This window comes from Bos mutus, chromosome 5 (genome assembly GCF_027580195.1).
Source record: "Bos mutus isolate GX-2022 chromosome 5, NWIPB_WYAK_1.1, whole genome shotgun sequence".
Lineage (NCBI taxonomy): Eukaryota > Metazoa > Chordata > Mammalia > Artiodactyla > Bovidae > Bos > Bos mutus.
In genome coordinates, this window is record NC_091621.1 from 14579839 (window position 1) to 14716432 (window position 136594).

The 136594-nt window shown below is 41.4% G+C and overlaps 5 protein-coding genes, 1 non-coding gene and 1 pseudogene across 6 annotated transcripts; 6 read left to right on the forward strand and 1 right to left on the reverse strand.

The window, feature by feature from the left end:
• The first annotated feature begins 30741 nt into the window (after positions 1 to 30741).
• LOC102284866 (olfactory receptor 2AP1) lies at positions 30742 to 31686 on the forward strand. Its single transcript, XM_005910105.2, has one exon. It carries the CDS (start codon positions 30742 to 30744, stop codon positions 31684 to 31686), a length of 945 nt encoding a protein of 314 aa, XP_005910167.2.
• A 10816-nt stretch (positions 31687 to 42502) lies between these two features.
• LOC102284298 (olfactory receptor 6C4) lies at positions 42503 to 43432 on the forward strand. The gene has a single exon (XM_005910103.2). It carries the CDS (start codon positions 42503 to 42505, stop codon positions 43430 to 43432), a length of 930 nt encoding a protein of 309 aa, XP_005910165.2.
• An 8587-nt stretch (positions 43433 to 52019) lies between these two features.
• Positions 52020 to 54858, forward strand: LOC102285140 (olfactory receptor 2AP1-like; annotated as a pseudogene).
• Positions 54859 to 62840: 7982 nt separating this feature from the next.
• Positions 62841 to 63776, forward strand: LOC102285410 (olfactory receptor 6C4). Its single transcript, XM_005910106.2, has one exon. It carries the CDS (start codon positions 62841 to 62843, stop codon positions 63774 to 63776), a length of 936 nt encoding a protein of 311 aa, XP_005910168.2.
• Positions 63777 to 77269: 13493 nt separating this feature from the next.
• OR10P1 (olfactory receptor family 10 subfamily P member 1) lies at positions 77270 to 78208 on the forward strand. The gene has a single exon (XM_005910104.2). The coding sequence runs from the start codon at positions 77270 to 77272 to the stop codon at positions 78206 to 78208; it is 939 nt and encodes a 312-aa protein (XP_005910166.1).
• A 25107-nt stretch (positions 78209 to 103315) lies between these two features.
• LOC102283908 (olfactory receptor 10P22) lies at positions 103316 to 104335 on the reverse strand. Its single transcript, XM_070369957.1, has one exon. It carries the CDS (start codon positions 104333 to 104335, stop codon positions 103316 to 103318), a length of 1020 nt encoding a protein of 339 aa, XP_070226058.1.
• A 29528-nt stretch (positions 104336 to 133863) lies between these two features.
• On the forward strand, positions 133864 to 133935 carry TRNAC-GCA (transfer RNA cysteine (anticodon GCA)). The gene has a single exon. It is a non-coding gene; the product is annotated as a tRNA-Cys (tRNA).
• Positions 133936 to 136594: the final 2659 nt, after the last annotated feature.

The following is a 136594-nucleotide window of genomic DNA, read 5'->3' on the forward strand; positions in this document are numbered from 1 at the left end:
AGGCTCTTGCATGCTTATATCTGGGATATTTTTATGCTGTAGTATAGTATATGTGTATATGCTTCCATATATGTCTTCAGACAACTAAAATGGCTGAGAAGAAAGATACCACAGTTCACTGAGCTCACCTACAGTCCATATTTGTGTCTCATTAAAATGAATCAGGACTCCCTAAAAATTTGGCCAACTAGGGCTGAATGGAGGAGGTAAAAAGTGAACATGTAACATCTTATTATTCCAGAAGAAAAGGAAATCCTTAGATAATAAATGGGAGCTTGTCTCAGACCTACAGAAGTCAGCTTAAAGATGTCTGAGAAAATGGGAGACCTTTTGAGGATCAGGATTATTAAATACAACAATGAATTATAACCCACTGAAAACTTGGAATGCATGAATCTGTACAAATAAACAATCAATGGATCAAGTAAAAGTCAATGAAAAGGAAAAGCTCTTGCTTATAGTAGAATGCCAAGGACAAGCTGGTAGATGAGAAAGAGGGCTGGCATTGGAAACAGTCTTTTGCAATCACTAAAGACAAAAGCATCATGATAAACAAAGTTAGTGAAGGTGTTGGAATTCCAGTTGAGTTATTTCAATCCTGAAAGATGATGCTGTGAAAGTGCTGCACTCAATATGCCAGCAAATTTGGAAAACTCAGCAGTGGCCACAGGACTGGAAAAGGTCAGTTTTCATTCCAATCCCAAAGAAAGGCAATGCCAAAGAATGCTCAAACTATCACACAATTGCTCTCATCTCACACGCTAGTAGGAGAAGGCAATGGCACCCCACTCCAGTACTCTTGCCTGGAAAATCCCATGGACGGAGGAGCCTGTAAGGCTGCAGTCCATGGGGTCACTGAGCGTTGAACATGACACTTTCACTTTTCACTTTCATGCATTGAAAGAAATAATCCAGTGTTCTTGCCTGGAAAACGGGAGCCTGGTGGGCTCCGTTTATGGAGTCCAGACTTCAGCAATTAGTAGTAGTAGTAGCACACGCTAATAAAGTAATGCTCAAAACTCTCCAAATGTTCAATATGTGAACTGGTTTCAAGCTGGTTTTAGAAAAGGCAGAGGAACCAGAGATCAAATTGCCAACATTCACTGGATCATCAAAAAAGCAAGAGAGTTCCAGAAAAAACATCTATTTCTGCTTTATTGACTATGCCAGGGCCTTTGACTGTGTGGAACACAATAACCTGTGGAAAATTCTGAAAGAGATGGGAATACCAGACCACCTGACCTGCCTCTTGAGAAACCTGTATGCAGGTCAGGAAGCAACAGTTAGAACTGGACATGGAGCAACAGACTGGTTCCAAATAGGAAAAGGAATACATCAAGGGTGGATATTGTCACCCTGCTTATTTGACTTATATGCAGAGTACATCATGAGAAACGCTGGACTGGAAGAAACACAAGCTGGAATCAAGATTGCTGGGAGAAATATCAATAACCTCAGATATACAGATGACACCACCTTTATGGCAGAAAGTTAAGAGGAACTAAGAAGCCTCTTAATGAAAGTGAAAGAGAAGAGTGAAAAAGTTGGCTTAAAGCTCAACATTCAGAAAACTAAGTTCATGGCATCCAGTCCCATCACTTCATGGCAGATAGATGGGGAAACAGTGGAAACAGTGTCAGACTTTAATTTTGGGGGCTCCAAAATCACTGCAGATGGTGATGGCAGCCATGAAATTAAAAGACACTTACTCCTTGGAAGGAAATTCTGACCAATCTAGATAGCATATTAAAAAGCAGAGATATTACTTTGCCAACAAGGGTCTGTCTAGTCAAGGCTATGGTTTTTCCAGTAGTCATGTATGGATGTGAGAGTTGGACTGTGAAGAAGGCTGAGCGCCAAAGAATTGATGCTTTTAAACTGTGGTGTTGGAGAAGACTCTTGCGAGTCCCTTGGACTCCAAGGAGATCCAACCAGTCCATCCTAAAAGGGACCAGTCCTGGGTGTTCATTGGAAGGACTGATGCTGAAGCTGAAACTCCAATACTTTGGCCACCTCATGCGAAGAGTTGATTCATTGGAAAAGACCCCTGATGCTGGGAGGGATTGGGGGCAGGAGAAGAAGGGGATGACAGAGGATGAGATGGCTGGATGGCATCACCGACTCGATGGACATGAGTCTGAGTGAACTCCGGGAGTTGGTGATGGACAGGGAGGCCTGGCGTGCTTTGATTCATGGGCTCTCAAAGAGTCGGACATGACTGAGCTACTGAACTGAACTGAACTGAAAGATGAAAACAGGCAAACAAAAAACACCAAGAATGCAAAATCAAGGGATGTTTTTTGTTGAGAAGCAGAATACTTTCATGGTCTAAGGTATATTCTCAGAGACATTTATTAGCCAAGGAAACTGGAATGATTATATACTGGATAAATGGAATAATGATCAGACCTAGTGATCAGACTTGTCTCTGTGAGAATAATATAATATCATCTGTTTCATACTCTTGTCGAGGATAAATAACCTGAACTTAACTATGATGGACCATCAGAGAAAATCAAACTGAGGAAATTCTATTGGAAAAAGATGATGAAGAGAGACTGAATTCTGCAAAAATGCCTATCTTAAAAAAAAAAATACACATATGATGTTCCAAATAAAAGAGAATAAAGAATCATGACAAATAAATGCAATATTTTATCCAATTTGGATACTTGGCAAAAGGAAGGGGAAAATTACATTACTGTGTCAGTGACAAATGGAAATGTGGATAATGAATTAGATAAAATTATTTTATTAGTGTTAAATTTACTGAAAAATACTGTGGTTTTCCAAGTAAATATCTCAATTCTTTGGACATACACAATGAATTGCTAAGGATCAGTTTAGTTCAGTCACTCAGTTGTGTCTGACTCTTTGTGACCCCATGGACTGTAGCACACCAGGCATCCCTCTCCATCACCAACTCCTGGAGCATGCTGAAATGCATGTCCATCCAGTTGGTGATGCCATCCAACCATCTCATCCTCTGTCATCCCCTTCTCCTCCTGCCTTCAATCTTTCCCAGCATCAAGGTCTTTCCCAATGAGTCAGTTCTTTGCATCAGGTGGTCAAAGTATTGGAGCTTCAGCTTCAATATCAGTCCTTCCAATGAATATTCAGGAATGATTTCTTTTAGGATGGACTGGTTTGATCTCCTTGCTGTCCAAGGGACTCTCAAGAGTCTTCTCCAACACCACAGTTCAAAAGCATCAATTCTTCAGCCCTCAGCTTTCTTTATGTTCAACTCTCACATCCACAAATGAATATTGTGTCTAGGGATACAGCAGAAAAATTCATCAGAAGGACTGATGCTGAAGCTGAAGCTCCAATCTTTGGCCAGCTGATGTAAAGAGTTGACTCATGAGAAAAGACCCTGATGCTGGGAAAGATTGAAGGCAGGAGGAGAACGGGACAACAGAGGATGAGATGGTTGGATGGCATCACGAACTCAATGGACATGAGTTTGAGCAAGCCTCAGGAGATGGTGAAGGACAGGGAAACCTGCTGTGCTGCAGTCCATGGGGTCACAAAGAGTCAGACACAACTGAGCTACTGAACAACAGCAACAAAGTACACTTAACATGAGATTTGCTCTCTTACATTTTTAAATGTACCATGTCTCTAAGTGTCTCAGATGGTAAAGCATCCATCTGCAATGCAGGAGATCTGGGTTTGATCCTTGGGTAGGGAAGATCCCCAGAGAAGGGAATGGCAACCCACTCCAGTATTCTTGCCATGGAAAATCCCATGGACAGAGGAGCCTGCCAAGCCACAGCCCATGGGGTTGCAAAGAATCAGATACAACTATTCAATGAACACTTTCACTTTCACTTTCTTGCTCATTATAGGCAGTATATTGCACACAGATCTCTAGATTATATTCTTTTTGCATAACTGAAACCATACCCATCAAATAGTGACTCTCCATTTCACTAGTCTTTCTTCATCAGTCTTGCCTCCACCATACTGTCCCATCAAATAGACTTTTATCAAAGGAATCAGTCACAAGGCTGGATACTACAAAACTGTTAGAGGGAAGCATAGGCAGAACTCTCTGTGACATAAACTGCACAAGACCTTTTTTGATCCATCTTCTAGAGTAATGAAAATAAAAACAAAATTGAACAGATAGGACCTAATTAAACTTAAATTTTTTTTGCACAGCAAAAGAATCCATAAACTAGATGAAAATACAATCTCAGAATGGGAGAAAATATTTGAAAATGAAGCAACTGGCAAGAGATTAATCTCCAAAATATGTAACCAGTTCATCGGAGGTCAATATCCAAAAATATTACCCAATCAAAAAATGAGAAGAAGCCCTAAATAAGATATTAGTCCCTGTACCTGGGACTCTGCCAAGTTAATGATGCATAAGTGAAAATTACCCATATTTTCAAGCTAATGAAAGTTCATCACTCTAGAAATAATCTCAGAAATTAGTGGTTTTCTTAATGAAATATCAAAGACAAATTTTGAAACTAGTACATATTTTTTTCCTTTTCTACAGTAAAACATACAGAGTAAAATGTTTTATATAAATAAAACATAAATATCTTCTCCATCAGTTACGAATGGAAAGTTACTCAACTAATAAAATACTCAGTTCTTACCTTTCACATTCTTCATTGTTTTGTCTGGAAGCTGGACATCTGATGACAGAAGTGAATCTCCATTTGAAAAAATACATTCCAGTAGGAGAAGGCAATGGCACCCCACTCCAGTACTCTTGCCTGGAGAATCCCATGGATGGAGGAGCCTGGTGGGCTGCAGTCCATGGGGTCGCGAAGAGTCAGACACAACTGAGCGACTTCACTTTCACTTTTAACTTTCATGCACTGGAGAAGGAAATGGCAACCCACTCCAGTGTTCTTGCCTGGAGAATCCCAGGGATGGTGGAGCCTGGTGGGCTGCCGTCTATGGGGTCTCACAGAGTCGGACACAACTGAAGCGACTTAGCAGCAGCAGCAGGAGCATCTAAATGCATTACTAACCCCTTGCTGTTAGAAACACATACACACTCATTGCTAGTATATATTGGCTTCTAAAATACAACATAGACTATCTTATTTTTAAATTAAGAAACATTTCTCTGCACACTGAGGAACTGAAAGATAAAAAATTCAAAACAAAGAGAAATTGAGATGCTTTCAAGCACACAGATTTTTACATTAAAGACCTCCTTTATAACCTCCATCTGCAACAGATTCCCAGGGGGAAAAAAGGGGTGGAGTGAAGGTCCTTGAAAGACCTGATTCAAAAGTCTCTAATCTATCTAATATAATTCATTTTGTCAAAAGAATCTCAATCCAGCACCAATGGGATTAATGTCCTTTGAGAGAATAAGATGCAATAATAACAAATTCGATCCAAGCATAGAAACTAAGATACTATTTATAAATCAGAATCTATTCTTTATTATTGGTTAACAGTAATGATAAACATATTTCTTCCCATTTAGTTAAAAAGAGATGTAAACTACAATTTTATACTTCACTATGATATTTGCTGTAGGTTCTGATTTAAAGAAATCAAGAAAGTGCATATCTGCTCTTGGTTTGCTTAGATATTTTAAAAATTGTTGAACAGACACAGAATTTTACCACATGTCTTTTCTACATCTATGAATATCATCATTTCATTTTAGGTTTTGATTATTCAAATATTAAACCAAACTTGCATCTCTGGGATGAATTCATCTTGCTTGAACTACACTATACTTTTAGTGTATTACTGGCTCCATTTATTAATACTTCTTTCAGGATTTCTGCAAGTATGTTTAAGAGAGAGAGATCACTATCATTTTCTATTCTGGACAGCCCTTATCAGGTTTAGCTATTGACCTAATGCTACAATGACTTGAGGATACATCTCCTCTTCTCTGGAAAGGTTGTAAGTTATCAGTTTCCTTAATGATTGTTATAACTTGCTATTTCAACCAACCGCCTGGGATGTTTTATGAAATTTCTTGACCATATTCATCCCTTTATAGATTATGACAATTTTTCTATTTTGAGATCAGTGCTAAGACTGAGGTAAGCACTCTTAGGTAGCCCCTAAAATACCTCCCCATCATCTCTAATTCCTGTTACTCAAGCAATACCCTTTCATTAAGTGTGAGTTAAACACAGTGACTTACAACAAAACAGAAAATATCACTTCTGACATTAGGTTATAAAAAGTATGTGGCTTTCTTCTCATTTCATTTTCTGTCAAAGCCCCCACTTTGGGTGATAACAGCTTCCATGCTGTGAGTATCCTGTAGAGAGGTCCACATGGCACGGGACTGATATCTCTGGCCAACAGCAAGTGAAGACTTTGTTGTTGTCATTGTTGCTGTTGTTGCTGTTCAGTCCCTAAGTCATGTCTGACTCTTTGCAACCCCATGAACTGCAGCACATCAGGATCCCCTGTCCTTCACTGTCTCCCAGAGTTTACTCAGACTCCTGTCCATTGAGTCAGTGATGCCACCCAACTGTCTCATCTTCTGTCACCCCCTTCTCCTTTTGCCCTCAATCTTCCCAGCATTGAGGTCTTTTCCAATGAAGACTTGTGGGCTGCCAACAGTTATATGGGGCTTTCCTGGTGGCTCAGTGGTAAAGAACCTGCCTGCAATAAAGGCGATGCAAGAGATGCAGGTTCAATCTCTGGGTCAGGAAGATCCCCTGGAGGAGGAAATAGCAACTTACCCCAGTATTCTTGCAAGGAAAATCCCATGGACAGAAGAGCCTGGCAGGCTACAGTCCATAGGGTCCCAAAGAGGCAGACATAACTGGCCGTGACCACACACACGTGCGCGTGCGCACGCACACACACACACATGCACAATAGCCATATAAGTACAGTTGGAAGCAGATCCTTTCACAATCAACCCTCGAGCTGAGACAGTCCTGGATAATACTTTGATTGCATCCCTAGAAGAGCCGTGTGAGTCCCCGGCCCCAGTTAAGCTCTGCCTAGACTCCTGACATAACAGAAACTGTGAGGTATCTGTTGTTTTAAACTGCTATGTTTGGCGTAATTTGTTACACATTACAGATAACTAATTCAAAGAATTTATCCACTCTCTAAGTATGCAAACATATTGAGATGAAGTTTTCCATGATATCCTCTTGTTATATTCTAAGAATTCCATCTATGTTAATATCCACATTTTTCATAGTAGTTTTCTGTTGTGAAAGAAATGGATTTAATCTCCAAAAATGAACAGATTTCAGAACCTGGACTGATAGAACTGAGAATGAATCTTGACAATGTTGAATTTGGAGAGAAGTGCACATTTTAAGGCTGCATAAGGATAACTTTTTTGATATCGAAGAGGAATTCAGGATCTAATATTTTGACTTTGACACCTGGACATGTTAAGATATTGCTGGCATGACTCTCTGAATGTGTAAAATAATGAACTTAGATTTTAAAGGTAGAGATGCTGAAATTGCCATGTCAGAATAAGGAATAAAGATTCAAGGAAACCAAAAGATGGGATGCAGAAATAAAAGAATTTATTATCCAAAACTAGGGAAGGCATCAACTGACTATTTCCCAAAAGGATCCTACATTCTTTAGAGCACTAAATCATGCATTGATGAGAGGAGAATTGGCATCATGGAAATACTCAATGTTGGCTGTCCATGAGAGTCCTCTACTCTCATGAAGGAGTAGTAGAGGCCATTTTAGAACTCTAAATTTAAAATTAGTTGACAATAGAGACAATAGGATTCCAATACAACAGACACCAGATGGTGGAACTTCAGTGTCACAGACATAAGGTTACATAATTATTGTGACTGGAAACAAGACCGGAAGAGAAAGTAATGCTCAAAAGAGTACCTGATCTGCCGGATATATGGTAATGGTTAATGGACTATACTGGTCCTAAAAATAGGATAGACAGGAAGCCACCAAGGATATTGATTGATTATAACCAAAACTTACCAAGAGTGTGTGAACTAAAGACTGATATCAGCTGCCAGTCTCGTTAGAATTAACTGTACAGTCTTTCAGGTGGTTTTCTTGTTCACCACTGCTTTTGCCAGCTTACTAATCAGTTTAGTAATTACTTTCATACTTCATGTTCTGCACTGCTTTATGACAACTACATAACTGGATTGGGGAAGCCTGTGGACATGCATTTGTACATGTGACCCACTATCATTGTCCTATTTTTGCTAATTCTGTATTGGAATATTCCTTACAGTCAGGAGAAATATCCCATGTACTTAAAATTTGTAGTCCCACAATACATTTAGCAGTATTGTAACCAAGCAAGACCCTATGGGGCCTTTCTGGGACACATCACACACACACACACACACACACACACACACACACACCCTCCATGTCCTCTGCTTGCCTCTTCTTTGTAGAAAAACTTTAGCCTCCTCGGCCTTCCCCAAGTTCCAAGAGCAAATTTAACTAGAGAAGAGAGAAAATGCATAAACAAAGGAAAACAGTCAAGCAAGGCAAAATAATAGTTCAGCCATTTAAAAAGTCAAGGACTTTTAGTTCCTCCTCAAGGACTATAGATAACATTTTAAACAATATCCTTGAGCTGTTTTCCAGATACTGACACTCCCACCCAGTGGAAGAAGTTAACTGTGTACTACACTGGTAACAACAGTGACATATAAAGCAAAGTATCTTCTTAGATTAGAGCACAGGGCCCAGCAATTGGCTACCAGGGAAAGCAGAGTCAGCAATATTCTCACCAGAGAAATCAGAACTGAAACCCCTTTGGCCCCACCTCTACCCCTCACTCCCCTGACATCCATCAGCCCATTGAGCAGAATGGAGCTTGTACATCTCTCTCTATTCAACAAAAACTGTTTTCCTTAGGTTTTTTATTTTTTCAAGTGTAGTTGATTTAAAATGTTGTTTCAGGAGTATAGCAAAGTTATTTGTATATATACGCATGCATGCACACTAAACTGCTTCACTCATGTCTGACCCTGTGTGTCCCTATGGACTGTAGCCCACTAGGCCTCTCTCCCCATTGATTCTCCAGGCAAGAATACTGTTGTGGGTTGCCATGCCCTCCTCCAGGGGATCTTCAAGACCCAGGGATCAAACCTGCATCTCCTGCAGCTCCTGAACTGTAGGTGGATTCCTTACCAATGAGCCACTGGGGAAGACCAATGGAATGTTACTCAGCCACAAAAAAAGAATGAAATACTGCCATTTATAGCAACATGGATGGACCTAGAGATTATCATACTAAGTGAAGTAAGCCAGACCGAGAAAGACAAATTTCATGTGATATCACTCCTATATGAAATCTAAAAAAATAAATAAATAAATAAAAATAAAGCCATACAATTGACCCTATATGCAAAACAGAAACAGAAGGTCCTTAGCTCTTCCTGAATCTTTGGCTCCATATTCTCTCACTGTCTCTTCAGTGCACAAAGGCCTCCCCTGGAAGTCCTAAAGAGAGCTCTAAAGAATCCTCCACTCCCCATTTTCCTGCCTGTTTTTTTGTTTGCTCTCCTGCCACACAACTCTCAGCCTGCTGCCATCTGGCAGCCCACACTGGGTCCCTGCTGGCCTCAGATTCCCACCAGCCCTCACCTGGTGAAGTTCCCTCACCTTCAGATCCTCCGTGCTTTCCTTACTTTCCCTCATCTGGCTGCCCCTCATCAACTGCCTTCCCCTCACCCTGCTCCCCGCCTTATGTATTGGTTTCCCTTCCTCGGCTGCCTCATCTGACTTTCCTTCATCTTCAGTCTTTCCCTGCTTTCAGCTCTCCTTCATTTTCATTGTAGAGTTTTTCCTTGTGGAGATTTTGCTCCTCCTCCTGTCCTGCAGGGATTCGCCTGCTCTAGCCTTGCGGGTAGGGGAAACACATTCACCCACCTCTCCCAGGACCACAGGAGCTATAGAGGCCAAGACCAAACCACAGAGCAGGTGTGGGTGGATGAACGTCCTGGACTTCTCCATGGAAAAGTGCTCTGAAATGTTGTGACATTGTCATGATTTCTACTCTGTTTGTTGCGATTAGTGTAGCTTTCAATAGGTGAGCTCTTCACTGTATCATCTGCTGAAGGAAATGTGTTTCTCTGAGCTACCACCACATACTGTAATTAATACTGCTTTGGTGTTGCATAAAAGTGGAGTCCATCTGCAAATAGTGAGAGTTTTACTTCTTTTCCAATTTGGATTCCTTTTATTTCTTTTTCTGCTCTGATTGCTGTGGCCAAAACTTCCAAAACTATGTTGAATAGTAATGTGGGTGGACCCTTGTCTTGTTCCTGACTTTAGAGGAAACTTTCAATTTTTCACCATTGAGGATAATGTTTGCTGTGGGTTTGTCATATATAGCTTTTATTATGTTGAGGTATGTTCCTTCTATTCCTGCTTTCTGGAGAGTTTTTATCATAAATGGGTGTTGAATTTTGTCAAAGGCTTTCTCTGCATCTATTGAGATAATCATATGGTTTTTGTTTTCAATTTGTTAATGTGTATTACATTGATTGATTTGCGGATATTGAAGAATCCTTGCATCCCTGGGATAAAGCCCACTTGGTCATGGTGTATGATCTTTTTACTGTGTTGTTGGATTCTGATTGCTAGAATTTTGTTTAGGATTTTTGCATCTATGTTCATCAGTGATATTGGCCTGTAGTTTTCATTTTTTGTGGCATCTTTGTCAGGTTTTGGTATTAGGGTGATGGTGGCCTCATAGAATGAGTTTGGAAGTTTACCTTCCTCTGCAATTTTCTGGAAGAGTTTGAGCAGGATAGGTGTTAGCTCTTCTCTAAATTTTTGGTAGAATTCAGCTGCAAACGTCTGGACCTGGCTTTTGTTTGCTGGAAGACTTTTGAAACAGTTTCAATTTCCACTTGTGATGGGTCTGTTATAGGTTTAGATTTCTTCCTAGTTTTGGAAAGTTGTACTTTTCCAATCCATTTCTTCCACGTTGTCCATTTTATTGGCATATAATTATTGATAATAGTCTCTTATGATCCTTTGTATTTCAATGTTGTTGTTATATCTCTCCAAATTTCTAATTTTATTGATTTGATTTTCTCCTTTGTTTCTTGATGAGTCTGGCTAATGGTTTATCAATTTTATTTATCCTCTCAAAGAACCAGCTTTTTGGCTTTGTTGATTTTTTGCTATGGTCTCTTTTGTTTCTTTTGCATTTATTTCTGCTCTAATTTTTAAGATTTCTTTCCTTCTACTAACCCTGGGGTTCTAATTTTTTCTTCCTTTTCTAGTTGCTTAGGTGTAGAGTTAGGTTATTTATTTGACTTTTTTTTCTTGTTTCTTGAGGTGTGCCTGTATTGCTATGAACTTTCCCCTTAGGACTGCTTTTACTGTGTCCCACAGGTTTTGGGAGGGAGGAGGGAGGAGGGTTCAGGATGGGGAACACATGTATAATTTTTTTTAAATTAAAATTGCTTCATTTGCTATGGACACCTTATCTTTGACAAAGGAGGCAAGAATATACAATGGATTAAAGACAATCTCTTTAACAAGTGGTGCTGGGAAAACTGGTCAACCACTTGTAAAAGAATGAAACTAGAACACTTTCTAACACCATACACAAAAATAAACTCAAAATGGATTAAAGATCTAAACATAAGACCAGAAACTATAAAACTCCTAGAGGAGAACATAGGCAAAACTCTCTCTGACATACATCACAGCAGGATCCTCTATGACCCACCTCCCAGAATATTGGAAATAAAAGCAAAAATAAACAAATGGGATCCAATTAAACTTAAAAGCTTCTGTACATCAAAGGAAACTATTAGCAAGGTGAAAAGACAGCCTTCAGAATGGGAGAAAATAATAGCAAATGAAGCAACTGACAAACAACTAATCTCAAAAATATACCCAACTCCTACAGCTCAACTCTAGAAAAATAAATGACCCAATCAAAAAATGGGCCAAAGATCTAAATAGACGTTTCTCCAAAGAAGACATACAGATGGCTAACAAACACATGAAAAGATGCTCAACATCACTCATTATCAGAGAAATGCAAATCAAAACCACTATGAGATACCATTTCACACCAGTCAGAATGGCTCAGATTCAAAAGTCTACAAATAATAAATGCTGGAGAGGGTGTGGAGAAAAGGGAACCCTCTTACACTGTTGGTGGGAATGCAAACTAGTACAGCCACTATGGAGAACAGTGTGGAGATTCCTTTAAAAACTGGAAATAGAACTGCCTTATGATCCAGCAATCCCACTGCTGGGCATACACACTGAGGAAACCAGAAGGGAAAGAGACACGTGTACCCCAATGTTCATCGCAGCACTGTTTATAATAGCCAGGACATGGAAACAACCTAGATGTCCATCATCAGATGAATGGATAAGAAAGCTGTGGTACATATACACAATGGAGTATTACTCAGCCATTAAAAAGAATACATTTGAATCAGTTCTAATGAGGTGGATGAAACTGGAGCCTATTATACAGAGTGAAGTAAGCCAGAAGGACAAACACCAATACAGTATACTAACGCATATATATGGAATTTAGAAAGATGGTAATGATAACCCTGTATACGAGACAGCAAAGAGACACTGATGTATAGAACAGGCTTATGGACTCTGTGGGAGAGGAGAGGGTGGGAAGATTTGGGAGAATGGCATTGAAACATGTGAAATGTCATGTATGAAACGAGATGCCAGTCCAGGTTCAATGCGATGCTGGATGCTTGGGGCTGGTGCACTGGGACGACCCAGAGGGATGGTATGGGGAGGGAGGAGGGAGGAGGGTTCAGGATGGGGAACACATGTATAATTTTTTAATTAAAATTGAATTAAAAAAAAAAAAGAAGAAAAAAAAGAATATGAAAAGGACTATATCTTCACATACGCGTACAGCTGAATCACTTTGCTGTATGCCAGAAATTAACACGACATTGTAAACCAACTATATTTTAATAAAATAAAATTTAAAAAAAATAAAAATAAAATAAAAATAAAAAATAAAAGTGGAGTCCATCCATTGATCTGTCACTCATAAAACTTGTTAATTCCATGAGCCTCATTTTCTTTACACTTTAAATGGGATTTTAAAATTATCACATACAATGTAATTTTAAGGATTCATAATAATATACAAGATGGCAAACTCCTAATGGTCTGACTGAAACAAATAGCTTCAAAACCACTTTAGAATCTCACCATAATAGATATTCCCTATGGGCTCCAATCATTTTAACATGTTCTTTGAAAATGAAATATATTTTCAATGGGACTGGGTTCATTTTTCTCTCCAATATTTATATATCTAAATTTTGGTGTTTTTCAAGATTAAATATATGTTCTAAAAGGAGCAAGGTCGAAAGTATACAGCTTAAAGAATTTGCATGGGATTCAGGCTCCTCAGAGTCCAATAGGTTTCCTGAGCCCTGGAAACCACCAAAATTCTAATTTTTGGTGGTCCTTTCTCTGCACTCTCTAAATTCTAATTTTTGCACTCTCTAAATTCTAATTTTTGGTGGTTCTTTCTCTGCACTTTCTAAATTCTGATTCTTTCTCTGCACTCATTTCAGTCATCAATTGAAGTGAAGTGAAGTTGTTTAGTCGGGTCCAACTCTTTGCAACTGCATAGACTGTAGCCCACCAGGCTCCTCCATCCATGGAATTTTCTAGGCAAGAGTACTGGAGTGGGTTGCCATTTTCTTCTCCAGGGGTTCTTCCCAACCCAGGGATCAAACCCCGGTCTCCCACATTGCGGGCAGACGCTTTACCGTCTGAGCCACCAGGGAATCCCAACTCATCAATTGCTGTGCAACAAATCAGCCCATATCTTAGTATCTTAGAACATCAGATTGTTACTATTTCTGGCTCTAGAGGTTGACTAGGGTCAAGTAGGTGGTTCTGTTACCAAAACAAGACTGGGACCCCTGGCCTGTCACACAGCAAAGTCAGTTTACTGACACAAGCTTGTGGTGAAGGAGACTACAGTGTTAGTGCAAGGCCAAGCAACAAAAACAGGCAGCTCATGCTCTGAAGACTTGAACTCCTGGATGACAACAGTTCAGTTCAGTCACTCAATCGTGGCCGAATCTTTGTAACCCCATGAATTGCAGCACACCAGGCCTCCCTGTCCATCACCAACTCCCGCAGTTCACCCAAACCCATGTCCATCGAGTTGCTGATGCCATCCAGCCATCTCATCCTCTGTCGTCCCCTTCTCCTCCTGCCCCCAATCCCTCCCAGCATCAGGGGTCTTTTCCAGTGAGTCAACTCTTCACATGAGGTAGCCAAAGTATTGGAGTTTCAGCTTTAGCCTCAGTCCTTCCAATGAACACCCAGGACTGATCTCCTTCAGAATGAACTGGATGGATTTCCTTGCAGTTCAAGGGACTCTCAAGAGTCTTCTTCAATACCACAGGTCAAAAGATTCAATTCTTCAGTGCTCAGCTTTCATCACAGTCCAACTCTCGCATCCATGACAACTGGAAAAACCATAGCCTTGACTAGACGGACCTTAGTAGGCAAAGTAATGTCTCTGCTTTTGAAATGTTATCTAGGTTGGTCAGAACTTTCCTTCCAAGGAGTAAGTGTCTTTTATTTCATGGCTGTAATCACCATTTGAACTGGTTTTGGAGCACAAGAAAATGAAGTCTGACAGTTTCCACTGTTTCCTCGTCTATTTCCCATGAAGTGATGGGACCAGATGCCATGATCTTCGTTTTCTGAAAGTTGAGCTCTAAGCCAACTTTTTCACTCTCCTCTTTCACTTTCATCAAGAGGCTTTTTTGTTGCTCTTCACTTTCTGCCATAAGGTGGCGTCATCTGCATATCTGAGGTTATTGACATTTCTCTCAGCAATCTTGATTCCAGTTGTGCTTCTTCCAGCCCAGCATTTCTCATGATATACTCTGCATATAAGTTAAATAAGCAGGGTGACAATATACAGCCTTGACGTACTCCTTTTCCTATTTGGAACTAGTCTGTTGTCCCATGTCCAGTTCTAACTGTTGCTTCCTAACCTGAATACAAATTTCTCAAGAGGCAGTTCAGGGGGTCTGGTATTCCAGAAGAATTCTTGAAGAATTTTGGTATTCTTGAAGAATTTTCCACAGTTTATTGTGATCCACACAGTCAAAGGCTTTGGCATAGTCAATAAAGCAGAAATATATATTTTTCTGGAACTCTCTTGCTTTTTCCATGATCCAGAGGATGTAGGCAAATTGATCTCTGGTTCCTCTGCCTTTTCTCAAACCAGCTTGAACATCAGGAATTTCACGGTTCACATATTGCTGAAGCCTGGCTTGGAGAATTTTGAGCATTACTTTACTAGTGTGTGAGATGAGTGCAATTGTGCGGTAGTTTGAGCATTCTTTGGCATTTCCTTTCTTTGGGATTGGAATGAAAACTGACCTTTTCCAGTCCTGTGGTTACTGCTGAGTTTTCCAAATTTGCTGGCATATTGATTGCAGCACTTTTATACCATCATCTTCCAGGATTTGAAATAGCTCAACTGGAATTCCATCACCTCCACTAGCTTTGTTCGTAGTGATGCTTTCTAAGGCCCACTTGACTTCACATTCCAGGATGTCTGGCTCTAGGTCAGTGACGACACCATCATGATTATCTTGGTCGTGAAGATCTTTTTTGTACAGTCTTCTGTGTATTCTTGCCACCTCTTCTTACTATCTTCTGCTTCTGTTAGGTCCATATCATTTCTGTCCTTTATCGAGCCCATCTTTGCATGAAATATTCCCTTGGTATCTCTAATTTTCTTGAAGAGATCTCTAGTCTTTCCCATTCTGTTGTTTTCCTCTATTTCTTTGCATTGATCGCTGAGGAAGGCTTTCTTATCTCTCCTTTCTATTCTTTGGAGCTACGCATTCAGATGCATATATCTTTCCTTTTCTCCTTTGCTTTTCACTTCTCTTCTTTTCACAGCTATTTGTAAGGCCTCCCCAGACAGCCATTTTGTTTTTTTGCATTTCTTTTCCATGGGGATGGTCTTGATCCCTGTCTCCTATACAATGTCACGAACCTCTGTCCATAGTTCATCAGGCACTCTGTCTATCAGATCTAGGCCCTTAAATCTATTTCTCACTTCCACTGTATAATCATAAGGAATTTGATTTAGGTCATAGCTGAATGGTCTAGTGGTTTTCCCTACTTACTTCAATTTAAGTCTAAATTTGGCAATAAGGAGTTCATGATCTGAGCCACAGTCAGCTCCTGGTCTTGTTTTTGCTGACTGTATAGAGCTTCTCCATCTTTGGCTGCAAAGAATATAATCAATCTGATTTCGGTATTGACCACCTGGTGATGGCCATATGTAGAGTCTTCTCCTATGTTGTTTGAAGAGGGTGTTTGCTGTGACCAGTGTGTTCTCTTGGCAAAACTCTATTAGCCTTTGTCCTGCCTCATTCCATATTCCAAAGCCAAATTTGCCTGTTACCCCAGGTGTTTCTTGACTTCCTACTTTTGCATTCCAGTCCCCTATAATGAAAAGGACATCTTTGGGGGGTGTTAGTTCTAAACGGTCTTGTAGGTCTTCATAGAACCATTCAACTTCAGCTTCTTCAGCCTTACTGGTTGGGGCATAGACTTGGATTACTGTGATATTGAATGGTTTGCCTTGGAAACAAATAGAGATCATTCTGGTTTTTTTTTTTTTTTAGATTGCATCCAAGTACTGCATTTCGGACTCTTTTGTTGACCATGATGGCTACTCCATTTCTTCTGAGTAGTAGTAGATATAATGGTCATGTGAGTTAAATTCACCCATTTCTTCTGAGTAGTAGTAGATATAATGGTCATGTGAGTTAAATTCACCCATTCCAGTCCATTTTAGTTTGCTGATTCCTAGAATGTCGACGTTCACTCTTGCCATCTCCTGTTTGACCACTTCCAATTTGCCTTGATTCATGGACCTGACATTCCAGGTTCCTATGCAATATTGGTCTTTACAGCATCAGACATTGCTTCTATCACCAGTCACATCCACAACTGGGTATTGTTTTTGCTTTGGCTCCATCCCTTCATTCTTTCTAGAGTTATTTCTCCACTGATCTCCGTAGCAACCTGGGCACCTACTGACCTGGGGAGTTCCTCTTTCAGTATCCTATCATTTTGCTTTTTCATACTGTTCGTGGGGTTCTCAAGGCAAGAATGACTTCAGTGAAAGACTCTTAAAGGCCACATAGGGGTGAGGGCTGAAGTTCATGGACTTTCTTCTGACTATTTTTGGTGAGGTAACATGCTAATGTTTCAGAATCTTGATCCTCAAACTCCTAGTTCCAGCCAGTCTGGGGTCCGCACACTTGTGCTCAGCAGGTAGACATGATCTCCCCTGAGATGGATGAGGGGAGGGGCTTAGTTGATGCAGAAAAACTCAAAGATGTATGTCACATTGTCATGTATATCACCGGAAGAGGAACCAAGAAGGTTTTGTTGCTGCTGTTTTTCAGTCGCTCAGTCATGTCCAACACTTTGCAACCCCATTAACTGTAGCACACCAGGCTTTCCTGTCCTTCATCTCTCCTGGAGTTTGCTCAAACTCATGTTCATTGAGTTAGTGATGCCATCCAACCATCTCATCCTCTGTTGTCCCCTTCTCCTCCTGCCTTCAATCTTTCCCAGCATCAGGGTCTTTTCAAATGAGTCAGCTCTTCACATCAGGTGGCCAAAGTATTGGAGTTTCAACTTCAGCAACAGTCCTTTCAATGAATATTCAGGGTTGACTTCCTTTAGGAATGACTAGTTTGGTCTCCCTGCAGTCCAAGGGACTCTCAAGAGACTTATTCAGCACCACAGTTCAAAAGCATCGATTCTTCTGTGCTCGGCTTTCTTTTTTTTCTTTTTCTTTTTCTTTTTAATTAAAAAGAATAAAATATGTGTTCCCCATCCTGAACACTCCTCCTTCCTCCCTCCCCATACCATCCCTCTGGGTCGTCCCAGTGCACCAGCCCCAAGCATCCAGTATCATGCATCGAACCTGGACTGGTGACTCATTTCATATATGATATTATACATATTTCAATGCCATTCTCCCAAATCATCCCACCCTCTCCCTCTCCCACAGAGTCCAAAAGACTGTGCTCAGCTTTCTTCTGGGTCCAACTCTCACATCCATACATGACTACTGGAAAAACCTTAACTTTGACTAGACAGACCTTTGTCAGCAAAGTGATGTCTCTGCTTTTTAATACACTGTTTAAGTTTGTCATAATTCCGAGGAGCAAGTGTCTTTAAATTTCATGTCTGTAGTCACTGTCTACAGTGACTTTAGATCCCAAGAAAATTAAGTCTGTCATCATTTCAACTTTTTCCCCATCTATTTGCCATAAAGTGATGGGACCAGATACCATGATATTAGTTTTTTGAATATTGAGTTTTAAGCCAGCTTTTTCACTCTGTTCTTTCACCTTCATCAAGAGGCTCTTTGCTTTCTGCCATTAGGGTGATGTCATCTGCATAACTGAGGTTATTGATATTTCTCCCAGCAATCTTGATTCCTGCTTGTGTTTCATCCAGCCCAGCATTTTGCATGATGTACTCTGCATATAAGTTAAATAAGCAAGGTAACAATATACAGCCTTGACATACTTCTTTTTCAATTTTGGACCAGTCTGCTGTTCCAATCCAAATCTAACTATTGCTTCTTGACCCGCATATAGATTTCTCAGGAGGCAGATAAGGCAGCCTATTATTCTCATCTCTCGAAGAACTTTCCACAGTTTGTTGTGATCCACACAAAGGCTTTAACATAGTCAGTAAAGCTGTAGATGTTTTTTCTGGAATTCTATTGCTTTTTCTATGATCCAACGCATGTTGGCAATTTGATCTCTGGTTCCACCTTGAACATTTGGAAATTCTCAGTTCACGTACTGTTGAACCTTGCTAGGAGAATTTAGAGCATTATTTTGCTAGCGTGTCAGATGAGTACATTGAGCAGTAGTTTGAGCATTCTTTGGCATTGCCTTTCTTTGGGATTGGAATGAAAACTGACCTTTTCCAGTTCTGTGGCCACTGCTGAGTCTTCCAATTTTGCTAACATGTTGAGTGCAGTACTTTCACAGAATCATCTTTTAGGATTTGAAATAGCTCAACTGGAATTCTATCACCTCCACTAGCTTTGTTCGTGGTGATGCTTCCTAAGGCCCACTTGACTTTGCACTCCAAGATGTCTGGCTTTAGGTGAGTGATCACACCATCGTGGTTATCTGGGTCATGAAGATCTTTTTTGTATTAAGATCTTCTATGTATTCTTGCCTCCTCTTCTTAACATCTTTTGCTTCTTTTAGATCCATACCATTTCTGTCCTTTACTATGTCCATCTTTGCATGAAATGTTCCCTTGGTATCTCTAATTTTTTTGAAGAGATCTCTAATCTTTCCCATTCTATTGTTTTCCTCTATTTCTTTGCATTGATCACTGAGGAAGGCTTTCTTAACTCGCCTAACTATTCTTTGGAACTCTGCATTCAAATGGATATCTTTCCTTTTCTCCTTTGCCTTTCACTTCTCTTCTTTTCTCAGCTATTTGTAAGACCTCCTCAGACAACCATTTTGCCTCTTTGCATTTCTTTTTCTTGGAGATGGTTTTGATCACAGCCTCCTATACAAAGCTATGAACCTCCATCCATAGTTCTTCAGGCACTCTGTCTATCAGATCGAATCTCTTGAATCTATTTGTCACTTCCTCTCTATAATCATAAGGGATTCGATTTAGGTCATACCTGAATGGTCTAGTGGTTTTCCCTACTTTCTTCAATTTAACTCTGAATTTTGCAATAAGGAGTTCATGATCTGAGAAACTGTCAGCTCCCAGTCTTGTGTTTGCTGACTGTATAGAACTTCTTCATCTTCAGCTGCAAAGAATATAATCAACCTGATTTCAGTATTTACCATCTGGTGATATCCGTGTGTATAGCCATCTCTTGTGTTGTTGAACAAGGCTGTTTGCTATGACCAGTGTGTTTTCTTGGCAAAACTCTGTTAGCCTTTGTCCTGTTTCATTTTGTACTCTAAAGCCAAACTTGCCTGTTACTCCAGGTTTCTCTTGGCTTCCTACTTTTGCATTCCAGTCCCCTATGATGAAAAGGACGTCTTATTTTAGTGTTAGTTCTAGAACGTCTTGTAACTGTTTTCAATTCACTTTTTTTCAAGTCTATTCTTTAGTTGGGATTACTCCTATTGGATTGGGATTTGGCCACTTTTGAGCTATACTTTGATGCATCACGCTGCTGCTGCTTCTGCTGCTGCTAAGTCGCTTCAGTCGTGTCCGACTCTATGCAACCCCAGAGACCGCAGCCCACCAGGCTCCCCCACCCCTGGGATTCTCCAGGCAAGAACACTGGAGTGGGTTGCCATTTCCTTCTCCAAAGCATGAAAGTGGAGAGTGAAAGTGAAGTCACTCAGTCGTATCCGACTCTTAGCGACCCCACGGACTACAGCCTACCAGGCTCCTCCATCCATGGGATTTTCCAGGCAAGAGTACTGGAGTGAGTTGCCATTGCTTTCTCCTTGATGCGTCATGGACCACAACTTTGAGCACAGGAATTTTAGAATTTAACTTTTCCATACAGGTGTTTTGGAATAAGGAGAATTTATTGATGCATCATGCTGCTGCTACTGCAGCTAAGACGCTTCAGTCGTGTCCGACTCTGTGCAACCCCACAGACGGCAGCCCACCAGGTTCCCCTGTCCCTAGGATTCTCCAGGCAAGAACACTGGAGTGGGTTGCAATTTCCTTCTCCAATGCATGGAAGTGAAAAGTGAAAGTGAGGTCGCTCAGTCGTGTCCGACTCTTAGTGACCCCATGGACTGCAGCCTTCCAGGCTCCTCCATCCATGGGATTTTTCAGGCAAGAGTACTGGAGTGGGGTGCCATTGCCTTCTCCGATTGATGCATCATAGATTCTCCTTATTCCAAAACACCTGTCCTGAAAGGTTAAATTCTAAAATTCCTGTGCTTAAAGTTGTGGTCCATGATAAAATGCAAATACATAAGGGATGGTGATTATGCCATAGGTGCATAATCTCTCCACATCCCTCCTCCAGTGAATTAAGCATTTACTCTTTAGAGACCAAGTTAGATTTCTACCAGAAAATTGTCATTCATTTCTCCTGACTTCCTCTATTCTTCCCTTATTTTCCATTTCTGTTCTCAGGAGAGAAGTCTTTAATATATGATTATTTTAATATAATTGGAAAAACATGGGGTAAAAGTTTAAATAACTGAAGGATATGAAGACACACTTTGTTATCCTCCATTCATGACAACAGAATGTGATACATGTTTTAGTAATGCCCAGGGTATAAGTGTCTGGACCTTGGAACAGCTTGTCTGGCATCAAGTCATAGCTCTCTCATCTACTAGCTGAGTGACCTTGGGCAAGTCATTTAATTTCTCTGTACTCTCTGTTTCCTAATGTGTAAAATAACACCTCCCTGGTGGTCCAGTGGTTAAGAATCTTCCTGGCAAAGCAGGGGACAGGGTTCCATCCATGGTCTGGGAAGATCCACTTGCTACCAGGCAACTAAGCTCCTGCAGCACAATTACGGACCCCATGAGCTCTAGAGCCTCTGCTCTACAATAAAAGTAGCCAACACAACTAGAAGCCCACACACCACAACTAAGGGTAGCCCTCACTGCAACTACAGAAAGGTCGAATGCAGCAACGAAGACAGTGCAACAAAAATTAATTAACTAAACTAACTTCTAAAGTAGAGTCAACAGAAATTACTACATCATAGGGATACTGTAAGGCTGCTTTTAGTTGCTAAGTCGTGTCCAACTCCTGCGATCCCATGGGCAGTCTCCTCTGTCCGTGGGATTTCCCAGGCAAGAATACTGGAGTGGATTGCCATTTTCTTCTCCAGGTAATGTTCCCAACCCAGGAATCAAACTCAAATCTCCTCTATGGCAGGCAGATTCTTTACCAACTGAGCTACGAGGGAATCCCTACTGTAAGGTTAAATGAGATAAACTATGCAACATGTTTACAATAGCACTTAGCACATAATTGGGCTTCCCTGGTGGTTCAGAGGGTAAAGAATTTGTCTGCAATATGGACAATCCTAGTTCAATGCCTGGGTTCGGAGAATCCCTAGAGAAGGAAGTGGAAGCCTACTCCAGTATCCTCACCTGGGTAAACCCAAAAACAGAGGAGCCTGGCAAGCTACAGTCCACGGGGTCACAAAGAGTCAGACATGACTGACTGACTATTAATTTAACTTTTTTCACATAATTAATATTATACATATATTTGTGTAATTAATAGTTTGCTATAATTAATATTATAATTTTATAATATTATTATTATATTATAATTGTAATTTTCATATAATTAATGTTATACATATATTTGACATTTTTTTATTTCTGAATCTCTCTCATCTTAAGAAGGCACATTGCTCTATAAGAAGCATCTCTCGCTCTCTCACACACACACACCCTCTCTGCATCATCAGTTTCACCCATTTTTCTAGATTTATTTCATGAGCATAAAAACATTTCCTGTATTCTCGTATATTTTAAAAAAGAGTAAATGTATTATTAAGGAGTGCCACTTCCATCAGTATACTCTTTATATAGTTTTGACTTTAAGAAACATGTAATTCTACATATTTAAAAATAAAATATCATATCTGCCAAGCAGATAATTTACCCTCTTTTTATTAATATCATTTCTATTTTTACTCAGCTTTTCTTTCAACGTAATATTAAGACCAATGCCCAAATATTACATGGCCACTCAGGGTCTGGGAAATAGCCATACTAAATAGTTGTTCTTGAAATAACCTAATTAGTTATATTGGTCTATTCAGCTATTCATCTTCATTTAATGTTCCAGGCCTCCACTACCCAATAGAGTAGCCACCAGCCATGTATGGCCATTGACCACTTGAGATGTGGTTAGTCCAGACTGAGTTGTGCCATAGCTGTAAAATGCACATCAGATTTCAAGACTTAGAAAACAAATAGGTAAAATATACTCCTTCTATTTTATACTGAATGCATGTTTAAATGTTAATATTTTTGATATATTGAGTTAAATAAAATACATTATAAAAATTAAGCTCACCTGTCTGTTTTTATATTCTTAATGGTACAACCAGAAATTTTTAAATTACAAATGTGGCTCACATAAATTTTTGTTGCACTGTACTGTTTTAGGTTTTCAATTTTTCACATTGGGGAATTGTAAAAAAAAAGAACTACTCATGAGACAAATTAATTTGTTTTGTAAATATCTTTCACTCTCTTTTCAATAAAACCCTCAACTATGTTTGAAGCGTATGCTCCCTGAGTCTGAGAAAATGAAGCTCTTTTTAGTCTTTGTGAAGTGAATAGTATCAACTCTCACCAAATACATATTTGCTGGCATGCATTGCCAGGTATCATAACAGGAAAAAAGAACATTAACCTGGATTTATGAAGCAAATAGTGAAGATAGGTGATACAGGCACTGGAAGAGGGAAGATATTTTTTTAATGGAATGTTTAACAGTGGCAATTGAGATAAATGATTTAAACATATAGATAGACACATTTGAACATATAGATAAATGGGAGACAGACAAAGAGAGAGAAGGAGAGGTAGAGAGAGAGAAATCAGGAAGTTTTCCCCATGTGTCAATCAAATCATTGTACATGGGATTGCACCAACTCAATGAAGCATAAATGAATCCTGCCCACATTTTCAATTGGGAAAAGTTCATGAATTCTATAGATAATCCCAGAAATAACTAGTTCTCTTAATAAAGTATCAGAAACAAATACTGAAACTAGTAATTACTTTTTTTTTTTTACTATATAAATAATCACAAGCATCTTCTCTATAAATTACCCATGGAAACATGCCTGGCTTGAAAACATCCCAGTACTTAACTTTGATATTCTTCATTATTTCACCAGAAAGCTATGCCACAAATGATATTTGTGAACTTCATGGTTTAACAAAAACATACAGTAGGGTCATCTAAATGCATTCCTAGTCCCTTACCCCCAGAACCTATACTCACTGTATATACACATCTTTCTAAAGTTATAAAGAAATACCATCCTATTTTAAAACTTGGATATATTTCTGTGCATTGTAGGTAGCTGAAAGGATGCTAAAGTTCAAAGACCAAGGAGGAGTTAAGAAGCCTCTCTTGCTCTGCAAAAATGGGCACTCTGATTGTCACTGGACAAACAGGTTACTCTTTTATTTCCTTCATCAGCAACAGGAGTGCATAAAACAACTAAATAAAAAAGTCCTTAGAGGCCCTGACTCAATGCACTAGTGAATTCACTCGAGTGAATTTAAAATATAACTTACTCTGCCAAAAAAAAATCCCAAGCTAAGCACCAATGAGGATAATTTCTGTAGAGAGAAAAGCATAATATAATAGTAACAAACTCAGTTCAAGAATAAAAATAAGAATTCCATGGAGAAAAGACAGTCTCTTCAATAAATGGTGCTGGGGAAACCGGACAGGTACATGTAGAAGAATGATATTGAAACACTCCCTAATACCATGCACAAAAGTAAATTCAAAATGGATTAAAGACCTAAATGTAAGACCTGATACTGGCAGGCAGATTCTTTTACCACCAGGGAAGCCCTTGATACCAATAGATTGTCATAAGTAACATACGTGTATTGTAATACCCAAAGTAACCACTGAGAAAATTATACAAAATGATATGATCAAAAATCTTGAATTAGTCAAAATGGAATCTTAAAATGTGTTCAAACAATCTACATAAGTGCAGAAAAAGACAAACAAGAAGCAAAGGAAATAAACAGAAACAAATAAAAGACAGGTAAATCTGAATACATAATTATCTTAAATATAAATGGTTTAAATACATCAGTTGAAAGGAAGAAATTGGCAGAGTGGATTTATTCCTAAAAATTACCCAAACACATAATGTTATTAGAAACTCAACAATATGCATAGATTGAAAGTAAATGATAAAGAAAAATATATCATGAAAAAATCAAGAAAAAACTGGCATGGCTATATTAATATTAAGTAAAGTAGAAGCAAATAAAATTGCAAATGGGAAGTAAAGGGAAATTACATAATGATAAAAGCATCAATCCACCAATCCACCTCACTTTATTTATTATTGCATTTATCATCATCTCACTTACTTTATGGGCATCCTGGTGGCTCAGATGGTAAAGACTCTGCCTGCAATGCAGAAGACCTGGGTTCAATCCCTGGGTTCGGAAGATCCACTGGAGAAGGGAAAGGCTACCCACTCCAGTGTTCTGGCCTGGGGAATTCCATAGACAGAGGAACCTGGTGGGCTACAGTCCATGGGATTGCAAAGAGTTGGACATGACTGAGTGACTTTCACTTTCACTTATTTTATATTTACCTGTGGATTCATTTATTGTCCCTATGCTACATCTAGGCAAGGACTTCAGTGGCTTTGTTGATAGCTGTATGTTGTCGTTGTTGTTTAGTAGCTAAATCATGTCTGACTCTTTGTGATCCCAAGGATTATAGCCTACTAGGCTCCTCTGTCCATGGAATTTCCCAGGCAAGAATACTGGAGTGGGTTGTGATTTCCTTCTCCATGATAGCTGTACATCCAGTGCCTAAAATGTTAGTTGCACATGGTATTGAAGCTGCAGCTCCAATACTTTTTCCACCTGATGCAAAGAACTGACTCATTGGAAAAGACCCTGATGCTGGGAAAGACTGAAGGCAGGAGGAGAAGGGGACGACAGAGGATGAAATGGTTGGATGGCATCATCGACTTGATGGACATGAGTTTGAGCAAGCTCAGGGAGTTGGTGATGAACAGGGAAGCCTGGCATGGTTCAGTCCATGGGATCACAAAAAGTCAGACACAACTGAGCAACTGAACTAAGTTGTACTGACAACTGAGTACTGACATGGTAAGTACTCAATAAATATTTGTTGAATTAATAAAAGGGTTAGCTTATTATCTATTGAGATCTGTTCTTTAAGATACAAGGCACTAATCTCTTTAAGTTCAAGTGCTTTAAATGCTTAGTTACACTATGAACTAAAATATTCCAACATCAAGTTAGAAATGACCAAATGTTTTGATTCTTCTTACAGCTTCTCATGCAAACAGAAACTTCTGACATTTGGGAGAATGGCATTGAAACATGTATAATATCATATAAGAAACGAACTGCCAGTCCAGGTTTGATGCAGGATACAGGATGTTTGGGGCGGGTGCACTGGGATGACCCAGAGGGATGGTATAGGGAGTGGGGTGGGAAGGGAGTTCAGGATTGGGAACACATGTACACCCGTGGCAGATTCATGTTGATGTATGGCAAAACCAATACAATATTGTAAAGTAATTAGCCTCTAATTAAAATAAATAAATTTTAAAAAATAAATAAATAAAATGCTTCCTGAAAAAAAGAGTTACCATTTCCAAAATAACTGTCTTCCATCAGTAACATTTACCTCAATCACTTCTTTATCACACAATCTATCACACTTCTTTCTTAAACTTAAGAAAGAAGTGTAGCCTTTCCAAATAATTCATTATCGAATAATTTCCTCCATGGATCACTTCCCAAGTAGATTTCCACCTCTTGCTCTCCTGTCTTACTTTATGCTGATTGTTGTTCTCAAATCCCAAGCCTGCACAATCTGCAGCCTAGACTGACACATCGATGAGCTAGAACCTGTCCCTCAGCTTAACTTCCACTCCCTCTGCTTTCTGGCTAAGAATGAATATCTAGGGAAGAGATTCCTTTCTTATTTTTTTTAACTTTTTATTTTGTATTGGAGTATAGCCAGTTAACAATGTGGCAACAGTTTCAGGTGAACAGCAGAAGGGACTCAGCCATACATGTACATGTATCCATTCTCCCCTAAACTCCCCTAGGAAAGAGATTCCCTCTGATCTAAGAGTATTTGAAATCTGTCAGGTCCAATGAGTTTCCAGTGATAACTTTGGATTTCTTCTCTTTAAACACATTTGAAAGAAGCAACTGAACTGTTGCCAAATAGAGTTATATAGTAATTCCCTCATCAGAGAAAAGAAAATGGGAAATATTCATGAGACATGTGTGCGTGTGTTTTGTCACTCCGACTCTTTGCGACCCCATGGACTGTGAGCCACCAGGCTCCTCTGTCCACGGGATTCTCTAGGCAAGACTACTGGAGTGGGTTGCCATTTCCTTCTCCAGGGAATCTTCTCCACCCAGGGATTGAACCAAGGTCTCTTGCATTGCAGGCGGATGCTTTACCATCTGAGCTACTAGGGAAGGCCATATGTGAGACATACTATGTAATATGGTTGGATAGCATCACAGACTCAATGGACATGAGTTTGAGCAGACTCTGGGAGATACTGAAGGATGAGGAAACCTGGCATGCTGCAGTCCATGGGGTTGCAAAGAGTCAGACACAACTTAGGGACTGAACAAATACTATGTAACAGACACTTAACAATGATCATCCTATTTAATGGGCTTTATGATCCCCATTTTATAGTAGAGGAAAGTGAGAATCAGAGAATGAAGTTTCTTATGTTGATTATTAATAATCAAGATCGAGTTGATTATTGTGTTAGAGTTGGTGAGACCACATTCCTTCCCTTGGCCCCACAGTTTTGTGAGAATTATACACAACCCAATACGAGCAGCCATGTGTAAGACATATGTGTAATGGGTAACTTGTCCTTAATTCTAGCATTTTGTTCCCAAGGCTAGCTTTGTTTTTTCTGGTGTTTGTTCACTTCAGTTCAGTTCAGTCACTCAGTCGTGTCCGACTCTTTGCGACCCCATGAATCGCAGCACACCAGGCCTCCCTGTTTGTATACTGATATTAATAGGTGATTCATCTGATGAATTAACTGCTATGAAGGTGTCTTTGGGTGGCAAAGGTTTAGCCCTTCCAGGTAATATAAACATATTTTCCCAAGTTCCTCTCCTTAAACTGGACATTTGCAAGTGTGTTCTCAGAAGCAACCCACAGGTCAATGTGGGCTCTGCTTTCCCTCAGTCTGAGCACTCCATTTTTATCTGTTTTACATTTGGCTTATGCATACACTTCAAAAAATGAAAATTACTGCTTATTGTCTTTATCCAGTAGTGTCTATAACTAGGCTAATTACAACCAGGCTGATGGTGCTTAGAAAGTGTGAGTTTTCAGGACATTCATGACCTGAAACTTGTTCCAACTAGGCTGTTTGTCCATGGCCAAGTCCAGCTATGCCCACCACTAGGAAAGTCAAATGCCATGACTCCATAGCCTCCCTCTTCCCTCTTCTCTGATGCTCTTATGCTATGGAACCCCCATACCCACCTCACCTCCAAGCTAGTCTCTCTGGACCCTCATCCAACAGCCATATGTTTAAAATTTGTTCCCAGAGTTGTCGACAGAGGACAGTCTTTAGCCTGCTCCAACAAGAATCCCCAGGGCAACTTATGCCTCTTCACTCAATTGATTCCCCAGTGCCTGCTCTCCATAGAACAAATATAACCTGTGTCACTTTGGGTTAAGTATAACCTGGATTGGGAGGTGGAGTTTATATTCTGTCTTCTGAGATCATCAACCTCATTTTTCCTAGGACAGAAAAACCCAGGACTACTCTGCTCCTCAAAGTCCTTCTTTTAACCTGCTATATCCACTTCACTTTTAAGAGGACATCCAAAAAATCTGACTCAGCTCCAATCTGAATTAGTGGGAAAACAGAAATGGGCAAGTCCCCGTTAACCTGATAAGGGACAGGAAAAGACTATTTCTTACTAAGAAAATAATGATAAGTTTTTATTATTCCTGTGAAATGCAGGATAGGACTTGGTGGCTGATAATGTAGAAAATGCAATACATTTTATATCATTTTGTAATGGCACAGCCTTACAATTTTCATGCACCTCTAAGAATATCTAGGACTAAAATCCCACTATAAGCCATTTGGATAGCCAAGTGAGGAAGAATATTCTTTGTTCACCACTACATTGACTTCACGTCTCTGTGATTGGGAAGCCTGAAAGTGATTGACTATTCAACCTTTCCCTAAGATTTCAGGTTGGTAACCTAGGGGGCAGGGGCATCCAGAGCATTGTGTAACTTTACTTGATCTCTGATGCCTACTGTGAACTGCAACCCACTAGTGGTTTATGGAATCAATTTCATGGGTTGCAATCAGTATTTGAAAAAAATTAATAGAATAAAATAAAATTAAGAATACCTGGTTGTATCACATGCAGTAAGGAAGGAGTGTTCTATAAAACTTTTATTTATGTTAGACATAGATGTGCTTACCAGAAAATTACTAAAATGTTGAATACTCAAAAAATGCTTGAAAATGGCTGCCGTATAAAACAACATATAGGAAAAAAATTGTAAATCAATAAGGACATTCTCAAATAATGTGATTCTTTAATAACAGGAGAGATTTGAAATGCTTTTGAAGTGCTTAAACATGAAATCTCCTAGAAAACCTTGGATCACAGTTTTTATATACTTTCCCCATAAAATGTCCATACTCACAAATCAAAAATGCTTTATACATGATTTAGTGGATTCATAGACATGGCAAATTCAATCTAGAATTGTTTAGAAATCCTACTTAAAATATTTTTAAGCTCCTAAATTTTCCTTAGAAAATAATAAAATCTCCTTGTCCTTATGGGGAAGCAAAACTCTAGATCTAAATATTCTCAATGTGCTTATGTAAGTAAATGCAAATTTTTATTCTAATCTAACACTGATTTAATGGACATGAGTTTGGGTAAACTCCGGGAGTTGGTGATGGACAGGGAAGCCTGGCATGCTGAGGTTCATGGGGTCGCAAAGAGTAGGACACGACTGAGCGACTGAACTGGACTGGACTGAATATTTACTAAATCCGAGACAGGCATATCGGAGAAGGCTATGGCAACCCACTCCAGCACTCTTGCCTGGAAAATCCCATGGACGGAGGAGCCTGATAGGCTGCAGTCCATGGGGTCACTGAGGGTCGGACGCGACTAAGTGACTTCACTTTCACTTTTCACTTTCATGCACTGGAGAAGTAAATGGCAACCCACTCCAGTGTTCTTGCCTGGAGAATCCCAGGGACGGGGGAGCCTGGTGGGCTCCCGTCTCTGGGGTCGCACAGAGTCAGACACAACTGAAGCAACTTAGCAGCAGCAGCAGCAGACAAGTATATGGAATGGTTCAGAGAACAGAATGACATAATCCTAATATAGAGAACTTTGAATTCTAGTGGACAGGCAAGGAGAGAAGCATGGAAGGTCCACTGGAAAGAAGTGAGGAGCTGGTACTTTTTGACACCAAGGGAATCCAAGGGAGTTGAACAAGAAGGAAAATGAGAGACTGCTATAGTCACATGAAAAATAAAAGCAAAAATGGCAGGGGAGAGTAAGAAAAACAGCTAGTCTGAGAAAAGTTAGACAAACACATAGAGCAATAAATGGAATCAGTAGAAAGAAAGAAAAGAGAATATAGAAGAAAGAAAATTACAAACTATTCTAGAAGGAGGCAGCTGCTGGAAGCATTCCTTTAATAACTCATCCCAAAAGCTATTTAAACATCATCTATGAGGCATGTATTTATTTCATATTGGCACTGGGGAGAGTACCATGTGGGAAAATAATGACAACTTTTCTATGCAGGGCAAAAGAGATTGGCAAGGACCCAACACCATTCAGTTGGGCCACTGGGCTGGGTCATATTATCAGAGGAAAAGTTCATCTCCTTTTGTTTTTTTCAGATTCCATCTGTCCATTTCAGAGCTCCTCTTCCTTTATCAACTTTCATCACTATCACTATTCTACCTTGAGATAAACTTTTTCAGCAATGAAAAATAAAACCGTGTTGACTGAGTTCATCCTGCTAGGTCTAACAGATGTCCCTGAACTCCAGGTGATGGTTTTCATCTTTCTGTTCCTCACCTATTTACTCAGCATCATTGGAAATCTGACAATCCTCATCCTCACCTTGCTGGACTCTCATCTTCAGACCTCCATGTATTTCTTTCTCCGAAACTTCTCCTTCTTAGAAATTTCCTTCACAAGCATCTTCATTCCCAGGGTCCTGATCAGCATCACAATAGGGAACAAGAGCATCAGCTTTGCTGGCTGCTTTGCTGAGTGTTTCTTTGCTATATTCCTGGGGGCCACAGAGTTTTACCTTCTGGCTGCCATGTCCTATGACCGCTATGTGGCTGTATGCAAACCCTTGCATTACACAACCACCATGAGCAGCAAAGTCTGCACCCAACTTGTTCTCTGCTCTTGGCTGGCTGGGCTAATGGTTATTATACCACCAATCACTCTGATGAGTCAGCAGGACTTCTGTGAATCCAATCGGCTGAATCATTATTTCTGTGACTATGAGCCCCTTCGGGAGCTCTCCTGTTCAGACACAAACCTCATACAGAAGGTGGCCTTTCTTGTGGCGTCGGTGACCCTGGTGGTCACGCTGGTGCTAGTCATTCTCTCCTACACGTACATTATCAGGACTATTCTGAAACTCCCCTCTGCCCATCAAAGGACAAATGCCTTTTCCACCTGTTCTTCCCACTTGGTTGTCATTTCTCTCTCTTATGGAAGCTGCTTCTTCATTTATGTTAAGCCCACAGCAAAAGAAGTGGACACGTTCAACAAGGGAGTAGCTCTGCTCAGTACCTCAGCTGCACCTTTGCTGAACCCCTTCATTTACACCCTAAGGAATCAACAGGTAAAACAAGCCTTCAAGGATACAGTCCAGAAGCTCGTGAATCTTAAAGAATTTAATAATTAAAGCCTTAATGGATGAGTCCTTACTATGTACCAAACTCTCTGCCAATTACTAGGCTTCCAATATACAGTTAAACTTCAGGCCAGTGAGAAAGACTGGAAAATAAATAAATTATAACCTGTAAGTGTTCATATAAAGAAACGATTAGGCTTTATCAATGAAAAAGCAGTTCCACCTGAATTAGTGAGTCAATAAATGTTTTCAGAGGGAGTGCCATTTTGAACTCAGTCTTAACAAGTAGGAATAGGTCAAGCAAGTAAAAATAAGAGGAAGAAACTTGAGTAGAAAGAATATTGCTGGTAGGAATACCAAATTTAAGTCCTACAAGATTGAGTAAACATTGTCATTCATTTCAGTGAAATAAAAAGGAGAAGGAGAGAGTTGAGGAAATAATATATTTTAGTTTTGAATTAAGTTAAATCCCATTTTAAATAAATTAAGTGCTCATAATGTCAAGTCATTTGGATTTGGGACAAGATTTTCGCTCAGATGGTAAAGTATTCACTGCAATGTGGGAGACAGGAGTTCAGGAAGACCTTCCCTGGGTCAGGAAGATCCCCCCTGGGTCAGGAAGATCCCCTGGAGAAGGGAAGAGCTACCCACTCCAGTATTCTTGCCTGAAGAATTCCATGAACAGAGGAACCTGGCAGGTTATAGTCCATGGGATCACAAAGAGTTGTACATGACTAAGAGACTAACACTTTTACTTCTATTTTTTATGGGTTTAGCAATCCATAGCTATTGAAATAGAAATTGATGTGAAAATTGAGGGTGTCATGAATAAAAGAGGGTGAGCAGAAGAGGCAGAGAAGGTGCTAAGAAGTCAATAGAGGAGTTCCCTGGTGGTCCAGTGGTTAAGAATCCACCTGCCAATGCAGGGGACAAAGTTTCAACCCCTGGGCCAGGAATATCCCACATGCCGCTGAGCAACTAAACCCATCTACAGCAACTACTGAGCCCACTTGCCTAGAGCCAGTGCTCTGCAACAGAAGAAGCCACCACAATGAAGAGTAGCCCTGCTTTCAGCAACTAGAAAAAGCCTGAGCAGCAACAAGGACCCAGCACAGCCAAAAATAAAATTTTTAAATAAAAAAAAGAAGTCAATATATCTGTGGAATTCATGGGAAGAGAATGTTTCAAGAAAAATAGATAGTTGGCAATGTGAAATGCTGCAGAAACCAATTAATATGAAGAAAGACATTATGACAATTAGGGTGTTCTTATTGATCATAACCATCTTCAAAAACGCAGAATTTGAGGATGGGACAGGAAGAAGTCTGACTGTTGTGGGATACTGGTGGGTAAAAGCTAAAAATTTAGGAATTGTAAAATGGAATGTCAAGAGTGGAGAAATGAAAATAAAAACAACCTCCAAGTTGTGTTCCCTATCATTTCTCACTACTAGTATCTATGCTTTCACAGTACACAGTATATCACAGTATATATCATAAAAATGGTTATATGAAACTATGTTCTCTTCTTGTCTGTAAGATTGCAAATTCAAAGCTAATATCTTTGATCACAGTTCCATCTACAATATCGACCAGTGATAGGTGTTCAGCAATTCATTGTTGACTGGATAAATGAATAATGGATGAGTACATGGGTGGCTGGGTGAACAAATGAATGAGGGATCCCAGAACTGAATCTTTTTAAGTGAAGAACCTCCAACCTTTGAGAGTTTACGTACTGAGAGCAATGAATTAGCAAGGCATGCCTCATATGGATGACTTAGATCTGCCTAGAAATTCCTCTCTATTTTACAAATGAGGGAATGGAAGAGAAAAGAGGTGAAATAAGTTGTGCGGGGTCACACAGCTGAGTGCCTGCATTAGAATTAAATACTAAATATGTCTGATGCCAGAGTACACTTGCTGAACTTCTGAGTAGTACAACCTTCCACCCACTCCAACTAAAGTCCATCTTCTAAGTGTTTCTAAGTATTTTAAGTAGCCTTGAATTTCGACTTTCTCCAAGCTTTCATTATAAGCCTTTAGGAGGTGAATCTCTTTAGGAAGTTGAAAGCTTGCAAAAGCCTATATTATCCCACCTATGGCTCCTGACCTCTCTAAAGAAGCTTCTCCTTTCCACATCCATATCTCTTCTGAACAACATGAATCTTCTATTATCCTCTTTAAGAGGGATCAGCTTTTCATCCAGAGTGCAATTCAATTCAGTTCAAGATGCTGAAAAACTTCAGAGCTGATGTTTGAAAGACAGAACTGTGGTGCTTGAAAGCAGCTTTTCATGGAAATAAGGTGTATTTGAACATGTGACAATTGATATATACAAAATAGAGTTTTTGCTGTCTTTTGTGCCTTTCATGATGGTAGCAGGAGTGAACTTTCAAAAAGATACCAAATACTGATATCTGTAAGAACAGCTATCTCAGGAATTCCATGATGGTCCAGAGGTTAGGGCTTGACAATCTCACTGCCATAGCCCAGGGTTCAATCCTTGTTTGGGGAATGAAGATTGTGCAAGCCACATGGCATAGCTGAAAAAAAAAAAAAAAAAAAAGCACATATATCTGCTTTTAGAGAACTTCTTTAGAATTCCATTCCAATCTGCTATACCCCAATACAAAATAAAAAAAAATAAAGTTTGGGAAAAGAAAGAATTCAATTCCATTATTTAAAATGGGTTTTCTATCAACCAGCCCCAGCCCCAGTAACTAAACTAGCTTTTCTACAACTATCTTAAGACAACTTGTCAGCTACTTTAATTGACAAAAGTTATTTTCAAATCTCATTCTAAAAGAATATTCAAAAGAATATTCTAAATGTATGTTTCAAAGTATGCTGTACTAGGACGACCCAGAGGGAGGGTATGGGAAGGGAGGAGGGAGGAGGGTTCAGGATGGGGAACACAGGTATACCTGTGGCAGATTCATTTCGATATTTGGCAAAAACTAATATAATATTGTAAAGTTTAAAAATAAAATAAAATTTTAAAAAAATTGGGGGTTTTCTGCTTGTAATTTTTTCTATACTAGACCATTTAATGACTAAATTTGACCCCCTTGATAGAAAACAGATCAGTGGATTCTTAAGAATTGGGGAAGAGTTTGTTGCACAGGGTTTGGGGGTGGAGCAATCGAAGAACTGTTCTACACTTTGACTATGATGATGACTGCATTTGCCAAGTTTTGGAGTTTTACTGAATGTAAATTCTACTTTAAATAAACATGACTTTTTTTCCTTCTTTTTTAAAATTAATTTATTTATTTTAATTGGAGGCTAATTACTTTACACACTGTGAATTATGCATGAGCCTTTCCTCACCAAGACTGATCTGACCACTGTCTGTGCTGCATCTAATCTCCTGTGGCATGGCACCATATGCCATCAACCACTCACTAGTCAGATAATTGTACAGGATCTATTCTGTTACAGTGGGGAGCAGCAGTTGTCTTCACTAGAATAAAATTTCATTCAGGATATGAATTTCTTTTCCCAGTTCAGCATTTTCATCCATCCAAATTATGTGTTTTATTTACCATAATGTTATCCCATGATGTCTCTTATAAACATAGAGAAGGGATTGATATATACACACTACTCTATATAAAATAGATAAGTAATAAGGACCTACTATATAGCACAGGGAATTCTATTCAATACTCTGCAATGGCCTATATGGGAAAAGGATCAAAAAAAGAGTCAATATATGTGTAACTGATTCACTTTGCTGTACACCTGAAACTAACACAACATTGTATAAATTAACTGTATGCCAATAAAAATTTTTAAAATTAAAAAAATTTAAGAAGAAATATTTATTTATTTATATGTATTACCTTCTAGCTTGATCACCCATAATTTATCAACATAGTCTCTGTACCTAACTCCAAATTTCAAAAAGGAGAATGTAATTAGCTCATGTCTATACCTAGGTCATTCTCCTCTGGCCAAGTTCTCTCAAAAGGAGGTGTGGACTGGGAGAAAAATAAAGTCTATCATAACTATCATAAAATTATCTCTTTGTCTAGTCTGTGACATCACAGATTATCCACAAATAAATGTCCTTTCCCTTGAAGTTCTAGGCTAGATTGCGTTAATCCCTTCTGCAAATCTTAACGTTAAGGTTCTGCTACTCCACCTCTCTTGCCTTTTCCTTATATACCTACTGTTATGGTTATTGCCCTCTGATATTCTCTGAGGCCTATGTTTGTCTTTCCTAAAGAGCTCTACTTGCTGTTATGCTGTATCTCATTAGCATACTCAGAAATACATATATGCCACACTCACCCATTCCATCTCTCCATCAAAAGCCAAACTGGGAACAGGGGGAGAAGTTGCTCCCACAAGTAGCTAAGGTAACTTTCATCTGTCAAGGAGCAACCCCAGTGAGAAACATTCCTCACACTGAGCACAAGTGGAAAATTAATATTATATAGCAGATTTTGGCCAAAGCAAATTATTGATCTTATTCCTTTGACCAATCCAATCTGAAAATCCTTTTATAAAGGAAATTTGAATTTTAAGCCCTTAGGGAGCCACATGACAATTATCATATCTGTGTAAAGGTTTAAAAATTGAGAGCATCAGTAAATACGTGGAGGAGGGGTTTTCAAGCCCTATAGAAGAAAGAGAAGAAGGACACAGGGCCTCCAGTCTTCCTTCTGAGAATAGTTTTCAGGACATAGAAGACTGAAGGGAAGGGAAAGAAACTAATGGGGAAAACGCTAAACCCTCCACAGGATTCATGTTACTTGACAAAGGTAAGATCACCACAGCAACAGAAGGCAGATGCTCTGATACCGTTTTGCTCCTCAGGAGATATATGACATGGTGTTATGAACATTAAGCAAGTTATTAAGGTATATTGTCTAGCATTATGCATAATGTAATGAAGATATGTTTAGAATTATGCCCAGCATGTGGTAAATGGCTCAAAAAACATGTTCCTCGGTCTCTTTGGGCTTCTTCCCCAATCCCTTATTAAAAGTTCAGTTCCAGAGTTCTCAAAAAACAGGGTTCATTAGCATGCTCTGAATGTGGGCCTCCTGGGATCTTTTCTTTCCTCAACTGATTGTTCTGAGGCCTCCCCTGAATAGAACATTTAAAATATGCTTCTATCTAGTATAAAGTCAGAGACAGCACCTATTCAGGCTCAGAAGGGTCAGAACAGAGGAAATCAGAATTTGAAGGGAGGGTGCTTTCTACTATCACTACGATAAATGTGTTTAACTTAAATAAATCACATCTCAAAGGATTACTTGCCAGCCAGGGTGCATTTTAAACTAATGTGGAAATAAAAAGTAGTGAATGACAGCTAAACTGATATATAGAAAAGAAATAGCATTTTTCCTATGAAATTTCCATAGGTGTGTGAATTTTTGTGAATAATTAGGTGAATAAGCAGTTGTGGGAAGTGAAACAAGTTCAGTTTTATTCTACCTTTCCTCTACATCTGACTTCTAAATTGTGATTCATCGCATGGACATGTATGGGTAAAATCCTACAGGACCACCCTGAAAGTCAAGTGTAAGTATATCCTCAGCTTATACTTATATCTGTGTTCCTTGTTTGTGACTATAGAGCATGAAATCATATTACTGTGATTTTTTTTTCATTAAAAAGCAACTTATGCTTGCTTTGTTGCATTCATATAATGTAGATAAGTATAAAATAAAAAGACACAGCTCCCCTTATGTCCCCACTTCTTCATCTAACTCCATAAAAATAATACTGATAGCAATTTTTCCAGATCTGTATGACCATGCACATAAAAATATAATTTTAGAGCAGAAGATATATATTTTTTAGACCAAATGGAATAATATAATACACAATTATTCAACAGCTTCCTTTATTCATATAGCAATATACCAGATGTGTCCTTCCAAGTGAGTTCACATAAATCTTTGCCATTTATTTTCTTTATTTAATGCATTTTATAGTTTGGAGGCACCAAAATTACTTAGTCACTTTCCTATTGATGGAAATTTTCACTGTTTCCAAGTTTTTATGTTTACAGACAAGGTTGTAATGAATAGCTTTGTAAAACTATGGAAGCAGAATTATTATAGAATTTGTGTGGAATATGAATATAAAGGTTTGAATGATAACACACAGTTTGTTCACCAAAGACCAAAAATTAATGACCAGGAAGTTCAAGAGCCTGAACGTTCAGGCACTGGATGATGTGGCCATGTTCCATACATCCTTGTGATTAGGATATTCTTAGGGACAATGGCAGAGATGGCTCCCTGGTGATCCCGAGGCCAGGGATATAGGGAGGTGGGCTTAGGATTTCTTTGTTTCAGGGACCTTAAAAGATCAGAACAGGAAGATGCCTAAAGGATTCTAGAAATTTGAGGCTTCTTTCTTAGGACAAATGCTGAGCTTTTGTAAAAGTATATTATGACCAAATAATCTGGTAGTCCCTTTCCTGGTTCTGTGTTAAAGCTATACCCGTATTCCAAATGAAGTGACTCAGCCCGTCTAGGAGGCTTAGAGGGCGTAGGATGGAAGAGTCTGAGTGCAAAGGAACACCACTCCCTTAGTGTCAGTGGTCAGAGGAGCCTGGTGAATTACAGTACATGCAGTCACAGGAGTCAGACATGACTTAGTGACTAAACCACCACCACCAAGTGTTGATGGTAAGAATTTAATTAGTTCCTGAAAGCCCCTCCTGAAGTTATTTGGTGTCTGAGATTTGCCTTTCCGTCGCTGACAACTCAATATTATGAAAACTAAGCAAGAGAGAGAGTCCAAATGAACTATATATACATTTGTTGTTGTCACTAAGTCAGGTCTGACTCTGTGACCCCATGGACTGTAGCCCCCAGGCTTCTCTGTCCATGGTATCTCCCAGACAAGAATACTGGAGTGGGTTGCCATTTTCTACTCCAGGGGATCTTCCCAACCCAGGGATTGAAACAGAGTGCCTCTGTGTCTCCTGCATTGGCAGGTGGATTCTTTACCACTATGTCACCTGGGAAGTCCTTATATACATTTTAAAATTATTATATTCCCCTCACCCACAATAACAAATAAGAGAAATATAGATTTTTATTATTTGGTGGTAGAAAAGCACCAAGTGTGGACAAGGAAAATTTCAAAATACAACCTTGCTGATAAAGGCTGGGCTCTCAGCTCTTAGAGCAAAGTCCAGATAACACACATGACTCCTTGACTTGCATCAGTGAAAGAGAGACAGGAAACAGTAAAGTCCATTTATAGGCTCAAGAGACTTTACCTTAGACTGACTCTTAAATGCTCCTATTTGTTGTTAGATTTTAAAAAGCTAAGAAAAATTTACAGTTTATATAGCAAATTGCCAAAGGTAAAAGGCTAAATGAAGAGCAAAATAAGGAATAGAGAGAAAAAGCACTTTTTTTTCATTTATTTAACAATTATGTATTTATTATGCTGTGTGCTTTAGCCAGTGTTACTGGGGGGTAAAAGAATACCAAAAAAGAAGAAGAATATTATTTATGAAAGAGCCTACTTTAATACCAACACTACAATCATTCAATAAGTGTTGGTTCTCCTGTTCTTCCTCTGCTCTTAAGGAACTTACAATCTGTTTTTGGAAAGGTGACATATACCCATAAAACAGAGAATGGATAATGCCCAAATAGAATGCATCATTTATGTTAATTCTTAGAATAAGACAGCTCTCTGTATTTATCCTGTGCCACAGACATTCAGATACTCATTTTGATATAAAATTTCCACATAGAATGTGGTCCCCATGGAAAGCAGTATGGCTATTTCTAACAAAACTAAAAATAGAATTATAATATTATCCAGCAAAATATCTTCTGCATATATATCCAAAAGAAATGAAAGTAGAATCTTGAAGATATATTTGGACACCCATGATTATAGCAGCTTTATTCATAATAATCAAGAAATGGAAGCAACCCATCAGCAGATGAATGGATAGATAAAATGTGACATATACATACAATGGAATATTATTCAATCTTTAAAAGGAAGGAAATCCTGTCACATGGATTATTAACCTTGAGGACATTACACTAAGTGAAATAAACCAGTCACAAAAATACATACATACATACACAGTGTATGATTCCACTTACATGAGATGTCTAAAGTAGTCAAAATCATAAAAATAGAAAGTAAAATGGTGGCTGCCAGGAGCAGCAGTTGAGCAGGAGTAGGGAGAGTTGTTCAACAGGCATAGCATTTCAGCTTTACAAGATGAAAATGTTCTGGAGATCTGTTGCACAACAATGTGGATATGCTTAACATCGAACTCCACACTTTGGCTGATTCGTGTTGATGTTTGGCAGAAAGCAACAAAATTCTGTAAAGCAATTATCCTTCAATTAAAAAATAAATATATTTTTAAAAAATAAAAAAATGGTTAAGATGGTAAATTTTATCTTGTGTTTTTGACCACAATTTTTTTTTAATTCCATAAAACATCTCACAAATGCTAATTACACTTTGCACAGATTATCTTACTCAGATAACGTGCTTAGCAACTGGACTTAACTCACTGATTTTCCTACCCATTTGCACAGGAGATCTGCTGGAAGTGAATAAAGAGGCCAGCTCTCACAGAGGCCTATAACTTCTGTAGCCTTATGGCTACAGAAACACAGAGAAACTGTTTGCTTGAGCCATATATTGCCAGGGTCAATGCAAGGACTAATTTTCCTTTTGAATGTGAGTGGCTAAGTAATCAGAAAATTAAACTTAGGTCAGTGGTCTATCCTGGGGAAAGAAGTGGCAGCCCACTCCAGTATCCTTGCCTGGGAAATCCCGTGGACAGAGGCGCCTGGCAGGCTACAGTTCATGGGGTTGCAAAGAGTCGGACACGACTTAGCTACTAAACAACAGTGGTCTATAAACACAGTTTTCTCAACTGACTTCTAACAGAAAACATGAAGTTATAAAACTGCCACTTTGTATAAAATAATATTTTTAAGATAGGAATTAATGTATTCTATTCAGTCATTAACCATTTTCTATATTTTTAATTTATTTTTGTTTTTGGCTGCTTTGGGTCTTCATTGCTATGCATGGGCTTTCTCTAGTTTCAGCAAGCAGAGGCTACTCTAGTTGCAGTGCACAGGCTTCTCATTGTAATGACTTCTCTTGTTGCAGAGCATAGGCTCTAGGGCACACAAGCTCAGTGGTTGCGGCCTACAGGCCTAGTCGCCCTACGGCATGTGGAATCCTCCTGGATCAGGGATCAAACCTGTGTCCCTCACACTGGTAGTTGGATGCTTAACCCCTGGACCACCAGAGAAGTCCCAACCATTATCTATTTCATGTGTACATTACATCTCTCCAAACACTGAATGTAAGTTCCTTAAGAGCAGAGGAAAGGCAAGAGAACCAACACTATTTCTAAAGTAAATATCTTAAAACACCAAACAAAAAAAATCTATCAAAGAGCTTGGAAATTTAAAGAAGTTTTAATCACAAGATAGAAATATGCTGATATAATTTTAACATATTAAGTTTAGTTAGAGGGGAGAATATCTAAAAGAAATATGTTAAAGCTAATGATATGGAGATGAAAATGAAATAAGAATTCAGGCCTACAAATATCCACTTGAGGGGTAACATGAGACAGGTGTAAGACAGTACCATTTCACTCATGTGGAAACTAAAGCAGGCTAACCACCTGTATGTGTGTTTGGGAGAAAGAAGTCCAAAGTAAGAGAGACATCATTAGTGTCTGAAGAAAGGAGGAAAAATTAGGGAGAAACCACTAGTTAAAGGCAGAAATTTAAAAAAATAAAAATACTAGAAGAAAAAAATCAAATTTCTCAATAAGGTTCACAATTTTTTGTTTCAGTTATATTTTTCTAGCCAGAGTAAAATTACATGCTTATTAATAAACATGGATATGGAAGAAAATGACAGCAGGTATCTGATTGGAGAGATACCATCTGCTTCTCTGCTAAAGCCACCTAAGACAGGATAACTAGGACCTGAGGGAAAGCTGACACCAGCAGCAAAGATTGTGAGACTGGTGACATTAGTTACAATGGTCCACAAATCTAAAACATCAAAGAAAAGTTGGGGCATCTTTCGTTATCATAGTTATAATGGCATTGCTGATTCTATTCTAAAGACTCCTCAACTATAGCTAACAAGTTAGCATTTTTTCTCTCACTGAGACCAAGAGCATTATGGAAGTGAAATTTCACTGCCAAATTAGCAGAAATGAAGAAAGATCAAAAGTAAAGTTAACATTGAAAATGAAAATAAAATAGGACATATAGAAAATGATAACTTAGGCATTGGTTTAGAAGGTAAACTAGGGAAGTACATGAAAAGTTGAAAAGGACCATGGAGAAAACCCTCATACATGGAAATTTAAGAAAATAATCCTTGGGACTTCCCTGGCAGTCCAGTGGTTAAGACTCTGCACTTCTACTGCAGGGGGCAAGGGTTCCATCCTTCATTAGGGAACTACAATTAATTAATTAATAAGTTAATAAATTAGTTAAAATTAAAAGCTTATCCCCAGCTTTCATTCAAGAAACCATGAATGAAATGAAAGGCAACCAACCAGAATGGTAGATAATATTTGGAAACCATGCACCTGATAAAGGCTTAATAAATCATAAGGAACTCACACAACTCAACAGCAAAGTAAAACAAAACAAAACAAAAACCAATAAATTGATTTTTTAAAAACAGGAATTCTTGTGAAGAGTCAACTTCTGTCCAATAGAAAAATTCATTTAAGTCAAAATGACAGAAAAAAAAGGCATTTGAACCAATTCAACAAGAAACGCTTAGGCTCTCCCAAAGGTTTCTGAGCTCCTCTTCCATTCTCATCACTGATTTCTTTCCTTTGTAGGCAGCAAAGGGTAACAATGAAAAACCAAACCTATATAACAGAATTCATTCTGCTGGGACTAACAGACATCCCAGAGCTTCAGTCTGTAATCTTCATACTTCTCTTCCTCACCTACGTATTCAGCATTATTGGAAACCTGACGATCATCACCCTCACACTACTGGACTCCCACCTCCACACGCCCATGTATTTCTTCCTCTGGAACTTCTCCTTCTTAGAAATTTCCTTTACAACCACATTTACTCCTAGGCTACTGTTCAGCATATCAACTGGAAACAAGAGCATCAGCTTTGCTGGCTGCTTCACTCAGTACTTCTTTGCCATATTCCTGGGGGCCACAGAGTTTTACCTTCTGGCTGCCATGTCCTATGACCGCTATGTGGCCATATGCAAACCCCTACATTACATGACCATCATGAACAGCAGAGTCTGCATCCAGCTGATCCTCTGGTCCTGGCTAGGTGGATTTCTCGTCATTTTATCCCCAATCATCCTGACCAGTCAACTGGACTTCTGTGCCTCCAACATGCTGAATCATTATTATTGTGACTATGGACCCCTCATAGAAATATCTTGCTCAAACACAAGACTCCTGGAGCTGGTTGACTTCATCTTAGCAGTTGTGACGTTGGTGCTCACCCTGATGCTGGTGATTCTCTCCTACACAAACATCATCCAGACTGTTCTGAAGATCCCCTCTGTTCAGCAAAGGAAGAAAGCCTTTTCCACATGCTCATCCCACATGATTGTCATCTCCCTCTCTTATGGTAGTTGCATCTTCATGTACATAAAACCCTCAGCAAAAGAAGGGGTTGCCTTCAATAAGGGAGTCGCTGTGCTCAATACCTCAATCGCCCCTTTATTGAACCCATTCATTTATACTCTGAGGAATGAACAAGTAAAACAAGCCTTCAAAAATGTGGCCAGAAAGATTGTGAGTCTTTAGTGAATGTAAAGACCTCAAACTTAAAACAGAATCTGAATAATATTTATGAAGTTCTTCTCAAGGATAACTTCTTCAACCCTCTTCTTATTAAAGCAGTATCTCAGGGGACTTCCCTGGTGGCCCATCGGCTAAGACTCCACACTCCCAAAGCAGGGGGCTTGGGTTCAATTTCTGGTCAGGGAACTACTTCTCACATGCCACAACTGAGACTTGAACTAGAACTAGACTCTGAGGTTTCTGATTCTGTATTAACAACATACCACAATCACATCATGCAGGGGTACCCATCTGAACTGCCACATCTCAATAAAATATTTTAGTTGTTGTTCAGTCACTAAGTCATGTCCAACTCCTTGTGACCCCATGGACTGCAGCATGCCAGGCTCCTCTGTCCTCCACCATCTCCCGGAGTTTGCTCAAATTCAGGTCCACTGATTCAGTGATGCTATCTAAACAATCTCATCCTCATCCTCATCCACTGCCTTCTCCTTTTGTCTTTCAATCAGGGTCTTTTCCAATGAGTCGGCTCTTCCCATCAGGTGGCCAAAGTATTGGAGCTTCAGCTTCAGCATCAGTTCTTCCAATAAATATTTGGGTTGATTTCCTTTAAGATTGACTGGTTTGACCTGCTTGCAGTTCAAGAGATTCTCGAGAGCCTTCTCCAGCACCACAGTTTGAAAGCATCAATTCTTCAGCACTCAGGCTTCTTTATGGTCCAACTCACACATTCTTACAAGACTACTGGAAAAACCATAGCTTTGAGTACATGGACTTTGGCAACAAAGTAATGTCTCTGCTTTTTAATACACTGTCTAGGTTGGTCATGGCTTTCCTTTCAAGGAGCAAGTGTCTTTTAATTTCATGGCTGCCATTACCATCCTCAGTGATTTTGGAGCCCAAGTTTGAAGCTATCACTATTTCCACTTTTTCCCCATCTATTTTCCATGAAGTGATGGGGCCAGGTGCCATGATCTTAGTTTCTTGAATGTTGAATTTGAAGCCAGCTTTTTCACTCTCCTCTTTCCACATTCATCAAGAAGCTCTTTAGTTCCTCTTCACTTTCTGCCATTAGAGTGGTATCATCTGCATATCCAAAGTTGTTGATATTTCTCCCAGCAATCTTGATTCCAGTTTATGATTTACCAGCCTGGCATTTCACATGATTTCTTGTGGCTCAGCTGATAAAGAATCTGCCTGCAATGCAGGAGACCTGGGTTTGATCCCTGGGTTGAGAAGATCCCTTGGAGAAGGGAAAGGCTACCCACTCTGGTATTTGGCCTGGAGAATTCCATGGACTGTATAATCCATGGGGTCACAAAGAGTTGGACATGACTGAGCAACTTTCACTTTCACTCTGCATATAAGTTAAACAAAGTGAAGAGTCATGTCCAACTCTTTGGGACCCCATGGACTGCATCCTGCCAGGCTCCTCTGTCCATGGAATTCTCCAGGCAAGAATACTGGAGTGGATAGCTCTTCCCTTCTCCAGGGAATCTTACCAACCCAGGGATCAAATCCAGGTCTCCCACATTACAGGCAGATTCTTTACCATCTGAGCCACCAGGGAAGCACAAGTTAAATAAGCACGGTGATACTATACAGTCTTGACATACTTACACATTTCACAATTTTGAGCCAGTCAGTTTTTCCGTGTCCAGCTCTAACTGTTGCTTCTTGACCTGCATACAGGTTTCTTAAGAGACAGATAAGGTGGTCTGGTACTCCCATCTCTTTAAGAATTCTCCACCATTTGTTGTGATCCACACAGTCAAAGGCTTTAGCATAGTAAATGAGGCAGAGGTAGATATTTTTCTAGAATTCCCTTGCTTTCTCTATGATCCATCAGATGTTGGCAATTTGATCTCTGGTTCCTCTGCCTTTTCTAAATCCAGTTTGTACATTTGAAGCTTCTCAGTTCACATACTTCTGAAGCCTAGCTTGAAGAATTGTGAGCATTGCCTTGCTAGCATGTGAAATGAGCATAAATGTGCAGTAGTTTGAACATTCTTTGGCATTGTCCTTCTTTGTGATTAAAATGACAACTCACCTTTTCCAGTCCTGTGGCCACTGCTGAGTTTTCTAAATTTGCTGACATATTGAACTGCCACATCTGAATAAAATATTTTAGTATTATAGTAGGATTTAAAGCCAATTTAAAAATTCCATGGTGCTCCAATGTTTAAGAACCACCATCGCCTGCCAATGCAGGGAACATTGGGTTTAACCCTGGTCCAGGAAGATCCCACATACCTCAGGGCAACTAAGCACATGAGCCACAGTTACTGAGCCCACACTCTAGAGCGAGCATATTACATGCACATTACAACTAAAGAGTAGCCCCCACCTACCACAACTAGAGGAAAACTACCACAGACCAAAGACCCAGCACAGCCAAATACAAATAAATAACACATTTTAAAATGATTTAAAAACTGATGAACTAACTCAATGTATATAGATCTCATGAATGGACCAGACAAGTCTGTAAGAATGACAAAGTTGTCTTCAGTTCCTTCCAACATACTCATCAGTTCAGTTCAGTTCAGTCGCTCAGTCGTGTCTGACTCTTTGCAACCCCATGAACTGCAGCACGCCAGGCTTCCCTGTCCATCACCAACTCCCGGAGTCTACCCAAACTCACGTCCATTGAGTTGGTGATGCCATCCAACCATCTCATCCTCTGTTGTCCCCTTCTCCTCCTGCCCTCAATCTTTCCCAGCATCAGGGTCTTTTCAAATGTGTCAGCCCTTCACATCAGGTGGCTAAAGTATTGGAGTTTCAGCTTCAACATCAGTACTACTAATGAACACTCAGGACTGATTTCCTTTAGGATGGACTGGCTGGATCTCCTTGCAGTCCAAGGGACTTTGAAGAGTCTTCTCCAACACCACAGTTAAAAAGCATCAATTCTTTGGCACTTAGCTTTCTTTTTTTTTATTTAATTAATTTATTTATTTTACTTTACAATATTGTATTGGTTTTGCCATACATTGACTTGAATCCGTCATGCTCTCACATCCATACATGACCACCAGAAAAACCATAGCCTTGACTAGACAGACCTTTGTTGGCAAAGTAATGTCTCTGCTTTTGAATATGCTATCTAGGTTGGTCATAACTTTCCTTCCAAGGAGTAAGTGTCTTTTAATTTCATGGCTGCAATCACCATCTGCAGTGATTTTGGAGCCCAGAAAAATAAAGTCAGCCACTGTTTCCACTGTTTCTCCATCTATTTGCCATGAAGTGATGGGACCGGATGCCATGATCTTAGTTGTCTGAATTTTGAGCTTTAAGCCAACTTTTTCACTCTCCTCTTTCACTTTCATCAAGAGGCTCTTTAGTTCTTCTTCACTTTCTGCCATAAGGGTGGTGTCATCCGCATATCTGAGGTTATTGATATTTCTCCCGGCAATCCATTCCAGCTTGTGCTTCTTCCAGCCCAGCATTTCTCATGATATACTCTCAGTTCAGTTCAGTCGTGTCCAACACTTTGCAACCCCATGAATCGCAGCACACCAGGCCTCCCTGTCCATCACCAACTCCCGGAGTTCACTCAGACTCACGTCCCTTGAGTCAGTGATGCCATCCAGCCATCTCATTCTCTATCATCCCCTTCTCTTCCTGCCCCCAATCCCTCCCAGCATCAGAATCTTTTCCAATGAGTCATCTCTTCGCATGAGGTGGCCAAAGTATTGGAGTTTCAGCTTTAGCATCATTCCTTCCAAAGAAATCCCAGGGCTGATCTCCTTCAGAATGGACTGGTTGGATCTCCTTGCAGTCCAAGGGACTCTCAAGAGTCTTCTCCAACACCACAGTTCAAAGGCATCAATTCTTCGGTGCTCAAATTTCTTCACATTCCAACTCTCACATCCATACATGACCACTGCAAAAACCATAGCCTTGACTAGATGGACCTTTGTTGGCAAAGTAATGTCTCTGCTTTTGAATATTTTATCTAGGTTGGTCATAACTTTCCTTCCAAGGAGTAAGCGTCTTTTAATTTCATGGCTGCAGTCACCATCTGCAGTGATTTTGGAGCCCCAAAAAAATAAAGTCTGACACTGTTTCCACGGTTTCCCCATCTATTTCCCATGAAGTGATGGGACCAGATGCCTAGCAGGGTGACAGTATACAGCCATGACATACTCCTTTTCCTATTTGAAACGAGTCTGTTGTTCCATGTCCAGTTCTAACTGTTGCTTCCTGATCTGCATACAGGTTTCTCAAGAGGCAGGTCAGGTGGTCTGGCATTCCCATCTTTCACAATTTTCCACAGTTTATTGTGATCCACACAGTCAAAGGCCCTGACATAGTCAATAAAGCAGAAATAGATGTTTTTCTGGAACTCCCTTGCTTTTTCGATGATACAGAAAATGTTCGCAATTTGATCTCTGGTTCCTCTGTCTTTTCTAAAACGAGCTTGAACATCTGGAAGTTCACAGTTCACGTACTGCTGAAGCCTGGCTTGGAGAATTTTGAACATTACTTTACTAGCGTGTGAGATGAGTGCAATTGTGTGGTAGTTTGAGCATTCTTTGGCATTGCCTTTCTTTGGGATTGGAATGAAAACTGACCTTTTCCAGTCCTGTGGCCACTGCTGAGTTTTCCAAATGTGCTGGCATATTGAGTGCAGCACTTTTATACCATCATCTTCCAGGATTTGAAATAGCTCAACTGGAATTCCATCACCTCCACTAGCTTTGTTCATAGTGATGCTTAGGCCCAGCTGACTTCACATTCCAGGATGTCTTGCTCTAGGTCAGTGATCATACCAAGGTGATTATCTTGGTCATGAAGATCTTTTTTGTACACTTCTTCTGTCTATTCCTGACACCTCTTCTTAATATCTTCTGCTTCTGTTAGGCCTCTACCATTTCTGTCCTTTATTGAGCCCATCTCTGCATGAAATGTTCCCTTGGTATCTCTTAATTTTCTTGAAGAGATCTCTAGTCTTTCTCATTCTATTGTTTTCCTCTATTTCTTTGTATTGATGGCTGAGTAAGGCTTTCTTATCTCTCCTTGCTATTCTTTGGAACTCTGCAACATATTCATCAGTTCTCAAAAATATTTATCAACACTTGTTACCAACTACTGATACATTGTTAACAAAAATGACAGCTTTAGGTAAACGTCCCTTTCTCTGGGGAATTTTCACAAATTGTCCTGCTTACAACTGTGGCCAAAACAACCACACCCAAAGCTCATTAGTAGGTTCTGAGCACAGATTCCCCTGAGCACCATTTGTTGTTTCCCATAATTGATCCTCTGGGTCCACAATAATAGAGTCTATAAAGCAAATGTCCCATTTTGATTGAGTCGGACCCATTCAGAAGCCTCCTGCATGACCCAAAACTTCAGAACCTTAGGTTCCAGGGGGAAACCATGTGCCATGGCACAAGGGGAAGCTTCCAGCCCCATCACAGACTCTCTCTGACCCTTCTGATACATGGTTTGGATGTTGACTAATCAACAGAAATTTGTCCTTGGATAGCTATGTTTCAGAATTGTTACAGCTGAAAGGGCAGATATGTTGGAGAAGGCCAGGTAGAAATGGAGATGAGTCAAGAAAATTAATTTTTATGAAAACTTAGTCCTGTGATTATTTCTACAGTGTTGCCTCCACATTTTGCTGCAAGGCTGAACTCTTCATGAAACATAGGACATTCAGGTCCGTTCACTTCCTGCTTTCTTTTTGAAGGATCATCACCTGAGGTGCTTGTGTTGTCCCTGGACTAGCGAGTTCCTGAGGCCACTTCCCAGATAACAAGTCATTGATTGTACTGAAAAAGAGGGAGTTGCAGGTCGCAGCTTCCTTTGCCAGGCCCCAGAAATGACCCAAGACCAGGGCTTCTGAATCACTGGGCAAATTCTCTACTGCCCTTGGGAATTCCTTTGGGCTCATTCTGAGAAAATAACAGACTCAGAAATCTTTCTTAATGAGGCTAAAGGATAGTTTTTTGTGTGTGTATGTGTGTGTGTGTGTGTTAGTTGCTCAGTCATGTCCAATTCTTTGCGACCCCATGGACTGTATGTAGTCCACCAGGCTCGTCTGTCCAAGGAATTCTCCAGGTACGAATACTGGAGAAGTTAGCCATTGCCTTCTCCAGGGGATCTTCCCAACCCAGAGATAGAACGCAGGTCTCCTGTATTACAGGTGGATTTTTTACTGTCTGAGCCACCAGGGAAGCCAAAAGTATGTTTATCCTCCCCCAAAGAAAATAGACCTATTTGCAAACACAGACTGCCTGGCGGGGAGTGGAAGCAAAGAAATGGGGGGAATAGATAGGCAGCAGTTCTCTTTGGCAATAGCTCTCCAAACTTTTTAAATCATACATCAAGTCTGTAAATATTTTGAAATGAAGTTGAGGATATAGTTCCAATATATGTGTGTATTAATTTATTTTAAAACTATTTATATGTACTTCTGTATAAGCATATAGATTATGCTTTATAGCAATTAAAAAACCAAATGTTTTTAAAGAGCTAAAAATAAATAAAATACTTCATCAACTTCAAAACACACATTTTAACATCTCTGAAACTGAGAAACGTCTTACGATCAATAGTAATTTAGCATAGTGTCATAGTCTAGTCGGTGGCATCTTTTCTTCCTTAAAGGCACATAAAACAATGCTGTATGGAACATTTGATTGTATCTTAGATTTCACGAAATAAGGTATAACTAGAAGACTGACATATCTCCATCACATACCCCAGTAAATCCTATGGCTCACCCCCTGATGTGAATGTTCCCCACATTTAGAGACCAGTGACAGAGATCATGGACTTCCTGAGTCATTGATCTCAAACTAAAAGGGATGAGAGAAAATAATTCACAGAACTTCATAGATTTCTTCAGGGGAAAATCTCTTTTCTACACAACAAAATAACAAACCTGAGAGCATCATAGATCTGATCCTGGTGAGGCAACATTCAAGTGGCTTCCACATTGTTTTCAGATTCTCCTCATGGCCCTAGGCGAATAGTTAATTTCTGTGCAATTTACCTTCTTTATCAAAAAATGGGTGCAACAAACCTCATAGTATTTTATTTCTTGTCAGTCCCATCCCAGCAATCTATAGATATACCTATCATATGTCAAACACCAGAGATCAGTGTGAGAAAGGGGTCTGAGCACCTGAATAGACATTTTTCCAAAGAATATATACAAATGACCAACAAGTACATGAAAAGATGCCAACAGCACTAAACCTTAAGGAAATGTTAATTAAAACTTCAATGAGAGATCATCTTATATTTTTCAGAATGTCCATTATCAAAAAGACAAGAGGGAACAAGTGTTGGCAAGGATGTGGAGAAAAGAGAGCCCTGGTACATTGTTAGTGGCGATATAAGTGGTACAGCCACTATGAAAAACAGTATAGAGATTCCTCAATAAATTAAAAATAGAGCTAGCATATGAGCCAGCAATCCCATTTAAGGGCATATAGCCAAAGGAAACAAAATCACTACCTCTAAGAGATACCTGCACTCTCATGTTCATAGCAGGATTATTAACAATAGCCAAGGCACCTAAGCGTCCATCAACAGATGAGCGGATAAAGAAAATGTGGTCCATATATACTTTATTTTATGCATATTAAATTTTCAGAAAAGAAGGATATTCTGCCATTTGCAGTAACATAGATTAATTTGGAGGATATTATGCTAAGTGAAATAAGCCAGACAAAGACAAATACTATATGGAATACTTATACAAATACTTCTGAGGAACCTAAATAAAAAGTCCAACTCACCGAAACAGATTGCTGATTGCTGGTGGAAGGTAGAAGAGTTAGGAATAAGTTAAGAGATTTAATTGTAAGATGAATATGGTCTGAGTATTTAATGTATAACATGGTGACTATAGTTGATAATACTGTAGTATATAATCAAAATTTTAAAAGAATAGAACTTACACGTCCTCACAAAGGGGAAAAAAGTGTTAATATGTGAAATAGAGGGTGTGCTAATAAATTGGATAGGGGGAATCCTTTCACAAAACATACATGTATCAAATCATCACCTTGGACACTTTAGAGTGAAACTGAAAATTGTTCAGTCATGTCTGACTATTTGCAACCCTATGGACTATACAGTCCATGGAATTCTACAGGCAAAATACTGGAGTGGGTATCCATTCCCTTCTCCAGGGATCTTGCCAACCCAGGGATCAAACCCAGGTCTCCCATATTACAGGCAGATTCTTTACTGGCTGAGCCACAAGGGACGCCCAAGAATACTGGAGTGGGTAGCCTATCCCTTCTCCAGGGGATCGTCCCAACCCAGGAATAGAATCAGGGTCTCTTGTGTTGCAGGCAGATTCTTTACCAACTGAGCTATCAGGCAATCTGTCTAAATACCTTACAATTTTGTTTGTCAATTGTACCTCAATAAACCTGGGTGAGAGAAGAAAGTGGTCTGATGAAAAACAAAGAAGACATTCCCCATCTTTAATGTCCAGATGCAATGTCAAGCAATTTTTAATAAAGACTGAATATAAATGAAAATGGCCTCATATTACAAAACTGCATGCTACATAGGTGAGGAAGTAGGAGGTTTTTTTGGCCAATACAGACCTGAGACGATGCATATCTATACTGAGTAAAGAGGGAAGGTAAGTGATGAGATACACAGATGAACAAAAAGGTCCCTGAGCTCAGGTGTTTGTGGTCTTGCAAGGAAGACAGGCTCTATCCTTTAAAACAGACCCTATGGAAATATACCAGGCAAGTGCTCAGTCACTAAGTCATGTTCAACTCTTTGCAACCCCATGGACTTCAGCCTGCCAGGCTCCCCTGTCCATGGGATTTTCCAGGCAAGAATACTGGAATGGGTTGCCATTTCCTCCTCCAGGGGATCTTTCTGACCCAGGGATCAAACCCACATCTCCTGTGTTTCCTGCAGTGGCTGGAGGATTCTTCACCACATGCCATCTGGTAAGCACCATACCAGGCAAAGACCATAAATTATGGGAAACGGGAGGAAGCAGTGAATTCAGCCTAGGGCTTACAGGGAAGGCTTCAAATAAGAGGTCTTAAGGGGACTTCCCCAGTGGTCCAGTGGTTAGAACTCTGAGGTTCCACGGTGGTGGACATGAGTTCCATCCTTGATCCAGGAACTAGAATCCCACATACACATTCAGCACAGTGTGGACAAAAATAAATAAAACTTGTTTAAAAAAATAAATCTTAAGCTAGATTTAAAGGATGAATAGGTGTGTGCAATTCTAAAGAGGCCTGGGAGAACAGCAAAGAATTCTTGTTTTGCTTATTTGCTTATCTATTTAATATATAAATATAATAATAATTGCTTTTTGAATATTCACCATGTGGCAATCACTGTTAAAATCTTTACAAGCATTATGTCATATCATCATCACAAATATCCTGTTACTATTCCTACTTTACAAAGAATACTTAATGAGTTTCTTGCATGGACATGCTATGATTAACTATTTCACCAAATTTAGCCTCTGTTCACTGATGCCAAATGGAAATATGGAGACAGAGTTTTGGATGAAGTAGAAAAAGAGTAGCTTTTATTGCTTTGCCAGTAGGCTAGTGCCCTCAAGACTGTGTGACTCACCCTGGAGAAGGTAGTGAGGAGTAGGGTGTGATCAGCTCATGGACAGTTCTGGGATTGGCCAGCATCAAGCTGCAGTTCTACATATCATCAACCTTCTAATTTCAACCAGTCTAGGGTCTATGCTTGTCAGCAGTTTTCACCTGGATGGAGTCTGCTTTCTGTAAAAATAACAGGAAAGTGTGTCAGGCCTTTATCTATACCTTTCAAGGAACTGTGAGTTTGGAAACTCAGCTATGTGGCAGAATTATTGTCTAAATTGTTACCAGTTCCCCAGACTAATAGCTACTCTTTGTTTCTACATCTTCACATTTCCCAATCATTAACTCTTGAGTCAGCATTTTACTTCAGAAGACAAGGACACAGAGGCTTGTACACAGTTTCACTATTATATCATCTTCATTAAATTGAGGACTGTGTTTCCCAGAATGCCCTCACCTGTATGGTCCCCCTACCTATAGAGTCAGCCAGAAGAAGAACTAGCAAGAGGTGTGAAAATAGCAAGTGATGCAGCATCACTCTGCAAGTTGTTTTGTAGCCAGATGAGGTGATGGACAGAGGAAGCTGTGGTCAGTGGGATTAAACCCATTTTAGTTCTTCTGTTCTTAGCAGAGGATTCTGTATAGACTTTCTCAGATGAAATAAAAGGAAGAAATGAAAGAAAAGAGGGAGGGAAGATGGGAGTGAGAGAGGACAATCACTGACATCCAATAATTCTTTCAGGATTCTAAAGAAGGTGACATTTTTGGCTAGGGAAGGGCCTCTAGAAGCTTCTACTCTACTTCCCTCAATCCATTGGGAGGCCTATCTGATGCTTCTATCTGCCCAAGATTGCTAATGTCTGATGTCTCTATCGGCCCTGGATTGCTAATGTCTGATGTCTCTATCTGCCCGGGCTTGCATGTTTCTGGCAAGGACATGAAATCTACAATGGCCAATCAGACCTTGGTGACTGAGTTCTTCCTCCAAGGCCTGCAGACACCAAAGGCTTCAGGTGGCAGTTTTCCTGCTCCTGCTGCTTGCCTACCTCATGACCGTGTCTGGAAACCTGGCCATCATCAGCCTGACCTTGCTGGACACCCGCCTGCAGACCCCTATGTATTTCTTCCTCCGGAATCTGTCCTGCTTGGAAATTTGGTTCCAGACTGTCGTCGTGCCCAAGATGCTGCTCAACATTGCCACGGGAACTAAGACCATTAGCTTTGCTGGCTGAATCGCCCAGGACTTTTTCCACATCTTCCTGGGGGCCACGGAGTTCCTCCTCACAGCCATGGCCTATGACCGGTACATCGCCATCTGCCGGCCGCTCTGCTACCCCGTCCTCATGAGCAGCAGAGTCTACACGCGGCTCATCCTCACCTGCTGGTTGGCTGGATTCTCCCTCATCATCATTCCTCTCGTCTTCACCAGTCAGCTTCCATTCTGTGATACCCACATCAACCACTTCTTCTGTGACTATACACTTCTAATGGAGGTGGTCTGCAGTGGGCCAAAGGTGCTGCAGATGGTGGATTTTACCCCGGCCTTGGTGGCACTGCTTAGCACACTGGTGCTGATCTCCATGTCCTATGTCCAGATTATCCGGACAATTATCCGGATCCCCTCTGTCCAGGAGAGGAAAAAGGCTTTCTCCACCTGTTCCTCCCACATCATTGTGGTCACCATGTGCTACTGTAAAGCCTTCTCCAGGCAAAGGGGTTGATCTCAACAAAGGAGTGTCTCTAATCAATACAGTTATTGCCCCTCTTCAGAACCCCTTCATCTATACTCTCAGGAACCAGCAAGTGAAGCAAGTGGTAAAAGACTTGGTCAGAAAAATGACTGGGCTCCAAAATAAGTAGCAACCCTACAAGGCACCTTCCAGGGTGTGTAAGGAGTCGAGGCTCACTCACTCCCATTGCTTCTTCCTCCACAACCACTCTCAGATTCACTCTATCTCTGTATTTCAACACATAGTTCATGTGTCAAAGATGACCAGCTGTCAAGACTGCAAGTGAGTAGTATATACTCTTTGCTTCTCTGTAGCCACCTACATTGGTTGTGCCCTCCCACACTGACATTGGGTTTGGCCATGTGGCTTGCTTCATACAAGTGACACTTTATGTTTGCACTGTTAGTTGCTCAGTCATGTCCAACTCTGCGAGCCCATGGATTGTAGCCCACCAGAGTGTCCGTGGAATTCTGCAGGCAACAAACTGGGGTGGGTAAGCCATTCCCCTCTCCAGGGGATCTTCCTGACCCAGAGATTGAACCCAGGTCTCCCTCAGTGCAGGCAGATTCTTTACCATCTGAGCCACCAGGAAACTTTCAGAAACAAGAAGTCCTTAAAACCTACCACTATATGAACAAGCCTGAACTAACCTAGGCAAAATTTGCCCCAATCACCCTTGCAGATAAACTCACACACACAGACACACACATACACACATGCTCCCTGCCACCATGAAACAGAGCTGCCCAGCTGACAGTGGTCAAAGACACATGAATGAGCCCATCAAAGGCCAATAGAGAACCATCCAGATGAGCCCAGCCCAAATGGCCAACCCACAGAATGATGAATAAAATAAATGTGGCTGCTTTCAGCCACTAAGTATTAAAGTGCTTTATTAGTCAACAAAAATTCATCAAGAAAAAGTAAGCATATATGGTAAACACACGCAGTGTCCTGGTTCAGGATCTACCATTAAGAAGTGAGGGACAGAGAGTCATTACCCATATGAACTGTAGTTGGGATGATCAGGTCAGGAAGGAGGACCTGGTTCTCTTCTCACCTATGGTCACAGACCATAGTTACCGAGAAATAGATTGTCTACAGGATGCATATTGAGACAGAGTTATTTATTTTTCTTCTGGGGCCTTCAGTGTCCTCATCACAGGTAATCTGTCCCCTGAAATAAGACTCAGACAGGGAGGTTGGTAGATTTTGAAGGTCTTATCCCATGGAGCCTAACTTGAGTACATTCTCTGTGTAAAATGAGGTTTTTTAATTTCCCAGAAAGCTCAGGACATTTCTCAACTCCCCCATACTCTCAACTCCCCCATACTCTCAACTCCCCCATACTCTCATCAAGGGCACTTCTGAGACATTGTTTTCCAGGGACTTTCTCACTCAAAATAAAGTTCTCTGATGAAGGTGATGGCCTACGGGAGAGAGACCCAGAGCTTCCCCATCTGGGTATGTATTTCTCCGAAGCTGCAGGCAATGGTCAGGCAAAAGGAGGGTGTGCTGATTTGCCCACTTCCCAGGCTGAATCCATTTTTTTTATATTTTTGACTACACTGGGTCTCTGTCACTGCCCACTGAATTGCTCTGGTTGGGGTGCACGCAGTGGCCTCTCTTGTTGCAGAGCACGAGCTCTAGGGTGTGCAGGTTTCAATAGTTGCAGCTTGTGGGCTCTGGGTGTGTGGGCTCAGTAGTTATGGTGCACGGGTTTAGTTGCCTGGATTCTTACTGTACCAGGGATTGAAGCCCTGTCCCCTGCATTGGCAGGTGGATTCTCCACCACTGGACCACCAGGGAAATCTCTGACTCAGTCTTAATTCCATTCGCCAAGCCCAATAAAGACAGACAACTAATGAGCCAGGTCCAAAGCAAACAAATGCAGTATGCTCCCACCTTGGCAGCTGCACCTTAAAGGCTAACACGCTGCATTGATACCTCTAAATCCATTTCACCTGCACTCCCAAGTTTTACAAAGTGAAGGTTATTCCAGTGTGAGACCCCCACCAGGTCTGTGGAATGATGGGGAGAGGGGCTGAGGACTCAGGACACATTTTATAACATGTTCATGTAGAAGAAACCAGATGTTCAAGGCACAGAATCAATATTCTAGAGATAATCTGGTTAAATGGCTCTTTCCAGAGGGATTTTCTACCAAATGTTACACACCACACAAGTTACAAAACCTGAAAGGATTTCAATTCTCAAACAATGGAAGCTCCGTCACGGGAATAATTTAGGCAAATAACTCCCTCTAGCGGGGTTTTGTGTGGTTTTGTTTTGTCTCATTTTGTTTTGTTTTGTTTTGTTTTAGAAAATGTTGAACACTGAAGGGAAGCACCCAGGGAACTCTGCTTAGAAACAATCCTCAGGAGAAGTCGTAAGGACTCTCTATAAAAATTAAAAGATCAGTATAAAATCCTTTTTAAAAAAAGTGACGATTGACCATACATCTACTCTTGTCTCAAAACTCAAAAGGGAAAAATAATAACTTGAAGTTTTCTTTTCCTCTCTTCCTAATAACAGGTACCAAGGCTGTCTCTGAAGGTGAGCGTGGAGCTCAGAGCTGCTCTAACTTTTCATTCACTTTCAGTGTAGGAGAGATCATCTTTGTTTTCATCCTGGACAACACACCTCATTCTAGGCATGGGGGAGCAGAGGAAGGGAGAGAGAAAAGGATAAATAAAAGATAGGCAAGGAGGGGAACTTCCCTGGTAGTTCAGTGGCTAAGACTCCGCACTCCCAATTCAGGGAGCACTCCTAATGCAAGAGGCCTGGGTTTGATCCCTGGGCATGTTGATCCCACATGCCACCCAGTGGAGCCAAAATAAATAAAGAAATAAATATTGTTTTTAAGGAGTAGGAGGGAAATGGGAAAGAATGAGAGGGAGTAGGAATAATAGGAGGGAAGCGGGAGACAGAGAAATTCTAATCTTGAAACTCCTGTTTACAAATACATTTCAAGGTAGTCAAAGCATGAGTTCTCCAAAATTATTTCCCCTTGGAAATTTCCTTCTAAGTGTAATTTTTTTATAACTTTTTGTCAGCACTAAGTAGCATGTGGGATCTTAGTTCCTTGACCAGGGATTGAACACACACCTCCCGCAATGGAAGCTCAGAGTCCTAACCATTGGACTGCCAGGAAAGTGCCTAAGTGTAAATTTTTTCAGCGCTTCATTTGAGGCATAAAATACATTTGTAAAGATGCAAAAAAATGTTTTTGAAACTTTTATTTAAAAGGTGAATATCTCGACGTGATCTGGCCAAACAGATTGGATGCTTGGAACAAGTCCACTGAGCACAGATATCTATAGATTTTAGTGTTTCTAAAACCCTCCATGGTTTTCTGCTTGTACCCTGTTGAAATGGCCTTGGTTTGATTAAAATGATATCAAAATCTTCAAATTGTAGGACATAAATAATCAGCTATGGGAATTCACTATTATCTTCTATATTTTGTCTGTTTATAAAAATAAATATTTTCAATATATAAACATGAAATGGGTTGTATTTATGAAGCTAATGTGTTGGGGCTCAAGTGTGAAGTTTATGTCCCAGTATTTTAAAATTTTGTATTTAGACAGAAATCTCCTGGTAGAATAATTTATGAAAACCTATCCTTTGACTACCTTAAAATCTACTTGGAAACATCAGTTTCAAGATTACTGAATTTCTCTCTTCCTTTCTCTTTGGTTCAATTCAGTCATTCAGTCATGTTCAACTCTTCGTGACCTGTGGCCTGCAGCATGCCCAGCTTCCCTGTCCTTCACCAACTCCCAGAGCTTGCTCAAATTCACATCCATTGAGTCAGTGATGCCATCCAATCATCTCATCCTCTGTGGTCCTCTTCTCCTCCTGCCTTCAATCTTTCCCAGCATCAGGGTCTTTTCCAATAAGTCAGTTCTTCGCATCAGGTGGCCAAAGTATTGGAGCTTCAGCTTCAGCATTAGTCCTTCCAATGAATATTCAGGACTGATTTCCTTTAGGATTGACTGCTTTGATCTCCTTGAAGTCCAAGGGACTCTCAAGAGTCTTCTCCAACACCACAGTTCAAAAGCATCAATTCTTTGGCACTTCAGCCCTTTCTCTTTCCTCCTCCTTTTCTCATCCTTCTCCTTCCCTCCCCCTCCCCCCACTCTCTTTCTCCCTCCCTCTCTCACTGTGGCTCTATCCCACCTTTTCTCACTATGGTCCAGCATCTTTGATTCTTTATCCACTGTGACATAGCCCTTTATGCCTGCCCCATAAAATCTAAATCTTCTTCCAACCTGACTGCATACAGTTAGCAAACTCAAATATGGTATAAGCACCCAGGAAAGAGATTCTAATTATGACAGCTTGGCCCTTCTGCTATCAAGTTCCAATCATCAGTGGTCAAGGAGTTACCCATTCTAGGATAAACCCAAGAAAGATTCTCTTAGGGGAATGTGGGCTTGGAAGAAATGATCCCACATATTGAATACAAAATAATCTCACTGTGTCAGCTTCTGACTGACCATATTTATCTTTTCTTTCACATGTTTACACCATCTTGGCTTCTTGCTTATCTTCTCGTCCTTTGCTTCTTTGAAAAATCCATTTCCGGTACCTCTCCTGCCTTGGTTTACACACCTTTGTCCTTCTGCCATTTCCATTAGCTTGTTTTGTCTTTCCTACTGGGGGTCTATGGGTTGGAAGACTCTTGGTCAGCTACATATTATCAGTCTCAAATCCGTATTTACAGCTTTCATCTTTTAAGTCACTCTGCCTACAGCTAAAGAGTAAGCACTCATTCACCACAGAGAACAAAAGACAAACTTCATGATCTCATAGATTTACCTTAGACCAACCCTGAAAATAGAAACCATTCTTCTCACCAAACTCAAGAGGAAACTCCAGTACCATTTGATCTCTTGACCAGAGTCAAGTGTAACGACACCATGGACCTCTCTTTCAACGATTCTGTGATCCTTGAAGATCAGTCTGCTATTGACTTTTCCATGTAAATGATCTATGGACTCCAAGTATATGAATAGAAGCCACCTAGGCTTCTGAGATGCAGAATCGAAAAGAAAATGGGTGAGAGAGACTTCCCTCATGGTCCAATGGTTGAGACTTTGCCTTCCAACATAGGGGATGTAGATTTCATCCCTAGTGGAGAACTACGATCCTACATGCCTCATGGCCAAAAAGCCGAAACATAAGACAGAAGCAATACTGTATCAAGTTCAATAAAGACTTTTTAAACTGTCCACATAAAAAAAAAGTTTGAAGAAAGAAAATGGGGAAGGAATATCAGGGAAGGTAATTCAAGTCCATGGAGGAGAAGATAGAAGCATATATAACATCCTGCCTTTCATCAGAAAGCAGGAATCAGGGAACAGTGGCCCAACACAGGAAAGAAAGAATTTGCTCTGAAATAAATGCTAAACTCCCCACCCCCATGGTGAAACAGTGATGCCGCTGACAGTAGGAAGCCAACCGCTTCTGCATTCCTCATGCTCCTGAAGAGGCACATGGCATGCTGTAGAATTAGGCAAACCAGCCCTCAGACGCCAATAATTCAGAGTTCCTATTATGCGATGTTGGGAAAACTACACAACTTCTATGTTCTTCATTCCCTCATCTGCAAAATGGGTAAAATAATAACAGTAATAAGAATGATAACTTGTCTTCCATTTACTGTATTCCAAGCACTCTTCTAAGCACTCCACATCTATCAACACATTTAGTGCTTATGACAGAATTTGTTCCAATTACTATTCTTATCCCCATTTAACAGATGAAGCAACTGAGGCACAGAGAGGCTAGAGAACCTTCTGAAGGTCACACACCTACTAAATAGGTGGGCCAAGAGCCTAAAAATAACAAATGCCTCAAATGTAGTGAGCATAAAGTGATAAAGAATGGAAATTAATAAAACTCTGCCCAGCTCAGGTAAAATGCTTGATAAACTAATGTTGCATTTTTATTATTATGATCTCCATTATTGCTTCAGTTCCCACAAGACTTTTATCCTGTAACTGATGCCCATGTAACAGCCTCCTCATGGGTCTCTTTGGAGCATCTTTCTAGTTACCTGTCAAAAGTTAATTCCCAACATTATTTATTAAGGCTAATTAAAGTTTTCTTGACCTGGGCCCCCAGGGAAAAATTTATTCCCCAATGTCTCTGCTGAGTAAACTCAATAAAATATGTATCATTCAAACTGATAAAAAATTGTAAAGAAGTCCAGATCAAATGGAGGGGAAAAAAGAGACTGTGAGAAGTAAAATGTTCCTCTATTCTTCAAATAGTTTAAATAAGGTAGCAACTTCAGAAATTGTAGAACCAATCCTAAATGGGATCAACTTATAGAAAAGGCAGGAACAAGTGATTGATTAAAGGCAAAGGGAGCTAGAAACTATTTCTTTTCAAACTCCTGCCCAAGAAACCTGTATGCTTTGTGAGCAATCAGGGCATGGAGTAGTATTAGAAAAGTGGAATATGTGTTACATTTTATCTTACTTTCTTATCCACATCTGACTTCTCAATTTTGACTCTTCCTAACAGCATCCAGAGGTAAAATTCCTCAACATCTTTTCTGAGTGTCAAAAAGTGAGTATGTCCTCAGTTCATCAATATTATCATTTTATGGTGACAGATTATGAAATCCAACTGAATGTAATTTCTACTACTGTTTTTTACTGTTAAAAATCTCATTCAGGTTCATATTTTTATTTTTAGATTATGAATATGGGGATAAAGGAAAAGAGGAAGACTTTCATTTTGTGATCAGTGGCACTCCAAAAATAACTATCACTGACCATTTAAAATTCTTCCAGACATTTGGAAATATATGTATAAATTCCCAGTTTCTTACACAGGTAAAAATCACAATCTATACTTGTGATTGTGTTTACTTCCCTAGCAATATATTGTAAACTACGAAAGTCAGTACAAATAATTTTCCCATTTTATTCCAAATACAAAAGGTCACAATTTATGTATTAATTCACCTATTGAATAAGTGGAATTTTTATCTTTTACAATTTTTCTACATTACAATAATGAAATGAACTTCTCCAAACAATTATATACTCAGACTTGTGATTATATTTCTGTGAAATACAAATGTAAATTTCTCAATTATAATGTAGAAAAATTCTCCAAAGAGCAAAAAGTGAACAGAAGCCTGAGCCTCCCATTCAGAGGGTGACACTGCCTTGACATTAGAGTCCAGTGATCACAGTGGGCCAAGGGCAACAGGGACTTCCATTATGAACTTGCTATAGATAAGCACCCTTGAAGACCCTTAGTTCCTGTGATACTGGAAGATCAGAACAAAGATAAATGCCTAAAGTGATTCTTGACCCTAGCAGGTATTTTTCTGGGAGGAATCCATATCAGTCTGTAAGGGATCAGGCTGACTCTTTCATACTTTTCTTTAGCAGTAACATCTATGTCCTGAAAACTAAAAGAATGTAAGAAAGGCTCCTGGCCCAGTAAACATTACTCCCTGAATATTTAAACAGTATTTAAAGAATATTTAAAGAAAGCTTTCCTAGAACTATTGGCTAACTGTAATCTCTTCTATCAGTTAAAACCAGGAGAAAAAGTCTCATACAAAAAAGGATTCAATATTTCAGAGCTTTCTCCAAACCTGCCACCAGGCACAAAAGCCAGAATATAAAAATAGCTGTTCACTCCTGCAAAGCAAATGGATATGGAGGTGTCCGATATATTGAAGAAGACAGCAATGAAGCAAATGATCAAAACATTAACACTAAAGAAAGATGAAACATTCCTACAAGATCTTAGAGAAGGGTTTCATAGATAGGGGAAAAAGCAAAGAGTGGATAAACGGGTAAATTTTTATATGCAGAAGATGCATTATGGAGTGCCAGATGACTATTTCATTGCCTCAATAAAAAGGCTTCAAAAAGAAAGCTGCCTACATGGGAACCTGGGTAAACATATTTTGTGAAGGGCCAGTTGAGACCAACAGACATTTTGTTAACTTAGAGGAATTTTCCATGAATAAATTTCAAGGGGAACCCACATTCTCCCCTCAATATTCCTGAGCTTTGCTGCCCTTTTCATACCTCATTTCTCTTCTCAGTTTCACAGGCAGAATCATTAGCAATGAAAAACCGAACTTTGACAGAATTCATTCTGCTGGGACTAACAGACATCCCAGAGCTTCAAAGTATCATCTTCATACTTCTCCTCCTTACCTACATAATCAGTATCTTAGGAAACCTGACAATCATCACCCTCACACTACTGGACTCCCACCTCCACACGCCCATGTATTTCTTCCTCTGGAACTTCTCCTTCTTAGAAATTTTCTTTATATCCACTTTCACTCCTAGGCTACTATTCAGTATCTCAACTGGGAACAAGAGCATCAGCTTTGCTGGTTGCCTCACTCAGTATTTCTTTGTGATATTCTTTGGAGCCACAGAGTTTTACCTTCTGGCTGCCATGTCCTATGACCGCTATGTGGCCATATGCAAACCCCTACATTACACGACCATCATGAACAGCAGAGTCTGCATCCAGCTAGTCCTCTGCTCTTGGCTGGCTGGATTTCTCATCATCCTATCCCCAATCATCATGACCAGTCAACTGGACTTCTGTGCCTCCAATGCCCTGAATCATTATTTTTGTGACTATGGACCCCTCATAGAAATATCTTGCTCAGACACAAGACTCCTGGAGCTGGTTGACTTCATCTCAGCAGTTGTGACGTTGGTGCTCACTCTGATGCTGGTGATTCTCTCCTACACAAACATCATCCAGACCATTCTAAGGATCCCTTCTGCTCAGAAAAGGAAGAAAGCCTTTTCCACATGCTCATCCCACATGATTGTCATCACCCTCTCTTATGGCAGCTGCATCTTCATGTACATAAAACCTTCAGCAAAAGATGGAGTTGCCTTCAATAAGGGAGTCGCCATACTCAATACATTAATTGCCCCTTTATTGAACCCATTCATTTACACTCTAAGGAATAAACAAGTAAAAGAAGCCTTCAGTAATGTGGTCAGAAAAATAGCACATCTTTATTCATTTTAGTGGCCTCAAAATCAAGGGAAATTTTGAATGATTCATAAAGTTATGCCAACTGATAATTTGACCTTATGATAACTCCTTTTGTTAAAACTGTTTCTCAGATAAACTGACTGAAAACACATATCAAAATTTAGTTCTACATCTGTCAGCAAGAGAAAGGTATTCAAAGAAGGCCAGTTCAGATAATTTATTTCCTATAGATATCTTTTAATAAAGAAGGAAAATAATATCTTAAGAGTACATATAAAACAGAAGTGTCTGATTAAAAATTGCTTTACTTGTCACAAATCTAGTGATCAGGTGAATGACTATATCTACCTTACATGAAGGGCTCTTAGTCTTATCAATCACTATCAAAAAGTTATAAATATATTGTGTCAGAAATTCCTAGATACTTCCCAGAAGAGATTATTCATGATGCCACACACATACAAAAAATCTATTTCATAAAACATTCTCAGGTTTTAAGCAATTTTCTTCTCCCTCAAACAATTCCAAAAAAAGCCTGCCTCTTTCTGGCATCTCCTACAGCAAGTGATTCCTACTGTAAAGTATTGTATGGAATCTCACATCTGTTCATAAGGACATTTCTGATCACTGAGATCAGAATGAAAACCATTACCAAGGAATCATTTGGACTCCATTTAAAGGTAAATTTTGGTGAAGAGATATCTTAGGTTATGTTGGCAATGACCTGAATCTGTTGTAGCTGGAGTCTGGCAAACTCCACCTGACTTTTTTTCTTCTTCTTCTTTTCTCTTTTTTTATTTTACTTTTTAACTTTACAATATTGTATTGGTTTTGCCATATATCAACATGAATCCACCTGACTTTTACAGGATACATTTCTAGATGAACCTGAGGAGGTAGGGCATGTTACAGATGCTTCTTAGGGAGGCCTTGGGATGCTAAAGTCTATTAACTCTCTACAACTTCCTGCATTTGGAGTCCTTTGGCTGCCTCTCTGACCTTGCCAATTATGTGGTCATTGCTTCTAATAGTTAACTGTCCTCTACCTCTTCAAGCCCCATCATTCCCATGAATATTAACAAGCCTAGCTCCATGAAGATCTGTCTCACCATCATCCCTGGTAAAGGAGAGCTGTCAGTGAACTTTTTAGTGATGCTGTTGGTCCTCTCAGCAGTACATTTCCCATGACCTTGTGAATGATATGTGCTGTGGGCCTTCCAATGGAACAAACCAACTAATAGGCCTTAAGTTCATATGTCCTGTATCTTTTCCATTATTCCCACCTCCCTTGGGCTTTTTACTCCTTCCTTCACCATCTTCCAGACAACTCAGATATTTCCACATCACTGAGTGTTGGACATCACTTTTTCAGGCACTGAGAGCTATCCCAGTGTTGAAGTGGGGTCTCTGGGAGGATGTTAAATCCTACATCCTGAAAATGTGTTCCCAAGTCAATAAATTCTTGCTCAGTCAAGACAGTCTTACATTCTGGGACCCTGATCAAATCCTAGTCCCAGGAACACTTCTCTGACTTCTGCCAGTACAAGCAAGCCAATTCTTTTCATTCCTTAGTGTATAGGTTCTTTCCTCTTTTACCAAGTCCAGCATTTCCTCAGCTGGATTATTCAGGGTTTAATCCTAGTTATCAGTCTGACATCTAGGAGAGGAGTCAGGGATGGCTCTTAAGGGGAACATCTGATGTCTTGTAAATAGGAGGCCTCCTAAACATCTTCCAGCTAGCCCTTGGTAGGGAATAGTGGCCACCTTTGCAAATCCAAAGTGCTCATAGCAAGCTGAAAAGTTAAAATCCTTAGAAGCATCTATCCAGTTATGCCTTTTCCACATTTTCAGTATCTGTGTTTCCTCCATCAGGGTCCTGAGCTTCATAAAGGACCTGCCAGAACTAAGCATTCAAATGTCTCTGAAACTCTCTGCTGCTAACAAGTAGATCAACAAGCCACTCAACTATGTCTGTTCTCTCACTACAGGAGATAAAGCCTCTAACTAACCAACACATAGGTGAGCCCTCTAGCTGTCACACTTTGCATTAACTGCTCGTTAATAGCCCTTAGTTCTTATTACCCTCTTCAGAGCATCAATACAACTTAGCAACAGTCAACTCTACTGTCTTTGTAGGCATTTTTTTCCACTGTATTTTTCTAATGCCTGCAACATCACATCTGCCACTGTCTTACCCTCCACCAGGAGATTTTTCCAGATTAACACCAGTGCAAATTTAACAATGAGCCACCACACTATATGCAAGGTAATAGCAGCCCACAACTGAAAGATTTTGAAAACTGTGGTGTACTGAAATTATTGATAACACCAATTAAAACTAAATTCGAGCAATTTCTAACTCAGTAGATCTGATCTATCAATTATTAGCCTTACACACCAAAATAATGCCCATTTATGTGTACAAATACTGTTTACCTCAACTTCTACTATTTGTCTGTACTTAATAATAAACATGCATTCAGAAATTACAAAACACACAAAAAAGCAAGAAAAAACAACCCATTAATGACAACATAAAACTTTGAGCCAGACCTAGAAGTGACACACATCTTGGAATTATCATACACAGACTAACAATAACATAATTATCATAAAATAATTATGATGCCAATGTTAAAATATCTAATACTTTTAACAAACATGCAGGACCAGACAGAAAGTTTTTTGAGAGTATAATAGAATGTTAGAACTAGAAAAGACAATAACAGAAATAAAGAATTTCTGTAATGAGCTCATTAGCTAGTGAACAGAATTTAGGAAAAATCAGTAAAACTGAAGAATGGTCAACAGGAATTATTCAAATTGAGTGCAAAGAGGAAACTGTGTGAGAAAAAAAAGCAGATTATTTTAAAGCTATGAGACAATATCAAACATTCAAAAATATATGCAATAGGAGTCCAGAATAACAGAACAGAATGAGGGAAATAAATATTTGAGGTCATGTGCTCCGTCACTCAGGCACGTCTGACTCTTTGAGATCCCTGTGGACTGTAGCCCACCAGGCTCCTCTGTCCATGGGATTTTTCAGGCATGAATACTGAAATGAAGTGAAGTGAAAGTTGCTCAGTCGTATCCAACTCTTTGCAACTCCATGGACTATGCAATCTGTGGAATTCTCCAGGCCAGAATACCAGAGTGGGTAGCCGTTCCCTTCTCCAGGGGATCTTCCCAACCCAGGAATGGAACCCAGATATCCCACATTGCCAGCAGATTCTTTACCAGCTGAGCCATCAGGGAATACTGAAGTGAGTTGCCATTTCCTCCTCCAAGTGATCTTCCTCACCCAGGGATCAAACCCAAGTCTCCTGTGTCTCCTGCATTGGCAGACAGATTCTTTACCACTGAACCACCTGGGAATAATGTCAGATAACCTTCCAGTTGTAAAGAAACAAACAACAAACCCAAGAAAACTGGAGAACTCACAGCAAAATGTCAGGATACGTCAATCAGTTTCTCTCTCTCTCCCTCTCCCCGTCCCCCTCCCTCTCCTTCTCTCTCTCTCTCTCTCTCTCTCTCTCTCTCTCTCACACACACACACACACACACACTTAGATACATCAAAGTCAAACTGCTAAAACAAAAATGAGAATATGTGAAAACTACTAAAAGATGAGAATCTGAGACTTTTCAAATGAAATTATGCCAGACAGAAGACAGTGGGATGCTGGCTTTAAAATACAGGGATGAGAAACTATTAACTCACAACTATATGCCTAGTGAAAATATCTTTCTAAAATTAAGACCAAAATGTGAGAGTGCTTAGCTAAGATGGTACAGTAGGAAGACTGTGAGCTCACCTTCTCTCATGGACACACCAAAATTGCAACTATTTACAGTGTAATTATTAATGAAAAAGACCAGAATCTAGTAGAAAATATCTTCTGCAAGTAAAGATATAAGGGTTGTGGGGAATAGAGATTCTGCTCTTAAAGGGCACACACAAAATTTCACATGCTCAGGCAATCAAAGAAGAATCAGTGATTTGAAAGGAGCTTGGGTTAGATTCACCTACTCACCTTGGAAATTATCCAAGAGAGTCAGGAGGCAGCTGGAGCTCACCTTAGGGATAGAGACACTGTAAGCAGCCATATTTGGGAGCCTATTCTATGACATGAATACTGATGCTGCCCAGCACCATTTGGCAATCCTCCCTCTAGCTTATCAGCACCAGGGCCTTGCCCAATCAGCAGCAGGAAGGCTGTATAAGATCCCCTGAAGCCACAACTGCCCTGGGACATGGCCCTGTACTTGAGAGAATCCAGGACCTGGCACCACACACCAGCATGCAGGCACTCCCATTAGAACCCCCAAGGCCTGCAGCCAGAGACTGCAGTGTCCAACTAGTAAAAAGGCAATATCCCTTGGACCACCTGTTCCCTGGCCCAACCCACCAGCCAGCTAGCTCTAGCCCCACAACCAACCTCACCCACCCATGGTCAGGCACCAGCTCCAAGACCCAAAGTCCCAACCCCATTGTCCAGCAGACTGATACATCAACTCCAGGACCACCCAGACCCAGCTCCACCTACCAGTGAGACAACACCAGCCTAAGACCCCCTAGGCCCTTGCTGTACCTACCCATCAGGGGATAGACACCAGCTCTAGGACCAGCACAAGCCTGCAACCTGCTGTGGCAGGACACAGTCCACCCACCAGCAGGCTGGTGCCTGTCCCCAGACACCTTGGGCCCTGGCCCCAACCACCAACATGACAAGAGCAACTCTGAGACACCTTGGACCCTCAGCCAGAAGCCCCAGTACCCAATCACACCCACCAGTGGAGTCAACACAAGCTTTGGCACATCCCAGGCCCCACAGCCAACTTTTTCAGGAAAGAGACCAGCCTATCAGTGGGCAAACACCAGCTCTAGGACCCCCAGGGCCCTATAGTCAGAGATTCCAGGACCCAGATCCACCCATAAGTGAGGTGCACTACTGCTCTGACACTAGCCTCAAGTGACATGATAGATTATATGATGTAATAGATATATATGGAATATTTCATCCAAAAGCAGCAGAATACACACTTTTTTTCAAATGCACGTGAAACAGTCTTCAGGATAGATCACATGCTGGGCCAAAAAACAAGTGAGGGCAATAGACCAGGAATTAATTGCTATTGAAAAGATAGATTGTTATTCACAGTCCCCAAGATGGTGGAGCATGCCAGACCATGCAGAGCCACATGAAGTAGTACTAGGGTCAATCAACAGGCAGAGGGAACTAGGGGATAACGTGAGCAGAAGCCTTTATTGTGCTTTTCATGGGAAGGAATGGGTAAGGCCATGTAGGCAGAATAGGCAACGTAGACAAGTTTAGTATTAGCTAGTTTTAATAATTTCTATTGGCTCTGAGTTTAGGGGCTGTCTCTAGTTGTCTGGTACCAAGCCAGATATCAGAGCTCAATAATGCTGATGGCTGTGGGTATGGACTCTAGATTGCTTGGTTTGCATATGAAAGGTATGCTTCCAAGTAAGTAATTTCTTATCCTTAGGAATTAACTGACCCTGAGAGGAGTGGTCTACCCACATGTCAAAACATCAGAATAAAAAGACATGCTGGGAATTCCCTGGTGATCTAATGATTAGGACTCATCACTTTCACTGCTGGAGTGCCCAGGTTCAATCCCTGATGGGGGAACTAAGATTCTTCAAGCAACATAGCTTGGCAAAAAAAAAAAAAAGAATAAAAAGACATGCATAAACACAGGGACTAAATTATTAGGGTCCTATAAATCAAGTGAAGGAGTCTATAGTTTATCTAAAATGAGAAGCTATTGACCTATTAGAAGATTTAAAGAAAGAAAATGATACCATCTGACTTATACTTGGAGAAAATCACATTGGCTGGGTGGAGACAAGAGATGGAACAAGAATGACTCTGGTGAGGGAGAGGGACAATCAGCTAGACTGCAAATTTAGCAGCAAAGATGGTAAGAGGTGGTTGCTTGGGATTAAATTTTGGAGGCAGGATTAACAGGCTTTGCTGAGAATTTGAATATGCAGTGTTATAAAATAAATGTATTAAAATAGACAGTCAGATTTTTTATGTGGGCAACTGAGTGGTAACAGGTCCCTTACTATTGACAGGGAAGCTTGGAAGAGGAACAAGAGTTCTGCTTGGGACATGGTAAGTTTGAGATGCCGAAAAGACATTTAAGGAGAGATATTCACCTATATTGGAGAAGGCAATGGCACCCCACTCCAGTACTCTTGCCTGGAAAATCCCATGGATGGAGGAGCCTGGTAGGCTGCAGACCATGGGGTCATGAAGAGTCGGACACGACTGAGCGACTTCACTTTCACTTTTCCCTTTCGTGCATTGGAGAAGGAAATGGCAACCCACTCCAGTGTTCTTGCCTGGAGAATCCCAGGGACGGGGGAGCCTGGTGGGCTGCAGTCTATGGGGTCGCACAGAGTTGGACACGACTGAAGCGACTTAGCAGCAGCAGCAGCATTCACCTATATATATAATAGAAGCCATGGTCAAAGGTTTAAGTGTAGAAATCACAGAATTTAAAAAGGAAAGTTTTAAGAAGGAAAGGGGGGAAGAAGGCAATGGCACCCCACTCCAGTACTGTTGCCCGGAAAATCCCATGGATGGAGGAGCCTGGTAGGCTGCAGTCCATGGGGTTGCTAAGAGTCAGATATGACTGAGCAACTTCATTTTCACTTTCCACTTTCATGCATTGGAGAAGGAAATGGCAACCCACTCCAGTGTTCATGCCTGGAGAATCCCATGGACAGAGAAGCCTGGTAGGCTGCAGTCCATGGGGTCGCACAGAGTCGGACACGACTGAAGCGACTTAGCTGCAGCAGCAGCAGCAAGAAGGAAACTAGGTCAAGTATGTCAAATATTGCTGAGAGACTCAATAAGATAAAGACTGAAAATTATCCATTGGATTTGGTAACATGAGGGTTGTTGGTGATCTCAATAAGAAAGGATCAGTGGAGTAACAGAGACAATTGGAGAGAATGGTAGATAAAAAGAGGAGACAAAAGGGGGGGGGGGGGGGTTCCAGTGATTTAAGACTCCATGCTGCCAATGCAGGGAGCCCTGGGTCGATCCCCAGTCAAGGAACTAGATACCACATGCCTCAACTAAGAGTTCCCCAGCCACAACTAAAAACTCTTCATGCCACAACTAAGACCTTGGGCAGCCAAATAAATAAATAAAATTTCTTTTAAAGTGAAGACAAGCATCAACTAGAGGGCATCAAGAGTTGAGGGAAAGGCCCAAGCTATTCCAGGTAACACCTATGTTCTATTCCCAAATTTCACCAATTTTCCCAGACATGTTAAACATTCATAAAGCTTAATTCTTTGGGTAAAAACCCCACTAAGAACATCTGCAGTAACATGAGGGGCCGCCTGAACATTGATGCAAACCCTGACTCTTTGCCATGAACTGATGGGTAATGGGTTCACTGGAACACTTTCCATCTAAAAAGAAAACCAGGCATGAAAATCAATCTGATTCAACCATATTTCACTGTTATTAACTTCTAGAGTTTTCCAGAAGGATCTACATTTAACAGGAGCCAAGATTTCACACAGAGGAATGAATTGCCCATCATGAGATTCTAGACATGATGGAGGGAGACCCTCAAGTCTCATGTCATTTGCGACCAAGAAAATCCTACAATGTGTGAGGAAACAAAGTTAGCCAGGAGAGGAACAAGGTATGAGGAAAATGAGGACATAGCTTGGCCCAAAAAAAAAAAAAAAGAGACTAAGGAGAGGAAAAAGGATGCAGCAATCATTGGAGACTTAGAATCACCAGCCCATGATACTATATCGGTTCAGAGTTACTCAAGGAGCCCCCAAGAGTCAGGGCCTCCCAGATCCCCAGGGGTAGAGGTACAGCATCAGCAGTAGAATAACTGTGGAGCCACAGAGGTCAAGTCTCACAGAGGAGAAAGAGAACAACAGAACCCAAGCCTGTGCCCATCAGCCCCACTCTAGCCTGGTGGCCATTTCCACCTCTCCCAGTAAGTGGCCCACAGAGTGCTGGGCAGCCTTGGACCTTTCCCTAATAAGATTAGACCCTGCCCAGGGACAGAAAAGGAGGAACAGGGGATAGATCAGGACTTGCTCAGGGCCTTACGAGCTGTCTCTCTGGGCTGGAAGCCAATACCTATACCTGGTCAGGGAGAAAAGAGGCCAGGGGAGGTTTCCCAGCTCTCTACTACTCATTTGCAAAAATATGTTTTAGAGGTCACCAGCCTGGCCAGACTGAGAGAAGGGATGAGAAGGAAACAGGAAACCCTGGACAATTTCTATCAGATAAAGCTGCAAATAATACAGCAGGCAAGTGTATATATTCAGAATATGCAAACCTTTGAGCGTGTACTGTGAGTAGTTGTGCTATGGGATGGGTCATACCATGTGATAATTGTGCAATCCTGTGATACGCATGCTTGTAGTGTGCCTAATAGGATGGGTTGTGTGTGGTTAAGTGGTGGGGTTGAGGCAGTGGCTAGTGAGTGCAGGTCAGTGCATTCATAGCCTCCGCACTATCTGTGGTCAGTGTCTGATGAGAACTTAGGACATTCTTCTCAAGTTCTTATTGATGGTCCTCATCTCATAGCCCACAGATGGACCTGGATGCATCCTCCTTTGTCCTCCATATGCTCCCCAGAAGAAACAACCTGCACACACAAATGCACAAACACTACCCCATGCAGAGTTCCCATTAATACTTCAGGGAAAAAGAAAAAACTTGAAAGAAAAAGAAAAACTGTTTGACTATGCTTCCCAAGATTTCCCTGCCAATAAAGACTTCCCTCAGGACTTCTCTGGTGGTCCAGTGACTAAGACTTTGTGCTCCCAATGCAGGGCACCCAGGTTCTATCCCTGGTCAGGGAACTAGATCCCGCATACTGCAACTAAGACCCAGCGCAGCCAAATAAAAATAAATATTAAAAAAAAAAAATAAGACTGCTTTCCTCCCCTATTTTCCCCATTTCCCAAATCCCCCAGTAGAATTCAGAAGCCCAGCCTCCAAGATGACAAATCTACCCCTCAGAACTGCTGCCTATTCCAGTGTACCCTTCAAAAGCCTCACTTCCTGTATTCAGGACTCTCTGAGGTGACCAGCAGTGCAGCCAGCCAGCCACATATTCATCGCTCATCATCTGGCCATCTAGCCAGTTATTCACACTTACCTGTTGATCCAGTTCAGTTAGTTCAGTTCAGTTCAGTCGCTCAGTCATGTCTGACTCTTTGCGACCCCATGAATTGCAGCACGCCAGGCCTCCCTGTCCATCACCAACTCCCGGAATTCACTCAAACTCATGCACATCGTGTCAGTGATGCCATCCAGCCATCTCATCTTCTGTCATCCCCTTTTCCTCCTGCCCCCAATCCCTCCCAGCATCAGGGTCTTTTCCTATGAGTCAACTCTTCGCATGAGGTGGCCAGAGTATTGGAGTTTCAGCTTTAGCATCAGTCCTTCCAATGAACACCCAGGACTGATCTCCTTTAGGATGGACTGGTTGGATCTCCTTGCAGTCCAAGGGACTCTCAAGAGTCTTCTCCAACACCACAGTTCAAAAGCATCAATTCTTCAGTGCTCAGCTTTCTTTACAGTCCAACTCTCACATCCATACATGACCACTGGAAAAACCATAGCCTTGACTAGATGGACCTTTGTTGGCAAAGTAATGTCTCTGCTTTTCAATATACTATTTAGGTTGGTCATAACTTTCCTTCCAAGGAGTAAGCGTCTTTTACTTTCATGGCTGCAATCACCATCTGCAGTGATTTTGGAGCCCAAAAACATAAAGTCAGCCACTGTTTCCACTGTTTCCCCATCTATTTCCCATGAAGTGATGGGACTGGATGCCATGATCTTAGTTTTCTGAATGTTGAGCTTTAAGCCAACCTTTTCACTCTCCTCTTTGACTTTCATCAAGAGGCTTTTTAGTTCCTCTTCACTTTCTGCCATAAGGGTGGTGTCATCTGCATATCTGAGGTTATTGATATTTCTCCCGGCAATCTTGATTCCAGCTTGTGCTTCTTCCAGCCCAGCGTTTCTCATGATGTATTCTGCATATAAGTTAAATAAGCAGGGTGACAATATACAGCCTTGATCCAACCATATACCAACTAACTGACCAATTTATCTGTCTTTCTGTCTCATGAAGACTTATTGAAGGGGTGATGGAGGCAGGGGATGGGGTGGATATCTGCCTTAAAAAGAGTGATGGGAATAGGGAAATGAGATATTGTTGCTTCACAGGTATAGATTTTTTTAATTTCTTTTCATATTTTTTATTAGAGGATAATTGCTTTACAATATTGTGGTGGTCTCTGCCATACATCAGCATGAATAAGTCATAATTATGCATATACTATACATTATTATGCATATATATATAACCCCTCCCTGTTGAGCCTCCCTCTCCACTCCATTCCATCTCTCTAAGTAGTCACAGAGTGCCAGACTGGGCTCCTGTGTCATATAGCAGCTTCCTGCTAGTTATCTATTTTACACATGATACTGTATATATGTCAATGCTATGGCATAGAGTTTTAGGTTTACAAAATAAAAAGTTCTGGAGACATGTTGCACAGCAAGGTAAATGTATTTAATACTACCAAAGAATGTATACAAAAAAGTTGTTAGGGTGAAAACTTTCATGTTGTGTGATTTTAGGCCACAATTTAAAATAAATTTTATCTTAAAAAGAACCTCAGCCTCTCTCTATGACCCAGAAGGACACTTCGTCCTCTCTGTTCCTCTGTGGGAGACTTTGAAAAAGATAACTGTGGCCTCAGGGCCTGTATGTCTCTGATGAATGTCCCAACTCTGACAGCGTATATGGAGATAAGAGAAGCTGAAGTGGGAAACCAACAAAGGCAGAGTGGATACAGGGGTGACAGGAGCTGAGGGAAAAGTGGGGAGAGTGAAGGATGCAGGAGACACTTCTCCCAGATGATATCTCAGGAGAAAATGTCACTAGGGGACTGGGAGTAAAGAGATGTTCATGTCCGGCAGTTGTGTCCAACTCCTCGTGACCCCATGGACTATACAGTCCATGGAATTCTCCAGGCCAGAATACTGGAATGGGTACCATCCCCTTCTCCAGGAGATCTTCCCAACCCAGGGATCAAACCCAGGTCTCTCACATTGCAAGTGGATTCTTTACCAAGCTGAGCCACCAAGGAAGGCCAAAGAGATGTTCATAGCATGGCAAAGAAGTGTGAATCTGGAGGGAGAGGCCTTAGTGAGGACAGACAGGATGAAGGAGAATTCCAGCTTTACTCAGGGAAGGAGGGGAGGTTGGGATTGCCACTTGTGTCCAGTTAAAAGAAATCCAAAATTATATAGTGCATGGATGTCCACACTCTTATCCCACTCCCAGAAATTTCTCCCAAGGGAGTAAGTTAACAGAACCAACAAGAGACACACATGAATACAATATTTGCATCATTATCTAAACTATCCCTCAAAATGGAAGAATTTGAGTTGCAAGAATATGAGAGGTATTTGTTGAATGCTGGTAGAGAAATTCAATGGACGACTACAAGAGCTTTTAAAAGGATCCCTCAGAATATTATGTGATCTCATGGCAAAATGGCTCTGGCAAGCATTGAAAAAGAAAGGGAAAAGACAAATTAGTATATGCACTATGATTAAAAGCATATAAGATGGGTTTGCAGCAGGATAAAGACTTGAGGGCAATACACGAGAAAGAAATTTAACCAAGATGGGAAAATCATAGATGACTTTACTCCAAATATTTTTTAAATATTTTAGTTGCAAAGATATTATTTTTAAACTCTAAAAACAGCACAATCTAGCCCATAGATTATTTAAGTGAATTGATAATCTGAAGGATTATTGACCAGAGTCAAGAGGAAAAGGGACTCAGATACTGCTGTCCAAACTGACTAGATGGAGTTCATCTCCCAGAAGCATACGGTAAGGCTGTTGACCTCACTGGAGATACAGTAGGTATGGTGGTTGAAGCCTCAGGTCCCAAGTTACAGTTCTGGTTCCACCATCCACTCTGTTATGGTGTGATCTTGAAGAAGTAATTGAAGCTCTTGGAGCTCTGGTTCCTTATTGCAGTGACAGAATAACAACTATCACTAGAGTTATTATAAAGTCAACTGAGATACTGCAGAGCATGCATCAATGTCTAAGTGTCAGCTACAGACTAAATGACTTAAAACCAAAAATACAGTGAGTGGACAAAATGAGGGTGGGGGAAGGTTAAGGGTCTGAGCAATGGGCAGAACTTGGAGACTCGCCTGCTTAAAGATGAAGATGACTAGCTAATCTTCATGTGTGGGGTAAATAGGGGTAATACAAGCTCTGCAAATCCTGGGAACCCTGACTTCTCAAAGACTTGGGACCAGTTTCCCACCTTTGTCCAACTAGCTGCATAACTTTAAGCAAATCCCTTAACCTTTTTGTTCATCAATCCCCCTGTGTTTATTAGTGCATTCATTCATTTAATAAATCTTTAGCTGAACACTTGGCATGTGCAGCGTACCATACTAGTTGTTCTGGTGATTAAATTAGCCTCTAAGACAGTTGATAACTTAGTGATCAAGAGCACAGGATCTGGAGTTAGACAGAACTCCAAACTCTAGGATTTGAGCCCAAACTCTCTGTTATAGATATGTGACTTTGAGAAAGATACTGTCTGAGCTTTCATGTGCTCATCTGTAAATCAGAGAAAAAAAGGTTTCTAGTGTGTTTGTGAATATCCAAGGGTTTCATGAATATTAAATCTTTTAGCATAGTGCCTGGTGGGGACCCAGCACTGGTTCCCCAGCTAATGTGAAAACAGACAGCCCCCTACAAACTTCCCCAACCTACCCTTACTGTAGGACCTTACAGTAGAGACTCTTCTCTAAAAAGTGCTGAAACTGAGATACAAGTAATGTCTCATGAGAGCATTGGCAAAGGTTCTTTCTTCAAATATTTGAAAGTTTTCTGGTACAAAAGGGCTTTGACATTCTACAAGATATGAGAATTTGGCCAAGACCAATGAATGAAGACTTGTCCTACAGGCAGAGGAGGCCAGTGCTAAAGGGGGCTACCTAAATAGATGGTGAGTTCCCCATGACTGAAGATGCTCAGAGACACTACACAACATCCTTCTAAGATGTTTTAGATAACATCTGAGCACTGTCATGCTGAAATATATGACCCTTGAAAGTGAAAGTCGCTCAGCCATGTCCAACTCTTTGCAACCCCGTGGACTATACCATCCATGGAATTCTCCAGGCTAGAATACTGGAGTGGGTAGCCTTTCCTTTCTCCAGGGGATCTTTCCAACCCAGGGATCAAAGCCAGGTCTCCCTCATTGCAGGCAGATTCTTTACCAAGCAAGCCACAAAGGAAGTCCAAGAATACTGGAGTGGGTAGCCTATCTCAGTTGATTCAAGAGGGACTGTATGAAAAGTGCTTTACTAAATTACATAAAGGCCAATTGTTTCTATATTAACATCTCTTTTTTGGTTGTGCCATAGGCTCCAGCCTGAACTTATGGCTAAAGAAAATCAGACTTTGCCTGAATTCCTCCTTCTGGGATTCTCCGACCTCAGGGCCCTGCAAGGCCCCCTGTTCTGGGGGGTGTTGCTGGTCTACCTGGTGACCTTGCTGGGTAACTCTCTGATCATCCTCCTCACACAGGCCAGCCCCACCCTACATGCTCCCATGTACTTCTTTCTGCGCCACCTCTCCCTGGTGGAGCTACTCTACACCACCGACATTGTGCCCAGGACACTGGCTGACCTGGCCTTCCCGCACCCCCGTGCCATCTCCTTCTGGGGCTGTGCAGCCCAGATGTATGTCTTCATTGTCCTGGGCATTTCAGAGTGCTGCCTGCTCACAGCCATGGCCTATGACCGCTACGCTGCCATCTGCCAGCCCCTGCACTACTCCACCCTCATGAGCTGGCGGGCCTGCATGGCCATAGTGGGCATCTCCTGGCTCATGGGCATCATCACAGCCACCACCCATTCCTCCCTCATCTTCACCCTGCCTTTCCCCAGCCGCCCAGTCATCCCTCACTTCCTCTGCGACATTCTGCCAGTACTGAGATTGGCAAGTGCTGGGAAGTACAGGAGCGAGGTCTCTGTGATGATGGCCACTGTGGTCTTCATCATGGTCCCCTTCTCTCTGATTGTCACCTCTTATGCCCACATCCTGAGTGCCATCCTGGCAATGGCCTCCACCCTGAGCCGCCGAAAGGTCTTCTCCACTTGTTCTTCCCACCTGCTCGTGGTCTTCCTCTTCTTTGGAACGGCCAGCATCACCTACATCCGGCCCCGGGCAGGCTCCTCTGTCACCATGAACCGCATCCTCAGCCTGTTCTACACGGTCATCACACCCATGCTGAACCCCATCATCTACACCCTTCGGAACAAGGAGGTGACAAGAGCCCTGTGGCATGTGGTGAAGAGGCAGGTCCCCTCACCCTGAAAACACTCAGGGGTTGTCTGCTCACTCACTCAGTGATGCTCCTCCCAGCCCCCAGACGCTAGTTTAAAACCCAGCTGACCAGAAACCATGTGTGTGTGGGTGTGTGTGGGTGTGTGTGGGTGTGTGTGGGTGTGGGGGGGGGTGTGCGATCACACTCAGTCACTCAGTCATGTCCAACTCTTTGCAACCCCATGGACTGTAGCCCGCCAGGCTCATCTGTCCATGAAATTTTCCAGTCAAGAATACTATAGTGGGTTGCCATTTCCTCCTCCAGGAGATCTTCCCAACCCAAGGATCGAATTCGTGTCTCTTGTGTCTCCTTAATCGGCAGACGGGTTCTTCACCACTGCACCACCTGAAAAGCCCCATGCAGCATCTCAAAGGGATTAGGCTTCCTGGCAGAAAGGGTTGACATTAAAACAGAGAGAAATTGTGAACTTACCTTCTCTCCCACACCCCAGACTCACTCTCAAAGAATGAGTTATTAGGGCAAGGCAGAATGGGAAGGAATGCTGCCTATGGGGAAGAATACTGAACATCTTCTAGGCTGTTCTGGATCCCTAAACAAGGTGATTGTCATGGCTACACCAGTCATCAGAGATCCATGTCAGTCATGAAGGCACACGTCTATGAACGTGACATCCAACTAAGTGACTCACCTAGAGGCCATGGAGTTTACCTTGCCCTTCATCTCCTTTCTCCCAGAAACACACTGCAATCTTATGCCCTGGATGCCTTTTAGAAGAGAGGGAACTGTTATCCCCTCGAAATAGCCCACATGAATGTTCCTCCCTGCCTTTCCCCATCCTTGATTTCTGACATCATCCTTTACTGGTGATAACATGTCCAACTGTCAAGAGCATCTCCCCAGTGTCCCCTGTTCTTCTCCCAACCTGTGCCATCAGCTTGATCCCAGACATCCATCATATGCACCTCAGACCATATGAAGCCCTGAGGCCACGCTGGATGGGAATTGGAAAGTGGACACTTAACAGTCACTGTGGCCACCCAGCATTGGACCCTCCTTCATTGTTAGAAGAATCCTTCACTTTAGAAGTCTGGCGGGGAGAAAAACTACCTCCTTCTGAGAGCTGAGAATAGTTCTTAAACCCCCACCCAGGCACATGACCCGTTTCCACCAATTGGAGGCACCATTGCCTAACTTTGACCGAGGCTCCAGTGCCCACAAAAGGCAGAGAGCAGCCCCTCTCTCTGACAACAGCAAAGAATTCTGCAGCTGAAGAAGCAAGTTCCTGCTGTAGAAGTGGCATCTGGTGCCGGGAGCCAGTGAGGCATTCCACTCGTGACAAAGGTCATGAGGAAGGAGGCTCGGCATACGCAAAGGCGGGATGGAGCCTCAGGAGTCCGCCTGGATATTCTCAAGCATCTTCCCCCAAAAAACCAGAGTCTGCCTACTTTATTGCTTTGTGCTCTCACCTCTGACTTTACTGGAGGCTGTCCCCTACCACCATCTCGCTCTCTCTGTCAAAGAGTTAACTTACAGCTCCAATTAATAAAGTTCCTGGGCAATTAGGAGTGTTTAAATCCAAACCCCTCAGATGGCTCTCTAACTCGCCTGACAAGTTTACCCTGACTCCTACAGCTATGCATACGATTGTTTACAGTCTCCCAGCCTCGAGAGGCACGGGAAGCTTAAGATATTCAAATAGCTTAGAGCCTCTCAGAGAGTTAGAAACTGTCAGAATAAACTAGTAAAGGATTTCATTGATGAGCCAATGCTTGTTGCCAAGTTTTCACATCCCCTGAATTGTATCCTTGAATGTGTATTAATTAATATAGTTGGTATGTAGAAAAAATAAGTAGTGGCCTTGGTGTTAGTAACTTTAGACCCTTAAGGTAATAAATTCTTTCCTTTGTTGTAAACCCATTACACATCCGCCCTATAGGAATGCAATTTTATCTTCGGAAGATGGCGCCAAACCTTAAAATAATTACTCTTAGAGAAAATAAGTCTTTGTTGATAAGTCCTTGTCAAGAGTCATAAAATGTTAGTAGGCCTTCTGGCCAGAAGATGATGTAAATCACCTAAACCATTTGTATACAATAAATTTGCAGGAAAGAAACCCTGGTTTTTGATAAGAATCAAAGACTGCTAACTTTGCATCCCCTATTATCCTCTATGTGTAACTTAGGGTATATAAGCCCCTGTTGAAAATAAAGCTACGGGCCTTGCTCACCAGCGCTTGGTCTCCCCATGTCATTCTTTTCACATTCTGGCTGAAGTCTCCATCTGGAGCACGGAACCCACCATGCTTACTAATTATGCCTGGGCTTCTAAGACCCACTCGAGAAGGTGTCTAGGATGAGGCACCTTCTGCTATTCGAGAGGGCGCCTGCGGCCTACGTAAGTGGTGCAAACTTCTTGTCTTGAAGTTTTATTGGTCTCCTGCGTAAATCAAGCTACTCAGCCTCTTTTCTCCACTGAATTTTCCTACTGCGCTATCCTCATTCTATTATTCTTTATATCTCTAATTAGCATATAAATAGTCGCCTAGGCCGTCTCTCCTTCGAATACCCTGGATTAGCTGGGGCTGGTCCCCGGCAGGTGGCGCCCGAGACAGGTGTTTTTGAAGGTAAGCTCACTAAAGCAATTAGGGTCATCAGCCCTCTTGTTCCCCCACGGAGCAGTTTGGGTCATCAGCCCTACTGCTCCTCCCTTGGAACAGTTTGGGTCATCAGCCTACTGTTCCTCCCCCGGAACAATCTGGGTCATCAGCCCTATTGTTCTTCCAGTTTTCGGGATGGCTAGGACCCCACTCAAGGGTGCCGCAGACCCCCCTGTAGGATAGACAGGGCGAGAGGAGTGGGAAGTGTTGAAAGTGTTAAAGAGTTAGACATAGAGAGAAAAAACGGTTTCTAAAAAGGCTGTCAAAAAAGGCCTAATCTTTTGATAGCTAAAAGCAAAATCTTTTACTATACTTAATTTTCTGACATGGGTAACACTGAATCAAATGAAAGACAGCTCTTTATAGGAGTAATTTTACAGTTATTATGTAAAAGAGAAATCAAAGTCTAAAAATCTACCATTCAATCATTTTTAACATTTGTACAAGACCACTGCCCTTGGTTTCTACAACAGGGCACTGTTAACTTAGATATCTGGGGGAAAGTAGGTAAACAGCTAAGAGCTTATTGTGCTCATCATGGCTTGGACAAAATCCCTACTTACACCTTTCCTCTATGGAACATGACTAGAGATGCTTTAGATCCAGCTCATGAATTTGAAAAGGTACCTGTTAAAGAGGAAAGTAAAGTTGGAAAAGTACCTGTTAAACAAAAAACTGAATCTGAAAAGGTACCTGTTATAAAAGAAAGTAAAAATGAAAAGGCTATACCTAGCTATTGGCAGCTAAACAAATGGCTAACCGCTATGACTGCCAATGAGCATGTAGAAGATTGGGATAAAAAGAAAGATCAACTCTCCCCTCAAGATGAAAAAGATTTAGAGAAAACAGCAGCTCAATACCATTCTGATGACGATTGGTCTTTTTTAGCTAAATATGCTCCTAAAAGTTTAAGAAAAACATCCCTAATCAGACCATCCGCTCCTAGGAGCTTGAGGGAAACATCCCCAATCAGACAGTCTGCAAGATTTAGTCACCAAACAGTTAAAGGATCTCCGGAACAGGAGAGGAGAAATAGGGGATGCTCCCATCCCCCTATGCCTCCTCCTCCGTGTGGGGGTAAAGGGCCTCCGCTAGGAGTTTCCCGGAGAAGGGTTTTCTCTAGTCCTGAGATAAATTTGATCCTCACCTTGAGGCTTCTTTTCTATTCCCCTCTGCAGTTTAGATAGGGTAAAGAAGGTACAAAATAAATAAAAATATTCTCAAAAAAATTTTAAAAAATGGGTTTCTCTGCATCTACGAATAGACAAATGTTTATTGGCTCTGTGAAATATGATTAAAAATGTCCTGGATCTCTGTCATAAGGCTGTGAAATAGCCTATGGGAGAGGCTATAGCGGTGGATGGTGGTGAGTCTCCACTTTCTACACAGATCATAATTTCTGCTATTGGGGAAAAAAAAAAAAAAAAGGAGAGAGAAAGTGCTTTACCTCCGGAGGAAGGAGAGGGCTTACAGGACGCTACGGCCGAGCGCCCTGGCGAGCTCCCTCCCCCTCTGCGCAAACCTTTAAAAAAACTTATCCACCACTTCCTGATTTAAGGTGATCGCCACCGCCTCCGTTTGTGCCTCCCAGGACCCAGGAGTTCCCCACTTTGCCCCCAAAGCCTCTCAAAGTGTTGCCTAAGCCTGAGGAAGATAAAAAGTTTTTTAAACAAAGGAGCTTTTAGTACACAATATGCAGAGCGTGCTCCTTAGAGAAAACCCCCTGGGCGGGAGGAGGGGGCGGGGGTCTCACCCAGGCTAGGAGAAAAGCGGACCAGCAAGGGGATTTAGCAACACTGTTAACCCCTGATGTGCCGCTTACTCCAATTCCAACGGGAGTGGCTGGCCCCATACCTTTGGACATTGTAAGATTTGTCCTGGGGCATAGCTCGCTTTCTTTTCAAAAAGAAAAAGAAAAAAAGAAATTTCGGTGGTGCATGGTGTAGTAGATTCTGATTATATTGGAAAAATTAAAGTTTTGATCTCACCGCCTACCAAAACTGTACAAATTAATAAAGGTCAAAGAGTAACACAGCTTTTGCTTTTACCTTATTATCAGACAAAAAAAAAAAAAAAAAACTTGACTTTTCAAGCTAAGAGCCACAAAGCATTTAGATCTAGTAATCTAGCCTTTTGGGTGCAGGAAATTACAGCTCCAAGACCTTTAAAAGATCTTTTAATTCAAGGGAATAAAATGTCAAAACTGAGTTATGAGCAGTTATTTAGGCTTTTCAACATTTAGGAGACCACACCTTTAATCTTTTGACTGACTCCAGATATATTGTAGGGTTATTTCCTCATATTGAAACTGCTAATATTCCAAAAAATATAACTACTTTCTTCTTTTTATCTGATTTACAAAAAGAGATTAAACACAGAGATAAAAAATATATTGTGGGACATATTAGAGCCCATTCCAACTTGCCCGGCCCTTTACATGAAGGAAATGCTTTGGCAGATGCATTGACTAAAGTAATTGTTTTAAACTTACATAAAAAGATTGATAAGGCCAAAAATTCTCACAAAATTCACCATCAAAATGCAGCTGGTTTAAGGTATAAATTTCACATCCCTAGGGAAACAGCTAGACAAATAGTTATGTCCCAATTGTAATTAATCACTTAAACGTAAACACAGGGGCAGACTACAATGATGAGACACTAGATGCCTGAATTACAGGCTATGACTCGGCCCCTGGTCAAGTAAAAAGACCTGCCTACTGGAGAGTGAAAAAGGCCAGATGTGTTGCTAACTTGTGGGAGAGGGTATGCTTGTATATTTCTACAGAATGCAGATTCTCCGATTTGGATCTCAGAAAAATTCATCATGTCACATTCCCCAAAGACCAGGTTCGCGGCGCGCACTCGCTCGCTCCCCCTCCCCCAGCCAGCTCTCGCCTCCGCGCCGCTAGCAGCGCCCCGCACCCTCCTCGCTGCACCCCGCGACCTAGAGCAAAGAAGTCTGTGCGGCGAGTGAGGGCCAGAGAGGAAAGCGCGCCCGTGGAGTGCAGTCCAGACCAGCGCGCTCCCGGCGGCGAGAGGGAAACGCCCGGAGCCCAAGCGGCGGCGGCTAGCCCGAGTCTGCGAACCCCGCCCCTCCGCCCGCCATAGGCGCCGCGGCCCACAGCCTGCCCTTCACGTTCTGCCTCCTTCCTCATGACCTTTGTCCCGAGTGGAATGCCTCACCGGCTCCCGGCAATCTGGTCTCTCATGACAACATCAATGGTTTCCTCAACTGACCAGCTCATGTTTGGGACTTACTCCTGGTTAAAGATTGATTTATTCTTCAGAGGTGTTTCTGGAAGGCTTCCTGGAATAAGTGACTTGATGTAGGGTTTCCAACCTTCCTCACATCATGGCACACATAGAAAGTGCTCATATTTCAGGACAAACTGAGGGGGATTTGGAGGCATCTAGAAAGAACTTGTCCTTGGAGGAGGGCATGGCAACCCACTCCCATATTCTTGCTTGGAGAATCCCATGGACAGAGGAGCTTGGTAGGCTGCACTCCACAGGGTCACATGGAGTCAGACAGGACTGAAGCAACTTAGCATGCACACAGAAAGGACTTGATAGAAAAAGAATTCAATGCACCCTCTTTTTACTATATAATTATTGGGAAAACAAAATATATAATAATATGGAAGTTTTTAAATACAGGTTTTACATAAGGCTTCCAAATAAAATATTTAAATGTTTATAAGGAGCTTGCTTCTGTGAACGTAATTTTTATATTAGGTTTTGTGCTTGAAAAATGACTAAACACCTCCTGATCAAAATTTTTTATTTATTTTTAGTTGAACTATAGTTAACTTCTTGATCAAGCCTTTAGAGTATTAATTTCTTAAAATAACTATGTTCATCGTGAACAAAAACTGCTCACAGAAGTGGATGATAAAAAACTGTAAAACCTTTTTCAAAGTCATTCAAAATTTTGCAGTCGTTGAAATTATACCTAAATATATATTTATATTTACTAGCTCTTTCTTTTCTTTTATTTACAAGGGTAATCTTGAAAATCCTCATTGATAATGAAGAAGAATTTCATGTGCAATCATACTTTTCATGCACACTGAACATATGTGCATTGTTAGCACACCTTCTGTGATGCCAGCTAGATACCACAAGAGGGGCACATCAGCAGGGAACAGACAGAATATCTAGGACCACTGTGGAGAGCTGGACTCTCAGGAAGCCCCTTGAACTCCCCACCCTTCTACCCTGAGGGCCACACCTTGGGCTGTGCACTATGTTCCTTGGTCACATGGGAAGCCCACCTCCCCAACAAGTTCCTCATCCACAGTGGGCAGCAGGACAGGCAGGAACTGGCTGCAGGGAGTAGGCATGAAGGTTGAAGAGCACTTTAGTTGCCCCGCAGCATCTGGGATCTTCCCAGATGAGGAATCAAACCCATATCCCCAGCACTGGACCACCAGGGAAGTCCTTACTCTTTGAACCTCACACATTAGCCAGTTTGCCCTCAAGGTTTTCACAGCAGTCACCTATTAAATGGGCTTCCCTGATAGCTCAGTTGGTAAAGAATCCGCCTGCAGTGCAGGAGACCCCAGTTCAATTCCTGGGTCAGGAAGATCCCCTGGAGAATGGATAGGCTACCCACTCCAGTATTCTTGGGCTTCCCTTGTGGCCCAACTGGTAAAGAATCTGCCTGTAATGCGGGATTAAACAAAAACTGCTGGTAGGAGCAATGGCACCCCACTCCAGTACTCTTGCCTAGAAAATCCCATGGATGGAGGAGCCTGGTAGGCTGCAGTCCATGGGGTCGCTAAGAGTCGGATACAACTGAGTGTCTTCACTTTCACTTTTCACTTTCATGCATTGGAGAAGGAAATGGCAACCCACTCCAGTGTTCTTGCCTGGAGAATCCTAGGGACGGGGGAGCTTTGTGGGCTGCCGTCTATGGGGTCTCGAGTCGGACACAACTGAAGATACTTAGCAGCAGCAGCAGCTGGTAGGAGCATCGCTAGGTGTTGCCGCCACCCGGAAGCCAGGCTGCAGAAGAGAGTGATCAAATTGACCTGAACAAACTGCTGAGATGGAAGGGGAAAATGTAACCTAGATGGGGAAGTCCTGAGGCTATTTTAAGAATAAGACTGAAAACCAGAGGCAGGAGGCTTAAGTCCAAATCCTGAGAACACCAGAGAACTCCTGACTCCAGGGAACATTAATCGATAGGAGTTCATCAAACATCTCCATACTTAGACTGAAACCAAGCACCATCCAAGGGCCAACAAGTTCCAGAGCAAGACATACCACACAAATTCCCCAGCAACACAGGAACATAGCCCTGAGCTTCAATATACAGGCTCCCAAAGTCACACCAAACCCACTGACATCTCAAAACTCACTACTGGACATTTCATTGCACTCCAGAGAGAAGAAATCCAGCTCCACCCACTAGAACACCAACACAAGCTTCCCTAACCAGGAAACCTTGACAAGCCACCCATCCAACCCCACCCACAGCGAGGTACCTCCACAATAAAGGGGAACCACAAACTGCCAGAATATGGAAAGGCCACCCCCACACAGCAATATAAACAAGATGAAAAGGCAGAGAAATACTTAGCAGGTAAAGGAACAGGATAAATGCCCACCAAACCAAACAAAAGAGGAAGAGATAGGGAATCTACCTGATGAAGAATTCCGAATAATGATAGTGAAAATGATCCAAAATGATGAAAACAAAATGGAGTTACAGATAAATAGCCTGGAGACAAGAATGAGAAGATGCAATAAATGTTTAACATGGACCTGCTGCTACTGCTAAGTCACTTCAGTCGTGTCCGACTCTGTGCGACCCCATAGACGGCAGCCCACCAGGCTCCCCTGTCCCTGGGATTCTCCAGGCAAGAACACTGGAGTGGGTTGCCATTTCCTTCTCCAATGCATGTAAGTGAAAAGTGAAAGTGAAGTCGCTCAGTCATGTCTGACTCTTAGCGACCCCATGGACTGCAGCCTACTAGGCTCCTCCATCCATGGGATTTTCCAGGCAAGAGTACTGGAGTGGGGTGCCATTGCCTTCTCCAACATGGACCTAGAAGAAATAAAAAAGAGTCAATATATAATGAATAATGCAATAAATGAGATCAAAAACACTCTGGAGGGAACCAACAGTAGAATAACGGAGGCAGAAGATAGGATAAGTGAGGTAGAAGATAGAATGGTAGAAATAAATGAAACAGAGAGGAAAAAAGAATTAAAAGAAATGAGGACAACCTCAGAGACCTCTGGGACAATGTTAAATGCCCCAACATTTGAATCATAGGAGTCCCAGAAGAAGAAGACAAAAAGAAAGACCATGAGAAAATACTTGAGGAGATAATAGTTGAAAACTTCCCTAAAATGGGGAAGGAAATAGTCACCCAAGTCCAAGAAACCCAAAGAGTCCCAAACAGGATAAACCCAAGGTGAAACACCCCAAGACACATATTAATCATGAAGGAGAAATCAAAAGCTTTACAGACAAGCAAAAGCTGAGAGAATTCAGCACCACCAAACCAGCTCTCCAACAAATGCTAAAGGATCTTCTTTAGACAGGAAACACAGAAAGGGTGTATAAACTCAAACCCAAAACAACAAAGTAAATGGCAACAGGATCATGCTGCTGCTGCTGCTAAGTCGCTTCAGTCGTGTCCAACTCTGTGCGACCCCATAGACTGCAGCCCACCAGGCTCCCCCGTCCCTGGGATTCTCCAGGCAAGAACACTGGAGTGGGTTGCCATTTCCTTCTCCAATGCGTGAAAGTGAAAAGTGAAAGTGAAGTCGCTCAGTCGTGTCTGACTCCCAGCGACCCCATGGACTGCAGCCTACCAGGCTCCTCTGTCTGTGGGATTTTCCAGGCATCATACTTATCAATAATTACCTTAAATGTAAATGGGTTGAATGCCCCAACCGAAAGACAAAGACTGGCTGAATGGATACAAAAACAAGACCCCTATATATGTTGTCTACAAGAGACCCACCTCGAAACAAGGGACACATACAGACTGAAAGTGAAGGGCTGGAAAAAGATTTTCCATGCAAATAGGGACCAAAAGAAAGCAGGAGTAGCAATACTCATATCAGATAAAATAGACTTCAAAATAAAGGCTGTGAAAAGAGACAAAGAAGGATACTACATAATGATCAAAGGATCAATCCAAGAAGAAGATATAACAATTATAAATATGTATGCACCCAACATAGGAGCACTGCAATATGTAAGACAAATGCTAACAAGTATGAAAGGGGAAATTAACAACAACACAATAATAGTGGGAGACTTTAATACCCAACTCACACCTATGGATAGATCAACTAAACAGAAAATTAACAAAGAAACACAAACTTTAAATGATACAATAGACCAGTTAGACCTAATTGATATCTATAGGACATTTCACCCCAAAACAATGAATTTCACCTTTTTCTCAAGTGCACATGGAACCTTCTCCAGGATAGATCACATCCTGGGCCATAAATCTAGCCTTAGTAAATTCAAAAAAATTGAAATCACTCCAAGCATCTTTTCTGACCACAATGCAGTAAGATTAGATCTCAATTACAGGAGAAAAACTATTAAAAATGCCAACATATGGAGCCTGAACAACACCCTACTGAATAACCAACAAATCACAGAAGAAATCAAAAAAAGAAATCAAAATATGCATAGAAATGAATGAAAATGAAAACACAACAACCCAAAACCTATGGGACACTGTAAAAGCAGTGCTAAGGGGAAAGTTCATAGCAATACAGGCTTACCTCAAGAAACAAGAAAAAAGTCAAATAAATAACCTAACCCTACACCTGAAGCAACTAGAAAAGGAAGAAATGAAGAACCCCAGGGTTAGTAGAAGGAAAGAAATCTTAAAAATTAGAGCAGAAATAAATGCAAAAGAAACAAAGAGACCATAGCAAAAATCAACAAAGCCAAAAGCTGGTTCTTTGAAAAGATAAATAAAATTGACAAACCATTAGCCAGACTCATCAAGAAACAAAGGAAGAAGAATTAAATCAACAAAATTAGAAATGAAAATGGAGCGATCATAACAGACAACACAGAAATACAAAGGATCATAAGAGACTACTATCACCAACTATATGCCAGTAAAATGGACAACGTGGAAGAAATGGGCAAATTCTTAGAAAAGTACAACTTTCCAAAACTGAACCAGGAAAAAATAGAAAATCTTAACAGACCCATCACAAGCACAGAAATTGAAACTGTAATCAGAAATCTTCCAGCAAACAAAAGCCCAGGACCAGACGGCTTCACAGCTGAATTCTACCAAAAATTTAGAGAAGAGCTAAACAAAAACTGCTCACAGAAGTGGATGATAAAAAAATGTAAAACCTTTTTCAAAGTCATTCAAAATTTTCCAATAGTTGAAATTATACCTAAATATATATTTATATTTACTAGCTCTTTCCTTTATTTACAAGGGTAATCTTGGAAATCCTCATTGATAATGAAAAAGAATTTCATATCCAATCATACTTTCATGCACACTGAACATTTTCTTCTTTGATGTCAGTATTTTATGTCTAATCAGCAAGAAATCTAAATCTTTTTCCAGTGTGTTTCTGTGACTTACTCCTCTTCATTAACTGGGTGGTATTGAAGTTATCTATTGCCACATAACAAACCATCCTAAATCTAGTGGCATAAAGCAACAGGCAGTTTATTGTGCTCATAATTTCTATAGTCTAGGAGTTTAGAAAGAGGATACCAAGGATGTCTCTTCTCTGCTGCTCAATGTCTCTGTCATCAGCTAGAAGAGTTTCAGTAGCTAGAAGGGACTTGAGCAGCTGAGAAGAGTCATCTGTTCTCAGTCATCTAACAGTTCTTCATTCACTTGTCAGGTGCCAGCAATGACTGGGTTTATTCACCTACATGTGCCCTACATAAGCCTTGGGTTTCTCACAGCACAGCTGCTGGTTTCCAAGAAGGAGCATTCCAAGAGAAAACATCCCAAACCAAAAGCCAAGACAAAAGCTGTGAGGCTTCTGTTGTCCTAACCCTGGAAGTCACACAGCATCATTTCCACCACCTGTTACAAGAGGGTCACTAAGGCAAGCCCATATTCAAGAGTAGGGGGTAGAGTCCACCGTCTGATATAGGAGAATTACAAGGTCACATTGCCGTGCATTGAGTGGGGAGGGGCTACTTCTCTGGTACTTCCAGTGGCTAAGACTCCAAGCTCTCAACGAAGGGGGCCTGGGTTCAATCCCTAATTTGGGAAATAGATCCCACATGACTCACGTGGCAACTAAGAGTCTGCATGCCACAACTAAAGATCCCACATCCTAACAAGGAAGAGCAGAGATCCCATGTGCTGCAACAGAGACCCAGCCCAGCCAAATAAATCAAGTAAATAATCTTTAAAGTGCATATGGGGATTTATTTGGTAGTCCAGTGGTTAAGACTCCCCGCTTCTACTGCAGGGGACATGGATCCTATATCTGGTCAGGGAACTAGGATCCCAATATGCCACACAGCATGACAGAAAATTTTTTTAAAAAAGCAAAAGTGCATGTGGAGTGGGAGAGATTGCTGCTGCAATGTTTGGGAAATCTTATTTGTTAGATATAGATTATCAAGTAATCTGAGAGCCTATGAAAATGAAAAAAGCTCAGTCAGGTGACTTTTTCACCCCATGGACTATACAGTCCATGGAATTCTCCAGGCCAGTGCATGCCCCTTTGTGCTTTTCTGATTGATTAGAAATTGAATGGTTTTTCACTTGTTGGGCCATTGTTTGCTGCTAAGTTTCCATATCCCTTACCTGCTGTGTCCCTGGCAGTGTATTGATTAATATAATTGGTGTAAGTAGTAGCTTTAATGTTTGTAACCTGGGACCCTTGAGTTAATTTTTTTTCTTGTTATAACCCACCACACCTTTGCTCTGTAGGAATGCAACTTTATCTAATGCTTTTTTGGAGGGTGGCTCCTGACCAACCACCTTTAGAGAAAAATAAGTTTTCTGAAGAAAAGGTCTTAAATGTTAACAGGCCTCCGGGCCAGAAGATGATGCAAATCACCTAAGGCATATGATGATAGGAAGAAAGCCTGGTTTGCTGCAAGACTCTACCCCTTCCCCATTATCCTCTATGCATAACTTAAGGTATAAAAACTACTTTGGAAGAAAGCCTGGTCTTTGTCATTCTTTCTCAAGACTGGCTGAATTATTCACCCTTTTCTCCACTGAATTTTCACTGAGCTATCCTTATTTCAGCCTCTTTTCTCCACTGAATTTTCCTACTGAGCTATCCTCATTCTATTACTCTTTATATCCTTAATTAACATTTAATTAAGCAATTGTTTCCTGATCCTCGCCTATGCCGCCTCTCCTTCGAATACCCTGGATCAGCCGGGGCTGGTCCCCGGCAGGGTAGCCTTTCCCTCCTCCAGGGGATCTTCCCAACCCAGGGATTGAACCCAAGTCTCCTGCATTGCAGGCGGATTCTTTACCAGCTGAGCCACAAGGGAAGCCCCCAAGAGCCTATACTTCATGCCGAATCTATCTGTTCCTCATAATGAATAACTGTTTTTATTATAATACAATTTGAAATTTCTATTATAATTTACTTCTCATATAAGAATAATTTCACCATTCATCTTTATTCATATTTATGTAATACAAATATTTTTATTATTATTATTTTCATAATAAAGTGAGGTTTGCTCTCACTTCCTGTATAAATGTATGCATTCAAATCAATGAAAAGTGGGGGAGGAGCCAAGATGGCGGAGGAGTAGGATGGGGAGAACACTTTCTCCCCCACAAATTCATCAAAAGAGCATTTAAACATCGAGTAAATTCCACAAAACAACTTCTGAATGCCGGCAGAGGACATCAGGCACCCAGAAAAGCAACCCAACTCTTCGAAAGGAGGTAGGAAAAAATATAAAAGACAAAAAAAGAGACAAAAGAGGGAGGGACGGAGTTCCGTCCCGGGAAGGGAGTCTTAAAAAGAGAGAAGTTTCCAAACACCAGGAAACCTTCTCACTGCCGAATCTGTGCCGAGCTTTGGAAGCACAGAGGGCAACATAACAGGGAGAAAAAATAAACAAGTAAAACTCGCAGATTGCGAGCCCTACGGTAACCCCCCAGCGGAGAAGCAGCGCAGACGCCTGCACACGCCATTAGCAAGCGGGGGCTGAGCAGGGAGGCTCGGCGCCGGCTGCATCGCTTAGAGTAAAAATCTGGCCTGAATACCCTGAGCACTATCTGAGCGAAATAATTTGGGCTAGCAAACCAGACTGTGGGATATCTACCACGCGAAAAGCCAGCCCCAACCTAAGACACCGCCAGGCCCGCGCACGGAACAAAGGACTGAACAGAGATAGCCGGCTGCAGACCTTCCCCCTCCGGTGACAGGCAGCCAGAGCCGGAAGGGGGCAATCGCAGCCCCAGAGAGACATTATCTATAAAACTGTAAGCAGGCTTCTTTGCTAACTAAAACTTCTTGGGGGTCTGGACGGTCAACATCTGCCTGAGAAGGTGTGCCAGTTTTACACCCAGATAACCGAGTGGCGGGGAGGCGATAAGTCGCAGCATTGGCGTTCGCCAAACACCTCATCACCTGAGCTGCTCGGACCTGGGAAGAGCACAAAATGCAGGCCCAACTGAGTCTGCGCCTCTGAGGACTACCCGAGTGCCTGAACCTGAGCGGCTTGGACCTGGGAGGTACATGCAGCCCAGGGCCGGCCTCGGATTGTTCTCATTGGACCAACCTAGAGCCCGAGCAGTGTGGGCAGGGAGGCTACACGCGCCGTGAGTGGGGGCAGACCCAGTGTGGCTGAGGCACTGCGAGCGCACGCCAGTGTTATTTGTTTGCAGCATCCCTCCCTCCCTCCCCACAGCGCGACTGAACAAGTGAGCCTAAAAAAAAAAAAAAAGTTTCCCCACCATCCCCTTTGTGTCAGGGCGGAAGCCAGACACTGAAGAGACCAGCAAACAGAAGAAGTTATAACAGAAGGAAACGCCTTGGAAGCTACAGGCAATAGATTAAAACCCCATGGTTACTACAGACTACATGGGAAGGGGCCTATAGATCTTGAGAAATATAAGTCGGACCAAGGAACTAGCCAAAAATGAACTCAACCCACAATACAACAAAACCAGAGAAAGTCCTAGATATATTTTTACTATTTTTACGATCATTCTTTCTTTCTTTCTTTTTAATTAAAAAAAAAAAAACAATTTTTTTAGTCCTTTATTGTTCCTTTAATTTTCACTTTTATAACCTATTACTTTGCAAAAAAAAAAAAAAAAGACTTTTTTTTTCTTCTTCAGCAAACTTCATATATATATATTTTATAATTTTTTGACCTTGTTTTTTTTTTTTTTTTCTTTTTCTTTTTCTTTTCTTTAACATTATATTTTTGAAATTCCAAACTCTACTCTAGATTTTTAATTTATGCTTTTTTGTATTTGATATCAAATTTGTACCTGTATTTTCTTTATAATTTTTGGACATTGTTTTTGTTTGTTTGTTTTCTCTCTTTATGTTTCTTCTTCTTTTTTTTAACATTGTATTTTTGAAATTCCAAACTCTACTCTAGATTTTTAATTTTTGCTTCTTGGTATTAGTTATCAATTTTGTACCTGTATTTTCTTTATAATTTTCGTGATCTTGTTTGTTTTTCTTTGTTCGTTTTTTCTCTCTTTCTTTTCCTTCTTCTTTTCTTTAACATCATATTTTTGAAATTCCAAACTCTACTCTAGATTTTTAATTTTTGGTTTTATGTATTTGTTACCAATTTTGTACCTTTAAGAACCCAATCTTCAGGACCCATTTTTCACTAGGGAGCGAGATTACTGGCTTGACTGCTCTCTCTCCCTTTGGACTCTCTTTTTTCTCCACCAGGTCGCCTGTGTCTCCTCCCTAACCCTTCTCTACTCTACCCAACTCTGTGAGTTTATGTGTGTTCCAGATGGTGGAGAACACTTAGGGAACTGATTACTGGCTGGATCTGTCTCCCTCCTTTTCATTCCCCCCTTTTATCCCTCTGGCCACCTCTGTCTCCTTCTTCCTTCTTCTCTTCTCTGTATAACTCCGTGAACATCTCTGAGTGGTCCAGTTGTGGAGTGCACATAAGGAAGTGACTACTGGCTACCCCACTCTCTCCACTATTGATTCCACCTCATCTCATTTGGGTCACCTCTAACTCCCTCCTCCCTCTTCTCTTCTCCATGTAACGCTGTGAACCTCTCTGAGTGACCTCACAGTAGAGAAACTTTTCATCTTTAACGTAGATGTTTTATCAATGGTGCTGTATAGAAGGAGAAGTTTTGAAACTACTGTAAAAATAAGACCGATAACTGGAATCAGGAGGCTTAAGTCCAAACCCTGACTCCAGGGAACTCCTGACTCCAAGGAACATTAATTGACAGGAGCTCATCAAACGCCTCGATACCGATACTGAAACCAAGGGCCACACAAGGGCCAACAAGTTCCAGGGCAAGACATACCAAGCAAATTCTCCAGCAACAAAGGAGCACAGCCCTGAGCTTCAAGATACAAGCTGCCCAAAGTCACCCCAAAACCATAGACATCTCATAACTCATTACTGGACATTTCATTGCACTCCAGAGAGAAGAAATACAGCTCCACCCACCAGAACACCGACACAAGCTTCCCTAACCAGGAAACCTTGACAAGCCACCTGTACAAACCCACACACAGCGAGGAAAAGCCACAATAAAGAGAACACCACAAACTGCCAGAATATAGAAAGGACACCCCAAAATCAGCAATTTAAACAAGATGAAGAGACAGAGGAATACCCAGCAGATAAAGGAACAGGATAAATGCCCACCAAACCAAACAAAACAGGAAGAGATAGGGAATCTACCTGATAAAGAATTCTGAATAATGATAGTGAAATTGATCCAAAATCTTGAAATTAAAATGGAATCACAGATAAACAGCCTGGAGACAAGGATTGAGAAGATGCAAGAAAGGTTTAACAAGGACCTAGAAGAAATAAAAAGAGTCAATATATAATGAATAATGCAATAAATGAAATTAAAAACACTCTGGAGGCAACAAATAGTAGAATAACAGAGGCAGAAGATAGGATTAGTGAATTAGAAGATAGAATGGTAGAAATAAATGAATCAGAGAGGACAAAAGAAAAATGAATTAAAAGAAATGAGGACAATCTCAGAGACCTCCAGGACAATATTAAACGCTACAACATTCGAATCATAGGGGTTCCAGAAGAAGAAGACAAAAAGAAAGACCATGAGAAAATACTTGAGGAGATAATAGTTGAAAACTTCCCTAAAATGGGGAAGGAAATAATCACCCAAGTCCAAGAAACCCAGAGAGTCCCAAACAGGATAAACCCAAGGTGAAACACCCCAAGACACATATTAATCAAATTAACAAAGATCAAACACAAAGAACAAATATTAAAAGCAGCAAGGGAAAAACAACAAATAACACAGAAGGGAATTCCCATAAGGATAACAGCTGATCTTTCAATAGAAACTCTTCAAGCCAGGAGGGAATGGCAAGACATACTTAAAATGATGAAAGAAAATAACCTACAGCCCAGATTATTGTACCCAGCAAGGATTTCATTCAAGTATGAAGAAGAAATCAAAAGCTTTTCAGACAAGCAAAAGCTGAGAGAATTCTGCATCACCAAACCAGCTCTCCAACAAATACTAAAGGATATTCTCTAGACAGGAAACACAAAAACGGTGTATAAGTTCGAACCCAAAACAATAAAGTAAATGGCAACGGGATCATACTTATCAGTAATTACCTTAAATGTAAATGGGTTGAATGCCCAAACCGAAAGACAAAGACTGGCTGAATGGATACAAAAACAAGACCCCTACATATGTTGTCTACAAGAGACCCACCTCAAAACAGGGGACACATACAGACTGAAAGTGAAGGGCTGGAAAAAGATTTTACATGCAAATAGGGACCAAAAGAAAGCAGGAGTAGCAATACTCATATCAGATAAAATAGACTTTAAAACAAAGGCTGTGAAAAGAGACAAAGATGGTCACTACATAGTGATCAAAGGATCAATCCAAGAAGAAGATATAACAATAATAAATATATATGCACCCAACACGGGAGCACCGCAGTATGTAAGACAAATGCTAACAAGTATGAAAGGAGAAATTAACAATAACACAATAATAGTGGGAGACTTTAATACCCCACTCACACCTATGGATAGATCAACTAACCAGAAAATTAACAAGGAAACACAAACTTTAAATGATACAATAGACCAGTTAGACCTAATTGATATCTATAGGACATTTCATCCCAAAACAATGAATTTCACCTTTTTCTCAAGCGCACATGGAACCTTCTCCAGGATAGATCACATCCTGGGCCATAAAGCTAGCCTTGGTAAATTTAAAAAAATAGAAATCATTCCAAGCATCTTTTCTGACCATAATGCAGTAAGATTAGATCTCAATTACAGGAGAAAAACGATTAAAAATTCCAACATATGGAGGCTGAACAACACGCTGCTGAATAACCAACACATCACAGAAGAAATCAAAAAAGAAATCAAAATTTGCATAGAAACGAATGAAAATGAAAACACAACAACCCAAAACCTGTGGGACACGGTAAAAGCAGTCCTAAGGGGAAAGTTCATAGCAATACAGGCACACCTCAAGAAACAAGAAAAAAGTCAAATAAATAACCTAACCCTACACCTAAAGCAACTAGAAAAGGAAGAAATTAAGAACCCCAGGGTTAGTAGAAGGAAAGAAATCTTAAAAATTAGAGCAGAAATAAATGCAAAAGAAACAAAAGAGACCATAGCAAAAATCAACAAAACCAAAAGCTGGTTCTTTGAAAGGATAAATAAAATTGACAAACCATTAGCCAGACTCATCAAGAAACAAAGGGAGAAAATTCAAATCAATAAAATTAGAAACGAAAATGGAGAGATCACAACAGACAACACAGAAATACAAAGGATCATAAGAGACTACTATCAACAATTATATGCCAATAAAATGGACAACGTGGAAGAAATGGACAAATTCTTAGAAAAGTACAACTTTCCAAAGCTGGACCAGGAAGAAATAGAAAATCTTAACAGACCCATCACAAGCACGGAAATTGAAATTGTAATCAAAAATTTCCAGCAAACAAAAGCCCAGGTCCAGATGGCTTCACAGCTGAATTCTACCAAAAATTTAGAGAAGAGCTAACGCCTATCCTGCTCAAACTCTTCCAGAAAATTGCAGAGGAAGGTAAACTTCCAAACTCATTCTATGAGGCCACCATCACCCTAATACCAAAACCTGACAAAGATCCCACAATAAAAGAAAACTACAGGCCAATATCACTGATGAACATAGATGCAAAAATCCTTAACAAAATTCTAGCAATCAGAATCCAACAACACATTAAAAAGATCATACACCATGACCAAGTGGGCTTTATCCCAGGGATGCAGGGATTCTTCAATATCCACAAATCAATCAATGTAATACACCACATTAACAAATTGAAAAATAAAAACCATATGACTATCTCAATAGATGCAGAGAAAGCCTTTGACAAAATTCAACACCCATTTATGATAAAAACTCTCCAGAAATCAGGAATAGAAGGAACATACCTCAACATAATAAAAGCTATATATGACAAACCCACAGCAAACATTATCCTCAATGGTGAAAAATTGAAAGCATTTCCTCTAAAGTCAGGAACAAGACAAGGGTGCCCACTTTCACCATTACTATTCAACATAGTTTTGGAAGTTTTGGCCATAGCAATCAGAGCAGAAAAAGAAATAAAAGGAATCCAAATTGGAAAAGAAGAAGTAAAACTCTCACTATTTGCAGATGACATGATCCTCTACATAGAAAACCCTAAAGACTCCACCAGAAAATTACTAGAACTAATCAATGACTATAGTAAAGTTGCAGGATATAAAATCAACACACAGAAATCCCTTGCATTCCTATACACTAATAATGAGAAAACAGAAGGAGAAATTAAGGAAACAATTCCATTCACCATTGCAATGGAAAGAATAAAAATACTTAGGAATATATCTACCTAAAGAAACTAAAGACCTATATATAGAAAACTATAAAACACTGGTGAAAGAAATCAAAGAGGACACTAATAGATGGAGAAATATACCATGTTCATGGATTGGAAGAATCAATAGAGTGAAAATGAGTATACTACCCAAAGCAATTTATAGATTCAATGCAATCCCTATCAAGCTACCAACGGTATTCTTCACAGAGCTAGAACAAATAATTTCACAATTTGTATGGAAATACAAAAAACCTCGAATAGCCAAAGCGATCTTGAGAAAGAAGAATGCAACTGGAGGAATCAACCTACCTGACTTCAGGCTCTACTACAAAGCCACAGTCATCAAGACAGTATGGTACTGGCACAAAGACAGAAATATAGATCAATGGAACAAAATAGAAAGCCCAGAGATAAATCCACGCACATATGGACACCTTATCTTTGACAAAGGAGGCAAGAATATACAATGGATTAAAGACAATCTCTTTAACAAGTGGTGCTGGGAAAACTGGTCAACCACTTGTAAAAGAATGAAACTAGAACACTTTCTAACACCATACACAAAAATAAACTCAAAATGGATTAAAGATCTAAACATAAGACCAGAAACTATAAAACTCCTAGAGGAGAACATAGGCAAAACATTCTCTGACATACATCACAGCAGGATCCTCTATGACCCACCTCCCAGAATATCGGAAATAAAAGCAAAAATAAACAAATGGGACCTAATTAACCTTGAAAGCTTCTGCACATCAAAGGAAACTATCAGCAAAGTGAAAAGACAGCCTTCAGAATGGGAGAAAATAATAGCAAATGAAGCAACCGACAAACAACTAATCTCAAAAATATACAAGCAACTCCTACAGCTCAACTCCAGAAAAATAAATGACCCAATCAAAAAATGGGCCAAAGAACTAAATAGACATTTCTCCAAAAAGACATACAGATGGCTAACAAACACATGAAAAGATGCTCAACATCACTCATTATCAGAGAAATGCAAATCAAGACCACTCTGAGGTACCATTTCACCCCAGTCAGAATGGCTGCGATTCAAAAGTCTACAAATAATAAATGTTGGAGAGGGTGTGGAGAAAAGGGAACCCTCTTACACTGTTGGTGGGAATGCAAACTAGTACAGCCACTATGGAGAACAGTGTGGAGATTCCTTAAAAAACTGGAAATAAAACTGCCTTATGATCCAGCAATCCCACTGCTGGGCATACACACTGAGGAAACCAGAAGGGAAAGAGACACGTGTACCCCAATGTTCATCGCAGCACTGTTTATAATAGCCAGGACATGGAAGCAACCTAGATGTCCATCAGCAGATGAATGGATAAGAAAGCTGTGGTACATATACACAATGGAGTATTACTCAGCCATTAAAAAGAATACATTTGAATCAGTTCTAATGAGGTGGATGAAACTGGAGCCTGTTATACAGAGTGAAGTAAGCCAGAAGGAAAAACACCAATACAGTATACTAACGCATATATATGGAATTTAGAAAGATGATAACAATAACCCTGTGTACAAGACAGCAAAAGAGACACTGATGTATGGAACAGTCTTATGGACTCTGTGGGAGAGGGAGAGGGTGGGAAGATTTGGGAGAATGGCATTGAAACATGCAAAATGTCATGTATGAAATGAGATGCCAGTCCAGGTTCAATGCACGATACTGGATGCTTGGGGCTAGTGCACTGGGACGACCCAGAGGGATGGTATGGGGAGGGAGGAGGGAGAAGGGTTCAGGAAGGGGAGCACATGTATACCTGTGATGGATTCATTTTGATATTTAGCAAAACTAATACAATTATGTAAAGTTTAAAAATAAAATAAAATTTAAAAAAAAAATAAATCAATGAAAAGTGGTTTTGATTTCTTACTTTTTCATTGAAACACTCAAAACATGTCTTCGAATTTCTATTAAAATGAAATATTTGAATTGAATCAAATCCCCCATTCCTATTTTTTAAATAAATGGTGGGTTTATAACTATATATGTTCCTGCATTATCAAAACATTTCTGATAGAAGAGAACTTTTTTCACTTAGAGGATGAAAATCAAATCCTGCTTATAACATTACACATGTGATGACTTGAGTGTTCTTTGCCATATGCTAACTCCTTTATCCATATATTTCTAATCTTTTTTCTCCTCCATTTCCTGTATATTTTCAGTGCCAAGCACCTTCAGACACATTTTTACCATAACACAACATCTGGTACTTCACTCTGGGTTGAAATGCTGAGTGATATGACACTATGGATAGAAGGCACATTCCTGGAAGTCATTCCTGCATCAGGACAACTACCAATAACTTAACTATACTCAAAAGCAACTGTGAACAACATAAATCCAAACACTATCATCCTACCAAACTCAGTCTATCCCCAACTCAACTTTGCCTTAGATCTAAAATTATCCACTGACATTTCAACAGTACACATCACAAGGGGAAACTGAGCTGAGGAAGTCATAGAGGAGAGAGACAGAAGTCACAACAGATTAAATAAAATAAAATTTAAAAAAAAAAAAGAAGAAGAAGTTACGGAACTTTCCTGGTGGTCCAATGGCTAAGACTCTGCATTTCCAATGCAGACCCGGGTTCAATCTCTGGTCAGAGAACTAGATCCCACATGCTGCAACTAAGACAGGGTACAGCCAAATCAGTAAATATTAAGAAAAGAAGTTACAACAGATTGCAGTTAAAATATATCACTATGCAATTTTTGTAAAAATATATGACCAGAGGAACACAATTGCTAGAATTTTCTGGCCCTTTTAAGGAGTCCATGCAAGTGAATGGTAAGCATCACAGTAAATCTACCTCCAAGTTTAAGCTTCACAGGTATCTTCCTCTAAGTAGACACTGTAGTTATACTAGTTGCACAAGATAAGGAAACAAAACTCAGAGATGTTGAACAACTTTCCCTAGGTAACACAGCTACAGAATAACACACTTGAGCTTTCAACACTAGAGCCCGTATTTTTATTCTGTACAGGATTAATTCTCCCTCTGATAATGTGAGTTTAGAGAAAGTAGGAAGATGGGAACAGACAAGGAAGGGAGCTCTCTGGCAGTCCAGTGGTTAGGATTCTGTGTTTTCACTGCCCTGGCACTGGTTCGATCCAGATTTAGTATGTTTTCTCTGGGCAGGGATAGAAATTCACCTTTCTTGTCTTGCCTCAGAGTTATACCAACTCTAGCAGTGTGCCATCACTTAATCCCCAGGCATCTTGATCATCCCACCATCCTATAGGACACCACATGACCCATTATATTCATGAGACTATGCTGACAGCACCTGGAAAGAAGCAGATGGTAGGCATGGTAGATATACATTCACATCAGAGGGCAGGAGATAAGTCCCACCAAATGCAGAGACGTGTCACTCAATGAAGATTGTCTGGGGATGTCAAGTGTTAGTCCCTTGGTCGTGTCTGACTCTTTGTGACCCCGTGGAGCATAGCCCACCAGTCTCTTCTGTCCATGGGGCTTCTTCAGGCAAGAATACTGGGGTGGGTTGCCATTTCTTCCTCCAGGGGGTCTTCCCAATCCAGGGACTGAACCCAGGTCTTCCTGATTCTTTACTGTCTGAGCCACCAGGGAAGCCACTGTGGGAATGTCAAGACATCTCCTCAAATATTAAGCACAAGCTGCCTTACCTTTTTCTCTCTACAGTAAGAAAAAGACCTCCTGAGGATCTTGGATTGGGGAAAAAACACATAATTCATACGGATGTGCTGCTTCAAACTACTTAGCAGATATCTTACAATCAGAGCATGAAAAGGCTCTCTAGCTGGTCCAGGCCTCAGTTCTGCCATTTGGACCTTCTGAACTACTCAGCAGACCCTAAGAAGCTCCGTGGCAGTGGCACTGGATCCTGTGGTAAGTCCAAGAGGCAAACCCACATTTGAGAACTAAATCCAGGTTTTGAGAACCAAGGCTTGCCCTTTGGAGCAAAGAATTATCTTATTGCAAAATAGTTCTCAGGCTCCTTATAGGCAAAAGTATATACTAAACACCTGACCACTGATCAACAAGTGACTATTGAACTGCATGCTCAGAATAGATTGGATGTAATTGTCATCCAAGACAAGGAACCTCTCAGAAACTTAGACAAAACAGCTAAATGTACTGTGGTATCTTGAAAGAGATAAAAGTATATTAGGCAAAAACTAGAGAAATCTGAATAAAGTGTCAATCTTAGGTAATAATAATGTATCAGTATTGGTTCACTAATTCTGACAAATATATCATACTAATTTAAGATGTTAAAAATACAGGTAACCAGATTTGGAGTATATGAGAATCATGTATATTATTTAGCTCCATCCTGACTCTTAGTCCATTTCCTTGCCCTGGAAATTCGACTGCTCTCAACTGGACCATAAAACAACAAAAACTCTCTTAGAGGGCATTTGGCAATAAGTTTTGAAAACTCAAAAAATGTGCCTATATTTTGACTTAGAAATTCTATTTCTAGAAGTTTATGATCAGAAGAATATAAAAGTACACAAGTATAATGACATCTATTCAGCAATCAGTTCAGTTCAGTTCAGTTCAGTTGCTCAGTCGTGTCCGGCTCTTAGCGGCCCCATGGACTGCGGCACGCCAGGCTTCCCTGTCCATCACTAACTCCCGGAGTTTACTCAAACTCATGTCCGTTGAGTCAATGATGCCATCCAATCATCTCATCCTCTGTCATCCCCTTCTCCTCTCGCCTTCAATTTTTCACAGCATCAGGGTCTTTTCAAATGAGTCAGCTCTTCGCATCAGGCGGCCAAAGTATTGGAGTTTCAGCTTCAACATCAGTCCTTCCAGTGAATATTCAGGACTGATTTCCTTTAGGATGAACTGGTTGGATCTCCTTGCAGTCCAAGGGACTCTCAAGAGTCTTCTCCAACACCACAGTTCAAAAGCATCAATTCTTCGGTGATGAGCTTTCTTTATAACAAAAATATTAAAACTATTCTCTGCCCTGTTTCCACCCAAGTCAGACCTCCCACCTGGAGTAAAAGCGTTCATGTAGAAGCAGAGGCAACTGACAAGAAAGAGAAAGGTTTGCAGTGAGGAGTCTGAGAGGAAGAAAAGCACTGTCTCCAGAAATCGTAGCCCCAGGAGGGGGCCCTAAGCCTCTGGAAAGACCAAAAGTGCTCAAACATGGCACGAGATGGGCACAGTCACCTTCACTCCTCAGCCTCCACCCAATGCATGTCTCTCCAGCTTTGTACCTAAGAAAAAGTCAGATTAGGGCCAAAAGAACAGGCTGCAGAAGCCAAGCTCTGAGCAACATTGCACTCGAGCTGGGCAGGCTAGGGACCCCGACACACCACTCAGAGCCGGGGCTTCGTCCTCACTCTTCCTTGAAAGTCTCCAAGGATCAGGCCCTCCAACAATGGAAGAGGGTCAAGGACTCCAGAGGTATTTCTTCACGAGCCGCCTCATTGCCCCTGTGACCTCCTTGTTCCTCAGAGTGTAGACGAAAGGGTTGAACATGGGAGTGACAACCGCGTAGAAGAGGGCAAGGATCTGGTCCCTGGTCTGGGAGGAGCCTGCCCCCAGCCTCATGTAGGCAACGATCCCCGTCCCAAAAAAGAGCATGACCACAAATAGGTGGGAGGAACAGGTAGAGAAGACTTTTCGACGTCCCTGGGATGTCGCGACCCCCAGGATGGTGACAAGAATACAGGCATAGGACACTATGATCAGTGAGAAGGGTGTCAGGATAAAGGCTACGGTGACGACAAGATTGCCCACTTCACCCCAAAAGGTGCTGGCGCTGGCCAGACTCAGCACAGGAAGGATGTCACACAGGAAGTGATGGATGATGTTGGTACCGTGGAAGGGCAAAGTAAAGACGAGGATGGAGTAAGTGGTGCTGGTGATGATGCCCGTGAGGTAGCAGGCACCCACCAGACACACACAGGCTCCCGGGTTCAGCAGGGTGCTATAATGCAGCGGCCGGCAGATGGCAGCATAGCGGTCATAGGCCATGGCAGTGAGCAGGCCACATTCAGTGATGCCAAACAGTGAGAAGAAATACATCTGGGTAAAGCAGCTGGCTCGCAGGATGGTGGGGCAGGAGGAGAGGAGGTCGGCCAGCATCCTGGGGACCACAGTCATGGTGTAGAGTATCTCCAACCCGGAGAAGTGGCGCAGGAAGAAGTACATGGGCACGTGCAGGGCAGCGTCGGCCAGGGTGAGGAGGATGATCAGCAAGTTGCCCAGCAGGGTGACCAGGTAGACCAGAAGCACCCCCCAGAACAGAGGGCCCCAGAGGGAACCGTAACCTGAGAACCCCAGCAAAACAAATTCAGTCACTGCTGTGCCATTGCCACCTCTCGTGTCCCCAAGGCCAGACTGGAAGGGGGAGTGAAGGGGGCAGCCTGGCAACAACAGAGGCTCCAGCTGCAGCAGGGAAGGCATGTGGATAGGTCCACAAGACCCTTCCAGGGGTCAGGAGTGGATATATCAGCACCTGGATGGCTGACATTGCCCTCAGGACAGAAGGACAGAAACCAGGGGAGTTGAGGGTGATAGCAGTCCCTCCTTGAGGCTGGAACTGGAAAGACACAGAGGATTGGCTCCACTTACCAAGTTCTGGGTTCTGGGAGCAAAGAGATGGGACAGAGAGAACATCTCCCCTTTGGGAAAGCAGTGGAGGATATGGGCAGAAAGCAGGGTGCACAGACAGAATAAATAAAGCTGGCAGAAGGAGACTGGCAGAAAAATGAATCCAGCAGGAGGCAGGGCTGGAGTGAGAGCAAGAGCGGGAGAGAGAAAGACAAGACACAAGATCAAGGTTTCAGAGAGAAGGCAGGTGGGGCTTTTACTTGCTCCTGAGTCCGCATGGCCCTAGGTCGGCCCTCCCTGCAGCCCAGGAGTGAAGCTCAGTCCCCCAGAGCCTGATTCCCAGAGGAGAGGTGGGGATGGAAACTATCAGGGGAGGCTGAAGAGGGGGAGACGGATCTGTCTGATGACGGGGAACGAGGAAGCAGCAGCTAAGCCTCTCTAATTCCCTACAGTCGGGCCTGGGGGCTGGAGTCCACACCTCAAGGACAAAACAGATACCACAAGGCAAGAGTCTGGGATGTATCCAGGGTCCCTCAGGCAGGCCTGAATGAAACCGGGTTCAGAAATCTTGTGTTCCAGCTCCCCAGCCAGAGTCTACCTGCTGAACTGCCCAGCTCACTGCCCCGGAGGCTGCCCTCTGCCCACTGCCACAATGAGTCCCTAGGCTTCCTCTTTCCAGTGTCTAGAAACCAGGGACAGCACTTTCTCAAAATCCTTTTGTAAGACAGTGCTAATCATTCAAAGAAAAGAAACTACTAAAATAGTAACAGGTCTGACTTCTGCTTGAACTTCCCAACCCACGCCAGGCATCAACTTGCTCCCCAGCTACTGAGGAAGATGTTAGAAAGAGGAAACAGATCTCAGCTGGAATAATGTCACCAACAGTGGGGGAGGGGGGTAACACAAGTGACCAGAGAGGATGCCTCAAACCCTAAGGGCTCAAATAGTAAGGACCAGAGAGAAATTCCAGTCCTTGGAAAGATATGTATCACACAACCAAGAAAGAAGCTTTCTTTGCCACTGGTTCATCTCCTGTTTAGAGTTGTGTGTGTGTGTGTGTGCGTGCGCTCAGTTATTCGGTCGTGACTGACTTTTATATCTCCATGGACTATGGACTTCCAGGCTGCTCTGTCCAGGGTATTTTCCAGGCAAGAATTCTGGACTGGCTTGTGATCTCCTCTTCCATGGTGATAGCTCACAGTGACCAATGTCGGACTGGTGATCTCCAAAGAAGATTTAGCTTCGGGACCAGGGACCAGACTTGATCACTCAGGAGCTTTTGTGCAGCAGAGTTTTATTAAAGTATAAAAAGGGACAGAGAAAGCTTCTGACAGACATGAGAAAGGGGACAGAGAGTGCCCTCTTGCTAGTCTTAGCAAGAGAGTTATATAATTTTTCAGTTGGTTATTACGCAAATCAGAAGAATGTCTCAAGGTTGTAAAGGTCTTACCAGACCCACCCCCGCAATATACATTTTAAGGTAACAGGATTATTCAGAAGGTTCTCAAGAAAAAGAAACATGTCCTCCAGCAGGATACATTGTTGTTATATAATCCTTAGTACAGACTTTAAACTGAGTTGTTGTGTAATCTTTAACTCTGGGCTTAAAGAAAAAAAAAAATATTTTATATGACTAAGACTAAGGAATGTAGGAAAAAATTGTGTCTTTTCCTCCTCCTCAAGAGCCCCAGACCACTTTCTCCTCCTCGGGGACCCCAGACGTCTTATCAACCTACCTAAGAATTGATTCTCTCAATGGTAGTTCAGCCGGGTAAAGAATCCCCCTGCAATGCAGGAGACCCCAGTTCAATTCCTGGGTCAGGAAGATCCCCTGGAGAAGGAAATGGCAACCCACTCTAGTATTCTTGCCTGGAGAATCCCCATGGACACAGGCGCCTGGTGGGCTGCAGTCCATAGGGTCACAAAGAATCGGACACAACTGAGGGACTCAGCACAGCACAGCAGAGTTCTATGAAATCCTCCTAATTCAAGGCAGTCTCTTGTTTATTTGGGTTTTTTCTATTTTAGGTTGTAATACATTTATTTATTAAAAATTCAGGGTTTCCCTAGTGGCACAGGAGATAAGAATCACCTGCCAATGCAGGCGATATAGGTTCAATAGGTCTGGGAAGATCCCACATGCTGTGGAGCAACTAAACCTGTGCCCCACAAATACTGAGCCTGAGTGTATTCCAGCTACTGAAGTCATTGTGCCTAGAGCCTGTGCTCCTCAACAGGAGAAGCCACTGCAAAAAGAAGCCCTCACACCAAAACGAAGAGTAGCCCCTGTTGCCGCAACTAGCAAAAGCTGAGCAAACCAACAAAGACCCAGGGCAGCCAAAAAAATAATAATAAATTAAAAATAATTTTTGTAAAAAATAAATAAAAGATAATTATTTGTTTAAAAAAAAATTCAAGACTTCCTTGGTGGTCCTAGGGCTAAGAGTCTGCCTTGCAATGCTGAAAACTCAGTACCTGGTAGGGGAACTAAGGTCCCACATGCCACGCAGTGAAGCCAAAATATATTAAAAAAAAAAAAATTCAAACAACTTAAGTAGATAGTCCACCCTCAAGGAAGGGGAGAATAATCCCCACTCTTTAAGTGTGGGCTGTACATAGAGCTTTCTGGAAAGAAGCAGTAAAAACAGTAACTTTACAGAGTAGCCTGAAAAACACCATTTCATGGTCAAGGTCAACATCAGTACCATGAAATCAGGTGATAGTGTGCACCTTTGATCTGATGTGATGTGAAAGGCACATCACCTCTTGGCTTTCCTCCTAAAACCCATAATTCCAGTCTCTTCATCAGAAAATTTCAATACAGGAACAGACTACAAAATATCTCACCGGTACTCCTTAAAGCTGTCAAGGTCATCCAAAACAAGGAACCTCTGAGAAACTAAGGAGACATAACAGCTAAATGTACTGTGGTATCCTGGAAGAGATAAAAGGACATTAGGCAAAAATTAAAGAAATCTAAATAAAACATGGATCGTAGGTAATAATGTATCACAGATAGTATACCAATTGTGACAAGTGTATCATACTAATTTCAGATCAGATCAGATCAGATCAGTTGCTCAGTCGTGTCTGATTCTTTGCAACCCCATGAATTACAGCACGCCAGGCCTCCCTGTCCATCACCAATTCCCGGAGTTCACTCAGACTCACGTCCATCGAATCAGTGATGCCATCCAGACATCTCATCCTCTGTCATCCCCTTCTCCTCCTGCCCCCAATCCCTCCCAGCATCACGGTCTTTTCCAATGAGTCAACTCTTCGCATGAGGTGGCCAAAGTACTGGAGTTTCAGCTTTAGCATCATTCCTTCCAAAGAAATCCTAGGGCTGATCTCCTTCACAATGGACTGGTTGGATCTCCTTGCAGTCCAAGGGACTCTCAAGAGTCTTCTCCAACACCACAGTTCAAAAGCATCAATTCTTCAGTGCTCAGCCTTCTTCACAGTCCAACTCTCACATCCATACGTGACCACAGGAAAAACCATAGCCTTGACTAGACAAACCTTTGTTGGCAAAGTAATGTCTCTGCTTTTGAATATGCTATCTAGGTTGGTCATAACTTTCCTTCCAAGGAGTAAGCGTCTTTTAATTTCATGTTACTAATACAGGAAACCAGAAGTAGGGTGTATGAGATTGCAATTTTTCTGTCAATCTAAAACTTTGCAATTTTTCTGTCAATTATCTTTGTAATTTTTCTATCAACCTAAAACTATTCTAAAAGAAATTTTTTATTTTTATAAGTTGATTTATTGACATGGAAAAATATTCACAATGTATTATTAGCTGATAAAAAGCAAAATAAAAACAGCAAAGTGTCCATATAAAACACATATTCAGGTAAATAAATAGAGAGATAATTAAGGTAGACATACACCAAAGTATTAACAATGATACGCTTTGGATGAAATGCTCTTGGAGTGCATAAGTTACATAACTTTTGCTTGTGATTTTTTTAAGTATGTTGTTGACCCACTGATGACACAATAATAAAAATCATATATGAAACATTGAAAAAGATGGAATTTGTTTTAACATGTTTTGGTATTATTAAGTATCTGATTTATTTTCAACCATTTATGCCTATTTATGCCTTTGTAAATGTTTCTTTTTATCAATAGTTTAATTTTTTTAGTCAACAAATCAATGTTTCTGATTGTCAGTGCACATTTTTCACACGTGGGTCATAGAAAGGCTGTGAATAGAACACTTAGGCTGTTTTCAGATTTACGATGTTGAGCATGTCTGAAATTTCCAATTTTAAAAAGTTACCAATAAAAAGCAGGAAGCAGGTGTTATAGAGTCCCATCAATGGACCCAAAAAGGCAGGGTTTGTTTTGTTTTGTTTTTGAGTAGCAGTTTAAATATGGAAGCTGTTGAAATGAGATCACATCGCCCCCGTGTGGTCAATCTCCAAATAACGGCATTATACATGGTCCCTTCTCTGAGCTGTACGGGTGAGGAGATGGTGGAAGGAAGGTGCCTTGAAGATCTTATACTTGTTCAAACTGCAGTCCACAGAGGAGAAAACTGAGATCTAGAAAAGCTCGTTCAGTTCACCCAAGATCGTTCAGTTGAGAGTGGAGCTGAGCGCACCTGACAGGGAGGAGCCCACTCATGTCCCAGGTAGGACGTCTCCATCTAGGCCCACAGGTAGGTCAGGTGATTTCTGCCAGACCAGATTCCCACTCCTGGAATACACCTGCTTGCTGTTCCCCTGCCTGAGAACCTTTCTCCACTTCTGAAGTTTATGTCCTGTCCGCCCTTCCAAACCAAGCACAGACACAGCTTCTCTGAGAAGTCTCTGCTGCTTCTCCCAGAAAAACTACACCCCTCAACAGCCTTCCATGCTGTGTCATCTCAGAACGTAGTGACTTAAAACAAGAAACATTTTATAACTCATGGTTTCTGAGTCAGAAACCCGAGTGCAACTTAGCTAGGTGTCTGGGGCTCCCACAAGCCTGCGGTCAAGATGGCAACCAGGCTCCCCTTGTCCCAAGGCTGCCCTGGGAGAGGGGCTGCTCCCAGCTCACGCCTGAGCTGTTGGCAAGCATCAGGGGCTCACTGGCTGGGAACACCAGTTCCTCACCATCGATGCCAGCTTACTCCATGGGAGCTACCTCCCCTCTGAGTGACTGAGTCAGAGAGTGATGGAGAGAGGGAGAAAGTGAACAAGAGGAAAGTCAGCGGCTTTTTGTAATCTAATCTCAAAAGTGACACCGATTACTTTTGCTGTGCACAATCAGTTAGAAGTTGAGCCCTTAATTTTAGCTCTAACACGTCAGGGTTACAAAAAGACTGTGACAGTGATCTTGCTCACACTCTCCCTCCCTCACTCACTCAGAGGAAAGGCATCTGCCCTGTTGTGAGCCCCATGTAGCAAGGACCTGATGCGTCCATTTACTCAAGAGGAGGGGAAATGATGACACAAGGGCCTGGGCAGCAGGAGGTGGGCTGGCTGGGGGCCAGCCGCAGGGCAGCCTTTCACGTGCATACTGCTCTGCTACAGTAGACATTGCCTGAGCAATGCGGAGTCCAGCCCTGGGTTAAGTAATCACTTTACTTAAATCCCATCATCTGCCTAGGGAACCAGGCATCGTGATTAATTCTTTGCACTTGAGAAGGCTGAGGCTGAGACACACAATAGGTATGACTTGCCAAGGTCCCATTAGTCAGTGGTGGAGCCAGGATCCAAACCCAAGCCTCTGACCCCAAATGCAATGTCTTTTCTACCTTAGCTGCCTGCCCTGACCACCCTCCAAGTCAGACTCTCGGCTTCACCACTCACAAGCTGTGCGACTCTGACCTCTCAGAGACTAGGGTTTCTCATCCATAGAACAAAGACAGTCCCTACCTCACAGGATTGTCGGGAGAATTAAATAACAATACACGGTGTCTGGTGTATAATACAAGTCAGCATTTGGCCACATGAATCAGGGGAGATAGAGACAGTGAGTGAGTTCACCACCTCCATTTCCACCCTACTCTGGAAAGACAATAAAATCAAAACAAAAAAAGCTGCCCAAAAGATACCGAGATGGAAGAAAGTATGGGCCTGAAGGAAACGTGCCTTGGAAGTTTCCGCTTTGAGTGGAGAGGTGCGGGAGGACCTCTGCTCCAGCCTGGAAGACAGGAAGCAGGCTTTCTTCATCATGCCCTGTGGCCTTTCTCAGAACAACATTTTTTTATTCAGGTGAAAATAGAAATAGTTTGATTGCAGTATCTGGAGTGTGTGTGGATGGAAGGACATGAGGAGAGTCAAGGAGAGAGAAAAAGAACTGAAGAAGAATATGAAAAAGAGAAATGGGATCCATGACTGTCAGTCAACCCCACAAAGATTAGAAAATGAAACTGGTCTCAAGTTGCAGCTGAAAACATTAGGTTAGACCCAGAAAGAGGCTTCCCTGCTATGTCAGAAGGTAAAGAAGGCACCTGCAATGCAGGAGACCCCAGTTCGATCCCTGGGTAGGGAAGATCCCCTGGAGAAGGGAATGACAACCCACTCCAGTATTCTTGCCTGGAGAATCCCATGGACAGAGGAGCCTGGTGGGCTACAGTACATGGGGTCGCAAAGAGTCAGACATGACTGAGCGACTTAACGCACTGGTCTAGACCCTGGAAACTAGAACTATAGTGGCCTCCACCCTAGAGATCATGAAAAAACACCTAAGTCTAGGAAATCCATGTACCCTGAAGCCCAGACCTTCCTGAATTTCTAGGGCTGAACTTTGACTTTGTAGGGGAAATGGGGAAGGGAAGATCTCACAGAACTAAGAGCTCCTGAGAGACAGCTTGGGGCAGGAGAAGGCTCTTCAACCCCCTGAGATCCTCTTCGGCTCTACAAGTCTAAGCAGTGTCTTGCATACATCCACATGCAGCTTAATGATTAATAGGTACTTTCTCCTCTGGGTTGCTGTGTAAGTTTTAACTAGTTCCCCAGGGTCAGCCAAAGCTCCCTCAGGCTGGGTCCCCAGTCCCGCAACACCCAGAGCCTCAACAACAATAATGACCTTAAATGAGAAAATGAGAACTTCTCCACAGGTACAATGGTAATCACATCCGCAATAATGCCACAATTGTTTTTGTCCCTCAACATTAAAAAAAAGAAAGAACACAGGGAAATATACCCAGTATTTTGTAATACCCTATAAGGGAAGAGAATCTCAAAAAGATGTGTGTGTGTGTGTGTGTGTGTGTATACTGCTGCTACTGCTAAGTCACTTCAGTCGTGTCCGACTCTGTGTGACCCCATAGACGGCAGCCCACCAGGCTCCCTTGTTCCTGGGATTCTCCAGGCAAGAACACTGGAGTGGGTTGCCATTTCCTCCTCCAATGCATGAAAGTAAAAAGTGAAAGTGAAGTCACTCAGTCGTGTCTGACTCTTTGTGACCCCATGGACTGCAGCCTACCAGGCTCCTCTGTCCATGGGATTTTCCAGGCAAGAGTACTGGAGTGGGGTGCCATCGCCTTCTCCGACCCTACCAGAGTTTGAATCCAGGTCTCCTGCATTGTGGGTGAATTCTTTACCACCCGAATATTTGGGCTTCCCTGGTGGTTCGGGTGGTAAAGAATCCACCCACAATGCAGGAGACCTGGATTCAAACTCTGGTAGGGTAGACCCTCTGGAGAAAGGAATGGCTACCCACTCCAGTATTCCTGCCTAGAGAATTCTATGGACAGACGAGCCTGGAGGGCTACAGTCCATGGGGTCACAAAGAGTCGGACATGACTGAGCAACTAAGCACTGCTGCTGCTGCTGCTAAGTTGCTTCAGTCGTGTCCCACTCTGTGACCCCATGGACTGCAGCCCACCAGGCTCTGCCGTCCATGGGATTTTCCAGGCAAGACTACTGGAGTAGGGTGCCATTGCCTTCTCCGAACTAAGCACTAACCACCTATATATATAATTTCATCACTGTGCTGTACACCTGAAACTAACATGATATTGTAAATCAACTATAATTCATTTTTTAAAATAAATAAGTAAAAAGAAAATTAATAGTTTGCAGCCTAGCAATGAACAGAGCACTTCAGCAATTTCACGATCTCATTTGGTCCTCACCTCAAACCTAGAGATAGGCCTCGCACGTATTACTGCTGTGTTTTAATGACAGGAAAACTAAGGAGCCATGTGACTGCAAAGTCACTTGGCCAACAAGGGTGGAGCTGAGACTTGAAACCTAGAAGTCACACCCCAGGTTCCCAGTCCAGGACATCCTAATACACCATCCAGTCCTGCCTATCTTGAAGACCACCCCACCTCCTACCAGCTCTGTCCCCACATCTGTGAGTTGTCCTCTGAAAGTCCAGCTCCTTCCAACATCAAGAGGCCACAGTGTCCTACACAGCAACCGAGGAATAGCTGACCTCCTCTAAGAATCCCCTTATCTTCTCACATCCTACCCCCTCACCACTCAGCTGGCATCTGGGACAAGAACACAGGCATCCTTTGGGGGGGGGGTGGGCATTAGTCCCTGCCCACAGTCCTTACTATGCTTCTATAACTTCATTCACCACTCTGCCTAAGAACTTCCAGAGCTAAGGGGAGACTTGCTGTTTACATTTATTAATTTTGTGTTTTGTTTCTTGTTGCACAGCATAAATAGCTTACTAAGACATATCAAACAAACCCCCCTCAAAAAAAGCTAAAATTAAAAGTAGGAGCAATAGAAATAAAGAGAAAAAAATAAAATTTTAAAACAGAAAAAGAGGTAGGGATATAAAATAGAGTTAGGAATGAAACTAAAAAATGCCAACTATAAGACTCATGCCCTTCCTAAGGGTGGGTCACAAGTTTGGCTCAAAACTGTTTAGCTGTCAACCCAAAAAGGAAAGTCTGGTTAGTTCCAGAGTCTACAATGTCCGTGAGATAAAACAGAGACAGACTGCTTGGGGCACCACAACTATTCCTGGAGCTAAGACCAGACAGAAGCTTCTCCGAAGCATATCCCTAGACAGATGACTGTGGTTCGCATCCCCACAGTTTCTTTAAAAGTGAGTTTGTTGGTATGGCTTCTAACAGCTCAGTACAGGGAATACCATGACACCAAAGGACACTGGCCATGGTGAGAGGGACTGGGTACACCACGTACCCTGCTCTGTCCCCATGGAGCTCGATGTAGGGCAGGATTTCTCAATCTTGATGTGCCTGACATTTGGGGCCAGGTCATTCTTTGCTGTGAATGACTGCCGTTGCCTTACAGCCTTGGCCTCTGTCCACTAGATGCCAGTAGCACCCTTCCCCCAGCTGTGACAAACAGTGTCTCCAGAGGTAGGCAAATATCGACTGGCCCCAGTTGAGAACCACTGATCCAAGGGTAGAAATCACTGCTTCTGTTTTCTTTTTTTTTTGTTTGTCTATTTTGCTATGTCTTAGTTGCAACACACAGGACCTTCCATTGTGGCATTTGGACTCTAGTTGTGGCTTGGGTTTAGTCATTCTGCAGCATGTGGGATTTTAGTTCCCCAACCAGGAATTGAACCTGTGGACCCCTGCATCGCAAGGCAGATTCTTAACCACTGGACCACCAGAGAAGTCCCTTCTATTTTCTTTTTAGTGTGGGGGAACAAAGAGGAACCTGGTTTTTTTTCCCCTGCTTTTTTTTTTTTTCCCCCATTGGAGGTAATTGCTTACCTAGATAATCTTTGGCATTTTTAATTTTTGAATTAAATATTTTTACATTGGGTGTAAACCAAACTTATGAGATGCTTAAGTTGATTTAATCACATTATTTTTGTAATATATATGCCAAATATATGCATACATATATATATATATATGTCTTTTAAAACTTTTTATTTTGTATTGGGGTATAACTGATAAACAATGCTATGACAGTTTCAGGTGAACAGCCAAGGGACTCAGCCATAGGTATACATGTATCCATTCTCCCCCAAACTCCCCTCCCATCCAGGCTGCCACATAACAGTGAGCAGAGTTCCCTGTGCTATATAGTAGCTCTTTGTTGGTTACCCGTTTTAAATATAGCAGTGTATACATATCCATCAGGAACTCCCTAACCATCCCTTCCTTCCCCTCTTCCTTCCCCCAAGCAACCTTTCTAAGTCTGTAAGTCTAAATCTGTGAGTCAGTCCATTTCTGTTTTGTAAGTTCATTTGTATCATATCTTTTTAGATTCACATATAAGGGAGGCCAAGAGGAAACTACTTTTATTTTTATTATTTTTTACAGTTTTATTGAGGTCTAATTTATGGACCATAAAATCCACTCATATAAAATACAAAGTTCTGGGACTTCCCTGATGGGGGGATTTCCCAATGCTGGGAGCCTGCCCAATTCAGGGGGCCCAGGTTTGATCCCTGGTCAGGGAAGTAAGAGCCCGAATGCTACGCAGCACAGCCAAATAAAATAAATAAATAAATAATTTTAAATATATAGTTTTAAAAAATAAAGTACACAATCCCATGGGTTTTAGTATACTCACAGCATCATTTAACCACCACACACATCACTTCAAAAAGTTACTCTGTACCCCTTAGCCATTGCTTCCCTTTCTTCCCTCCTCCCAGTATCTCCTGGACAGATTTGCCTCTTTTAGATATTTCATATAAATAGAACCATGGAGCAGGCGGTGTTTTGTGTCTGGCCTCTTTCACTTAGCATGTTTTCAAGGTTCATCCATGTTGTAGCATGAATCATTACTGATATCTTTTTGTGGCCAAATAATATTCCATTGTATGGATATGTCATATTTTATTTATCCATGTATCAGTTTAAGAGTACTTGGGTTCTTTACACTTTGGGGCTACTATGAATAACTTTGCTACAAACTCTCACGTACAAAAAACTTTTTTAATTATAGATGATTTACATTGTTAGGTTCAGGTGTAGAACAAAGTGATTCAGTTATACATACACATCTATTTTTTTCAGATTCTTTTCCCTTTTATGTTATTATAAAATACTGAGTATAGTTCCCTGGTGTACAATGTTTTGAGAGGATATATGTTTCCATTTCTCTTTGGTATATACATAGGAATGAATGGTTGATACGGAGCTCTTTGTTGTTTTGTTATTGCTGTTATTTTAAAAAGGAAGATGTATTTGTTTATATTCATTTTTTTAGATCCTATGTATAAGTGATAACATGATATTTGCTTTTCTCTGACTTACTTCGCTTAGTATGATGGTCTCCAAGGTCCATCCATATTGGGTGGCTACAATCTTAAAATATTGTCGCTGATTATTTGATCAATGCCCTGATGATAAGGGCTTTCCTCACTGACAATAAAGACAAGCCTGGTGAGCGGGGCTTCTCGGGGATCTTCCAGAAAGGTCAAATAGTGACAGCTCTTTGGGGAGTGCTTCAGGAGCCAGGCAGGACTGGAGTTGCTTGGGTGAGGAGTGAGGTCACAGGTTTTTGTGATATTAGTAAAATGGTCCATTAGACTGACATTCATGATTCCCCATTGTTTTTAGTGCCTTTCTTGAAAGGGGAAATGCAGTTTTCACAGTTTTGAAACATTCGGAACCATGAATTAACTTTCTAGAAATGTCATAACTGACTGCAACTATCTACAACCCACATGTGGCAGGCAAGGCCACCCAAAGGGTGAGAGAGGACTAGTCTTCCATTTCTCAGACTGTGGGTGTATCAGAAAACGAAGAAATGCCAGAACAGAGTTACTGAAACATTGGTGCATTTTTTATGTTTATTTTTAACCAACCTAAACTTTGAATATCATCAATAAATGCAAAGACAGTGTGACCTTATTAGGCAATAATAGCAAAGTCCTTTACCGGAGGTCTTTCATGAACACAAGCCCCAGGCCATGTAACTTCCCTGGTTCCCTGAGTGATAATAAGACTCTTCCTTTCTGTCCTACTGTGGATTTCTCTGCTCCCTGTGGGAGTAAGGGAGTGAAAATTCAGATAAGTCAACCTCAAGTTCTCTCTTACCAGGAAAGCAGCAGCATCTCAGTAGATTAAAGTGATGCCTCCTCCAAGCAAATCCAAGGAGGTCAGAAGAAGGTCATCCTCCCCCATCCATGACCATGTCTCAGCCCCTGCCAGCATTCTCCCACCTCTCCAGGCTTCCCTAGGGGAAAAAAGTCACTCCTATTGCTATAACGGAGATTTACACCATTCCTTTTCTGTCTGGCCTGGGCACTCTGCACAGAGCAGTATAGAATAAGAAGACTTGATGTGCTGCCTTAACTCATTCCTTGAATAAGGAGCCCTTAAAACCCAAGACTTAAGCAGAAAAAGTTTCTTGTGGAGATTTCCTCTTTCTCCACCCATGTTCAAGCTTCAGATTTTAGCCTTTTAGCCAAATGTTAATAAAAGTTTTCCCCTACCAGATTTTACCAGATCCAAAGTGGGGAGGAGTTCTCTGATTTCATGAATGGAGTATGCTGTAGGCAATTTTTTCACAAGTTACCTAAAAAGTAAGCACACCTCACTATACTGCTGCTAAGTCGCTTCAGTCGTGTCCGACTCTGTGCGACCCCATAGACAGCAGCCCACCAGGCTTCCGGGTCCCTGGGATTCTCCAGGCAAGAACACTGGAGTGGGTTGCCATTACCTTCTCCAGTGCATGAAAGTGAAAAGTGAAAGTGAAGTCGCTCAGTTGTTTCCGACTCTTCAAGACCCCATGGACTGCAGCCTACCAGGCTCCTCCGTCCATGGGGTTTTCCAGGCAAGAGTACTGGAGTGGGGTGCCAACACCTCACTATAACAAGGATTAATTTTTCTCTCAAGTCAATAAAATCTGATTCCATATTAAGAAGGCATATATTCCCCCTAAGGTTCAGATTTGGATTCTATTCCTAGCAAAATGCTAATCTATGCTAGGGACACAGGACTTCTTAACAAGCCTTAATGAGCTCTGCTGGGTCACACAGCCCTCCTAGGTCAGGGGCCAGCTTCAAGTTCCCATCCTCAACACTCTCCTCTGAGAGAAGAAAAAGGGAGAACTCAGTAAAAAGAACTACCTGGGGAAATTCCCTGGCAGTTCAGTGGTTAGGTCTCTGTGCTGACAGTGCAGGGGGCACTAGTTCAATCCCTCGTCAGAGAACTAGGATCCTGCAGTGCTCACGGCATGGTCAAAAACAAACAATCTGGCTTTGACTGCAGCTTTACTCTAATCTTCCACATCTTGATATTTACTAGGCAGAATAATAACAGCCACACGGTAATATTGTAACTCGGGGTGATGCAAGTGGTTTACAATGCACTCTCGCTTGCATTTCTTCATTTGAGCCTCATCTGAGAGGTAGGCATGACATGTTTTTCCCATGGAACAAATGAAGAAACTAAGGCTCAGATAAATGACAGGCTACGTAGCCTGCACACGGTAGAATGGTAACTAAATGCAGAATTTCAGCCTCACAGTTCAGTGCTTTTTATATAACATGTCAGTTGCTTATAAAGTGTTACTTCTTCAATATTGTTGTGTCTGTTTTGGATGTGTGCCTTCATCTTCTTATGCAAATTGTTAAAAATAAGAATATATGTTACTATCTTGGGACTTCCCTGGTGGTCTAGTGGTTAAGACACTGCACTTCCACCATGGGGGTCAAGGGATCAATCCCTGGTTGGGGAACTAAGATCCTGCATGCCACAAGGTGTGGCCAGAAAAATTAAATTTAATTTAAAATAAATAAATAACGATGTTATCTGAAGATGAGGACAACAGCAAAAGGAAAAAAAAGGAGAGCTCAGTACTTCTTAACAAATATAGTTGGCATGCTAAGTCATATCTGATGGCTTCCAGTACTTTTGCTGTGAAATACTAAAGCATCATATTGGAACATGAGAGAGTGCACACAGAAGTTGTGCAACAAATATGTGTAATGAGAAGAGCACACTGGGTTGCTGGAGGGCACACACTCTTCTTGTCACTCTCCCTGTGCTTCTTGAGAGTTCCTTGTGACCAGAGGACATCTAAGGGAAAGTCTGCCAACTGCACTATAAAGCTGGGCATTCTAGCAGAGCCACACCTTCTAAAGGTGAAAATACTGCTCAGAGTTGCCAAGAATGATGTTTGCACTAGACATTCTAACCCCTACTCTAACTCTGAGCCTCGCCTCATTCCTGAAGCTAAGGGCCCAGCCCCAGTCCCTGCCCTAACACCAGGAATTGTCTCATCTGATCCTCTGGCCTTGACTCATACTCACTGACCAGGCCTCTGTCTATCTCGCCTACCAGTTCCATCCAGGTTCACCTCATGCCTCACTGACTCGGTTTGATCCTTGCTGGACTCCATTTGGGCTTAATTAGCCATGCCCAGGCCCAGGCCCCAGGCAGCTCTTGTTTGACCCTGCTGTGAGGTGCTAAGTCTGTACATCTGCCCATCTAGGTACCCCTTAAATGGAGGCCTTGCCGCCACTCCTTCCTGAAATCAACCTCTGGAATGTCCAGGCCTCCCCAGAGAGCACTGCCTCTTGGAGGAACCAAGGGGACCAAGGACCCTGAACTCACAAGCTCCATCTCCCTTTTCAGCCAATAAAGTGGTCTCTTAAGACAGAGCTTTTCAATGTACATACAGACACAGATACGTATGTGAATGACCTGGGGATCTTGTTCTAAATGCATATTCAGTAGGTCTGGGGTGGAACCTAAAACTCTTCATTTCTAACAAATGCCCCAGTGAAACCAATAATGTTGGCTTTCAGAGCTAGGGGCACTTTGAGGACCAGGGTTAGACACACTAAGTCGTGTCTGATTCTTTTCTGTCCCCATGGTCTGTGGCCCGCCAGGCTCCTCTGTCCTTGGGATTTCCCAGGCAAGAATATATAGCAGAACCCACTGGAGTGGGTTGCCATTTCCTTCTCCAGGGCAGCTTCCCAACCTAGGGATCAAACCTGGGTGTCCTGCATTGCAGGCAGACATTTTACCACTGAGCCACCAGGGATTCCAGGGTTCTAGAATACTGATTACTGTGGTATTGCAAAATTAAAAACAAACAAACAACAACCACAGCAACAGCAACAACAAAAACAAACAGTTCACAGAATCTGGAGTGTGTCACTGCGTATTTTGTTTTTGCACTAATCACGTGCAGCACTGCTTTATCTTTCACTTAAAAGTTTCCTATAAGTGTGTTTTGTTTCCTACTCATGCATCAGTTCCTTTACAGCGCTCATCCATTCTGCAAACTGTGTTGGTGCTACAGGAAATTGTAAGACCATCCCTGTGTTCAACAGGCCTTTACAGGTAGACAGATCTGTAAACTGGTATCTTCGGTGCAATGTGATGAGTATAATAATAGTATTAATATCTGTATATAGTATAAGGAAAAAGAGGCCTAGAATCACATCAGGTCAGGGACTCATCAGGAAAGCCATACTAGGCAATGAAGAGCCTGAGGTGAAATCTAACCAAAGAAAGGAGCAACCCCAGTGTGGTGCAAGGGACCTGTCTGGCAGAGGGAGAAACAGCCCAGAAGTGGGGGATGGGGGTGGGCTGGGAGGAAGCCTCAGAGAAGAGGCTGCGGTTTCTTTCCATCAAGGGCCGATCACAGAGGGCCTTGTCTACCACGTTAAGGCACTTGGACCTTATCCAGCAGACAATGAAAAAACTATTCAGATTTTTAAATAAGGGTGTGACATGGTCATGTATGTGTTTTTGGTAAAGCATATTTGGTAACAGTGTGGAGAATGGATTTCAAGATGCCAAACTAAAAACCTAAAGGGAGGGAGGCTCAAGAAGTAGGGGATATTCGTATACTTACACCTGATTCACATTGTTATATAGCAGAAGCCAATACAATGTTGTAAAGCAATTATCCTCCAATTAAAATTTTTTTAAAAAGAAGGAGGGGGAACCCATTAGGAAACAGTTTTCATGGTCTAGAAACCAATGATGGGGGCTTGAACAAAAGCCCTGGTGGTTGGAATAAGAAACAGAAGACAGATTCAAGATATGTTTAGAAGGTATTTGGAAATACATGGCAAGATTTTGTGGTTTATTGAATGCGGATGGGGGCAGTGAACAGGAGGGTGAAGAATGACTCCCAGTGGTTGGCCTGGGGCAGTTTCACTGCATCCAACCAAATCCAAGAGCACAAGAAGGCTTGCTTGTCTGGAGTTCAGGACCAGATCCAACCTCTATGCTAATGGGTTTCAAATATTTATCTCCAGCTTAAAATGTTCTTCAAAGTTCTAGATTCATATATTTAAAATCAGCATGCTAAAACCAAATTCACCATCTTCAAAAGACAACATCTCCTTATTCTGATAAATTGAATCCAGTGACCCGAGTCAGAGCCCTCAAAGTAATCCACTAAGAATTACAAATGCTTAGTGGCTGCCAAGGGCTCTTGGAGAGTTAATGTTTAATAGGTACAGAGTTTCAGTTGGGAAGATCAAAAAGTTCTGGAGGTGGGTGTTAGGTGATAGTGGCGCAATAATGGAAAAGAACTTAATGCCACTGAACTATACACTTTAAAATGGTTTAAACAGTTACTTTTGTGTTATACTTAGTTTACCAAAACTTTTAAAATGAAAAAGGGAATTAAATACCTTCTTATAGATCTCCTCCTCTCTGCCCCCACCACTGTTGTTCCAAATATTATCCCTTCACTGGACCATAGCAAATCCTCTCTGAACTGGTCTCCCTGCCTCCAATCTTTTTTCCTTAAATCAGTCATCAGAGAGATGTTTCCAACAAGTCAATCAGATCATATGACTGATTCCCATTACCTATAGAATAAGATCTAAACCCCTTTGATTGGCAGAGAAAGCTCTCAATGGCATGAACCTTTTCTCAATGATATAGACCCTTTATTCATCCATATGATAGATCATACGGTTGAGTGGTCCCTGAGATAGGCACTGGAAATGGCCCCAAGGACATCACCATGAAGAGGAAAATATGCTCTCTGACTCTGTAGAGCTATCTCAACAGAGAAAACAGCAGATTTTTTTTCTTATAAATTTTTTTTATTTTATTTATGTTTGGTTGCACTGGATCTTCGTCACTGCCTCAGACTTTTCTCTAGTTGCGATGCGTGTGCTTGTCACTGGGGTGGCTTCTCTTGTTGCTGCACAGGGGTTCAGAGGTTGTAGCGAATGGACTTAGTGGCCCCATGGCATGTGGGATTTTTTCCAGGACCAGGGATTGAATCTATGTCCCCTGCATTGGCGGGCAGATTCTTAACCACTGGACCACCAGGGAATTCCCAGATTTTAAAATATAGACAAATTTTTTTAAATTATAAATTGTGATTAATCTATTGGTAGTGGATGATGTTGTTGTTATTATTGTTTTGGTCTTGGCATGTGGGATCTTATTTCCCTAACCAGCCAACCAGGGATAGAACCCATGAACTCTCTGCTCCCTGCAGTGGCAGCAGAATCCTAACCACTGGACCACCAGGGAATTCCCTATTGGTCATTTTTTGACATACATGTTTTCAGTATTTACTACTTGCCAGGCTGGAAATGTGATGAGGGAAAAAAGACACAGTTCTTGTTCTTATGGAATGTATTAACAGAGACTAATTAGATAGTAGTAAGAATACACAGAGAACTATACAAAAGAGGCTTTAATGACCCAGATAACCATGATGGTGTTGTCCCTCACCTAGAGCCATACATCCTAGAGTGCAAAGTCAAGTGGGCTTTAGGAAGCATTACTATGAACAAAGCTAGTAAAGGTGATGAAATTCCAGCTAAGTTATTTCAAATCCTAAAAGATGATGCTGTTAAAGTGCTGCACTCAATATGCCAGCAAATTTGGAAAACTCAGCAATGGTCACAGGACTGGAAAAAGTCAGTTTTCATTTCAATACCAAAGAGTGTTCAAACTACAGCACAATTATGCTTATTTCACATGTTAGCAAGGTAATGACCAAAATTCTTCAAGCTAGGCTTCAACAGTATGTGAACAGAGAACTTTCAGATGTACAAGCTGGATTTAGAAAAAGCAGAGGAACCAGAGATAAAATTGATAACATCTGATGGATCATAGAAAAAGTAAGGGAATTCCAGAAAAACTTCTACTTCTGCTTCATTGACTATGCTAAAGCCTTTAACTATGTGGATCATAACAAACTGTGGAAAATTCTTAAAGAGATGGGAATACCAGACCACCTTACCTGCCTCCTGCAAAACCTGCATGCAGGTCAAGAAGCAACAGTTAGAATCAGACATGGAATAATGGACTGGTTCATAATTGGGAAAAGAATATGTCAAGGCTGTATATTGTCACCCTGCTTATTTAATTTATATGCAGAGTTCAGTTCAGTTCAGTCACTCAGTCACGTCTGACTCTTTGTGACCCCATAGACTGCAGCACACCAGGCTTCCCTCTCCATCACCAATTCCCGGAGCTTACTCACACTCATGTCCTTTGAGTCAGTAATGCCATCCATCCATCTCATCCTCTGTTGTCCCCTTCTCCTCCCGCCTTCAATCTTTCCCAGCATCAGGGTCTTTTTCAAATGAGTCAGTTCTTTGCATCAGGTGGCCAAAGTATTGGAGTTTCAGTTTCAGCATCAGTCCTTCCAATGAATATTCAGGGCTGATTTCCTTTGGGATTGACTGGTTTGATCTCCTCGCAGTCCAAGGGACTCTCAAGAGTCTTCGCCAACACCACAGTTCCACAGTTCAAAAGCATCAATATATGCAGAGTATATCATGTGAAATGCTGGGCTGGATGAATCACAAGCTGGAATCAAGATTGCTGGGAAAAATAACAATCTCAGATAAGCAGATAATACCACTCTAATGGCAGAAAGCAAAGAGGAACTAAAGAGCCTCTTGATGAAGGTGAGAGAGGAAAATGAAAAAGCTAGCTTAAAACTCAACCTTTAAAAAAAAAAAAAAAGATCATCACATCCAGTCCCATCACTTCACGGCAAATAGATGGGGATAAAGTGGAAACAGTGACAGATTTTATTTTCTTGGACTCCAAAATCACTGCAGACAGTAACTGCAGCCATGAAATTAAAAGATACTTGTTCCTTGGAAGAAAAGCTATGACAAATCTAGACACAGTATTAGAAAACAGAGACATCACTTTGCTGACAAAGGTCCATATCATCAAAGGGATGGTTTTTCCAGTAGTTTTTCATATACTTATATGAAAGCTGGACCATAAAGAAGGCTGAGCACCAAAAAATTGATGCTTTCAGGGACTTCCCTGGTGGTTCAATGGTTAAGACTCTGTGCTTCCACTTCAGGGGGCACAGGTTCAATTCCTGGTCCGAGAACTAAGACCCCACATGCCATGTGGTGTGGCCTAAATATATAAAATAAAATACATTTTTTAAAAAAGAATTAATGCTTTCAAACTGTGGCACTGGAGAAGACTCTTGAGAGTCCCTTGGACTGCAAGGAGATCAAACCAGTAAATTCTAAAGGAAACCAACCCTGAATATTCATTGGCAGGACAGATGCTGAAGCTGAAACTTCAATACTTTGGCCACCTGATTTGAAGAACCTTTGGAAAAGACCCTGATGCTGTGAAAGTTTGTGGGCAGGAGAAGGAGGTGACAGAGGATGAGATGGCTGGATGACATCACCAACTCAATGGACATGAGTTTGAGCAAACTTCGGAAAATAGTGAAGGACAGGGAAGCCTGGTATGCTGCAGTCCTTGGGGTTGAAAAGAGTAGGACACAATTTAGCAGCTAAACAACAATTTTATTCAGAAGGCTGACTGACTGAGAATATTGCAGACTAATGTTTCAAAATAACTATCTGGATGGATCTGGATGCCAAGTTCTTTTATAGGAGGGGGGGGGGGGAGTTGAAATAAAGACCATTATCTTGCAAATATCTCCTGGAATGGCCAATGTCAGAGGGGAAGTGTTAATCTCTTTAGGCAGAGAGACAGGGTTCCCTGAGGCAGGTCGTTATGTATGATTATAATAACAAAAGCGATGAAAAACAAAGATTAAAGTTAAAGAAACAGATCCATCATGGAGTCAGAATCGTCTCTCCTCTGCCACAATAGGTAAGTGGATTTATTTAGACAGATACACACTCCACAGACAAACTATGGGCCATCTCAGAAAACAGAGTGAAAACATTTACCTCAGAATGGGACTTTGAACCCATGTGCTGGGACTCAAACCCAGCTGAAACCCAGTTTAGGACTTGAACCCTCATGGCCAAGACTTTCAGTCGCTCAGTTCAGTCGCTCAGTCATGTCCAACTCTTTGCGACCCTATGGACTGCAGCATGAAAAGCCTCCCTGACCATCACCAACTCCTGGAGTTTACACAAACCCATGTCCATTGAGTTGGTGATGCCATCCAACCATCTCATCCTCTGCTGTCCCCTTCTCCTCCTGCTTTCAATCTTCACCTCTTCGCATCAGGTGGCCAAAGTATTGGAGTTGCAGCTTCAACATCAGTCCTTCCAATGAATACCCAGGACTGATCTGCTTTAGGATGAACTGGTTGGATCTCCTTGCTGTCCAAGGGTCTCTCAGGAGTCTTCCCCAACACCACAATTCAAAAGCATCAATTCTTAGGCACTCAGCTTTCTTTATAGTCCAACTCTCACCTCCATACATGACTACTGGAAAAACCATAGCCTTGACTAGACGGACCTTTGTTGACAAAGTAATGTCTCAGTCTGTCCCATTCTATTGTTTTCCTCTATTTCTTTGCACTGATCACTGAGGAAGGCTTTCTTATCTCTGCTTGCTATACTCTGGAACTCTGCATTCAAATACATATATCTTTCCTTTTCTCCTTTGCTTTTGGCTTCTCTTCTTTTCACAGCTATTTGTAAGGCCTCCTCAGACAGCCATTTTTCTTTTTTGCATTTCTTTTTTTGGAGGATGGTCTTGCTCCTTGTCTCTTGTACAATGTCATGAACCTCAGACCATAGTTCATCAGGCACTCTGTCTATCAGATCTAGTCCCTTAAATCTAGTTCTCATTTCCACTGTATAATCATAAGGGATTTGATTTAGGTCATACCTGAATGGTCTAGTAGTTTTCCCCATTTTCTTCAATTTAAGTCTGAATTTGGCAATAAGGAGTTCATGATCTGAGCCACAGTCAGCTCCCAGTCTTGTTTTAGCTGACTGTATAGAGCTTCTCCATCTTTGGCTGCAAAGAATATAATCATTCTGATTTCAGTATTGAGCATCTGGTGATGTCCATGTGTAGAGTCTTCTCTTGTGTTGTTGGAAGAGGGTATTTGCTATGACCAGTGCGTTCTCTTGGCAGAACTCATTAGCCTTTGCCCTGCTTCATTCTGTACTCCAAGGCCAAATTTGCCTGTTACTCCAGGTGTTTCTTCTTACTACTTTTGCATCCCAGTCCCCGATAATGAAAAGGACAACTTTTGGGGGTGTTAATTCTAAAAGGTCTTGTAGGTCTTCGTAGAACCATTCAGCTTCAGCTTCTTCGGCATTACTGGTCAGGGCATAGACTTGGATTGCCATGATATTGAATGGTTTGCCTTGGAAACAAACAGAGATCATTCTGTCATTTTTGAGATTGCATCCAAATACTGCAATTCAAACTCTCTTGTTGACTATGATGGCTACTCCATTTCTTCTAAGGGATTCTTGCCCACAGTAGTAGATATAATGGTCATCTGAGTTAAATTCACCCATTCTAGTCCATTTTAGATCGCTGATTCCTAAAATGTTGACATTCACTCTTGCCATCTCCTGTTGGATCACTTCCAATTTGCCTTGATTCATGGACCTGACATTCTAGGTTCCTATGCAATATTGCTCTTTACAACATCAGACCTTGCTTCCATCACCAATCACATCCACAACTGGGTGTTGTTTTTGCTTTGGCTCTGTCTCTTCATTCTTTCTGGAGTTAGTTCTCCACTGATCTCCAGTAGCATATTGGGCACCTACAAACCTAGGGAGTTCATCTTTCAGTGTCCTATCTTTATGCCTTTTCATACTGTTCATGGGGTTCTCAAGACAGAAATACTGAAGTGGTTTGCCATTCCCTTCTCCAGGACCACATTTTGTCAATTTAGGACTCGAACCCACATGGCCAAGACTTGAATCCAGCCAAAACCCTGCTTGACACTTGAACCCACGTGGTAGTGAAACACTGGGTTTCAGGACCTAATGGAGCTCAGGTTCTTAAGGTCTTATCACAGAAAGAATTCCGTGAGAGACAAAGTGTTAGGAAAAAGTGGATTTATTCAGATTCAGAGAGAAGCAAATGCCAAAGGCTGAGTGTGGGCCATCACAGAAGGTGAGTCTGACAGCTGTGAAATGTGGTGTGATTACTTTTTATTCAGTTCAGTTCTGTTCAGTTGCTCAGTCGTGTCTGACTCTTTGTGACCCCATGAACTGCAGTACGCCAGGCTTCCCCTTCCATCACCAATTCCTGGAGCCTGCTCAAACTCATGTCCATCGAGTCGGTGGTGCCATCCAACCATCTCATCCTCTGTTGTCTCCATCTCCTCCTGCCTTCAATCTTTCCCAGCATCAGGGTCTTTTCTAATGAGTCGGTTCTTTGCATCAGCTGGCCAAAGTATTGGCGCTTCAGCATCAGTCCTTCTGTTAGGGGAGAAGCACACTGATTGAAACCGCCCAGCCTGGCCAGGCACCATAGTAACCATTTGCATGAGTTGTTTTATGACAGGAGACCCTGCTAAGGAATACGGAACCAATAAGCCACCACCAACCAGAAGAGTTTGGGAAAGGTCCGTCCACTTCCCAGAATCCCTCTCACTAGCATCCATCTTGGCTGAGCGATGCGTGCGCCACCAGGAAAGACTGTGAATTAGAGTGATTGGCCAAAGACCACCCAGAAACTAATCCCATCACCATAAAACCTGAAACTGTGAGCCATGCGGCAGAGCTGTTCTCCTGGGTTCCCTTACCCTACTGCTCTCCACCCGGGTGCCCTTTCCCAATAAAATCTCTTGCTTTGTCAGCACATGTGTCTCCTCAGACAATTCACTTCCAAGTGTTAGACAAGAGCCCAGTTTTGGGCCCTGGAAGGGGTCCCCCTTCCTGCAACACTTCTAATAAATATTCAGGAATGATTTCCTTTAAGATTGACTGGCTTGATCTCCTTGCAATCCAAGGGACTCTCAAGAGTCTTCTCCAACACCACAGTTCAAAACTATCAATTCTTCGGCACTCAGCTTTCTTTATAGTTCAACTCTCACATCCATACATGACTACTGGAAAAATCATGGCTTTGACTAGATGTACCATTGTCAGCAAAGTAATGTCTCCGCTTTTTAATATTCTGTCTAGATTTGTCATAGCTTTTCTTCTAAGAAGCAAGTGTCTTTTAATTTCAGGGCTTCAGTCACCATCTGCAGTGATTTTGGAGCCCGAGAAAATAAAATCTCTCACTGTTTCCATTGTTTCCCCATTTGCCATGAAGTAATGGGACCAGATACCATGATCTTAGTTTTCTGAATGTTGAATTTTAAGCCAGCCCAATGAGTGGGAGGATTATTCCATCTATTTGGGGAAAGGGGTTGAGATTTTCTGTAATTGGGCCACCACCCACTCCTTGGTCTTTTGAGAATGCCTTGGAACTGTCATGGCACTTCTGGGTGTGTCATTTAGCTTGCTGATTGAGGATCAAGTTCTTGTCTTGTCTGCCATTTTGGTCCCATTTGATTCTAGTTGGTTTATGTCATGTCCTTGGGCTATGTCATTCTTTTAAAAGTTGTGCCCTGCCCGCTTCCCTCCTGTTACAAGAAAGTGAAGTGAAAGTGAAGTTGCTCAGTAGTGTCCGACTCTTTGCAACCCCATGGACTATAGCCTACCAGGTTCCTCCATCCATAGGATTTTCCAGGCAAGAGTATTAGAGTGGGTTGCCATTTCCTTCTCCAGGAGATCTTCCCAACCCAAGGATTGAACCCAGGTCTCCTGCATTGTAGGCAGATGATTTACCATCTGAGCCACCAGGCAAGTCCATTCCTGTTACAAAAGCAGCCTTGAAATATGGCATGGTTAGTTTTTATGGACTGGATAATTTCATAGACTAATGAGTGGGAGAATTATTGAAAATTATTTCAGAAGAGGGTGTGAATTTCTAGGAATTGCACCACTGCCCACTTTTGGACCTTTTATGGAGGGTCTCTCCCAAAGAAAGGCAATGCCAAAAAATGCTCAAACTACCACACAATTGCGCTCATTTCACACACTAGTAAAGTAATGCTGAAGATTCTCCAAGCCAGGCTTCAACAGTACGTGAACTGTAAACTTCCAGATGTTCAAGCTGGTTTTAGAAAAGGCAGAGGAACCAGAGATCAAATTGCCAACATCCGCTGGATCATCCAAAAAGCAAGAGAGTTCCAGAAAAACATCTCTTTCTGGTTTATTGACTATGCCAAAGCCTTTGACTGTGTGGATCTCAATAAACTATGGAAAATTCTGAAAGAGATGGAAATACCAGACCACCTGACCTGCCTCTTGAGAAACCTGTATGCAGGTCAGGAAGCAACAGTTAAAACTGGACATGGAACAACAGACTGGTTCCAAATAGGAAAAGGAGTACGTCAAGGCTGTATATTGTCACCCTGCTTATTTAACTTATATGCAGAGTACATCATGAGAAACGCTGGGCTGGATGAAGCACAAACTGGAATCAAGATTGCTGGGAGAAATATCAATAACCTCAGATATGCAGATGGCATCACTCTTATGGCAGAAAGCAAAGAAGAACTAAAGAGTCCCTTGGACTGCAAGGAGATCCAACCAGTCCATCCTAAAGAAAATCAGGCCTGAATATTCATTGGAAGGACTGATGCTGAAGCTAAAACTCCAATAATTTGGCCATCTTATGTGAAGAGCTGACTCATTTGAAAAGACCCTGGTGCTGGGAAAGATTGAAAGCAGAAGGAGAAGGGGACAACAGAGTATGAGATGGTTGGATGGCATCACCGACTTAATGGACATGAGTTTGAGTAAACTCCAGGAGTTGGTGATGGACAAGGAAGCCTGGTATGCTGCAGTCCATGGGGTCACAAAGAGTCAAACATGACTGAGTAACCGAAATGAAGTAACTGATGGAGGGTCTCAGAACTGTCATGGCACTGATGGGTGTGTCATTTAGCTAATGTACTACAATGAAGGTATAATGAGGCTCAAGTTCTATTAGAAGTGGAATCTTCTACCATTTTAGACCTAGTTGGTTCTAACCAGTTTTTGTCATGTCTTATGGCTATGTCATTCTTTTAAAGGTTGTGCCCTGTCCCCTTCCCTCTTGTTTCAAAATGATGTCAGCTACAAATTGGTGCTTGCCAAGGGCATCTGTCTCTAAAGAGATTGAATCTCATCCTGCTGCAGCTGTTGACCTTCAACACACCCTAAAGGGAGTTCAGGGTGGAGAATGAGACACTGTGCTCCAAGGAAACTGGTGGAACAGATCTTTAGATAACTAGTCATTTTCAGGAACTGATTTCAGGATTCCAATCCTTGCATCTTCTCATCAACTGAGTGAAGTGAAATCTCAGTTGTGTCCAACTGCTTGCAACCCCATGGACTTTGCGACCCCATGGAGAGTATTCTGGCCTGAATTTTCCAGGTAGCCTTTCCCTTCTCCAGGGAATCTTCCCAGCCCACGAATTGAACCCAGGTCTCCTCCAGCTTTGCAGGCAGATTCTTTACCAGCTGAGCCACAAGGGAAGCCCAAGAATACTGGAATGGGTAGCCTGTCCCTTCTCCAGCAAATCTTCCTGATCCAGGAATCGAACCAGGGTTTCCGCATTACAGGTGGATTCTTTACCAACTGAGCTATCAGGGAAGCCCTCTCATACCTAGAAAAGTGTTAAATCCCTTTAAGGTGACATCAGCTCCCTGTGACTAGCAGAACACCTTCTGTAAAATAAGTGCTGGATTGCACTGAACTCCCCCTTCACCGCAATTATATATATTGACTTTCCTCCTCTACCTCTTTGGAGCAATTTCTCAGAGATACCTGAAGTGCTGTCTCCCAGGTTGTAGTCCTCATTTTGCCCCAAGCAAAATTTGCAACTCTCAGTTTGTGCATTTTTTTTAAGTTGACAATGACAAGTTTGCCTCAAAACAGTATTCGGTGGGGGTGGGAAGGGAAAGTGGATGAGCATGTAGATGAAGCAAGACTGGCCATGGTTTGAAAGTTGTTGGGACTGGATGATGTATACATGGGTGCATTATACTATTTTATTAATTTGTGTTCAAATTTTTCCATTATACAAAGTTTAAAAAAAGAGAGAAAATGATAAGATACAAAAAGAAGAAGAAAGAAGTGAGGGGGACGGGGAGATTGAAGGGAAAAAGAAGGAGAATAAATTAAGTCCTAGGTTTTTGCTTGAGCAATTGAGCAATTGATTGTGCCATTATTGAGCTGGTGAAGAGAATGGGCAGAGAGTTAAACAAGAGGTTTGAGGGGTGTCACAAGTCCCATTTTGGACACATCAAGTTTGTGTGTTCTTGGACACATCCAAGAAACATGCTGAGGAAGATGTAAACAACTGAATATGCAAGTCAAATGAAACTCAGAGGGAAAAACTGCCCCAGAGATAAATATGTGAATAATTAGCATAGACATGGTATTTAAAGTCATGAAAATGAATGGTATTACTTAATGAGAGAATATAGACAAAGGGAGACCCAAAATCAAACCCAAGGAAACAAAATTTAGAAGACTGAGCAAATGACAAAGACCTTAAAAGGGGCGAGGGGGAGTCTAAGAAGTAACACCTAGGGGGTGATATAGAAGCAAGAAGATTGGGGCGTTCCCTAGTGAACCAGTGGTTAAGAATCCATCTTCCAATGCAGGGTACACCTGTTCAATCCCTGGTGAAAGTGAAAGTCACACAGTCATGTCCAACTCTTTGTGACCCCATGGACTATACAGTCCATGGAATTCTCCAGGCCAGAATTCTGGAGTGGGTAGCCTTTCTCTTCTTCAAAGGATCTTCTCAACCCAGGGACTGAACCCAGGTCTCCTGCATTGCAGGCAGGTTATTTACCAGCTGAGCCACAAGAGAAGCCCCAGTCCCTGATCAGTTCAGTTCAGTTCAGTCACTAAGTGGTGTCGGACTCTTTGCGACCCCATGAATTGCAGCACACCAGGGCTCCCTGTCCATCACCAACTCCTGGAGTTCACCCAGACTCATGTCCATCGAGTCGGTGATGCCATCCAGCTCTGTCATCCCCTTCTCCTCCTGCCCCCAATCCCTCCCAGCATCAGAGTCTTTTCTAATGAGTCAACTCTTCACATGAGGTAGCCAGAGTATTGGAGTTTCAGCTTTAGCATCATTCCTTCCAAAGAACAATCAGAACTGATCTCCTTTAGAATGGACTGGTTGAATTTCCTTGCAGTCCAAGGGACTCTCAAGAGTCTTCTCCAATACCACAGTTCAAAAGCATCAATTCTTCAGCATTCAGCTTTCTTCACAGTCCAACTCTCACATCCGTACATGACCACTGTAAAAACCATAGCCTTGACTAGATGAACCTTTGTTGGCAAAGTAATGTCTCTGCTTTTGAACATGCTGTCTAGGTTGGTCATAACTTTCCTTCCAAGGAGTAAGTGTCTTTTACTTTCATGGCTGCAATCACCATCTGCAGTGATTTTGGAGCCCAGAAAAATAAAGTCAGCCACTGTTTCCCCATTTATTTCCCATGGAGTGATGGGACCAGATGCCATGATCTTAGTTTTCTGAATGTTGAGCTTTAAGCAAACTTTTTCACTCTCCTCTTTCACTTTCATCAAGAGGCTTTTGAGTTCCTCTTCACTTTCTGCCATAAGGGTGGTGTCATCAGCATATCTGAGGTTATTGATATTTCTCCTGGAAATCTTAATTCCAGCTTGTGCTTCTTCCAGACCAGCGTTTCTCATGATGTACTCTGCATATAAGTTAAATAAGCAGGGTGACAATATACAGCCTTGACGTACTCCTTTTCCTACTTGGAACCATTCTGTTGTTCCATGTCCAGTTCTTGATAGGGGAATTCAAATTCCACATACCACCTGGCAACTAAGCCTGACCACCACAACTAGAGCACCCATGCACCAAAATGAAAACCAAGTGATGCCGAGCAGAGCCCTGTGGGACTCCTGGGCATGGAGGCTTTTTTGTCTCCCATTTCTTATAAGCAAGACTTCAGCCTCCATGACCTTTTCTCAGTTCCCAACAGCAGAACAGTCACTAATCATAGGAGGAACAGCAATGAAATCACCTGAGGCAAGATTAAAGGACCAGAGAGGTTCATCAAGATTAGGAGACTGGACCACCTAAGACCCTAGTGCATACATGCTCAGTCATGTCCAACTCTCTGTGACCCCATAGACTGTAATCTGTCAGGCCTTCCTGTCCATGGAATTTTTCAGGCCAGGATACTGGACTGAGTTGCCATTTCCTACTCCAGAGGATCTTCCTGACCCAGGGATCGAACTGCCTCTCTTGCTATCTCCTGTATTGCTAACCTAAGACCCTGCACACACCCTAATCTTGTCAGCAACCCCACCTTTTTGACACTTTACAGAAGAAAGAATACAAGACTGTTACTACCTTGGTGCTTATCACATACTCCTGCCTGACTATATAACCTTTCCCTACTCACCAGGGACAGGCGGCACAGTTCTTGAGGTGTTATCCTATCGTCTTCCCCCTTTACCTGGAAAACTAATAAAGCCACTCTTTTCTTCTCCTCCATAACTCTGTCTCTGTATTTCTGTTTGGCTTTGGTGCACAGAGAGCCAAGATTTGGTCAACATAAATGCAGCCCAAAAAAAATGAAGAATAAGACTGTTGTTGGGACAGCCTACAGAAGATAATATTTCAAGGAGGATGTAGTTGACAACTTAAGCAGTTAAGGGGTCAAACAATATAAGAACAGGGAATAGCCACTGGATCTTGCAATGTGAAGGTCATCGACAGCCATGATAAGAACAGTTTTTATTGGAGCAATGGGTGAGAGGGCGTGGAAGCAAGAATTAAAGGTGAGAAAATTTAGATAACGTTAGCAGTGACTCAAAGGCAATGGCACCCCACACCAGTACTCTTGCCTGGAAAATCCCATGGATGGAGGAGCCTGGTAGGCCGCAGTCCATGGGGTCGCTAAGAGTCAGATACGACTGAGCGACTTCACTTTCACTTTTCACTTGATTCGGAGAAGGAAATGGCAACCCACTCCAGTATTCTTGCCTGGAGAATCCCAGGGAGCCTGGTGGGCTGCCATCTATGGGGTCGCACAGAGTCCGACACAACTGAAGTGACTTAGCAGCAGCAGTAGCAGCAGTGACTCAAGAATTATGACTGTGAAGTCGATCTATAAAACAAGGTGGTAGCTAAAAGGTGGTGTGGAGTCAAGAGAGCTGAGTTTTTATTAACCTGGCATATATTAGAGCACGTTGGTATGTTGAAACATCCATGAAGAGATAGAGATAAATGATTTAGGAGAAAGAGGAGATAAAACTAACATTAGAATTCATAGTGATATGGGCTTCCCTGGTGGCTCAGATGGTAAAGCATCTGCCTGCAATGCAGGAGACCTGGGTTCGATCCCTGGGTAGGGAAGATCCCCTGGAGAAGGAAATGACAACCCACTCTAGTACTCTTGTCTGGAAAATTCCATGGACAGAAGAGCCTGGTATGCTACAATGAATGGGATCACAGAGTCCTAAAGTGATAGAGATAGAGATAAAACTAAGATTAGAATTCATAGTAGCATTGCTCATAACACAGAAAAAGTCTAAACAACCCAAATGAACATCACCTATGAATGCGTAAACAAATTATAGTACCTCATACAATGGAATGTTGTCTGGACATAAACAGGGTGAAGCATTGATACATGCTTCAACATAAGTGAACATTGAAAACATTATACAATGTGAAAGAAGCCCATCACAAAAGGCTACAAATAGAATGATTCCATTTACATGAAATGTCCAGAAGAGGTAAATCCATAGAAACAGAAGGCAGTTTGGTGGTAATGGGAAAGTTGGCAAAAACAGAGTGAGCGCTAGAAAGCCTAGAGTTTCTTTTAGGGGTGATGAAAATGTTCTAAAATTGACTGCTGTGATGCTTGCTCAATTCTAAACATACTAAAACCACTGAACTGCATAACTGAAATGGGCAAATTTTATGGTATGTGAATTGTGAATTATCTCAATAAAGTTGTTATGTAAGTAATAAAAAAAGGTTGGAATATAATAGAGACCTAAACAGAGAGATTAACCCTAGACAGAACAACACAGCCTCCATTGTAATAAAGGAGGAAGGATGGGAGAAGATGCAGAAAATCTGTAGGTCTTGTGATAGAAAATAAAGTTTACATCTGATCATTTCTCCCATAAAGTATGAGGTAAATTCATCAACTGGGAGCAAGGATAGAAGAAAAGTTACAATAGGATTGAGGACAGAGGACTCGGTATGAAATATTCATCTCAATACTTACTTAACACTATTAAGTACTTTTATCTCAACCTCAAAGTCCACATGATTCTGTATGGATGCATTAGTCAAGGTCCAGTCAGGCAGTTTCACTCTAGCAATTTCAAACAGAAGCAATGTAATGTACAGAACTGGTTTAAATGGAGATGTTAGGAAGGTTGAAGAAGAAGAAGGAAGGATGGTACCCAGAGATCATAAGCTGCAAACACCCCTGCGCTGGATCCCACCAGTTCCTGTTGCTGTTCTGCTGTCCACACTGTCACGACGTGTTCTCCACTTGCCAAAGACGGCAGAGCTAGAGTTGCTGAAAAAAGTACAGCTTTTGGCTCAGGCTCATGGAGCCTTGAATCACCCATCCCCACTGCGGCTCCAGAACTGCCACTGCCAACAACAGCCACACTGTCCAGCTGGAAACAGGAGGTGCCCTCTTCTTCCCACAGTCTGATCTCCTCGAATGCTTACTATTGGCAGAACTCACAAGCAAGGAAGCCAGGTAAATGTAGCCTGCAGACTTTTAATCCCAGAAATATAGAGCAAAGTATAAAAGGGTGGGTGAAAGCCTGAGAGAAAAATACGTATAACCTATGGGAAAGTATTAGAACTATTCCTATTAATTCCAAGAACAACAAAAAGGTATGGCAGAAACCAAAACAACATTGTAAAGCAATTATCCTCCAATTAAATCTTTTTTTAAAAAACTACAAATAGAAGGGGAAAAAAAGAACAAGGTCAGGAATTTAGTATCCATACTTTTGAGCGACTGAACTGACTGACTGACTACTATTTAACATTGTTCTGAAGGCATAGTTAAAGCAAGTAAATAAAAGATATAAAAATTGGAAAGGAAGAAGTAAAATCATCATCATTTACACAGATCATTTTAGACCCAGAAAGTCCAAATAATTAAATAGAAACAATTATTATGAATAATGAAAGGGATTTCCCTGACAGTCCAGTGGTTAAGACTTCACCTTCCAATGCAAGGAGTGTGGGTTTAATCCCTGGTCAGAGAGCTAAGATCCCACAGACCTCGTGGCCAAAAACCCAAAGTATAAAACAGAAGCAATATTGTAACAAATTCAATAAAGACTTTTTAAAAATAAGTAAATAAAATAAACAATGAGAGTATTTAGTAAGATGACTAGGTACAAAATAAATAAACAGAAATCAAAAATTATATATATATATATATGTGCACGAAGAGTCGGACACGACTGAGCAACTGAACTGAACTGAACTGATGTGTGCAAATGGAAACCAGTTAGAAGATACAAATGAAAAACAGATGCCTTATATTGACCAAAAACTAAAATAACTAGAAATAAAATAAACTTAAGAAACGTTTGACATATCTGAAATACTGCTGAGAGGACCAAAGAAGATGTGAATAGAGCACGCGCAACACACTCTTGAACAAGATATGTCGGTTCCTCTAAAATATTGTTAACACATCCTAGTAAAATGGCCACTGCAAACATGATACACATAGCAAAAGACTGAAATCTCCTTGAAAGTAAGGAACAACAAAAGGATAACTGTTTTCACCACTTCTATTCTACACAGCACTATAAGTTCTAGTCAGAGCAATTAGGCAAGAAAAATAAATTTTAAAACAATGAAATTGAAAAGAAAGAAGTAAAATTACCTTTGTTTGCATATGATATGATCTTTTATGTCAAAAACCCTAAAGATTACACACACACACACACCCAAAAGCTTTTAAAACTAATAAATAAATTCAGCGAACTGGAAGGTTACAAAGTCAATACACAAAAATCAG

Coding starts and splice junctions, on each gene's coding strand:
- LOC102284866 (XM_005910105.2), top strand. CDS start 30,742: ATGAAAAATAAAACCGTGTTGACTGAGTTCATCCTGCTAGGTCTAACA.
- LOC102284298 (XM_005910103.2), top strand. CDS start 42,503: ATGAAAAACCAAACCTATATAACAGAATTCATTCTGCTGGGACTAACA.
- LOC102285410 (XM_005910106.2), top strand. CDS start 62,841: ATGAAAAACCGAACTTTGACAGAATTCATTCTGCTGGGACTAACAGAC.
- OR10P1 (XM_005910104.2), top strand. CDS start 77,270: ATGGCTAAAGAAAATCAGACTTTGCCTGAATTCCTCCTTCTGGGATTC.
- LOC102283908 (XM_070369957.1), bottom strand. CDS start 104,335: ATGCCTTCCCTGCTGCAGCTGGAGCCTCTGTTGTTGCCAGGCTGCCCC.